This window comes from Cydia fagiglandana, chromosome Z, assembly GCF_963556715.1.
Source record: "Cydia fagiglandana chromosome Z, ilCydFagi1.1, whole genome shotgun sequence".
NCBI classification, from domain to species: domain Eukaryota; kingdom Metazoa; phylum Arthropoda; class Insecta; order Lepidoptera; family Tortricidae; genus Cydia; species Cydia fagiglandana.
The window spans coordinates 23,827,988-23,972,166 of NC_085959.1; the positions used below are offsets into that span (position 1 = coordinate 23,827,988).

General features: G+C 35.9%; 1 protein-coding gene across 2 annotated transcripts; it reads right to left on the minus strand.

Moving 5' to 3' along the window:
• Window positions 1–56,268: 56,268 nt before the first annotated feature.
• LOC134678195 (neuroligin-4, Y-linked-like) lies at window positions 56,269–120,534 on the minus strand. 2 transcript variants are annotated; one of them, XM_063536656.1, is made up of 14 exons: window positions 120,075–120,534; window positions 103,593–103,660; window positions 102,735–102,942; window positions 99,975–100,543; window positions 90,102–90,257; window positions 86,695–86,892; window positions 69,161–69,277; window positions 68,706–68,831; window positions 67,070–67,214; window positions 66,252–66,464; window positions 65,905–66,043; window positions 64,601–64,752; window positions 64,059–64,217; window positions 56,269–63,982 (listed from the first exon to the last, which is right to left on the minus strand). In XM_063536656.1, the coding sequence occupies exons 4-14, from the start codon at window positions 100,426–100,428 to the stop codon at window positions 63,127–63,129; spliced, it is 2,715 nt and encodes a 904-aa protein (XP_063392726.1). In that variant the 5' UTR covers window positions 100,429–100,543; window positions 102,735–102,942; window positions 103,593–103,660; window positions 120,075–120,534; the 3' UTR covers window positions 56,269–63,126. The 2 variants fall into 2 exon arrangements, with proteins under 2 accessions (XP_063392726.1, XP_063392727.1); XM_063536657.1 differs by lacking the exon at window positions 102,735–102,942.
• Window positions 120,535–144,179: the final 23,645 nt, after the last annotated feature.

Consider the following 144,179-nt stretch of genomic DNA (forward strand, 5'->3'; position numbering starts at 1 on the left):
AGGGAACTCCTCAATTTTTAAAGGCACATGCATGGTGATTTGGGTGTTTTCTTAAGCAACTCGAGCATTTTCTCCCGAAAACCACCACTTTGATGAAGTAGACCTGATGATGATGATTGTTTTGATGATAATGATGATGATTTTTTAAATGTAGTATGTTCAGCGATTACTCCGGCACCTGTGATCCGATTTGAGTAATTCTTTTTTTGTTTGGAAGGAGTTACCTCCACGGTGTTTCCGTATTATTTTTGGTTCTGGTCTGATGATGGAATCCATGAGGAATTGAGGGAACTCCTCAGTTTTTAAAGGCACGTGTAAAGTGATTTCGGTGTTTTCTAAAGTAACTCGAGTATTTGCTTCCGAAAACCGCCAATTTGATGTAGTGCAAGTGTAGCCAAGTGTAGCCTTACCACGAGTTTGACATTGACATATTCGCTAAGTTAGCGACGCTAACGTCTTCGTAACTTACTATTTATGCATCTCGCTCGCACTAATATGCCAGTACGAGCGAGATGCAAAGAAAGTAAGTTACACACACGCTAGCGAATAAATCAATGTCAAACTCTTGGTAAGCTGGTAAGGCTACTGATCGGGGGTTAGGGTTAGGAGTTAAGGCGAAGCGAAGTTAAGGGAATGGCGGTTGAAGGGCTGCTGGTTCAGGGTCGAGGGGTTCATGGATCAGGGGTTGATGCACTGTGAGGTAGAGTGATCGGGGAGTTGAGGGATTGGGTCAGCGGCGGGGCGGAGGATGGATTTAGTGTAGTGACAGGAATTATAATTTCCCAGACGGACTCGAAAAAATTCCTGATTAAGTACATATTTATTAAAGTAGGTACACGAATTTAGTTTTAATCATGATGTTGTTTTTCATTCATGCGTCACGCACTTAACAATGCGTTAAAAACTAAAAATGGAAAAATAAAAACTTTTTACAAAAAAAAGAAAACCGACTTCAAAAAGGATGAAATAAAATATTATCCTTTTTAAGTCTATGCGTTACCAACTGATATGTTTGAAGTCGGTGCCAAGCCAAGTAGTAACAATACCCGTCAAAAATAATCAGCTTTAAACCCCATTAGAACTGTACTAATGAGTATTATAAATGTGTAAGTAATTCTGTCTGCCTCTTTGTCGCCTTTTCATGGCTAAACCACTGAACCGCTTTAGGTGAAATTTGGCAAGAACGTAAATTCCTTGATTTGTTTTATATTTTGAAATGTAGTCCTCTGAATAAGGGACGGGAAATAACTCAGTCTCAATCCCACGCTTGCGTGCCGACAAACATGGTACGGACTGTACCAAGAAGGTTTGATCGTGTGTTCTTAGGTACAGTCGACGTCAAAGATATGTTTACACTTTTGCACCGTACTCCTTTGTAATATGTAATATAAGACGAAAAGTGTAAACATATTTTTAACGACGACTGTACCTACAGAAAGTACGTTCATTGTCGTCGCGTAAGGCAATCCAACGTAAATCATTATAGAATCGCACCAAAATCATGGTATGCTTCAAAAGTTGGCTTGGCACCGACTTCAAACATATCAGTTGGTAACGCATAGACTTAAAAAGGATAATATTTTATTTCATCCTTTTTGAAGTCGGTTTTCTTTTTTTTGTAAAAAGTTTTTATATTATTGCGGTATGGTTAATATAGATATTGAAATATCCTCGGCAGGGGCCACTATAGATGAGCTGATATTAAGTTTCTGAATATCTATTGTTACGTTGGTTACTGAAAAATTTAGAGAGTTATGAATTTGTCTTTATAATAATATATGCCTAAGTAGAGATCATAGACAATATTAAATACCTTAAGAACGGGTCACTCACGTATTTTAAGTCGAAAAACGCGTTTTTAAGATATTTAATATGTCTGTGTCTCATGAAAGTTTTGTTATTAAAATCATAGACAATGTTCATAATCATCTGAATTTATATACGTAGTAATAGTAACATACGTCTGCAAAAAAAAATATCTCACTAACCCGATTAGGTATCTACCGCACGCGCATCTAATATAACAAAAATATAAATAGAATAGGTACACATTTCCATAGGCAATATTCGATAAAACCAATCTAGATACCAGTCGGGGGTCCGACCGACCCACTACACTTTATGGTGAAACAACCTTAGGAGGGTTCAATTTATCGCAGTGCCTTACGCGTACTAAACTTCACCGATTACGTATAGGGTTGATGAAATGTTGTTTGACTTTCTAATTTTTACATATTTAAGGTAACGTTGTCAATAACGCATAGATCAAAATTTCGCCGGAAATCGACTATTAATATTATAAAAATCGCATGCCGATAAAAACTTATTAATTACAAACCTATAACGAACAAACGTATGCCTCATTTTCGTCTCTCAAAAGTACAGTGACCTAGAATATTATTTTTATAAACTCAGATGAGGTAGAAACACGCCTTTGCTTAATTTATCCAATTGTAGTTTCTAGGGAAATATGTTTAAATAGTAAGCGCGTGAAATAACCGGTAGGTACTTAAAATTTAAAATAAATAAACCCTGTTATTTTTTTAGATACCTATTGAAGTAATATTGAAATACCTGACCCTAAGATAAATTCATTGCCACCCGGGAGTCAATGATGATTCCTTTATAACGAGAGACTGATGTGAATGGGCACACGTTGATCAGGCGCCACAGGGGAAATCGTTTATAACACTTCCGAGGTCAGAATCGATGGTATTTGAATAAGTATTCAAAATTCAAATTTGATTCTGCAAGTAGGCCTCAAGGGCCGTTTTTTTACAAGTAAATACCTGTATTTACAGTAATATCACATAGTGACATCAAAAATACATAGCAACATAATTAAATAGAACAGGCAATACCTGGGTAAACATTACATTGTATTAGTCTTTGAATTTCTTAGATGAAGTACGAGTATAGGGCAGGTCCCATGCCTCTAAAGGTACTTTGTTATAAAATGTTACACAGTTTCCCATTAACGATTTTGTAACTTTCTGTACACGAAACTTGAAGACTAGGTTTAGGTAGACCTATGTTTATTTCTTGTATTATAAAATTATCCCTGAATAAATATCAAATCAAATAACTATGGAATCCGGAGGCGCCATAAAAAAGGGTCGGAAAGGTGTTCAATGTTTATCAATTATTTATCAATGATGTTAGCTAGTAAATTCATAACTAATGTATGTGTAAGTTTAAACACAGAGTTGTTTTAAAATATACAGTATGTAACCAAACGTAAGGAAAAAAAATTTCCACACCTTTTTTTAAATTCAAACATGTTGAAACTTGTAGATATATATACAGTTAGACCAAAAATATGACAACAGTAGGTACTTACTTGATTTATTGAAATTCAGTAACTACAAATGTACCTACTCGTATTACCGTCGGCGAAAAAAAAAAACACGGTAAACACAGTGAATCTTATATAGAAAGCCACGGGCGTATAAAGGATGAGTCGTCACGTTAGACCGGACCTTGTCCGGGCCGGAGCTTACGGGGCTTCGTTTTCTATGGAAAGCATCATGTGATCACCTGTTATCTTTCATAGAAAAGTAAGCGCCGGTAGCTCCGGCTCGGACATGGCCCGGTCGGCCCGGTATAACTTAGAGTAAAACCGAATTTATGGAATGTAACTTTAAAGGCAGAAACTAAGGTGCAATATTAATATACACAATAAAGCACTAGCCAATGTAAACTGTTACAAATATCTGGGGTTGATGCTTACTTCTGATACAAAAGTCGATAAAGACGTAGATCGCCGTATCAACACCGGATGGCTTAAATGGAGATCATTATCGTGTGTCCTCTGCGATCACAGAATGCCCATCAGAGTAAAAGGCAAAGTGTACAAAACGGTTGTTAGACTTTACTTTTATTACCTTTGTCAAAATAAAACATTTTTGTTAGGAAATGTTAAAATGTTATTTAGGAGTTTTTGAGAATTTCATTTTTGGTACAAGCTTTTATCGCTGACTCTACTTTTCTTACGACAGACAGCTAATACTCATCGAGACAATTCTAAAAACCCCGAACACAATTAGGTTGCGTTGTTTCATCACAGAGTTCCTATGGCAACCTCCTGTCTCCATCATCGGATCAGCTCGATGGTACCATAATATTGCATTGTCATCCGAATACATGCATGCAAAATTTCAGCTCAATCGGAAACCGGGAAGTGGATTAAATTTAACTTGCAAGATTTGATTAGGTACAGACCGACAGACAGACAACGGACAGGTGAAACTAAATAAAAGCTTGTAAAAAGGAAGTCGCACTTGAAAGTTCATGATAAAGCATAGTAACATGACTAAATTGAAGAATAAACATTTTCTTTTTATTTCTTTCTATGTTTTATTTTTGTCATAATGTTAAAAATATACGTCCTTAAGCTTTTCATTTGCAGCACAAATAATATTAACATCACCTGAACATTTATACCTAACGCGAACAAATCCCTTTCCGATCCAATGTATATTTCAAATAGACAAAACGTCCCCAGAAAAGGTGTCATCTCATCCATTTCGGACTACTCTAGTAATCGTCTCGTGTGAAAGTCACAACGTTTTCGTTATGAGTAGGTTACCCTAGCAACAAGTTCAATCCTTCTTAGACATGTTGTATACACCGTGGGCTCGAATAGCCAGCCGGCCTAGCCGAGGTTACAATCGCTATCGCTTCGACAACGAAAACCATTATGTCTCTCTATCACACTTCCATATTAGTGCGACAGTGACAGTTGCGTTTAGATCGCTACGGAGCGTAAGCGATCGGCATCTTGGCTACGCGGCCTGATACGATTTAAAAGTGACTATACATAGTCTACAAAAGGGAAATTAAAATGAGTCAAACTATATAAAAATGTTATCTCACGTAAGACGGATTTCGTTGCACTTGAGTGTATTTAACAAAATATCTTATTTTTAAATAGTGCTTAACAGAAAATCGATTAGAAACTATGTTTATACCAGTTACATTGTAGTAACATAGTCATATTTATTCACATTGATCGAGAATGTGGTGAGAAAAAGGTAAATGATAGTAGGCCAGTTGTCGTGAAATATGTCTTTGGGGTCCGACGTGAATGCTTTCAAATCGTCATAAAAAATAAAATATCGTTATTACGCGTTATAAATTCGATTATCGTCTGGACGAAATGCCCTTTCGGCTCATTTTTGTTGGGCACATCGCACGTTTTGTAGAGTTTTCAAACTGGGACAAAATATAGTAATATGGGATGTGTCGAGATATTATTTTTATCTGATTAGTGGATTAATAGCTCCGTTTAGAAGATAGTGATTTATTTCGTCCGATAAGGCTTTTATGTATGTGTACACTAAACTTGACCTATATACGAGTATATTTAAATTAAATAAAATTATTCGCATAGTCCAAGTTCTAACTAAATTCTAACAGTGACAGCAAAAGGAAATTTGAGAATTTGCGATCATAGTATGTATAGGTCTTACAATAGTTTTAGTAGGTAGTGTAAGTATCTGTCCATAAAAGTGTAATGTACAGTTACATTTTGAGTTCTAAATGTCTTAACACTTTCAGAATGTTTTCATCATATACGGTGAAATGGATTCGGTGATCAGGAGTTGAAAAATATTAATAACCAACCTAAATGGAATTCAATAAGCAAGATGTCATTCAATTTAGTTCACTATCTTATTAATGACAGTTAATGATATCGTTAAATTAATAGGTAAGCACTGGATCTCTCTACTTTTATTAATAGGGAAGTAGATATACGCCCAGTGCCATCGCTACATTTGAAGTCGACAATGACAAATTGACTGATTATTGCTCATAAAGTCTAGTGTTTTAAGGCTGTTACTTTTAAAATCTTTAGATTATACTAAGCCATTGGTAGGGTGACAATGTATTTTAAGTATAATATTTAAATCGGTTCACAAATGACGGGGCACACCAAAAAAAACGGTAAAATCGATAATCTCTTTTTGTAATCTCATCTCGATATTCAATATCTATCTGCAGGGCTTGCGTAATCCGTTCAATTCGGGATATCAATATTTATAATTACATGTTGACAGTGTTGGGCGCAGTTAACTACTATTGTGTAATCTAACTACTTATTACGATTAAAAGTAGTTAACTGCCAGTAGTCTCTACATGTAACCTAACTACAATAATCAGGTTACATAAAGTAATCGTTAATCTGATTACTGTTATTAAGGGTGACCAGCAGCATTCCACAGAGTGTTACATTGATTGATAAAGATAAAGATAAAAAATAGTTTATTCAAGTAGGCATATTACAATGCGCTTATGAACGTCAAATAAATTTACCGGCTCCAACCGTACACCTCTGCCCCGAGAAGATTTAAAAATTGATTACTCACTCATGCATTTTTGAAAAGGGTGGTATTTTTATTGGAGCCCTTACCAGCGTCTGTGGTTGCACATAGGTTAAGTTTATGAGCAGAACATCTCAGGTGAGCTGGCAGCTCAGGCGACGCATTATTTTTTTCTACAGGCGAAAAATCGGTTTCAGATTGCGACATCGTGATGCTAATTTCTATCTGAGCATCTTCTGCAGCATTAAAAATGTCCCCAGCTGGGTCTTCATCGTCAAATTCATCATTTCAATTGAATCACAAGACTCAATTTCATCTCCAAACTCCTTGAAAGCCTTTACAAAATTACTCCCATTATCAGCGATCGTAGATAACACTTTTTACGAATCGAGTCCAAATTCACTATGGATTTGTTCTAATAAAAGAGCAATTCTGTCATAGCTATGCGTCCCTTTGAATCTCCGACATGCCAATGTTTTAGATTTTCTTTGTAAATCGGGCGTAATCTAGTGTGCCGTGACACCTGTGAATCTTCTTTTTTTTTCCAACCATATATCAGCAGTGGTGCATACGAATACTCATGCGTAAAACGTCCCAAAGATCTTTGACTTTTAAGTCTTAATCCATTTTGACACTACCTGCAATTTCATGTGTTTTTTCAAATACGTATTCTCAATTGTTCTGAGGGGTATCATTGAATGTATGAAAAACTTGACGAAGTTTTCAATAAATTCTACTTGTGATACCTTAGATTGTACTTGGTGTTGTGGAATAGTTTTTTTTCTGTTGCATGGCCTTAGTTTTATTTTTAGTACTAGAATATTCTTTATAGTCTTCGAGTGCGCTTTCTCCATGTTTTCGTTTCAAGTGTGTAATAAAGTTTGATGTTGAGGGTAACGTACCGGATATTTTTACTTGTTTTGGGAGGCACAATGTACACAGTCCAACTCGTTTACGATTCGTAGACTCTTCTTCAGAAAGCATAAAGAACTTGCCATCAAGAATACTCGGCATGATTTTGTTAACATTTTCTGCTGTAGATTCAGAGCTGATAGAAGAACCTGAAGCCTCATGACTCGAATCACCTGACTCGTTCATTATTGTATTACAAAAATTATTAAATTGTTTGAAGTTTGACAAAAACGAAATTTAAATTTTAAATTACGTAGTTATTATATTTCTAGCTTAGGATTATTATATACTAGTTAACTTAGGCGGTTATGAGGCCAAGTATACAACATTCATATTATCAAACTAGCATGAAACCATAAACCAATGACTATATACGTTGTACGACAGTGTACGTACGACGTACGCAGTGGCGTTTTCGAAAGGCGGTAGCAAAAAAATTGCCTTTGTATGGAGGGTTGGTCGATTTGGACGTAGAACTTAGAAAAAAGCTATAGGGCACCAACCATAGATAGAAAAAATATTTTTAGCGTCAAAATTCTTTTTTTGTGATTGCAACTACAATTCGTAGTTAGTAATCAACAATGTTAACTACTTTTAATGGTTAATTCTTGTAATCAATAATTACGATTACTAACTACAACATGTAGTTGTAGTTAGTAATCAGTAGTTAGATTAAATTTTGCCCAACACTGCATGTTGATTCAAGGTAAACATTGATGTTTGTGACGTAAGTGTGGTTGATTGTTGTGTAATTTAATTCATTGTAAACATCATAGGGATTCAACTTATAAAATTAAAATACAGTAAGATAAACGTACTAGTGCCCGACATGCTAATGCTCAATAGATAACACCTTGCTGTCACCTATATAAAGAATGACTTAAGTTTCAAGATGACATGCACATTTACCTAAAGTCCTGTCCAATGCACAGCTTTAAATATTCACTGACGAAATTTCACGGTTTTTACGCTTTTATACGAAATAAAGCAAAAAGAAAGACACACTCGAGTTGCCTGGGACAAAGATCTTTATCGCTGAAGGGTGGGAGGGAGGTTCCTTGCAAGTTACCGCAGCTTTGCCTAAGGCTATGTTCGTACTTTACCAGCACGTTTCAGTTTACCAGCGAACGTACTTATCTACATATGACTTAACAGAAAATAATTACTCTTTTTTGCATTACCTTAATAGAAGATACAGTTTAAGGAAAACATTTGATTTAATATAGATGTAGGAAACAGGCAGTCTCTTATCGCTAAAGAGCGGTCTCTTACAGACAACCTTAAACAGAGAGAGTGTAGAGTGGCGGATTAGAAGAATTTGATGGAAAAGAATAGGTGATGTAGAATTTTTATTTAAATTTAAAATTTAAATTATATTGTTCGTATGATAGATAAACGTACGAAACCCTCCATTATGCGTACTCCAACGCGACACGTAGATAATTGGTTCGTGTTAATTTTATTCTGCGACAGTTAACTTAATAATGAGAATGTAATTCAGCGAATCAAACATTTTATTTGTAGGTCTTATGTTAATTAATCGTGTATTTTTGTAACTCTTAGACATGCTACACTCGAAAATAATTCTGCTTTGTAAAAAGAGGAGACAGGAATTTAGGTAAATGATATATTAAATTTCTCTTTGGAATGGACGTCTGGATTAGGGCCAGAAGTAAATAAAAAAACGGAAGCGTAAAAAAGAACTAGTACAAACACGTACGCTCGGTAATATTCAAAATAATATATAATGTAAGCACAATTTGCACCCTTGGAATAAAATTTAAACCGTACATTACATACTGTAATGTTTAGTAATCAAAAACACTGGATGTTGACACTGAGTTTTATTAAATTAATATTAAAATAACTGTCAGTGTTACTTCCATATGCATTGGGTCATTATAAACAGTGTGTAGTTGCGTTTCGTTACAAGCATACATTACACATACTATTATGCGCAGCATTAGTTACCTACCTACTTACAATTTAACAGTTTAGTTTCAAGAAAATAAAGAAAGATGTTCTTTACATGTTCCAGTTAGTCGCAAAAGCGTTTAAAAATGGCCTCGAGTTAAGCGGTCAGCTATCAGTGACAGGGTTGTAATGTAGAGCGCTGCCGGCGTGGCTTATTAAAATGCTAATTACGATTACAGCACGCGTGGATTCATTTTTTGGAAAAAATTGCTAATTACTTTTAACCCATTTTCAATGAACTTGGCGGATTACAGACCAGGTATGGTGTAGTGACGGTATTCACGGTAATTACACCTTCACCTACTGAAAAGGCCTTGGCCATCATAGTTAGGTGGAGAGTTGTGGACTGTAAGTTAAAGATCTTCAGTAGGAAAAATTTAGTTTTATTTAGGAAACCACGAAACGTTGGGTACTCGTTCTGGCAACTTCTGACACTCAATTTGACGAATTAGGTTGTGCCAAATTTATGCAGCGGCATCTAAGATATTTTTTTTTAAATTTCATTTTGTATCACTATACCCTTGAAGGGTTTTACAAGATCCCTTTAAAGGATATCATGTTAATTTTATTTGCAAATTTTGCTAGTAAATAGTCTGTATTTTAAATGATACGGTTTATAACTGTAACTTGAAACGTCTTCTTGATTTTTCTTTAAATATTAAATGAAAATGTCATTTAAAACTTTCAAGAAAAAAGACTGTTATTGACAAACAATATTTTCTTCAACAAAGTTTTCTACTAAACCGTAAGCTTCTGCACGGATATCTCTGGTAAAGCGCCATTCTGATTGTACCCTTTCTTGCTTTAATATTGATTCTATGGAAGAAATATACTTATTTTTCAATTTTCGTGAAATTAACTACGGGCCGGGTAGTCCGTCCCACACCAGCGCGCGGTCCACGCGCCAGGGGATCAACGACATCCCGTCGGGGCGCTTGCCGTCATCCCTTGCGATCTGGGGCTCCAGAACCGCAGGAACGTTGGCGCTGACGAGTGCATACTTATGCATAAGTAAGTACTATTACTACAAAAACGTGATGATAAACATTGTTACACTCGCTAAGCAAAAGGAATTGTCTACGAATAAGTACAAAAAGAGAGAGCAAAATCAAATACTTTTCTTGTGAGATGCAATTCCATGAAAAAGGTTTAAATAAACTTATCATCCATCCAAAATTAAACCATTTTATTAACCTCTGATGCAAAAAGACGGGAGTTAAAGGTTTTGCTACGTTTGACCTCTGTGTGTGTGGCACCGTAGCTCTCGAACGGGTAAACCGATAAGGATGCGTGTTTTTTAAATGTAAAAGCAGGTCTAACTTAAGAAGAAATCTAAATAAAGAGAATAGCGCTGTCATGTTTCTGCCAGTTTGAGAAAGCTATGGTCTAAAATCATAGCAGGTCGAGAGCGTTTTCTCGCTAAGATCCATTAGTCAAGTCACACAGACCATTTAATTGCTTGTCCGAAACAGTCCCAACTTTAATGTTTAAAATCGTAAAGGAATCATTTATTTGCTTAATCAAAACCAATCCTATTAATTACGGGAAGTGGGACCGGGGGCCGTGGGCTAACTTTGGGGTGTTCAAGAAATTATTACCAAAGTTTCCATCGATATAACGTTATTTAATTTAGTATATAACTCAGTTTTATAAATTGGCAAACTTCCCGGCTCTTGGCAAGGTCGCGGTGGGTCGCGACTTTCCTTCAAACTCAGTATTTAGTCATCGTATTCCTACAATAAAATTATATTTGGGATAGGGCTTATATTTGAGCTGAAAACGTGTATCAAAATCGGAACGACATACTAAAAGGGTCTACACAGCTATGAGGGCTAATCAGTAGCCGAATCGAGTATTATTAGGTGAACTGACCAATAGAAGAAAAGAGTCGCTCCCGATCACAATCGTAATATGAGCCATTAGATACCGCGAATGCTGCTTAATTGGAACCCTTTTAAAAATGCTCCTTTTATTCTTTCAATACTGCGTGTAATTACAGATAGCTGTGTCGGTCCCTCGCGTGTCTTTACAAAGAGATCGGTGCCCTGATAACAATTCACTTATAATAAAGTTTTCTTGCCTTGTTGATCTTCAGCTCAAGGGAGATATCTTTTCAGAGTGGCTCGATAAGAATGATATGCAAAGGATTAAATAGAGTATTTAGTCGGTACATATACTCGGTATATATGTCGCAGTAAGATAGATATAGCCGTTATATAGTTATAACCCTAGTAATATAACTATATCACTAAACTAAAGCCGTATTATAGTTATATACCTAGTAAGATAGTAATGAAACGCTTTCATATAACTATGTTACGTCATATAATTATATCCCTAGGGTTATAACTATATAACGGCTTTATCTATCTTACTGCGACATATATACTCTTTGGTTTAAGCCTCTTATCTATTTTCAGCTATGTTCCTGTAAATGTTAAGAGATTATTATGATCAATCATAATTATTGATGAATATTGTTGTTGAACATAATAATCTCTTAACATTTTAGACGTGACGTTACCCGTTAGACGGTTAATTAAACTAAAGTTTACCCTGGTATAACTAGTATCACCCGAGCCTTTTTGAGAGTACGAAAATTTAAACAACATTAACCTGTATTCGTCGTTTACCCGTAACATCTAGACCTACCCAACACTGGCTGGGTAATGTTAGGTGTTGCATCATCACTTTTGACATTACCCTCCCAGTGTTGGGTAGACCTTGATGTATACCTACGGATACGGATTGAAACATTTTGGGCTCTAACCAAGACATATCTTCCAAAACACACTAAGGCAGCGAATGGAAGAAAAGAAACCTTCAAAAGAAACTGGACGACAGCCACCAATCATTGGAGTTAAATCTGTGCTGCAGCTTATGACCAAAGTAATATGTCCAAAGTGCGTTCTCTGCATGGCTATTGACAATTTTTATGTTGTCCGACGCATACGTGTGCGTGTAGGTTTTTTTACTCGACTCATTTGGATACCTACAGTTATCTACGTCTACTGACATTAGTCTTTTTTCTAACTTGTTATTATTAAGCACACAGCGACGTATTTACTTTGGTGAGTCACTGTTGAAAGACTTTATCATATTATATTCTTATCCGTACGATTAATATCAAAGCAATTAAATTTATAAAAGGTACCACAAATAGACGCACAAGAACTAGGCTTAATAAAATTATAAGATTAGACCACTTTCTTGGTTGACCTTACCTACAGATTCGATGAACGGGTTATGAAGCTAGAAGAGCCTAGAAATTAAACCAAAGTCAAGTCTTAAAGTGTAACTAGTAGTCGCTCCCTGAGATCTTTCTAGCATTTTTTTCCAATTCTACCCGAAAGTTGGATATTGTGTAAAAGTTATTTTGTAATTTTCAGTTATAGTTTCTTAATTTTATTATTAGCCAATTGATGTGACCTGGTTAAAAAGAGTGGCACGATCTCTGCACGGCGCGGCGGCGGCGCTGTGGTGGAGTGTGCGCGTAGGTCTCGGCGGGACGTCACAGGCGCCCCAGGACGGCCAGGATCAGCAGGGCAGTACTGTGTGCTCTCCGGAGCCACAGGTGAACGGAGCTCTGGAATTTGCAGGTTTACACATTTAGTCAAATGTTGGATTTCACGTTGCTACTTGCGCTGCGACATTTAGCCAACCGTTGCCAAGTCTAAGGCGAAAATGCAGCCAACCGTGTGGCCCGTGAATTACAAGTTGAATGTAAGAACTTTGCTTCGCTTTGCTCGGTCGTTTGGAACATATTATATACATGACACATGACTCGGAACTGTTCTCTGCTGATTTCGTCGTACTGCGTGCTGACTCGACCGCACGCCGCGCCGCGACCGCTGCGGTGTCGGCGTCCTCCTGTCCGCCCGCTCGCCTTTTGATGTCTCTAGATATGTTGGACCCTGCTCGACCCTCAGCTATGAGGAATACGATTCAAGGAGGAGATATGCTGGATTGCGGTGCGCCACCTAAATACGAAATGGTTTATGCTCAACTAACTAAAAATCACCAGTGATTCATTTTGTGTGTTGTGTATCTCGCACCAAATGTCCAGCAAACTTGAAGTCAAAGTCAACAAAATATACTTTATTCATGTAGCACTTATCTTAATCTAATTATCAGAGCAATTTATTGATGTTAATATTATTCCATAATAACATTGGATTATTATAGTAGAAGAGCGGGCCGCAAATTTTCTAACCGACTTGATACCACGATGAAATGCACAATGGTTTCCCATAAAAGTGATGCTAAGTCCGAATTCGATAGTCTGCCACGGCGGAACTTGCCGAAAGTACGAAAAAGAAGGCCACTTCCGGTGCCAAAAAAGGGGGTTGATTTAACCCATCTGATACCGAAATAATAGTTATGGCAGCAGTTAGAAATTTACATGTAGACACATAAAAGCGAAGTCTGCCAGTATTTTTTTTGCCGGAAGTGCTTGGCAGACGCTCTCAAAGGTGGCCACCGGGACCCCTAATTTAACCCATCTGATACCACCATGAAACCAATTCCAGTCGGTAGGTATGAACCCTCATGTCAGGAATATATAAGTCTGCCAAGGCTTTTCCTGCCGAAACACCTTGGCAGACGAGATTATGTGAGCAAGGTAACCATCGGTTACCCTACACTAACCCATCTGATACCACCATGAAACCAATTCCAGTCGGTAGGTATGAACCCCCATTTTAGGAATATATAAGTCTGCCAAGGTTTTTCCTGCCGAAACACCTTGGCAGACGAGATTATAAGCAAGATGGCCATCGGTTACCGTACACTAACCCATCTGATACCACCATGAAACCAATTCCAGTCGGTAGGTATAAACCCTCATTTCAGGAATATATAAGTCTGCCAAGGCCTTTCCTGCCGAAACACCTTGGCAGACGAGATTATGTTAGCAAGATGTACATCAGTTACATGAAACCAATTCCAGTCGATAGGTATGAACTCGCATTTCAAGAATACATAAGTCTGCCAAGGCGTTAGAAGACTTGACTTGGCAAACTGGACTTGTTAAACAAGGTATCAGATAAGTAAATCTAGGGTAACTGATGTACACCTTGCTAACATAATCTCGTCTGCCAAGGTGTTTCGGCAGGAAATGCCCTGGCAGACTTACATATTCCTGAAATGAGGGTTCATACCTACCGACTGGACTTGATTTCATCGTGGTATCAGATGGGTTAGTGTACGGTAACCGATGGTCATCTTGCTTATAATCTCGTCTGCCAAGGTGTTTCGGCAGGAAAAGCCTTGGCAGACTTATATATTCCTGAAATGGGGGTTCATACCTACCGACTGGAATTGGTTTCATGGTGGTATCAGATGGGTTGATGTAGGGTAACTGATGTACACCTCTTGCTAACATAATCTCGTCTGCCAAGGTGTTTCGGCAGGAAAAGCCCTGGCAGACTTATATATTCCTGAAATGATGGTCCATACCTACCGACTGGAATTGGTTTCATCGTGGTATCAGATGGGTTAGTGTACGGTAACCTATGGTCATCTTGCTTATAATCTCGTCTGCCAAGGTGTTTCGGCAGGAAAAACCTTGGCAGACTTATATATTCCTAAAATGGGGGTTCATACCTACCGACTGGAATTGGTTTCATGGTGGTATCAGATGGGTTAGTGTAGGGTAACCGATGGTTACCTTGCTCACATAATCTCGTCTGCCAAGGTGTTTCGGCAGGAAAAGCCTTGGCAGACTTATATATTCCTGACATGAGGGTTCATACCTACCGACTGGAATTGGTTTCATGGTGGTATCAGATGGGTTAAATTAGGGGTCCCGGTGGCCACCTTTGAGAGCGTCTGCCAAGCACTTTCGGCAAAAAAAATACTGGCAGACTTCGCTTTTATGGGTCTACATGTAAATTTTTAACTGCTGCCATAATTATTATTTCGGTATCAGATGGGTTAAATCAACCCCCTTTTTTGGCACCGGAAGTGGCCTTCTTTTTCGTACTTTCGGCAAGTTCCGCCGTGGCAGACTATCGAATTCGGACTTACCATCATTTTTATGGGAAACCATTGTGCATTTCATCGTGGTATCAAGTCGGTTAGAAAATTTGCGGCCGGCTCTTCTACTATTATCAGACATCGTAGATTTTCCAGCATTTTTGGTGCAGCAGAGTAGTGTTAACGGAATTGGTATAGATAATTTCAACTGAAATGGTAAATTAAGGATAATATTAACGTAATTAACCATTAGGGTTGAATTTATTTATACCAATTCCGTTAACACCATTAAGCTGCACCAAAAATGCTGGAAAATGTATGATGTCTGATTATTATACAGATCAAATTTAACACTAAGAATTTCACAAAAAGATCGTCAAACATAAAATAATGTATAAAAAATATAATTATGATACCTACTACTCCGTTTTCAGGGTTCCGTAGTTCCGTGCTGGAGGTTAACCTGGAGGACTTTACATTGGGAACGCAGCATCGGAGGATAATCCTTCCGCCGCCTTTCCCTTTAGGTCCAGGAGACTAATCCCCTTCGGTAAGCCATCCTCGTCCTCGGAGTCCAGCAGAATGCCTTCCTCGATGTCGGAGGTGTGTTGTTCCGCGCTGTCAGTGTCCATGGCAGAGGGGTTGTTCGTTGCGGGTGCGCTCTCTGCGGTGTTGTCCTCCCCTCTGTCTATGTTCCCCTCCGGTGTGTTCTTCTTCGGTGGCGAATCTCTGAAGCGCCCTCCGCTGTGCTGGAAACGGATATAGACTTTTCCACATAGGTAGTTCGGTCTCCTTCCCTTTTCCATCACCGCTGGAACGACGTCCTCAGATATTCCCACCAGGAGTAGGGTGCAGGCCCTTTTCTTTGGGGGGATCGCATGATGAAGAGTCCACTTCCTCACCATGGCCCACGGGTTCTGGAAGTTTAGGACTCTTCCAATCTTGGTGAGGTTTTCTTCAAGGGACGGGATCAGGATACCGCACCTTATTTTCCGAACCATCTCGTCCTCCCTCTTTCCGACTAGATGGTCTCCGTTTTGAAGGGTGGCCGACTCCAACCACTTCATCAGCCACACTTTGGTGTTTGCGTTCTGGCACCACAGCTTCAGGTACCCATCCACAAAACTGGGTCTACCCGAGAACGCTGGGGCCTCCGCTACGGTATCCTGATCGGTCTCAATGGCCGCCTGGAAGATGGCGTCCCCGATCTTCTGCTCCACCTCTGCAGCGTCTTGCTGCGTCAGCCTGCCCGTGCGGTCGTTGGTGATCGCCACCGTCACATCTGCCGCTGCTGCCGCTGCATAGGAGGAGGGTGGTTCCTTTGTCCCCGAGGAGGCATCCGTCCGTTGCTTCTTATGGTCGCCTCTGGGGGGTATGGTTTCGTCCAGGCGTGCCCTCTTGCCTTTCCCTTCTGGTTTATTCGCCTGGGTTGGTTTTGCAGACGTCGTCGCACCCGCGTCCTGTCCCTTCGGGGCGTCAACCTCCTGCTTGGTCTCAGAGGAGCGGCCATCTGCTTCTTTTCGCTTTTGGAGCCGCTGCCTCTTCCTCTGCGAAAGCTTCTTCCGCAGTGGTAGGTCTGCTACGGTCTGGGCAGGCTTCCTTCTCGGTTTGCACCTGATCTATGACCTGCTTCGAGGGTTCAATAGGTGTCCCACTCTCAGCCGTCCTCGGTTTGTCTTTAGAGGGCTCAGCTGTCGAAGGATCCTTCGCCTCCGGATCAGTCACCTAGGCTGGGGTTCCGGTAGGTACCCCGGCTTTCAGTGGCCTCTCCAGCTTCGACGGCTCCTCCGTGGCCGAACCACCGCCTATTTGTTTCACCCTCCTTAGTGCTTCAGCATGTGCCGTCTCATCTAAGGAGGTCGTTTGTTTTTTGTTTTTTTTTTATTTGAATTATTTGATCTACTTTCCATTTAGTGCACAGTTGCACACCGTGCCGCATGAAAATTGCGATTTGCAAGGCAAACTATAACTACAATAGATAACTAAGATATTATAGTTTTAATATCGTTTTTTACGAATTAAGCGTCGGTACAAGTTTTTTTTTTCAATCTGCTTGACATAGGCGTTATGTTATTCCTCTTTTCAATGGCGTTTTGTTCTAGTCAATGGTTTTAGCTATGCTAATAGGCTATATTACTAAATATTTATTAGTATTAATCAACTATTACTAGGTACATTGCAGACCTGCTCAACGTCAGAGAGGTACATCTGTCTATCTCACTTTATTACTTTAGTGTCTCTCTTAGGCTCACTGCTGACTATGTTTTTCTAATAATTATCTGGTGCTTTATATCGTGCACGGTGTGAAATAATTTATTTTATGTAGGTTAGGTTTATCCGGGCTTGTGACCGGTTCCTTTTGGACCACGGATGATCCGCAAGGAGGCTGAGTTCATCAATTCGAGTTATTCGAATTGGAAAAAAGTGGACTCGTCACATCGCGGCTCAGCATTGCTACGGGCAATTATTAACGGTTGGCACCAGTTGACGTCCTTTTGCGTGCAAGACCACAGATAAGATAATTTTCAAAGCCTGATATAAACTTGTTGTCAACCGAGAGCACAAAGCAAGTCGTTTAAAATTCTAGTTTTTAAAAGGTTTTATTTCACTGCGCCATCTCACTCATCTCTAATTGGCTCGTTATACGAAATTTCAGTATGAGCCATGTACTCGTAAGTACATAAATATTTTTTTGTCATATTAGCCCTGCGGAACCTAAATATTAGTCGTTTACCTTTAGGTGGGTACCTCAATTGAATCGTGTAAATAGTGGCGTAAGCAGGCCACACTCATTAAAACTAATGAGCACAACGTTTTGAAGTTGTTACAGCTGAGCGATTTAAGATCTACGGGTATTTCTCATCTAATGTCGAATTTTGAGTTAAGGTGTCTAAGTTGTTTGCAAGGTTCCGTAGCTAAAACGGCAAACACGAAACTTTAAGGCAGGTATAGTAGTTACACAATGAGAATTTATACGGTAATAAAGGGTATTTATTTGCATAAAAATAAGTCTAAACTGGTGTCGATGTAAAATCCTGCCCTGTTTTAAATATATCTATACAATCGATCAGAATTATTAATGTTTCCACTAGTAGGTACTAGTCTCGGAAATAATGAACTATTATTGGATAGTATGTATGTACCTACTTAAATTTATATTTTATCAAATGTCTTCTGAAAGTGGCAAACAATTTTTTTTAATCGGGTGAGTGAAACACAAAATTTTTCACTACACAAACGCGAGTAAAAGCTTATCATTCTACATTCAAAATCATTAAGTGTCTGTCAAGTCAACATTTTTCTATATTGGTTGAATAGTCTATTTAATTAAATTAAATATTGTGCATAATATATGCTCGCCGTATCGCTCGTACTCACAATTATAAAAAGTCCATAACTATTTTTAATAGCAATGAAATACTACGGTTTACCTACTTTATATGGTAATTCGAAGTATACAAAGTGACTCATTTTCATTGTTCTTAAATGTACGAATAGTAAATACGTTACAACGTTTCGTCATACTTGTGGATCTTGTGGATCTAACAGCTTAAAACCCAAAAGTTATTGTTGTTATGTTTGTTGAGTTGCGTTTGAACAATCCTACAGAATATAAGAAATGTTAGGTATATGTAGAATGTGAAAACCTAGATATTATTAGATATACATTGGCTTTTTCGATATGCTCGTAATAGGTAGGTACATAAATATGATTTAGGAAGCAGTAAGTAATATTACTTACTCAAAAAAACCAACCAAGTGCAAGTCTGCGCTCCGCTATAATTTTTCCTGGTGTTCGATCCACAATTGAGCGGGTTATATTGTTACACATTTGTGTATGAAACGATCCAGATGTTCTCTGCCATCGTTAATTAAAGTAATGGACACTTAATTGCATGCCCCTTTTACTTGGGACAGGCATAAAGGGAAATATGATAGGAGAACAAATGTCATCACATAGGGATAAAACGGAGCTGAAATTTCACAGTTACTAAAGTTTTTCTTGTTATAACAGAGAAAAAATTATAAATTTAAGTTAAAAGAAGAGTATAAGGAAAATTTGACATTAGTTTTATTAATTACATAGAAAATCACTAAACAGTTGTTCGTTTAGTGAAATTATTAACATTATACATGAAACTTATTCTTGTTAATTACTGTATACCTACGAGTAGATAAACAAATAATCGTATAATATAAATTATGTCGTGCAATAGTTAAACAACAGTAGTGCAAAAAGTGAGTTTAGAGAAAAACGCGTATAACCCTTTCTAAACGTTTTATTGCGTTCTATAGAATTATTTACAAATGCTTAAATGTCAAATTAAACATTTTAAATACTTTTTGGCTTAAGTATTAACTCCTCGTTACTGGCCAATGGATAATTTACGATTATCATAAGACCTTAACTTTAATTTAATAAGTGAAGTCTCAAAATTAGCAGCCGTTAACTTTTTTTAAATCATATCAAATCATAGTCGCACGCGGACTATATATTACATGTGTGCGTCTTGACACGGTCCTAAATCAAGAAAAAACAAAACATCGGAAATAAAACACTGTTGTTTAAGTATTGTACGTAAGGCAGAATTATAATAATGTAGAATGAAACTATGTATTTAGACATTATATAAGAAATTACTAAGCATTTATTTGTTATAGGTACAATTATTATTAATATGCATAAACGGAATTAAAACTGGATACTTGTTTGGGTTAATTACTGTATTAAAACAAAATAATAATATTATATAACTTATTTCTTACCCTGAATTCCACTGAGTGACCAAAGGGTCATAAAAAGGTAAAAGAAGCATATTTCAGTCAATTTATTTAGGATACTTAATTAAATACCTAACAATATTTATTTTGAAGGAATAAATTAACTCGATGCATCTTCACTATTTATAACTATTTCGATGAGTTGTGCGTGATATAAATCCACTAAAATAACGCCATAAGTAAACTGCAATTATCACGCCAATTTGCAGGCGTTCCCTTTAATTAAAGGCTGTGTAGTGAACACAGTGAGTCTCGTGTTTTAAGTAACGAGACTGGTAATTATCAAACATATACCTGCACACATGTATATTTACCTACATCAAACCATAATAAGACAACATTAGATCTTTTTCATAAAAAACGCTTCGAGCACTGTTTATCAAATACAAACTGAGTTAGTTATTATGTTATCTTTAAAAAAAAAATACAAAAAAGATGGATCAATTTTTGAAGAGCGTGTGTTCGATATTTGTATGGTTTTTTTTTGGGAAAATGACATGCCAAAATATGTATTGCACAAAATACCACTCTATTCTTTCGACATTTGTATAGCGGTACTGAATTTTTTTGGCACTGTGTTGACATTTGTACCTATGTAAATTTCGGTATGGTTAAAGTAGCCGTACAAATGTCGACTAAAATGTATTTGGGCCATATTTCGTGCATATATACCCGATTCACGCATTTATATTAACTATAATATAAAATATAACTTTATTTCTGATAAAAATATCACTACCAACTAGGCTACGAGAACGTTAAAATTTTAATATTTGAAGACAATTAGTAAAGGCAATTCCACTAAAATGTAGAAACCTAGTAAGTACATAACTACCAACCTGCAGGTCAGTAACATTTAGAAAGGTATTAATTACGCCACATGCCTCGGTTTTAATTCATTTGGTGTCCGGACTCATGAATAGGTACACATTCTGTGAATATAATAATATCACCCACTGCTACACTCGGGCTCTGCTTTAAGTTGGTACTCCTGCACTACAAGTGATTGCAATACAAGTTTAATTAAATCTACTAAAAATGTTAGTTTTACAAAAGTACACTGAAAGTTTTAAAAATAAGTCACTACAAAATCATCATGCAATAAAAACGCAAATATAGTTTCAGTTACAGAAAAATTTCAAATTGTTGTTGGCTGAGCTCACATTCTTCATTCATTCAGCTCTATTGAAAATCGTATATAATTGGAATAACGGTCGACTTACTATTTTAAAGTTACAAACAATCCGGAAATACTAATGATAACCGAATGAAATAAACTAAAAGAATTGATAAAGAGTTAAGTATATTTTTATAAATTGTATGCTTCAGTTTTTTTTATACCAATTCGCTGGAAACAAGCCTTCGGGCCGCCTGATAGTAACCAGTCACCGTGGCTTATGGGCGCCTGCAACTCACACGTGTTACATGCGCGTTGCCGATCCTTTTTTGAAGAATCCCATACTGATGAAAAGGGAGCTCATTCCATAGCCGGAGCGTCCGCGGGAGAAAATTCCTTTTAAACACCCTGTCGAAGGCGAGCGGTGCGTTGAATAGCCTGAATTAAAAAAAAACTCTGAAAACAAAGCTTTTCTTTTATTCTATCGTCACAACTGAAACAAATGAATATTTGGTATTTTTCAAGCTAGGTAAAATTTGACACTGTTCGGTTGCATGAAAATAGGAAGGTTATTGAGCGAAAAAGCCAAACATATGTGAAGTGATTCCGTTTCTTTGCTCGCGAATGAATTTATTAGAAAAAAAAACTTAGCTTTACAAACATAGGAATAAACAAAGAAAATACTCTTTTTATCAAAATTGTTAGGTCACAATTTTTTTTTAAATGCAGCTCCGTCATGTGGTACATGCTTTTACAGTTGACCTATCTCATTCAATTACAACTCGGTGTACTGAACTCAACAAAACTTAATCTCGCTAGTTTACACCAGATAAAACTTGTTCTATAAACTCGACAGGAGGTACTCGAATTCGTTCTAGGGAAACTTTGGTGGGCGCTGTTAATTTCATTGTTTCAGTGTTTATTGTGGCGATGAATTGTGACGTAGTTATGGAAATTAGTAATTTGTGATTGCGGTTTGTTTAACATGGTTTAAGGTGAGGTATGCCCGGGGAAAATTTTCAGATTCTGTCAAATTACCCCATTTCACACACAAGCAAACGTCACTCACACTACCTCACTTTACCGGGACAGGTCAGTGACCCATCCTGTTTTTTTTAAGATGCAAAAGAGAGTATTTTGAGTTTCGTCTTAACCACTAGCCTCCTTTGAGGAAGAGAAACTCTAAAAAAGTTCCATTGAAAGAAGGAAGACAAAACAATATATTTTATCTTGCTCTCCTTGTCTGTTCATGTCACATGTGACGTACTTAAATGTAAATTAACTAAATAATCGAATTCATTAGATACTCGAACTAAATAAACCGAATAAATACAGAAGTCGTCAAATGAAAAAAATTATTTAGGTACTACTCTAATTAATAGGGCTTTCGATAAGGCACAAATCAATTCAATGACAATTTCATTAAAATCATATGTGTATTCCGATGATGTTATTATTATATAACTTACCTTAGCTTAGCTTCAATTTGTATATATTTAGTTATACTACCTAGCTACAAAAGCAAAATTTGCATGCTTCTTCAAGTGAAATATAGGGGAGAGCGGGGACAAAGGTAACTGCGGGTGGAAAGTAACTATTGCTCTGTAGGTTTATCTAATAGACAAAATACCACTCCGCTGCTATTAAGTGATAGACAGTGGTGCCCCCTTCACTCAGTCAGCGCATTCAGTCGAAACGAGCGCCACGTGCTATTAGGTTGTGTGAGAGGACGCAACGTGACGCAAAATTTTTCGAATCAAAAGTACGTTTTTTGACTTTTAGTTATTTGATGTTTATGTTGTATTAAAATTCATACATTTTCTGAATATTTGCATATCCCCTAGAGTGGCATTGTCTGGCTAGGTCTCTATGGTGGTGGGGAGCCGGGAGATGGACAGATATAACATGCCGTTGAATGGCGGCGCCTCAGATTTAACGGTGGCTTCAGGTTGAGTGGTGCGGCCATTTTAGAAAAATATACGTCAAGTGGCGGCGCCTCCATGGGTGGTCATCGCGAATTTGGCGTGTGCTAGAAATATGACCATTTCTCAAAAATATGTATGATTGAATTGAATTCAGCATAAAATAGCTTATTTGATTGTATAGGTACCAATGAATTTCATTATATTTATATGAATTATGCTGGACTTGATCAAATCTCATATTACCAATTATTTTTTCTTTCGTGTATAAAAATATGTATAATTAGGAAAAAAAAACAATTTATTGAAAAAAAGCAGTCTTTATGACAAAACATTACATTTAACACGATTCACACAGTTTATTTCACTTTTTATCACTGCGTATTCCATTTGTGTACCTTTGTAAGGACAATGTTGTTAGCAAATAAATTTCTGGTTTCTGAATGTTCGTGGCTCGACGGTCGTTGCTTACGAGGTCTGGTGGGGCATGAACATCACGCCATTTCTAAAAAACATTATTTTACGCGGGAATTCAACCTTTAAGGAATACCATCCTTGTTTAATGAAGAATGCATCTTGCAAAAGTGAGCAAGCAAGGCATAGTTTTAATGGTTTTATTTTAGGCGCAAAATACGGCGTCGCACAGAGGCCGGGAGACGGTCTCTGCCACACACTGGCTTGTTGTGACGGAACCGTCTCCCGGTTCACCGCTAATTGGGGAGTGTCTGGCTCCCGGCCTCTGCCACGCAGGGGCATGTTTTAAAAATGGCCGCGCCATTTTTCCTACCGTTCAACCGGAGGCCCTGCCACCCGAAGGGATATTGATTAGATTGATTGCAATTTATTTTTCTCGCACACGTTGCGTTTCAAATTCAAAGATATCTTTCATGTTTTCAGAAAAATGCGGTCGGGTACAAAAGTAACAAAGCCATACAAAAGTAACATTTACATCCCATACAATATACCTATTGGATCTATGCCATATTAGTAAACGATGTATGCCATATTTGTAAGTGAAAAAACTCTGACCCCTGAATTATCTGATGAGATAACATGTTTATCTCATCACTTGAAATAAAAACAATTTCTAACGAGGAATTAATATTGATTTGTTTTCTTAAAATACTAATGTTTATGTAGTTGAAATGCAAATATTAAAGTGTGTTATCAATAATAATTTACATGATTAGTAGGTACTTTTAGGGTTCCGTAACTCAAAAAGAAAAAACGGAACCCTTATAGGATCACTCGTGCGTAGGGGTCACAAAACCGTGCGTATTTTATAAAACCGGTTTTTCGGTTTTTGTGAGATTGCAAAACCGGGTTTTCGGTTTTTTCGGTGATTTCGATCTTACGTATAATTTGTAAAATAAGCAATTATTTTTAGGTTCAATGTTTTGATATTACGTCTTCCACGACATTTCTATTTACTTTACCAAGACCATATCAATAAATCAATCCAAATCCATCAATAAAGTTTTTAACTAAGCAGTAATTCTAAACCGGTTTGCCTAAGCAACCTATTATATGACAACGGTGTTGACATAGTCCTCCTTCTGGAAATACACCGCTGATGATGCCCAACTCGCTAAACGAGATAAAATACCGGGATTTGATTTGGTAGCGGCATTATAATACCATAAACAATTAATATAGAACTTCGACATGCGGCCGGTCTTCTCTTACTGCCCTGGTCAACGTGATTTCAAATAACATCGATGGCAACAATATCGCCACCACGATTATTCAAATCGGCGGAACGCGGATATGCAGCATATATAATCCTCCACGTAGCTGCTGGCATACTCCACGCCTTCCTTACTTGGAACACCCATCCCTTTACATTTGAGACTTGAATAGCCACCATACCGGCTGGGAATAAAGGAAATCTGACGCCAACGAGAAGGCGATCATGGACTGGGCAGATAGGAACAAAACAACACTGTTTTAGTCGTTTCTCACAAAGGCAAAGGAACGTTCAAATCAGCTCGATGGAGAAGTGAACCCGGACCTAGTCTTCACAACAAGAGCAATAGACGGTACCCCAGTGGCCGCCGAGCTGTACGTGCTAGCGGATTTTCCACACTCTCAACACAGCCTAGTATTAGTGGTCATAGGTCTGAAAAGGTCTGAGTCGTATCCTGCCTAACACCACATCGCGGAAGTTTGCTTATGCTGATGATGCCCTTGTGACACAAAAAGACAGCTTGAAAATTGAACTAAATATCCTGGAAAAGGACCTGGATCTATTAGATGACTATTTCTCTCAGTGGCGTTTGTGCCCCTGCCCTTCCAAGACCGAGGTGTTCTGCGTTCACCAGTGCAACAAACTAGCCAACACGGAGCTGATATTAAAATTCAGAGGCAATCTTCTCCGACACAACTTCCTTCCTAAATATCTCCGAAGCATCCTGGATTGAAGCCTTAACTTCAAGGACCATCAAAGCAGTCTATCTGCAAAACTGGGCAAATAGATATAACGTTGGAGACTAAAAAGCTGTTCATTTATACAATTAGTGCGTATAGTGTATTGTTTTTTTAATTTGCTCTTCAAAATAATGAAACTATGTTTACAAAAGTGTAAAATCGAAAAACTCGAAAAAGCCGGTTTTATTAAAGTAAAAACCCGGTTTTGACAATTGGCTGTAAACCCGGTTTTTCCGGTTTTTTCGATTTCGGTGAAACCGGGTTTGTGACGCCTACTCGTGCGTCTGTCTATACGTCTGTCACAGCCAATTTTCTCCAAAACTATTGGACAAATTAAGTTGAAATTTGGTACACATATGGAAGTCTGCTACCCAAAGACGGACATGTAACATAAACAAATAAATTTTAAGTATAGGGGGCTATTTTAAGGGGAATATGAGAAAATTATAAAACCAAGTTTTGCAAACCATATCGTGTTACATATTAAAAGGGCTTATTTTGAGGATCTCAAATATATTTTTTTTATAATTTTATATAAAACAGTTAAGAAATTATTTAAGAAAATAGGCAAAAAATGACCGCCCCCCCCCCCTTATCTCCGATAATATAGGGTCTAAAATTTTGAAAAAAAAATACACAACCTTCTACCTCTAGATGACAGGAAAACCTATTAGAAATCTAGAGTCAAGCGTGAGTCGGACTTAAGAAAGAAAACGCGGTTGGGCTGTTTTAAGGACACAGCCGTAATGGTTTACGTGAAACGTGGTGCGGACAGCTAGTGCGAAGGTTGATGGCCAAGCTCTGCGTTGGGCCAAAGGCCTGACGCATCCGAGAGAGGTGCACCTCCACGCAAGGTCGAAGCATGACCTTTAGGAGGTTAGAGCTCAAACAGAACAAATAACTGGTTTAAGTACGAGTAGCTAAGTGAGAAGGCTGAACTGCCGTATATCGCGACCATCGAATTTCGCAAATTGCGGGGATTTTTCTATTACACCAATGAAACCGTAGGTAATTAGAGTGACAGAGAAATGCCAGCAATTTGCGAACTTCGAGCTTCGATTTCCGCGGTTATAGCCCTGTTATCTTGAATTAACAGAGATACACCTAACAATGAAAAAAAAAATGTAGGCACTATGCTTAACATAATACTTGAACAAAAAAAAAATGGGTAACTAACTATCCTAAGATAGCCAGCTGTGTGTGGACAAATTGAATAAACAGTTGAATGTACTTAAGAACTTCGCTTTGCTCGCTCGTTCAAAAATGTGTGCAGTACGGAACCCTTGGGACTTGAGTTCGACTCGCACTTGACCGGTTTTTATTTTGATTTGATATGTCATATTATATTAAATTACAGCCCACTGTGTCTTGTTACTTTTGACCCACAACGTGTTACTTTCTGCACGCCAATGGGGTGATTAGTAACAAAAGACGATTTTTTTAAAACAAAATACACAATTATAATGTTAGTCAAGACGTTAATGTACAGAACATGCACTGACGTTATATATGACTACATTAAACTCATCAAAATAATAAGGGTTAACCAGAAACTAAGGTCAAAGTACAAAGTGTTACGTTTCTCCCCGCTCTACCCTACGCATCCAAAATTACTGTCCACCTATGTTCATCACTATATGTATTTTTTGCAAATAAATATATGGTTATCTTTATCAATAAATTAAGTCCTGGCAGGGTGGAACTTTCATTTTGGCGGATTCTTTCTCTCTGCATCTGACTGTACCTATAGCTATTACGGCAATTTTTTGGTAAACTTACGGTTATATGTTCAGACTCTGAATCTCTATAGTCATTTAAGACGAAAATATTTAAGATATATGGACATACCTCTGGTCCTTGAACTACGTCCAAAGAGAGGTGTGGGAATGGGAACTGAGAATGACATCTCGCTTTGTGTGGTAGGGCACAGCACAGCGGATGTCATTCCAGATCTAGAGCAGAGCTCAACCTTACAGAAATCTGCAGCCAAATAACACTAGCACTAGACCCTACTCATAGTGTCCTTCCTGCCGGTGAGTATGGTTGCCAGTTATCAACGAGGGGTGCGGAGTGTTAGACTCGGCAACGCGCATGGAGTTGCAGGCGTCCAAAGGCTACGAAGATTGCTTATCATCAGACGGGCCGGGCCGTATGCTTGTTTTTTAGCGACGAGGTATAAAAAATAAAATTAAATATGCACAGAATATCATTGAATTAAAAACTTTGTTTTATTTTATAGTAAATTAGTATAACACTCGATACACAGGCAATCACAATCCAGGCCGCAGCGATTTTGGGCTGTAAGCCTCGTAGGCCAGTAGGTATATATCGGCCTCACAAGCCGCAAAAACTCGCTAGGACTGAGTCTAGACCATAGCCGTTTATTTATTCTTGATTTCATGAAGGTTTGCAGAACAGTACGTAACCGCATTATACATCTATCTTAGACGGACCTCACAGCAACAAAACAGGTTTACCACTGCACGATTTTCAAGTAGTACACGAAATATTTACATAATGTTCCGTATTATAATAGGTAATATTTGAAGATCAAAAGTTCTCTAACATAAATACAAGATCACAACATTGTCATAACAGTTCATTGACGTTGACGTACAAAAGTACGTCAAATAGGTATGCAATATTAATACCAGCATAATGAAAATTAATTCCAATCAGTAAGTATGAGTCTTCAAACTTTTTTCATTCTAAGCCGGGTTTCAAGGAGCAAATTACTTAAATGATATTGGAATCGTATTGTTTTAAGATAGTTTACTGCCTTTTTCAACCATTATGCCCCAACAAATCAAATCTAAGATGAGACTCGAGCTCCATGTGATGATAATTATTTACCCTGTTTTTTTAAATACTATTTGTCTACTGGTATACTTTTTCGTATATGTAAATGACTTAATGTCGAAATAAATGCGAAAACCAACTGTCATTTTAATTAAATTCGCGATACGTGTGCTTTGATCCGAGCCCAGCGGGCATCTGATCAAAGAAGTTGCGTGCACGGAACCGCTGATATCATATTTTCGAACTTATTTAGTGAATGTGAAATTAAAAAAAAAAGTAATCCTGGTAGTCGTTCAAGCATACAATTGCGCGTACATAGAAGCAGTTTTCATATTTCTATCTTTTGTGCACAAATTGTTACGAATCTTTAAAGTCCGTTTTAGACCTATGTTCGTGATCGTTTTCTATCGAGCAAAAGTCAAAAACTTAGGATTCTAATCACTCCACTCACTAGAAAAAGCCCTCAAGTTTGCTAATTGAATGTATGGCAGCCGTATTGTGATCCAAAAAAGAGCTACGGCTTTTAAAAAACTCCGTTTTCTGAACTCACTGCACCTTAACAAATTCTGCCATCCACTATTTGGTCGAACGTAAAATATTAAAAGTAGTTACCTACGCTTTAAACAAAATGAAATTAGTGACAAATGTGGCAAAGAAGGTCACATGATTTCTATAAAATTTGGTTAGTATGAAGAGCTAGTCATTCTAGGCGGGATTTATACAGAATATCAATTAGTCCCAAAAATAATATGACGTAAGTGTTACGAAACACTATATGTTTTTGTGACTAAGAGAAGTGCAGTTTCACCATATATGGGAAATTATGCTTAGGTACATTGTACAGTAAAGGGAACTCTATTCCTTAGTCATAGTATTTACGGCTTTATAACCATCAGCTACTTCAGTTTGATAGCAAGTAATTTCTGAGACTATTCACTTATTCAGTCAATGTCTCTGAAAAAACGGACAAAATGCCGGATCATAAACAGATTTCCGATATCCAACTAGGGAAAAAATCTAAGTATTAAATTTATTTACAGTATGACATCTATTTCAGTTTACAAGATTTTCAACGTATTGTATTTATTTTTCTTGTGCTATATTTCTCTGACTTCTAGAGTTTCAAAAGCATGAGAACTAATACATTATGATATGATATTTGACTGTAGCGTACCGGAATTATACTCGTATTCAATACTGTGAAATGAAAATGATTCTAGCACGATATAATGATAACGAAAGAATATTTATATGTTATATACCAGTCCTATTTACTTACCTTTTATCAAAGGATTTCCTTTGTATGTATGTATAAGTAAATATCTTGTTCGGCACAAAAGCTCATAAAATTACATGGCGAATAAGTGAAACTTCATGAAGCGTGAAAGGCTTTGAGATTTTATTCACAGGTCCCGATATGTGTCCTCGGCAACTTCGCATATTTATGAGGAAACTGTGTTTGCTGTGTTGAAATATACACGCGATTGTCGAGCTGTGCATAAGGAGGGGATTTTCACTATAAAGCACAATTTTTACACTTCCCGCCAATACCAATAGCACCTCGAGTAACACATAAAAACTACATTATTGTCAAAGCGGAAAATGGAGGCATTGTTAGGTACATACAAAGCCAGCCAATGATATTCCAGCCTAATCTAATTCAGTGATTTTCTTATAAATTGTAAAAAATCTAAATAATTATTGCTTGTATCAATTTATAATAATTATTATATAATTTTATTTACATTTATTTCGTGTCTGGGCCGGCTCTTTAAAGTAGGTAACACAAATGTTAAATATAAATTAATTATTGTCCCCTACAAATCCCACAATACACAATTACACAGAATTTAAGGTTAGGGTTCATGTTGTTCGTGTCAAGAAAACGAAAGTAAAGGGCTATAAAACCTAAATTGCTGATTCTCTCAAATAAAGGGGTGTTCCCTCAGAAATTATGAATAGGATTAGAATAGGCATGCGACACTCATACGAGCAAATACGTCGAACAAGTACCTCATAACCAGACATCGTACATTTTCCAGCATTTTTGGTGCAGCAGAGTGGTGTTAACGGAATTGGTATTGATAATTTCTACTGAAATGGTAAATAAAGGTTAATATTAACGTAATTAACGCTAATTAATCATTCGGGTTGAAATTATTTATACCAAATCCGTTAACACCCTCCGCTGCACCAAAAATGCTGGAAAATGTACGATGTCTGCTCATAACTTACGTCACACTGTGATCTCCCCTGTAGTCTGCCGCGGAGTTGATGCCGAGTACCTACTTCCTTGAAATTAATCCAAATTAATTAAGTAACTTACTAAATTAATTTATATAAAAAAGCCTACTATATCTTTGAAATCCTTGATCCTTAATAAAATGTACACACATTGTTAACTGCTATTGTATTATCCACACAAAAGCCCGTTTTCCGAACGTTTTTGACCCAATAACATTTCACTAACAAGAGTTTATTATTGTAGGTAGATATGGGTCGCGGGTATTTACCCAATCTGCCCGGCACTTTTTAGACTCAGTAGTTTCGGAAATAAGGGGGAGGAGGCGCACTCTAAACGATTCATCTTAAAAACAAAAATATATACTTATAGCTATTAGAGATTCTCACAATGAGCTCTTTCATTTGATAATTTTCTCATTACCCCCCAAAAATGGTCCCCGTGTTTAAAATCATTTATTAAAGTTATTATTAGGGAAAGCAAATCAGTTATTTTTTGTATGGAAATAACCGCGGTTTCGGTTAATAACCGATTATTTCCATACAAAAAATAAACGAAAATAACCGATTTGCATTCCCTAGTTATTATACTTATACTTGCCGCAATACCAACTGGCGACTGAGATCATAATGCTCCTTTACCCTTGTTAGGACCAACCGAGAGTGAAAGAGATGGCATTATTGCATTATGACCTGACTCGCCACTTAATTTTGGAGCAAGCATAGCCAACGCTGGGTACAACGTATATACATGAGTAGGTATGTAGGTACCCAGCGTTTTGCTCTACAGCGCTACTATTAAGTATGTATCTGCTACCAGAGTTGTTTTGGCAAAAATTTATTTAAACCAACTACTTTCTTGAACGATTTCTGAAGCTTGCGATTCCCTGCTACGCAGTGGTTGTTTGAAGAGATCACTTATTAGCTTTTTTGTTACCTACTTATTGTCTCTGTTTTTTTCTGTACCTATTCTCGTTTTATTATGGGTGCAAATATACAATACCTAACTAATTTACATACTTAGGGTGGGATGTTCACCAGTTAGCCACTAATACAATAGTGTATTTGCAATAGCCAAGGGAATCGCTAGATTTACTTGGTTAACTTTAGCAACCATCCTTTGATAATATTATCCTACAGGATGTATAATATGAGCCGAATTCCATTTTGTTTACGAAGCACAATAATGTGAAAACTTCATGGTAAATTTATATCTCATGAAAACAAATTTGTAGGTAAGTTAGTTATCTATCGATTGTGTAGGCAGTAATTAATTTTTATGATATAATTCCTGAATATGGCCTTCCAAAAAGAGTGGTTAAATGATGAACAGGTCTACTTTAGAAGTCTATAAATTTATTTAAGCGCCATTTTATCAAAATGATGATCATGTGCTGTTACACACAACTTATTCAGCGTATATTTGAAAATAATTAATGTAACATGAGTTAGGTAATTAACTGTCAAGGATTCAAAGTCGCTACCAATATCATTTTGTCACAGCTTATAATATGATGAAATAAAATGAGTGCATGATCTAACACAACGATCTTAACTAGTATGCAGTTTCTGAACAATGTGACGTTGTAACTTAAGCGAGAACACTAGAACTTTCAAGCTTGAACCAGTTCTGTTAGATAGGGGTGCTCGAGATTTTCATCAAAATTAAATTAAAGAAACCAAGCAGCTAAGTTACAGGCGACGGTCTGATTGCATGTTATGATAACGTCATTTCTCTCACCACTAACTTCGTCTTGGTTTCCTATGACCTAGTTTTGGTAGAGGGTGAGAGGTGAAAGCCAACTGTTCTGCTCTGACTTGCCTGCCGTCGATTTTAGGGACATCAATCGAATAAGTAAATACATTGAATGAAAATTCATTTTCATTTGTGAGTTTGACTTTGTGATTTTAAACGACTTCAAGTAAATAAGGAGGTTCTCAATTTGGGGATATGTTTTCAATATTAACAATGACCTACGTTACCTGTTACCTGCAAATCCATACCATTCCCAAATACTCACAGTGAAGCAATGATGTGTAAAGTTCATCCACTTTAAGGCTGCGTTTCCAACAGAGATGTGCGAATTTGCATTTCGAGGGATGTAGTTATTAAAGAACCAACAGAATCACTTCATTTGTTTTCCTGGGTCAGCGTGCAGTGATATATTGGTTTTTAAAAACGCATCCTCGGACATTTCTGGTTGAAACGCACCCTTATGGTCAGGGAACTATAGGAACTACTACAGTGAGGATGTTCTTAGGGTTCCGTACCTCAAAAGGAAAAAACGGGGGATAAGGGTTCCTTAAAAAACTACGGAATCTAAAATTTAAAAAAAAAATACACAAAATCGGTCTTTACCTATAGATTACAGGAAAATCTATTAGAGAATGTGCAGTCAAGCGTGAGTTGGACTTAATACTTAGCTTTTGATTCAACCTTTACCTACGGGTTTTTTTAAGACATTGCACATCACTTACGTTTCACATCAAAAAATATATTGTTAAATATTGTGTTATGTGTTCCGTACATATCCTCGTCATATACTATACGTATCCTTGGAACGCGAGTCCGACTCGCACTTGGCCGGTTTTTTTAATAAATAATATAATTTATCAATAATTATTTTTATTTCTTTTAAAATCAAGTTTCAAGACGTATATGGGTTTTTTTATGCCTGCAATAAAACTTTTTATTTTATTATTATTTATTTTATAGTTCGTTTTTTTTAGCATTAGAAAGAACTTAGAAGAAGGTAAGCGATCTTGGCATGTCTTTTAATTGAAAAATGGTTTTTACAAATCAGTGACTATTACTTATGAAAGCAGAAGAATGTAAATGATCGTATTAGATTCATAAATGTTACATATTTGCCGTAACTTATTTTTAAAATGTGTTTTTCGATTAAAAGACACATCAAGATTGTTTACCTTATTTCTAATGCTAAAAGAAACGAACTATAGTAAAAATATTGTCTAAAAAAATCCACCTTTCCCCGCTCATCTGATTTTTTACTTTGGGTCGAAAAAAATATTATTAAGTAGGTAGTTTGTAAACGTAGGAATGTAGGAATAGTAAAAAAAGTAAGTCCTTTGGAAATCATACGAATGCATCACAATTCGATAACCCTTCCAATATTTAATATCTCCGTCCTGGAATAACCGCAACTTATCACATCCAGTATACATTGAACAGTTAGTATGGCAATAAAGTAGATATTACTGATTTAACATTAAACTAACCTAATTGGCAGTCAACCTTCGTCTCAGAGATAACATCGCATTGATATCCCGTGCCAGCTCCGACAACCGAAGACCCCCGATCGTAGACGAAGTACCGATAAAATGGGGTAGGCATGCTAATTCTAAATTATTATAAGTTATTTTTAGGGTTCCGTACCCAATGGGTAAAACGGGACCCTATTACTAAGACTTCGCTGTCCGTCCGTCCGTCCGTCCGTCCGTCTGTCACCAGGCTGTATCTCACGAACCGTGATACCTAGACAGTTGAAATTTTCACAGATGATGTATTTCTGTTGCCGCTATAACAACAAATACTAAAAACCGTTTTTTTTTTGCATTTTGGTACGGAACCCTTCGTGTGCGAGTCCGACTCGCAATTGCCCGGTTTTTTTTTCTTTCTTTGTAAGTATTGTATAACTAAAATAATTAGTATTCTATTATCGTCGGGTGACAAGCAAAAGTCACTTAGTACTATAAACAAATTAAAGTAACAATGCACTTTATTACAATTGTAACACGGTTTATTGTCCAATAATTTCAATGGTGTTAGTTAGTGACTTTTGCTTGTCACCCGACGTTATATTCTAATATAAAGGTAACATTCGGAATCAGACTGCACCAGCGTTAAGGATGACTCACGCTAGACCGGGCCGGGGCCGAGTCGGAGATTCCGGCGCTTCGATTTCTATGGCAAGCATCACGTGATCACCGATTAGCCGTTATAGAAAATAACATGTCGGACGCCTCGGCCCGGGCACGGCCCGGTCTAGCGTGAGTAATTTTTTTACTGCTGCAGTATTGCAATTCAACATTGTTGTTAACGATATTGTTAAAGCAAATGCCAAAAATCCCAACATCAATATTGATTTTGATATTTCCTATAAAAGTCCGGCCAATACAAAACAAAAAATCGAAGATTTTGGCTATAACTATAAATAGATAAAGACGAGCTATAGCAAATACCAGTGAATTCCAAAAATACGTTTTTATTTACAATATTACTATAGTTATTATAATATGATTAGTAATTACGAAAAAATATACATCTGCCTCCCAACATTCTATAGAGACAGGATTTAGCGCGTTTTTTGCTCCTTAACTCAAAATGACCCTTTTCTGTAGTTAGCGGCCTTTTATAGTTACAGATGTAGTTCATAATTGTTTTCCTTCGTATTTTCTCGGAAAGGTTCGTATTTGTCATGCTACTTCAGTCAAACTCAGTACTTTTTGTACAGCAAGCACCTTAGCGCCACTTGCACCATTCCACTAACCCGGGGTTAAACGGGTAAACCTGGATTTCCATGGTTACCAGTACAATTTGACACTTGGTTAACGGTTTAACCGCTTAACCCCGAGTTAGTGGGATGGTGCAAGTGGCGCTTAATGACATAATTGACCGGAAAAACAAAACTGGTATATTTCCTAAAAAAAATATATTGCGGCAAATATTCAAGTTTTAATAATACCGGTTCTAACGAAAGTAATTGTTGAGATTATATTGAAAAACAATTCATAATCGGCTATTACTATTCGCCCCTCGAAACGTCACTGTATTTTATGTCGATCGATGAGTCATTTATCTCGCAAGGTCAGGAGGTAATCAACTTTTATGTGAACACATGGCAGTTTATGGTGTCCCATGGGTGACCCAATAAGCAACATCACGTAAACTGTCGTTTATATATAGATTCGAAGAAAATGGAGTTAAGTGCGTAGTAGCGGTTATTAAATTATATTAAAATCAAATACTTTACTTATGTAAGTACCTATTTTAAAAATGAATCGAAAAAAAAAATGAGAAATGCTAACTTGAGAAGATCCGTGCGACGGATTTTGCCTACGCTGGTACCCGCGGGCGTGCCGGGCGTGCACCCGCTCAAGTCGACAAAGGGCAGTAGGTATAGTCTGGCTTTTCAGCTCAAAGTACAGTCCCAACCGGGAGAAAGCATGAAACTTGGCATACATGTAACATGTAGCTTTTGTACTACACTTACCTAATTAAGAAAGTACCAAAATATAAATTAAAACAACTGATCAAATTTTTAAAAAGTAACAAATATAAGAGCCTCGGTAGAGTGTAAATAAAAGGTACTATTTTGTACCATTTGAAGTTGAAGTTCATGGGGTCATCCAGAAATTATTTACTTGCCTAAATAAATATAATCGACAATATGCGAGCGAAGTCGAGCGTAATAATTGTACTAGGTACTCGTAGGTTTTGTAAGTATTTTTTCCCAAAATCAACTAATTACGAGTACCTCCCAAAACCGCGCCGCGCCGAGCCAGTCACCTCGCTCCCAAGCATAATTATTTTATTTAGTATATCTTCTATCTCTCACTCTGAAGCTAGAAGAAGCGTGCCTCAAAATTAATTTGAATTATTTTAAACTTGTGAGGGTAGAAATCTTCTAAACTACGTTATATACCTAATAATTATTATGCTCGTGTATATTCTTGGCGTTATTAATAGATAAATAGAGCGTGTTCCTTACTATTTACTTTTATTACTTTACACAGCTTTTCCCATCAATGACCAACAAGTGTGTGAAGTATAGTACATTTCGATGCTAGTGCGGAAGGTATGTCATTACTTCACGAGTACCGAGATATCTTGCCACGAGCCGCAGGCGAGTGGCAAGACTCGGGACGAGTGAAGAATGACATTTCCGCACGTGTATCGAACGACGTTTTTTAATACAGTTGCGAAAAAATAAGAAAAACATTGTTAATCGTACACTAAACAAAAGTGGTAACAGTGACAGCTCGGTTAGACGTCGTCTTTAAGTATATTATATCTATGGGCGTTTGACAGCTATTCCGTTCCATTCAGTCAACTTATTAAGAACGGAATTTTCAATATTGAATATTAAAAATTAAACGTGTTATAATGATGAAGAGGTAAGTAATTAAATATGAAATATGTAATATTTTTCGTATTCTTACATTAACGGTAGGTTTTTATGCTGATTACGACGTTTAAAGGAAACTAATATTAACACTCATCAATAAGTAGTCGTGAATTGGAACAAGTATAAATTTAAAAAAATTGGAAAAGTAAAAAGCACTAGTTCGAGATAACCAACTTTCCGCACGCTAAACAGCTACGTAAAGTAGCACTTTTTGAGCAACTGTATTAAAAAATATGTTTTTTTTTCGTGATAATAATAAAAGTTTACTTATTGACACAAATAGAAGCGAAAGTACAATAAGTAAATAAACAGAATGAGATTGGAAATCGTGTATTTTTACCAGGGCTCAAGCCATTGTTACCGTAAATAACTGGCTCGCTTCATTGTCCGAGGAAATTAGTTTCTTTCTATACCACAGGGAAAGGATTGTTGGGAAATGACTTTTTTTATGTTAGACCAGATGAATCAGCACAGATACAGAATCAGACAAGCAAACAAGTCACTTATCAAGCAATTAACTTAAATTACTTTGAAGATTTTTAAGTCTAGCTATAATTTTTACAGATTGAGTTTATTTGTGAAGATTTATTAGTTATTTATTGATAAAGACTTTTACACGACATCACAGTATCACCAATGCGTCACGGCCCTGAAACCTTACAGTAGGTAATTAATATACTTATATTAAATAGCTATTTATTACCAATAAAGTCATAGTCATGATTATGAGCCAAATAAAAACTCATAAAAATATTTTTTTACCTACTTAAACACTCGAGAAAATCATACATTCGAATTCAAACCCAGGTGAAAGAATACTTCGTTAAATAGTAAATGGTAATGTATCATTGGAAGTAACGTCTTAATATTTTTATACAGGCTGTTTCCCATAACACGAGCAATAAATTAAAATAAAATTAAAATATCCTGAAATTTGCCATACAAAGTAAATTTAGCAAGCAATGACATATGTTAACCATCGCGAAATTATCGCTCGTCGGTCGTTTAATGTCATGGTACTGGGGATGCTACTCCAGAGTCTGCAGTATCCAGAGTCTCCAGACATATTATTTAAACAGTTAGGTCTTATCCATATGCACTAGGAACTATTTTGATGTGTGATACAAAATGGCCACACTACCTTTGGATTTTTATCCTAAATTTATTTTGAAAACTGTCAAATTCTTAACTTTTTAGCTAACCGGAGGCATCCTGCGAACGGCCGCATCATTGTAAACGCACTGCAACGTGTTCGGGACAACCTGCCCATTACCAGCTGTGTCCAGCCAGCACAAGGGCCTGGGGCAGCACTTAACGTTAGATTAGCACTGGAACGGCGCATTCTTCAACACTTCCGAGAACGTCCTACCACCAGCACACGGAAAGCGGGTCTCGTAGTAGGTTTCCAGAATAGTATTCTATATATCTTGAAACGTGAAAATCTTTGACTCGTTCCCTGAGCCGACGGAGCCCCGAGCGGGGCTCCTATTTCTGGGCAGTTTGTCCTTCGGGCATCTGAAGCAACCTAACGAACCTATCCTACCTATATCTTGGATTAATGTGACTATCGTAAAAACATTATACAGGCACATTACGATCTGCCTGATCTTACGATCGGCCGCCGACATATACACAAGTTGTTAAACTCAGCCTCCTTGCGGATCATCCGTGATCCAAAAGGAGCCGGTCACAAGCCCTAATAAATGAGGAGTGCACTAGGTCGTGTTGCGTCTTGAGGTCGTAACCTCGTCATTGCAACACGCCCCAAAGAACCCTAATCCAAGGTGGAACTCATCGTGACGCTGGATGCATGACTGAGAGGGAGCTCAATCGCGAACGTACCGGACGACACCCGTTGTATTTAGACTTGTCTACGCACGCGGGGCTCTGCGTAGATGGACCTTATACTTCCCTAGCTACTCGGGAGAACAAAATGGAAAGTACATCAAAAAATTCAAATAAAAAACACAAACAAAAAACAAACGACCTCCTTAGATGAGACGGCACATGCTGAAGCACTAAGGAAGGCGAAACAGATAGGGAGTGGTTCGGCCAAGGAGGAGCCATCGAAGCTGGAGAGGCCACCGAAAGCCGGGGTACCTAGCGGAACCCCAGCCCAGGTGACTGAAGCGGAGACGATGAAGCCTCCAAAAGCTGGACCCTCAAAACACAAACATACGGCAGCCGAGAGTGGGACACTGATGAACCCTCGAGGTTATTCCTAATATTGAAATAATACCTTAAAACTTTCCCAAAGTAAAAATTTTCAAACTATGTATTCCCCCTCCCCTTTTTCTTAATATTAATTATACTATTTTATATTTTGCGAATTCCTGCAGGTTACTTTTATTTATAATTCCTGGATCCCCTCTCTCCCTGCTGCACCCAACTGTTTATTTCAAAACGAATGCCGCCCAACTCGAATTCAGTTAACAGTGTTCAGTGTTTTTATTTACTACAATGGTGAGTTCTTTTCTTAATTGATATTATTTCCCTTCTTTTACTCTTTAGTTGTGTGTTTTTTATATTTTTAACCCTCTCTTTTCAGACGGCTCGAGAATTTAAGTCTTGTAATACCCAGACTTCTAATACCATGGATGTGGGAACGCAGACAGAACCTACTCTGTATTACGCGGCGGTGAGTTTCTTCCTATTCTTATTTTTCTTTCCTTAAGTTTATCTGCATTGTTCGTGTCTTAATTTTCACTTTTTTTTTTCTAGCTTACAAGTTACAATATACGTTAAGAATGTGGGATCACAAACGGATCCCGTTCACCCTTGCAGAGATTATTATGTGACCCACGCTCCACCATCTTCTTCAACAATTAGCTCCGTCTCGTCCCCGGATGAGGCGGCCTATAGTCCTACTATTAGCCCGGAATCCCCTACACGCTTCATGGACGTAAGTTCCCTCTGTTTTCCTTCTTTAACTGTATTTTATATATAACTTTAATAGGTCAAGAAATGAATGCTCAAAAAACGTTGTAGAGGGAAATGCTAGGAACACAATTTTTGACTCCGTAACTTTGTTTGGACTAGTTAGGAGGGGAACATATCAAAAGTCCCCGGCTGTAGCCCCGCTGCTGGGGGGTAGAGGGGGGTAAGAAGGTCGAATTTTTCGGTTTTTCATTGATATCTTGAAAACTTTGCGTCTTAGCGACATGACTACTAAGACAAACCGAAAGCTGATAAAATTAGTTACAAGTTTTATCCGGTCAAGTTTTTCGATATCATGAATAGTTTTTGAGATACCCGCTCTTGAAAGTTTATTTAGGGATTTTAATTTTATCTTGATATCTACGTCAGTGAAGCTGTTAGGCCATGTTTGGTATCATTTTCGTATTAATCGGGGGTGCTGAATTCATTTATGGTATCACATTGACACCATTCCGAAGTAAAACCAAAATTTAAAAATAAATATATTTTTAAATCCCTCTTCACGCTTAAACCGCTGAACCAATTTCTTTGAAATTTGGTATAGATATAGTTTAAATCTCGACACACGACATAGGATAGTTTTTATAACCAAAAGCATCTTTTGAGGGTGTGAAAAGTGGGGTGGAAGTTTGTATGGGGAGTCAATAACCGCTTAACCGGTTTAGATGAAATTTAGGACGGAATACATCTGTGATTTAGATGAAAGTGATACCAAACATGACTTCAAACCTTACCTTGAGCAGTATTAACCTCAGGAATTCAGTTTCGTCGACGAAATTGAATTCCCCCCATACTCCATTTCACAACTTTAAAGGATGATTATTGAGATAAAAAGTATCTTAAGTCCTGTGTTGGGACTCGAAATATCTGTATACCAAATTTCAATTAAATCGGTTGAGCGGTTTAAGCGTGAAGAGGAATTTAAAAAAAAAGGTATTTGTTTAAAGTTTATATGTTTTTTCTTAGGAATGGTGTCAATGTGATACCAAAACTGAATTCAGCACCCCCGACTTATACGAAAATGATACCAAACACGGTCTAGCAGCGTCACTAATGTAGATATCAAGATAAAATTGAAAGCCCTAAATAAACTTACAAGAGCGGATATCTCAAAAACTATTCAAGATATCGAAAAACTTGAATGAATAAATTTCCAAGATATAAGTGAAAAACCGAAAAATGAGACCTTCTTTCCCCCCTCTACCCCCCAGCACCGGGGCTGCGGCCGGGGACTTTTGATATGTTCACCTCCTAACTAGTCCAAACAAAGTTACGTAGTAAAAAATTGTGTTCCTAGCATTTCCCTCTATAACTTCTTATTGCTTGGCCTGGTGTGCAATAAGATGATTATTACTGTTACAATTTTTTTTATATTAATTTACTTTTGTTTGTCATACAGATCTCCACTTATACAATCTCATCTGATGACGAACCAAGATGAACGGTAAGCATTTCTATTTTTTTTCTTTCCATTTTCTATTAAGTCATCTTAATAGCCTTATTTTTACTTATTCCTAAAAAAAATACCTATTATTTTCCGTTAAATTCCCTTATATTTCCCCGTTCCCAAAAACATAACCTCCTTTCTTTTATTTAAGCCGAATACATTCATTTCTAGTCCGTTATTATTATTACAGTTCATGATTCCTACAATAATTCTCTTTTTCGCAGAAACCAACTTGTCCAACACCACAAACAACTACACAATAAATACTGGCATAAATTGCACACATGTAAATAGACGAAAGAAACTCTCCCGGAACTGAACTACATGCTCACCAAAATACTACTGAAAACACCCAGACAATAACTACGCAAAATAGTAGGATTAATTACAGGATATAACTCACTAAACAAACACCTGCATAACGGCCTGGCCACGACATTGGTCTAACGGCCTGGCCACGACATTGGTCTAAGGCGACTGGCGGGGCGACTGGCGGCGCGGCAAACGCGAGCGACCGCCAGGCATGCCACGTACTTTCAGTAGCGGCGGCAGCGACTAGGAGCGGCTGGGACGTAGACGTATTTAAAATCATGCTTTTTTTCAAAACTGCCTAGAATATATTTCATTGTTTGTCAATGGGTGAAATACAGGATGACAAATTTATTTATATCTAGTTTAGTATTTTATATATTTTATATATTGTATATAAAGCACCAAAAAAAACGAGTACATACACAAGAATAAGTGTGGAGACTTTTCCGGTTCCGGTTGTCAAAACGTCAACATCGAGTTAGTTTGCTCCTACTTAAATAATTCGAAAGTGATACTAAAAACTATCGTATAGTGTTAAAGTGTAGTACAGTGTGGAAAACTAGTTACCAAGTGCCTACGCAAATAATAAATTCCACTGATTACTTAAGTTACTACGAACAAACAGTGAATAATCATCTCCAATAATAAAGTGAGGTTAACCGCCTAGTCATCCTGACATTAGTGAAGTGTTGCCATATAAAGACTTTGCGTTTTGTTCGCAACCAAGATGAACAACGACGAATTGTTCGAAAAACTGAAAGAACATATTAACAAGCAAACAGATACCTTAATTAAGAGAATAGACAACATCGAAGAAGAATTAAAACCATTAAAAGAAGAAAATACATACCTTAAGGAAAAAGTGTCAATCTTAGAGTCAAAAATAACCTCATTGGAAAATAAAAATAAAAGATACAATCTGATCCTGTACGGTTGGGCAGAAAGCAAGGAATCTAACTATGAAACTACTAAAAAAATATGTAGCCAAATGTCAAACGAACTTGAAATTGAATTAAAAGTGGACATGATATCAGGAATCCAAAGACTCGGCAGATATAACAATGAAAAAATAAGACCAGTCCTTATAACATTTACCTCAACCTGGGTGCGCAATGAAATACTACATAACAAAAAGAAATTAAAAAGTGGAATAACTGTAAAAGAAGACTTGTCAAAAGAAGTGATTGCCAAACGAAAGGAACTTCAGAAAGACTTAGAAAAAGAACGTGAAAACGGGAACATAGCTTACCTGAAGCATGATAAACTCATAGTGAAGCCCAAAAAACCAGTGTCCAACAAAAGACCTCTTATAATTTCACCAGAAACTAGCACACAGGAAAATAGAGAAGTCCGTAGACCCTTAAAAGTGAACAAATGTCAAGATCAGGATAAGAATGCCTTTGATATCATGAGAGAAGGCGCATATGCCCTTTCTTCTAAGAATGACTATAACAAATAGCAATTACAAAAAAGCGTTAGCAACCGGATTACCATTAAAAACATAACAAACCAAAAAGAACAGCCTCCCCCAGTACGGCCGGTCACCGAGGGGGCAGTAGACTACCACCCTCCAGCAAATCTTAAAAAACCAAAACAAAAACAATACCTTTATATATGCACATGGAATGTTAGATCTTTAGTGAAAGAAACAAGGATGATAGAACTTAAACACAGCATAAAGAAGTTTAATTGGGACATAATTGGCTTGTCAGAAGTGAAAAAGGAAGGAAAATCAATAACTGAAAATGAAGACTACATAATGATTTATCACGGCGAGACAAGTGGAAGAAACGGAGTGGGATTCCTCATTAAAAAACATCTCAAACCCAATATAATAGATATAAAAACTATATCAGATCGTGTTATACGCCTAGATATAAGCCTACATCAAAAAACATACCACTTAATACAATGTTATGCCCCGACAGAAAATTCAAGCGAGGAAGACCTAGAGGCATTCTATGAACAACTTCAAGTTGCTTTAGAAAATACAACAAAAAATACAATAGTAATGGGAGACTTCAACTCTAAGATTGGTATACCAACAGCAGAGGACAAAAAAGTCATGGGCCCATGGGGCTATGGTGAGAGAAATGAAAGAGGAAACACACTTTTACAGTTCTGCTTTGAAAACCAATTTTTTGTCACCAACTCACTTTTTAAAAAGAAGCCTAAATACAAATGGACTTGGGTCTCGCCAGCAGGAAATGTTAAAAACGAAATTGATTTTATCCTCGCTAAAAATACTAAAGATATTTATGATGTGCAAATAATTAATACTACATTTCCCACAGACCATCGACTTGTTCGAGCATGTATCAATCAGGATCTAGTGGAAAGAAAATCGCGAATTGGATACCGAAACCCAATCAAAAATTTAAATCCACTGGAGAAAGAATCTTTAAAAAACATCATTGAGGAATACATAAACGATGTGGAGTTTGATGATATTGATTTAGCTTATCAGAAATTGACAGAGAACATAAAAAAGGCAATGAATAAATTACCCATGCGGAAAAAATCAGAGGAATCTATAATCACACCATATATTGAAAAACTTATTAATGAGAGAAATAGACTAAAAAACAAAGAAAACAGAACACGCTCCGAAAGGAATCAACTGAAAGCCCTTTATAAACTCGTCAAAAAACAAATTAAGCGCAATCAGAAAAATCACCGCTATAAAATAATAGAAGAGGAATTGGAAAAGAGAGCATCAACAAAAAGAGCACAACGCAAATTAAATACTTCCAAACCTTGGCTCATGACTTTACGTCATAATAACAAAAATATATCAAACCGTGAAGAGCTTATCAATACGGCAACAGAGTTTTTTAGAAAACTGTACCAGAATAATGAATTAAGCCATCAAAATTTGGACCATCATAGCGATGAAAACATACCACTCTTCCTTGAGACTGAAATAAAACATGTCATACAGCTACTTAAAAGCACCAAAAGCCCCGGAGACGATGGGATCACAAACGATATTCTAAAAGCAATTGTAGATCCACTCACACCAGTCTTGACCAAACTCTTTAATCAAATTATGACACAGAAAAGAATTCCTAAAGAATGGGAAACATCAATTATAACTCTACTCTACAAAAAAGGTGACCCTACTGCTATAGAAAACTACAGACCCATAAGCTTGCAACAGACTGTTTACAAGGTATTTGCTACAGTATTACTGAAAAGAATATCACAAGTGCTTGATAGCCACCAACCAAGAGAACAAGCAGGATTTCGGCGAAACTACTCCACTATTGACCACATCTTTACCCTTACCCAACTCATTGAAAAGCATATCGAATATAGAAAACCATTATATATAGCATTCATTGACTATTCCAAGGCGTTTGACTCTATACACCACAAGCCGTTATGGGAAGCGCTAGAAGAGCAGGGAGTACAAACAACATACATAAATATATTAAAAGAAATCTATAGAAATAGCAAGGCGACTGTCAAACTGGATAAAAAAGGAGAACCATTTCATATCCACAGAGGAGTAAAACAGGGAGACCCTATATCACCAAATTTATTTACAGCCCTTCTGGAGTCAATATTTCGCAAGTTAGACTGGGACACAAAAGGGGTGATAATCAACGGCGAATACCTAAGCAATCTCCGATTTGCTGATGATATAGTTCTGACTGCAAATAGCCATGAAGATTTGGTTTACATGCTTAATACATTGGAAAAAGAAAGCAAATTGTGTGGATTGCAGATGAATAGACAAAAAACCTTTGCCATGACAAACAGCGCAAAAATACCTATTATAACAGAATCGAGCCAAATAGAGTATGTGGACCAATATATATATTTAGGAAAAATAATATCATTTACTCAGCTAACATCAAATGAAGTTGACCGAAGGATAAAACTAGCATGGAGCAAGTACTGGTCCTTAAAAACAATATTTAAGTCAAAACTCCCCATACACCTAAAAAGGAAAGCCATGTGGACTCTATAGTACTCCCAACATTACTATATGGATGCCAAACTTGGACACTTACCAAAGACATCATACAAAAAATAAATGTTTTCCAGAGAGCAACAGAGAGAAGTATGCTTAATATTAAAAAACGTGACTGAAAAAGAAACTGTGATATTAGAAAAATAACAAAAGTTACAGATGCTGCCGAACTTGCATGTAGGCTAAAATGGAGATGGGCTGGCCATATAGTAAGAACAACCGATAATAGATGGAGTGAGAAGATTTTATATTGGTACCCACTTGAAAACAAGCGAGCAGCTCACCGCCCGAAGCAAAGGTGGGTCGATGATATTGTCAAAGTGGCCGAACATGCTTGGACCCGCAAAGCTAAGGACAGGACAGTCTGGAAGGAGCTGGAGGAGGCCTTTGCCCGACACTGGGCACCTCAATAAAATAAAACGAAATTAAAATTATTAAATATCTTTTTAATGTAAATATGTAACTTAAAAGAGAAATAAAGGCTATATTATTATATTATTATATTATTATAAGTGTGGAGACGTCACAACATACTTAAATACGCGAAAGTACATTTAAAATTTCAATAATAAACCCTTCCGTCTCCATGTCGCTCGAAAAAAAAACAAAATGTTTTGTTTCGCATCGCCCCGCTCGATCCGTCGCGCCGCCTAGGCCGGTCGCGCCGCTCTAAAGTCGTGGCATCGCCCGCGCTGCCCGATACAAATGTTCGAGTCGCGCCGCTCCCCGCTCGCCGCCGCCGCCGGTCGCCCGGTGCACGCCGCGCGCGTTGCCGCTCGGCGACAAGGCTCGTGGCATGCATTATGCGTCGCCGGGTTATTGTTTTTGCGACTTACCGCCGGTCGCCGCCGCCGATCGCCTTAGACCAATGTCGTGGCCAGGCCGTAACATAGGTAAGACAGACAGCCCCATGTGCATAGCGTGCATGGAGGAGGAGGAAACAGCAAAACATATCCTTCTAGAATGCAAACAGGTAGAAGTATACCGGAACAAATACCTAGGTACGCCGAACACTGAAAGAGGTAGGTATTTAACAACCTGAAAACACTGTTAGGTTTAGTAGAGGAACTGGGGTAGCTAGAGTAGCGCTACCTCGGTTTTCACGCAAAATAGGCACAATGGATGTCGAGTTGCGGAAAAGGCCCTGAAAAACTAACTAACTAACTAACACAAGGTGTTAAAAAAGAACAAGAAGCATCCCTACAAATTTTCGAAAGTACGGTCTATCTTGGGGCGAGAATACATGGTGCGCCGAGCTTATTGTGGGTGGTTTATGGATCAGTGTCATAGCAATAGACGCGACATAACATTTAGTCAAAATGTTATTTGGACAGATGAATTAACTTTTAGAGTGCAAACCTCAATCTCTAGATTTAATTAAATTGAATCCAGTAACTGTAATGCCATACGATAAATAAATAACTTTTACTAATAACGGGCTATGGATTCCTAGAAATACCTACTATTGGAGTAAAGATAACCCCCGTTTAATGCGACAAACAGCTAACCAATACCGATTTTCGGCTAATTCACAGCTGTTCACGGAAATATGATAATTGACCCGGTATTAATTGAGGGTAATTTGAATACGGCCCGTTTTTTAGAGTTAATACGGCACTTTGTTACAATATTACAACAACCTGCCCGAGAACTGCTCGTTCGACTCTATGACAAACTATTACTTACGCAATCCCGAATGCAAACTTTTTAATTAGGATAAGGTTATATTTAGCCGTAAAATAAGAATCGTACTTACTCGGTTGTATTCGTTAACGCAGCCAACCAATTGCAACTCTAGTAACCGTAACCAAGCGATTATTGTAATAATAAGTTCTATGATATCCGGATCCGGACTGTAATGTAACGTTTCCACGGCTACAGACCATTGTTATAAGTAAAAAAACCCTGGCAACATTAGTAACGATTGGCCACCATTGGCAAACTGAGTTCGGAAACAGTCGGGGCTTCAGATGCTTTCCTACGATTGTAACCGAAGTCCGTTTGCGTCACACGGCTAAACTACGGATAGTAACAAAAGGCCTAAGCAAGAGGCTCAACATTCGCGTATTGTGATTATAAGTAGGTACATTGACAAATTCGAGTTGTCAAGGCAAAAGTATTGACTTTTATCAAATTACAATATTTCATATTACTATGATCGTGAATTGCGTTAACGTTATTGTGAGATGACATTACCTAATTAGGTACGCTAAAGCCTGAAAGTGCGTCCAGAATGATGTACTCGATAATATACCACGGGCATCAACTTCCATCAGCTACGAGCGTAAGTCAAGAATCTGCAGCCAATATGCAATAAACCAGGGCAACAGCCTGCACAACATAAATGCCTCCCAAACTGTGTCTGTAATCCTCTAATGGACAGAATATGGAATTTTCCCTTTAACTGGCATCAAAACAGTTGTTTAAGGTCCGTCATGACATTATGAAAACTGAATTAACTAACAGAAATATATTATGTGTAAATTAAAAAAAGCGTCAAAAACATTTGGGCGAAATGCATAATTTTAGAAGCCAAAATAACGCACAAGTCAACTTCATAAAACAAAAAGATTCAGGGAGAGAAAGCTTTCACGTACTTTCCAAACGCCCTAATGGTTAAACAAATACGAAATACGCGTTTCCTTTATCTTATTCTATTGACATTAGAATCTGTGGAAACGTAAAATCGTATGATATAGGTACGCGACGTACGTATTAGGTAAGAATCCCATCAAAACGTAAAAAAATGAAATTGTCACAGTCAAAAAAAAAATTTGGGAGATCCTAATGTAGGTAGTCAGTTGGTTTATTTTGTAGGTACCTACCTATTAAATATATTAAAACGTGCCCCTCATGTTTTAATATAATTACCTAATATGTCCAAGTTTCACGGAAGTTTTGTTGTTATGTACCCGTAGATGTAAGTGCGAATATCCAACTAGTTGTTCCGGTAGTGGTATTAATATTACATATTTATATTTTTAATACATATATAATTACTTTTCTCCAATATGCTCGGAAATGTTCACCTTACTGTAGCAAAAATAGTACGGGAAGTTCTTCGTTAATGTCAAACTCTAACTAAAAAACATCAAACTATCGCTGTCCTGTTCTAGCGGACGGGAAGTAAAAAAACACTACAGTAATAACTTATTACTGTAGTGTTTTTTACTTTTTAATAATAAAAAACGCAAACAGCCAATTATTATTGCCGCGAGCCGCTTCTACACGACCCGATCAGCTATCATTTCACGTGTATGATCGTGCGAATACTGCTTAATAAAATCAAAGATTATTTTTATATTTTTTTTAAATCTCATCCGTGTTCATAAAGCTTACATAGTTTGTCAAAGGACTTTCTCATTTCAAACATAGACAAAGAGAATCATACTATCTTTGTCTTACACTAGTACTAGCACCCAAAAGAAAAGGATGGGTGTAGTTTTCCTGGTTCTTACTGACTGAAAAGTTGGTTTGACAAACTATATTGCGCAATTATATTGAATGAACGAATATTGAATGGTACTGAATGGCAGAATAAGTTTGTGCCTTTAACTTTTAAAAGTTAATTAAAGAGGGAAATTGTTTTTGATATTTTGGATGTGAAGGTTTGATTTGAGTGATGCTTGATGCTTAAATAATAATTATTTTAGCTTATTTCCTCGCATGTTTGGAGAAAAGCACTATATATGCCTCGGCAGGAATAGCAATTCGTGGATTCGTCTTCTTTGTCGGACTCCGCTTCGCGTCGTCCGACAAAATCGAAACTCATCCACGAATTGCCCTTTCCCGGCCTCTGCAATAATGTACTATTGTCTTATAAATAACCTGTGGCGAACCTCTTTGGTTGGCTTACCTCCGCCTGCGAGGCCGCTAAGCCAATGTTGTGTCTTTATGTCAGAAGTGACTTATGTACATTATGTAATATTTAATGTATTTTGATTTTCAATTAAAAGTATGTTTTTTGTAATATTGTAAATATATGTTGTAATTAACTTTAAATTAATAAAATAATGTTTTTTGTTATCTTTCAACGTTGATTTATTTATTACTATCCAGATAGTATCCTCACAACTGGTGACCCCGATGTGATGACTTTAATTTTCAGACGACGACGGAGCACGAGGAACACTTACATTTCATTTTCAAACGCTTTAGCGAGCACGGCATTCTGCTAAACCCTACCAAATTTTTGTTCGCTGTACCGGAAATAGAGTTTCTAGGCTACCTGGTTTCAATTCTGGGTCAAAAATAAAAAAAATATCTCAATACGTTCATCCACCAGCTGTCACGAATTCAAGACACCTTCAGCGCGGTTTAGCATGTCCATTTGGATTGAATAGGTCGGAATTCAACTTCAGACGGGTATAGGTACTGTATTAGGGTAAACCCTCCAGTGAATGAACACCCCCCAGTGAATGAACAAAATCACGTTTTTTGTCTAAAATAAGAAATATAGCAATTTCTTCCACTTGTCTTATTTTTTTTCTTATTAACAACTCTATTTCCCATGCAATGACAACCCGTAATACACTTATTTTCGACCAGTTAGGATGTGACTGGCGTTTGAAGTTTACGTATTTCTGGATTTGAAGTTTTGTATGGAAATATTAGATCCCAGATAAGAACAGTGTACGTTTGGAGCAACATATGAAGTGTTTATTTAATCTTTACCAGTACAACGTTTAGTTATTTGGTTAGATTAAGAGTTGAACCTTCTATTTATATACACTTTGTTGGCATATTATGCGATTAAGTCTTTATTTTTTACAGTTCCATTACTGGCTCATCAAATGTTCTGAAACCATGTGTATGAACACACTGTTCATTTACTGGTGTCGCGTAGATTTCATTTTTTTTCCCAAATGTATATGTAAACGCAATCGTATTGAGCTTGTTTTTTGTGATTCTGCATAGAGAACGATTCTAATTCATTGAGCCAGTATTGGAACAAACCAAATTTCTATAGTCCATTTACTAGATTTGTCATGCCTATGTATGAACAATACAAAATTTGGCTTGTTCATTTATTGGATTTCTACTAATTCTATGTATGAACAGTGTAACCACGAACAATGCAGTGACAAGTTTATTATTTTAAGCATTATTTGGTGAGCATGACCCCTTTTCATCAAAATATGCACGTTGGTTCTTGTTTTAATGGTTGAATTTATGTTTTCTTTTTAATATGTAACGGGTTTCTATGTTATTGGTAAACAACCATCATTTTATTATATTCTAATCGATTCGAAGTCAATATGGAGGGATAAAAAGATATAAACGCTATCGCTAAACCTATGAAAATAGAGCCGGAAACGGTGTTTGTGATAAAAAAGTTTTTATTATACTAATTAAAAAGAGTTAAATAATGTTCATTCACTGGGTTTTTCGGTGTTCATTCACTAGTTTTTATGTTCATTCATTAGGTTTTTGGGTAGTTTTTGGGAAATTCCCGTATAACTCAAAAACTATGAAAGTAATTAAAAATCGCAGAAATTACTTTCTTATTTATTAAATGAGGATTGATTAAATTGCAGTTAATTATTCCAATTATTAATGAATACTGAGCAATGATTTTTCAAACTTGGATAATTGCTTAAGTGTTCATTCACTGGTGGTCTTACCCTACCGCAGTCGATAGATTTGCTCGCTGGCTCGAGACAGTACCGATAGTAGACATCACAGCGGAAAGCGTGTCTAAAGCATTTATCACCACGTGGTGATAAATGCTTTAGCCACGCTTACGCGTGGATAGCGCGATTCGGATGCCTATATAGAGTTAGGTACTACAGACAGAGGTTAACTGTTTGTATCTCATTTGTTCCGTAACATTTAGGCATTTAAAAACGTCTGCATACCAGCCAGTGGCGAATAGATTAGTCGAACGTTTTCATCGTTAGCTTAAGGCAGCGATACTGTGGCATGCAACATGCAACGATACTTGGACAAAATTTCTTCTACTTGTACTGCTAGGCATTCGCTGTGCCTGGAAGGATTATTTATGTTTTTGATGAGATGTATAAATATCGGTGTCGCTCACATCAATCGGTCTGATAAGTTATACTATTAAGTGCACGTGTGTGTATCAGGTATTACATATATGCAATGATAGAATGTAGTTAGATACGTTTTGTAATATGTAGCTTATCACGCAGATTGATGCGACGCCAAATTTACATATTAATATTTTACGCACACCGCACCCTACGTTGCGAAACGATCGAGCAGTTATCCATGTCATTCTGTTATATTTTTTATCATGCTGTCTTTCTCTTGTAGTAAGTAACAATACAAGTTAAAATGAACCTTAACGGAACGAATTTCTAGGCACCAGGACTCAGAATTGCTCGCCTGCTTTGTTGAACCAGGGGGCTTAGTTTTAATAAAGGTGCTATCGTGATTTATGAGACAGGAAAATTTTGGTTAAAAAATAAAAGCCCATATAGCTTACTTTGTTACTTAATATAACTTAAGTTATATCTTTGACAATGAACAAGTTATTGGACCTCAAAACAAAACTGAATTATTACATTATTGTCAGGACTTCAAACTTCAGCATTTATTCAGCAAATAAGCCATAAGGGCACTTTTACACGTCAACATGGAGTACCTACCATCGCCCACACTTAACTGTCTGTCGGTGGACATTATTACAAAATGCATAAGGACCACAGATGGACAGTTAAGAAGAGTGTTACTGTTTGCAAAAAAAACCACATCAACAATTATAAAATACAACTAACTGCAAATAGCAATTCGAACCAAAGTATGATTATTACTTAGAGATGTATTAAGTCGATTACGTCGATATACAAATAAAACTGTACGTAACGTAATATAATATTAAAAAAAAAACACAAACTAATACAAAATTTTACTACGCAGGCATCCGGTTTTTTTTATCTCATAGCCATATTTTAGTCCATCACTTTCACCTAAATAGCCTAGTTCATTCTAGATTCCACCAACTCTCATTACTTTTTAGGTTCATACACTTTGGCAGGTGCTGCCTTTGCGTGCGACCCATTCCCATGACACGGGCAATGGCAGGATCCGTTCGGTTTACCCCTAACATTTCATTAAAGTGTCAAAAAGGGCTCTACATGTTTGTTAGCTTCGGCTCCGCGCACGCCTCCCAAAAGCCCGGAACACCATTGTTCCGTGATGGAAAATATAGTTATAATAACTTAAAAAGGGTAAGTACAACGTCAGCATTTAGCAATTTTTATGCCGTCGCATATGGTCGAGACACAAAATCTGGTCTCTCTTTTCATGCTGTTTAAAGTCGGGGAGACTTATTATTTACTGTTGTTAATACATTATTATATTTCCATAACTTTTTTGCAGTTTTATAAATTAGAGATGTGTGTGAATTGATTAAACTATAATATTTTGCAAAAACATCCAAATCTGTGACATGGACTAAGTATTTTTAATATTTTTAGGAGGACAATAATAATGTTTCTCAATGAATTGACATAGGTACCTATATATGTAGGTAGTACTTACTATGTTATTTAGTAAACACTTAAGGATAGAAAATGTCCTTTTTACAAAAAATCGTTTATTGTTTATTATAAGTACTTATTTGGTACGATTTCTTTTATTAAATAGTAAGTAATATCCTGTAAAGTTACAATAATTATACAGGAAAATCGACAATGTGTTAACAAAGTTTTATTAAAAACAGGCAACTGAAAGTTTCATAGAACATAATAATCACAATCTAGAGCACCCCCGGGAAATTTACTGAAAGTGAATTTTTTATTAACACACTCGAGTTTATGGGATGTAACCTTGACAACTCTATAATAAGTAGGATGTTGTTGAGCTATGTGTATTTAATTTTTTATGTAATCGATGCAAGCTTAGAAGAATGATTCTTAAATGCATAGGTACTTATTTTGAACGAAAGAAAGATGAAATATCAAATTAATAAAACCGCTACCTACAGATTTTGACACTGCCATAATAATATCTAATCCACATCGTATCTAGACGTAATATTTGAGGATCATAAAGTACGAATCGGGACGATAACAATATTCTAAAATGGTGTTTCATGAAATTATCCAAATCTATGATCTGGCCACAACATTTTACATTACTTTTAGAAAATCTACACTCAAATAATATAAAATGAAACGTGTATAAAACTTTCTCCCAAGTCAGCTATGTAACATGTAACACACCATATTTATCCTAAATCATATATTTTCTATGTGACATCCCATTTAAGACGGAATCTGCAAGTTCAGTTTGCTCTGCCAATTGACAGATTTATCTTTAAGTGAGAGTAAGATCGGCTATTTTATTGTAGGATGTAGATTTTGTATCGGATTTTAATGATGATGATTATGATGATCCTTCCGGCCGATTTCGGCCAAGGCGACCACTTCGACTCCTACCTAATTATTAGATAAATAAGATACGCGGTCACTGAATAGTTTCACGATCTCGAAAAATGGTATAGGTGTGTGTATAGTAGTGTACCCTATAATGGACGTGGGGCCCATTACTGGAGCTTTGGTGTCCATGACTGGAGAAAAAAACCATAGTTTTAATTTGTTAAGTATGTGGAAACTCATTGCAGTATCTTACGCCTGAAACATGAACGACGGATAGGACATAAATCTTTTAACACGCTAAGCTTTAGACCATTTATAGGTACATGTATTAGGGAAATATCACATATACTCCAAATTTCCTCTTAAATGTCCCATGACTGGTGCTGTTACCATAGGTAGTTATAATTAATAATTAGTAAGTACATGTTTTATTTCAAAAAGTAGAATGTAATTCATCACAAGGCCAAATAAAATTTTATTCGTAGTTCTTTGCCCAACCTCCGAATTATACGAGTATATGTTCACTACGTACCTACAAATACGGTTAAGGGTGTTCCTAATTGATTTTGCGTCGAGCATCAGAAATCACTTACTTAAGCCGATTCTAAGACAAAATCATTTACCGTTGTTACGTCTTAATACAATTTTGCTCCACCTTATAAGTATATTGTTGTTCTTGTCGTACTCCCCTTATATTATAGAGATAGCAGCATAAGACCCTTGTCAGTGTCGGCTGGCACTATATCAAATGTTATTTTTCGCCTGCAACTAACTTGAAGTATTATGTGAGCTTATGGGTTAAAGCGATCGTTTATCAAAACTGAGCAGAGTCGGACCAAGCTAACTACTCGTATGCATGGCATTTGCAGTGAAAAACTGTGGCAATGTTATCATTAATGACAAATATTAAGAGTGTGCAAAATTTCATAGTCTAGATGCTAAGTCAAGTGGGATATCATTTAACCTTTTAACCGCCAGCTATTTTTGGTCGAGCGTGCTCGTGTCGCCACCGACAGTCATTGTACCACGCAGAGTAAGGTTGCCATAGTTACGGGAGTTATAAATGTGCTGTAAAAATCAAATCCGATCTTTGTCTTATTTATCAGACTGTGGCGAAATGAGCTGGATAAGTATGTAATGACTTATATATCAAACTCTGGCGGTTAAAGGGTTAAAGAGCTCAAATTCAACATTCTGAAACATTTTTTTTTCATAGTAAAAAGATAATCATACCATTCACATTCACACCTCTATCTTGATAACTTTTTTTGATTATCAAAAATCTTTTTCCAAATTATATTGCAATTTAAACCCTTTTACACAATTATGCTTATTCTGGTTATAGTTCCATGAGATAATTTCTACTTTGTACGGGTTTAAACGAGGTCGAACTTGACCGATTTTATTTAATCGTATGATAGCCAATATTTAGAGCTTATCGAAATTAATTGGCGTGGCGCTGAAATATTAATATGCAGCCAAATGACATTAATAAATGCTGTTGTTTGATATTTTAGTTACACACCCTAAAAATATGTTGTAAGCCATTTCAATACGTACCTAAGTAATAACGTTTTTGTTTTTCCATAAGAAAAATCATAAATCATTTGATTAGTACCCTATTCAAAAGGATACTTGGCAATATTAATTGGTCATGTCAACTGCAGCTTAGGTACGCGTAATTTTAAACAAAAGGTAAAAAATGGCACAGTCCTTTGTCATTAATATTGTCCCGTCGTGATAAATACTGCTACAAAAAATTAAATAAGGAGCTACTGTCGATTTTTTTAATCCACGCATTTATTGCTGAGTGTAGGTGATAACAATTTCCCCTCGAGACCTGTCTGATGAAGGCAAACTGGATCTGGTAACTGGTTCGCGGTGTCCCCTTTCTGACTGCTACATTACTTTTGGTGGTGGTGTTTCGTGGCTCTGTGCATGTCAAGATCCGTAGACAGATAAAATGTTTAGGTATACCGAAAATGCATTTATACTGCCTGTAAGTATAACAACAAATAATAGATATAAAATTGAATACAATAAATAATCACAGATAATCGCCTACAAAAGCCTAATGCCTAATATTTCTCAATTTGTTCGCGAAGCAAGACACCAAATAATGAGGAAGAAGTGAGGAGCTGAGGAGAAGGATGGATGCTAATGATTAAGTTGTTAACGGCATGGCGATTGGTCGTTCCAAGGACGGGGCGCTGTAAAGTGTTTTAGTGAAAATCTTTTTTAGTAGGTACCCTACGTAACCTTAAATATGTAGGTACCTATCTTATTTTAAGGAAACTACCTATATCAGAGAACCAAGTTCAGGACTCTATTTTTGTAGAGTATTTTTGTATTCATAATTATATGAGTATACAAATATTATAAGCGTAATTTTTGTAGAGTAGGTAAGAAAAGACAAATACCCTACTTCTGTAGGTACCTATCGAAAATGCTGGACCATTATCATACCTACACTAAGTGGACCTAAGGAGCCGCACTACTACAGAAGTAGGCTATTTGTGATTTTGTACCTTATAAAAGCTACAAGACAAGTTCTACGGATGGGACTATACTTTAGAATACTTTTCTTTGGGGGAAAAACACGTATGTAATGAAACAAGGTTGATTACGTTCTTACTCCGTTTTATTAAGTAATTTTGAGTCGGTATCTCAGTATGTTATTAATATGAAGTCTTTGTACAGGCTAAGTAGGTATCGATATTGTAGATATTTATACAATCATTTACATAAAAACAATTACAATAGTAAGTAAATAAGAATTTTATACGAGTAAGGATTTACATTTTCACATTTCCGCGATGAAATACCATTTAAAGGACCGTATGGTGAGGTTGTGTTGATGAAATGTGTTTTTATTTGAGAAAAATTACTACTTTCTCAAAAGGATCTTTTATATTGTTTACTATTTATTTCATTCATTCATTTTATTTCATTTGGTTACAACGCTAGCTGTAATATACTCGTAAATATATTGCAGCTAGCGGCTGCTACGAGCCGAAGACTGTTCAGTCTTTCAATCTAATATTGTGGAGGTTTTCATAAGACAAGGCTCATTTAGACGGAGTGAGAATTCGCATGCGAGTTTCTATACATTGCGTTTTGTGTGATCTGTGGGCTGAATTTATGTCGGTAACTTATAGTCCGCAATATAACTAGAGTTAGACCAAGAAAAGTCTGTAGCGATTTTGATAGCCCACGTAGTGTGAGTGTTATTTATTCGTCCTAAGTCATAATTTCATAGAAGTTTGACTTTTAAAATAACATTGGCACTGCGTGGGCTATCAAAATCACTCTAAAATCGTATACGAGTTCGCGTGCCGCCTAATGAGCCCTACGAAGACAATAAATAAGTTAATGTAAACATACGAGCAGACTGAATTTGCAACAAAATTAGGACCAATGTGGTCTTCGTAGAGCTCGATATAATATACCAGTACAACTGCCATTTACTTTTTTTTTTCACATTGGTTAATGGACAGGTAGTACCTACCTAAAATATGTATATGAAATTAGACGCAGTTCATAGCCGCCCACAGGCGCCTTTTAATATCTAATGTTAGGTACGGGCCCTAAAACTACCCGAGAATATTCTTATAATATAACACAATATCCTGAGTAATGACGCCAGCTTAATACGAACAATGGAAATTGCATCCAGGCAGTGCATTTGAGCTTGGAGGATATCACATTTTGTACAGTCAGCGCGCAAGCGTCAATTCACTCATTACCAGACTCCGCAAACCAGCAAAATCGTGTCAAATGGAGTTTGTGTTGTTCACGTAAGGGCTGGCGGTTTTGATTACAACATATCTACTAATTAATTAACCTTAAGGTGCAGTGAATTCAGGTCCTTATCCGATCGCAGCTCTTTGAGCATTGAGCGGCCGTCAGTGCGTGCCCGGGATCGGCAGATATCATTCGGGTTCCGTAGTTAGGTACCCTAACGTCACAATAAGCTCAACTCACTATTAGTTTTTTTAGGCATTTATAATTTCGGGTCCAGTCCCCGCGTGGTTTAGGGGCGGCGGGATTAGCAATGTACAAATTGCAGAACATTCCCAAAAAGCGGAAACGTTCTCGAGAATGTTCTCAGAACATTCCTGCAACATGGGAATTATTGTTTAAACAAGAGAATATACTTGAAATAAAGTTTAAATAGGCATAACTTAAAACTAAACGTTATTATGCATATATTACTGTCTATTACAGTTAGCTATTGTGTTGATGTGATAAATTTACCAATAAGTTGCTTAAATTCTCACTTTATATCAGAGAACATTTCGACTTTCGACAAATTTTTCCAAAATTTTTTTTTAGTTTCATTAGAATCTAGAGGCCTCTATCTCCCGCCATGCCAAATCTCAGCGCGCTCGGACCAACTTGAAAAAATTAAAGAAAAAAGTCGGCCATTTTTTTTTTTAATGAAGTTTGTTTTGTCTCGGGGCCCTCTATGACATTTGGTCGAGCACCCCCCACCTATCACGCACCGTTTAAAAGTTGCCATACAAAATAAAAGTGGCCAGTTTTCCCGCAATTGTAGCATTTTTCCAAAAAAAATTTTTTCATAGGTATCTAGGGGACCCCGAGATTCCGTGACCAAAATTTCAGCGCGCTAGGACAAAATTCAAAAAGTTTAAAAAAAAGTCGGCCATATTGAAAAAAAATGGCGGCGTCAAAAACTGCCAGGGTCCCTCTATGACATTTGGTCGAGCACCCCCCACCTAAGTCTGACCGTTTGGCCGGGCCGTCATACATTTTTCTAACCGGAAGCGGACGACCAAAAGTCGGAATTTTCTGGGGGTAAGGACTACACCTAAACTATCGTGAATATTCATGGTATAAACTACGATAATTAAATAAATTCTCGTTCTCGAGAACATTCTCAGAAGTTACCGAGAATTTCTCATGTGGAAAGTTTCGCAACTTTGGAAAGTTCTCGTGCGTGCATTGCTAGGCGGGATCCGTAAGGTCTGTTTATAATTGTTATAAATTGTGAAACTTGATGTGTTACGATGGATGATGATGATGGTGGTGATGAATGTCAAAATGTGCCGTTGAACTATTTTAAACTGTTAATTATGGTGGTGAATAGTTTACAGAATGAGGTCAGTGTACCTTTCTCTGTTAATAAGGTCTTGGAAGTTGTACGGTTGAATTTGAAGACTATGGCAGATGATTTCGTAGCTAAACCAGGCGATGGTGAATTTTGGGCATGATCGTAGAAGGTGGTCTATATAGTTTTTGGTGTGGTTTCGTCGTCTGTCGCAAAGCAAAGATCGATGGTCTTTTTAGGGTTCCGTACCCAAAGGGTAAAACGGGACCCTGTTACTAAGACTTCGCTGTCCGTCCGTCCGTCCGTCCGTCCGTCTGTCACCAGGCTGTATCTCACGAACCGTGATAGCTAGACAGTTGAAATTTTCACAGATGATGTATTTCTGTTGCCGCTATAACAACAAATACTAAAAACAGAATAAAATAAAGATTTAAATGGGGCTCCTATACAACAAACGTGATTTTTGACCAAAGTTAAGCAACGTCGGGAGTGGTCAGTACTTGGATGGGTGAGCGTTTTTTTTTGTTTCTTTGCATTATGGAACGGAACCCTTCGTGCGCGAGTCCGACTCGCACTTGCCCGGTTTTTTTTTGTTTTAGATAGCAAGTATGGCCCGTTTCTTCGACGCAGGGAGGTATTCTTCACCCAGGAGTTCGCTAGTCAGGTTTGCAATATTTTCTGTAATGTCTGAGTACATCTGTAAGTTGTTGATTACGGCCTATTTATCTAGGTTACTCGTTGAGTTCTCTTTTTAGGGTTCCGTACCCAAAGGGTAAAACGGGACCCTATTATTACTAAGACTCTGCTGTCCGTCCGTCCGTCCGTCTGTCAACACGCTGTATCTCACGAACCGTGATAGCTAGACAGTTGAAATTTTCACAGATGATGTATTTCTGTTGCCGCTATAACAACAAATACTAAAAACAAAATAAAATAACGATTTAAGTGGGGCTCCCATACAACAAACGTGATTTTTGACCGGATGGGTAACCGTTTTTTTTTTGCCTTTTTTATGCATACGGAACCCTTCGTGCGCGAGTCCGACTTGCACTTGCCCGGTTTTTTCTTGACCTCATATATATGTTTTTGCTTCTTGGTATTGATGCTCATGGTGACAAAATTTGGTATGTGCATACTCTCTGTAATTCCAGACCAGAACGGTTGGTTTCTCTTGGTTTAGCCCGCTGTAGGCTACGTTGGTCCAGAGAAAGTACACTTACCTGTTCAGAGTCTACTGGATCTGGGTCAGTAAAATGAATATTTGATTGGCGGGGCCCCTAGGTCAGAGTTATTGAAGCGGAGTGATTGTACTACATCTTTTCTTTCCCCAAACTCGTCAGGCACTTCTGAAGACTGGCCCACTGATGGGCGGAGTTTTCTGTGTGAATTAGGCGGGGTGCGATACATAGTAACTTGTATTCGTAAAATTCGTAAATCAAGCCGGAGCAAAGAATTTCGTTACGCACGCATTTTATTATGTGGTCGTAGATATTACGTCTAGATAGATAATATTAGTAGGTATCATGTTTTTCACGGATTTATCACTGTTTTACAATGAAATTGTTTATTTTCAGCAATAATAATATGTAGACACCTAAATATTCGTTTTTAACGACCTATCGAACGATACCCCACACTGTACCTAGGGTTGAAGTGAGCAAAAATCACACCCCCACTTTACGTGTAGATACTCGTAGGGGAGGTACCCAATTTATTTTATTTTATTTTATTGTACGATTTGGTTGGGTTTATTGATTTATATATCCATGCCAAATTATAGCTATGCTAGAAGCATTAACGATCACGGAGCAAAGCCTCGGACAGACAGACGGACATGGCAAAATTACATAAGGGTTCCTAGTTGACTGCGTAATCTTTTAAGTGCTACGATTTTTCATCAAATTTGTAAGCTGATATTTACACCTTATTATTGTATGATAATAGGGGCACTTAAGAAGAAAATAATTGCAATGACTATGTGAATGTAAAATCCATTTATAATCCTTATTCGTACAAAAACAAGTGGAGCTATGTATAGTTAGTTGCATCATTAAATAAAATCTTAACGGCTAAGTCAATAATATCAGCACTCTCGGTGGAATCTTTAAAATTACACATTTCTGTTTTTGTTCGGTAGGTACCTAATAGTGCTGTTTAAATTATTTAGGAAACTACTAAAACGCGTTTCGAAGTGTGCACATTTATTATGATGTTTTGGTTTGTTCGATCTCTCATTTAATTGTCATCACAGATAGGACCTTTGATTCAATTGACATCACAGACATTTACCCAAGAAGGGCAATCGGGTCCTCGTGATTCTGAGTAGAAATTTTATATAGGATTGTAATTTTTCTAAAAAGTTTATACCTAACGTACTTTTCCCTAAAAATGCGGATGTATAAGAAGCTATTGGTAACAGTGCTCTTGATGTTGATAACTACTTACTACTTTATTGATCAAGAAAGCTTGTAGGTACCTACTTAATTATGATTTTATTGATGACATTAGGTAGGTAATTGTTGTTGCTCAGTTGAGTTAGCTTAATTACATGTTCTTAAAATATCGTAATTGATGGGGCGCTATGATAGAGAGGTGATAATGATATGATTATGATAATAGCCATTATTTTGGAAATTTTTAGTTACAATGAAAATATGAATATGGTTTCATAACTTGACTTCAACTCGACCTTTGACCCTCCTCCTCCATATAATAGCTTTCCATTTGTTTATTGATAGAGAAGTCAAAATACTAATGAAAGTACGAAGTGGTTGGCAACTCTAGCCGAAAATGTAACTTTCGTTATCTCCCTCACAATCTATTTTCTTTGAAATAGCTTTTCTTTCGAAAACAATATTTTAGTAAGATTGCGATTAAACACGAACTGTGCCTTTATTTTTACCCGTAATACCTCTGTAAACACCCGGTACGATGGAAAATTAAGTGTTGTCTTTTTCCTCAAAAAATATGTAATAAATTTAGCATTATAATCGCATAAAAAGAATGACGAATTTGCGTGTTTAGAACAGATGCGTGAAAATGTTATATTTCTTTGAACTCAGCAAGGCAGTAATACAACAAGAGACCGAACATACATTTTCTGCTGAGTTTAAATGATTTACCTACTAAGAAAAATAATAGATAACAAAGAGAGATCAACATAATAATAAATAATAATAGTGCATTCATATTGAACTCTGTCTTTTATTTATTTTTATTATTAATTACTACGAATAGATAGATACTTCAATTCAGTCACAATTTAAATACTTAAATGTAAAATAAAACGGAAACACTACTGCCTGATACAGGATTATCTTAAATTATTTACATATTTACAGCTATTGGTCCGTCTATGTCAGAAACAAAAAAAAATTAGTCATTAACCGTAGAAACAAAATAAATTATGCATTTGCAAGTACCTATAGTTAATAATCAGCAATCTAATCACGATCGATAAGTTTCGTAAGGGCTCGTTTATTAATTACATCAAGTTTGTAAAAACAACAAAACTAAAACATACCTATTAAAATATTAGGCAAAATGTATAAAATCAATTAATTCTGATGTCGTCATTACTATAAATCCGTCCAAAACGATGAACAATGATGTAGGTACACGCAATATAAAAAGTAACTATCTAGAAATTTTGTTTCTACAGTTAATATCTAATTCAGCTCATACCTATATGATAACGATTACACAACTATTACATTAACTTAGTAGTGACAAATCGATTACAGCTTCTACTAATTAGTTTATAGCGGCAATAAGTTGGTGTTCTGTAACATTTAAATATTTATGATCGACTCTATTAAAACTATGTTATTAAATTCACTGAGTCGTTATTTCAGTCTACTATTAAATGTTTGCCTTAATATGTAAAATTCGTTAATTAAAACGTAATTTAAGGAATTATTTTAATAAAAGACTGAAATTAACACTATTACACACGCCACACAATCATTAGTACTAACTCACCCTATTATAATTAAAATAGTTGTTATAAGGATGGATATGCCACTGAACTGTCTACTACATATTAATATATATTTACACACCAATAGGGCTTCATATTTACATTTATTTACAAACATTAAAATATTAATTTTAACTTAACTACACTAATGCCTTAGCACTTTTACTTCACTGTAGTTTTACTACGTCTTATGTGTTTTTTTATAGAAATAATTATACTCCACGATGCATTAATTTACACTATGCTATGTCACCATCGTTTTACAGTCAGTCAAGTTAAACGATTCACCTTCAAAGTGGCACCGAGATTACCGCGTCAGACTATATGTAATCTGTAAGACACTTGAGAAGGTCCGGCTCAAGTCACACGATCTCGTCGTGGTGAACCACATCGCTGCAACTCCCAGCCCGGTGCAGTCAGGCGCGCTGGCGTCACACACGCAGCTCCTCCATCGTCACGTTTGACTTGGAGTTCAACTGTGTGTTCTTTTTAGTCAAAGTACTGGTGTTAATCATTTGCATTTGATGTGCAGACAGCAAAGGCTGATTCTCGGGCAACTGGCCACTGGCTAATGTATTTATATTGCTTTTTCCCAATTTGGGTGGAGGTGGTGCGCGGGGCAATGTAGCCATGCCTGTAACATTATTACTCGGTAAATCTGCAAATTCGGGCGGAGGCAATTGGTGATGAGAATGTGTATGGTGGTGACTGAGTATTGTTGCCGGGTCGTTCTTGAGGCTCGTTTGATAAGTAAGAGCTCCTTCAAGATCTCCGCAAATATTATTAGGCATTTGACCATTTTCGACCCGTTTCTTTAAATGTGAGCCATTCGTATGAACATCTTGACCATTCATTCTTGTTTTGTCCCTTTGGTAGTACACGCCCGCAAATATGAGAACATTAAGAATTAATAATGAGCATCCTATAGCTATAGTCACGCTTAATGCAGTTGAATATGCTGCAAATCCGTCTTCTGGCGGGGAGTTAGTAGGTGATTCCGATTTATGAACATCAGTACCTCCTACAGTACTTTGGGTTGGAGCATTTACTCCAACAATATTAAAGTTTAATGGGGAAGTTATATTATTTAGGTTGAGAATAGGTAACTTAGTGGGAACTCCTGTATCTATTAGGACTAAATCAGTCGTTTTCTTAAGCGGCGGGCTATATGTTTTTAAAGTCGGTTGTAGAGAGAGGTCGTCATTATCAAGCTGGTGATGAGACGACGGAACATCTTCTCCCCCCGGCCGGTGAAGGTCTGGTACTAGATTCAACCAGAATGAAAGCCTGTGGACGAAAAGCAGTGTTTTTTATCTCCATTTGGAAGTGTTTATTTTTTATTGAGTAAATAATAATAACAAACCTATGTGCTCGGTAGTGATTTTTCAATTTGGACTTTGTATCGATGCTAATATACTTCTTGTGTACAGCCTCATAAGCCGTCCATTCAATGTTCTTCATCCTTGCCCGTTCCTGTCTTCCTGCGCGTATGGGATCACTTTCTTGAGCTTCATTAGGATTTCTGAATAAAACATTGTTATTATAGTTATAATCATACATTATCACATGTGGAAACTCATTTAACAATTATAAAATATTCTTTGGGTAAGTGCAGTCAGCAATACTATTAGCTTAGCACATACATATTTATGTATGTAGGGGTAATAGTTTTGCTGACTGTACATAGGTGTAGTCGAAAAGTATGTAGCAGCCATTCAATGTCACTACCAAGATGAAAATTTAAAACTTGAGTTTCCTGACGCATCTTGAGTTGTGCTTAGTTCAGTCAACATAAATATAACTAACTACTACTAACTACTGTCCTGTGTACTGTGTGGAACTAGGTCTTTATCTAATGCAGTTACTTCGTACACTATAATAGAATAAAAAGTATTTATTTTTTACCCAGTCTTCGCGAAGTTCCCCCAATACAGCATAACTGATTCGGATAATGCAACCTCAGCTTTAGTGTAATTCCGAGGGAAGTGAGCCAGCCCGCCCACAAGCGGAGCGCCGAAAATGTAGGGCAGCTCCTCGCCATGGATGCAGCCTTGTCGCTGTGCCGGAAAATCGTGACATTATGAATATCAAAAGGTACTTGTGTCACTTTATGAATACTTTAAATCGCCTGCTTCTCACGAGATATAACAACATTATAGCTAGCTTAAAATCAGGTAACTTTAGTCCACGACTAACTATTGTCCAAATTCAAGTTCTAATAAAATATGTTATCATTTCAAATTGTGTTGAGTATATAGTATAATAGAAAGAACAGTAATGTATCTAAGCCCCAAAATAAATGTAACGAGTACAAATCATAAAGGCTCGTTACGAATCAACATTAAAAACTAGACCATAGTTGTACTTAAAGACTACAGTTACCTGATGATTTTACGGTATATATTTTTTTTTTACTATACGGTATATAATTTTGGGCGAGAAGAAAAAATGTCAGTCGAAAATTTTAGGCGACATCATTATAAGTTCGAAAAGAATCATTATTTAATAACATGTTCATCCACCTTTGCAAAGTACCCCGTATTGGTTACGGACTCGTTAACCTCGATCCTTGAGCACAAATGAGGCCACTTGAGAGTGAACATCGTATATTATAAGACAGGCTTTGCTAACTACATGCTAAACAATTAACATAGAACTCCGATATCTGGCTGGCGTGTATACCTACTAGTTAGACGGATATTTGTTAAGTGGCGAATAAATAATTAGTTTTCTCGAAATTGAGTTAGCTGATCGTAATGGAAATTGCGTTGTTACGAAAATTGCGTTAGTTAAATGCAATATGTGCGACACGTAATCAGTTGCGTAACTACACACGATGGGCACGAGTAACCCGACAGATTGTCGATTCTCATCTTCTCGCTTTGTCCCGAATATTCGGCATGACTCATGGGAACCGGGGGTCCCTTTGGCAACTCATCCCAGAATTGACGTAGGCACTAGTTTTTACGAAAGCGACTGCCATCTGATTTTCCTACCCAGAAGGGCAACTAGGTCTTTATTGGGATTAGTCTGATTCCGAAACATGAAATTTTTAATACGTTTGTTAAAAAAGCACAATAAAAGAAATATTGGTTACATAAAATTAGGTGAAAATCTGTCCCAATAAGAGAAATTGATGTCTATCAAAAGTATAAATGTTTACACATTTATGGAACTATGGAATACCTAAGAACCAAGTTGCTACTCACCTGTGGGTAGTCTCCGTATTTCGTCTGATAGTCAAATACATACAAATATGAATTACGTCTCAATGCAGAATGTGTGTCCGCAGTCAAAACTATCGGAGCCACTACTTGGGCGTCACTCAGCGCCTCTAACGTTTCATCCCTGCAAACAATAATAGATTTAGGCGTTAGACCCGTCTATAAATGTGAGTTAATAGGTTTGAGATACTTTATTCTTATTTAAATCTTAACTATCCTGAGTAGTACTCGATATCTAAAACCACTAAAGGTAGTTAATAAATCGATCTGTGTCACTGTCAGCAATTTCTATTCTTAATACTAAATTCGTTTTAATAAACATTTGAATTTACCTTATATTGATAGGATGTTGCACTGGACGCTCCCAATCCGTGTATTCATTGATAATTGTAGCCAGAATTTCCGATAAGTGGTAGCTGTATGTGTTTCTAACAAAAGACCTCAATATTTTGGATCTCCTGTCAGCCTCTATACCGTATTGGACGTCGTCGCCGCTGAATGCGAAATAGGCCTCGGCCTTTGTGACCCCCAGCATTAGGTCGTACCTATAGTTGGACGTCATTCAATGTCACTATATTATGATATTATATTCAGGTAATACTATGTAGGAATAACTACAGTGATTGTTACTAATTTTAATTTATACAATCCACTAATATATTGTAATAACCTTACATTTCTTTATTATAGTGACTAACACTGGCTACCACAACAAATATTAAAATGGAAGAGTACTCTAAAACTACACTAACCTCCACATAATTATGTCAAATCGTTTCTCGTAATAGTTATTTACGATACAAGCGCGAAAAATAGGAAATTCGTAACGATAATCGAATTTTAAAACACGACCAAAGGGAGTGTTTTTTAAGAAATCGACACGAATTGTGAATTACCTATTCGCACGTGTATTGTACAACGCTTTACAGTACATATGGTCTTTTAAATTTTCAACATTTTTACATTATGTTCTTAAGCACAGAGTGTCGTAATGGAACATCAGTTGTACTTACTGTTAAATTGATCAAGCAATTGCATTACAAAGCATAGGCACAGGCAGGGTAGGTATTTATGAAAAAGTAAAAAGTGTGTAATAATGTAGATATTATGTATCTATTAATATTTAATAAATAATAATTAATAAATTTACTTGGTTAGTTGAGCAATGGCACTCTTGCGCATCAAGACAGCGTTGATGATGTTGATCGCGTTCTGCGTTTGCTTGCCCACTGGTTGTCTAGGTTGTCCTCCCCAATCATACCCATTCTCTGGGTTAATTAGAAGATCGCCCGTATCTGTATACAAACAATGTATTTACACCACACATTTATTTTATTCTTAACGCCGATGAAAGAGTTGTATTTTTCATCTTATTGATACACAATGTATCACAGCGTCTCAAAATTGTAACCTTGGATATGACACCTGTCATTTCAATACAATTTTGCAAGATTTGGCGTTTTTAGGTTATAAATTATATGGAGATGACAGGTGCCATCCTACCCTCCGAGTTCGAAAAATATTATAAAGCTCGCGTTATTTTTTCTGGAAATCCGAGAATGTTAGCTTTTCTAATAAAAGGGGCTGCGACGAGGAATAAAAAAAAGCGTTGTTGAACAACAGCCCGACCTAACGGGAAGCGCACACGCTCCGCGAGAGGACGAGATGAGAAAACTTCTTGGGGACAATTTAATAACGCGCCTCGGACGCGCTCTGCTTGGCAACCGGAAGAATGGTGCCAAAGTGAAAACAACAACCGAGCTATCGGCACAAAATAACTGGGCAGCTATCCCCGGCCGAGTTATAGCGTTACTTAGGGATGTCAACACACTTTTGACATGATTTGTTGTCAAACTTTTAATACTTAATTTACAATATATTATGAGCTAAGCTCTGACTTTTATATAAATAGGTGCATTAGTTTATTAGGTAAATCTTTCAATAGTACGACTTTGTCATTCTTAGGCCTCACCTATTGTTAGAGTTCCGTACCTCAAAGAAAACGGAAACTTTAATTTAAAATATTTTGGGTCATATTTATATAAGGGGAAAGGAATTGGGGACTTAACGCCTATTGTAACGGACGGATAACTACGTAACTCTACAATGAGCGTGGTCCGAATGCTCTTGGCCGTATTTTTAAAATTTTATATCTATTCATAGCTCTCTCTTTGACATATAAAGCCTTTCTTACTTGGTTTATATTTCTCAAGTTTTCCATAAGTACTGATTTGATGGGAGAGTAAACTCGCTCGTCAAAATTTGCGCCATACTAAATATGAAAAAAAGCCCTAGCAACATAAATAAAAGTAAACCATTGTAATGAATTTAATGAAAACGATATTGCTCATTGGTAGATTTATTGTTACCCCTTTTTAACTTACACTGGTGGCGGGAAAGCGGGAAAACAATCACATGACAAGTTGTTTCCCCTACGTGTTAGTGTACCATCGTCCACACTGTTAACTGTCCATCATTGGACCTTATGCCTTTCGTAATAAGGTCCACCGATGTTCAGTTAAAAGAGTGTTGCTGCTTGTACGTGTGACTGTTTTAGTAACGCTTTTGTGGTCTCACCTGTAGTGTCTGTACGGAAAGAGAACAGTCGTGAAATGTATGGGCTTCCCTTACGTTCCACGACTCTCTTTCCGCATAGTCTCTATGAGTGATAATCTGATTATGTCAAAAGTACCTCAAGGTATTAGATTTATGTATCATTTTGAACATTGTCATAATAACGATAGGTATAAGTTATACTATTCTCTTAATTTAAAATGATGACTTACCAATAACGACGCCATCAACACTAGGTCCAAATGCATAAGAAAAGTCCGGTGCTTGCGCTGGTGCTGACATAAGTGACTCTAGCGGACGCTCCCGTAAACATCTTAGAAGTGCCGGAGGAGTGAGTTCTATACAAAAAGAAAACAATTTAAATTATTTTCAACCAGTATTACCCACTGATTGTCGTTTCTTTGGGATTATAATAATAGCAGTTGGATTCGCTACTAAAGTTAAGTCTTTAAGCCATTACAGGGAAATAGTAGAATATGTTTTTCGTGTAATAATAAATAAATGCACAAATTACGTTGTTTTGTACAGTTTATTAAGCACTAAGATTAGCTTGCTTTTATAATATACCTATACATAAGTGCATGATAAATGCTTTACGAGTAGGTAATGTAAAAAGGCCCCCTTTTTTGCCCTGCTATGCAGCAGTTTCAAGTTTTTCATGGTTTACCTGGCGAGCAGTTTGCGTGTGTCGCTACTATGGCAGCGTATTTATTCGGGTCAGCCACAAGCGACCATGGACTAAGGCCAGACCCTGACATAAGTACGGCTCGGTGAAAGAGTAGACCTGAAACAAAGGAGAGAATATGTTTCAGATGGCCTGTACCAAACTTTTGATGGCTGTCGCAAAACAAGATTATCAGGTCGTTTTTAGGGGTCCGTACTAAAAAGGTACAATAGGTATGTCTTTCAGCGTGTAACATTGCTAAATATTTTGGGAACTACTAACTAGAAATTTGGAATAGATAGTATACCTATAGGAGGCTAGTGAGAAAACACAACGTAAGTGATTTTATGAAAATATAAGTATTTATTTGAAAAAAATATGGACTAATGTTTGTCCTATGATTTGTCCATTATGACTTTATTTCTTACGTAGACATTTTTATGATGATTTTCAGAAATTATACTAACAGGGTATTATAATTTATAATATTTTTCTACAAAGTCAATTTATGATAATTATAATCTTTAATATAATTATGTAGAAGGCCAAAAAATTTCGCATTAGTAAGTGGTTAAAGCTAGCTTTCGGTTATTTTAAAATATAGGTATCCAAAGTAAATTCTTATTAAAGAAGTAATTCACAAATGTGCCATTTAAAATGGAAAGGACACTTATTTCGGTATCAATAAGAATCCAGTCTTACTAAATAAAACTACCTAGGGAATAAAATTACTAAAATTAGCTATAACTGCCGCTATATACTTGCAAGAAATACCACATTTTATGAGCTAGCTATAAAAATAAAATTACTAAAATTTATTGTAAGTTTGCAAGTGATCGGAAGTTTGTTATGTAAAAATAAACATTAAACTTACGTATAGACGTATACATTGCTCAATAGTTTTTGCATTGAACTAAGTATTACCATTAGTTTGTTTTTAGACAAGTACTTAACTTAATAGACAGAGGGCAATTTCAATAAAATAGGTAATTAAGACGCCAACCAAGAAAAGTCTTTGGAATCTAGGATTTTTTGGACCCTCCACATAATATAAAAAGACTACTTACACGCGGTTCACCCTACATCGTTAAGGAAATCTCCTCGCATTTATTTTGACGTGGCCAAACCAACTTTCCTAGCGTTTTTCGCATCTGCACCCGAGCAAAAACAAAACTTTTTAGGTTAATGTTTCTACATTATTACAACTTTGTGTGTCACCGATGAGGATGTTTAAATATTACTGACATTATAGCTTTATGTACCTACTGCTTAATTAGTAGTATATTTTTGGATCATTATATTGCTTCTTTTAGTTCAATGTAATGTCCGCCACCGATTACTTCAACTAATTTGTTCTGGTTTAAATAAAAAGTTAGGTTAGTTGAAAGACTGGATACTACCATAAAAACAATTTAAGAGCCCGTTTTTACTTTTAATTAGACAACTATGTTGGCGTTGTTAAGAGGAAATACCAGCTGAGTTAAGCCCATTATCCGATTTGGGAATTTTAGGTAAATATCTCCGTCGCTCCTAAAATTAGTGCGATAATAAGGACAACTGGGCGAAAGATCCTGCGTAAAAATCTTAATAATAGCGAATTTGTTCTCGACATTTTCCTCGTCCAAAACTAAAGCAATCGTAACGAAATTTTGGGCACGTAATGAGAAAGAAATTATCTGTGTCTGACATTTATGATTTTTGCGTTTCTTGTTGCCGATTTTGTATGCTAGGCGTCTATTATCGGCGCATTTATTTAGCCGTTTTAAGCGTTTTTTAAAGTAATCTAGTTCTTATAAAAACAAGAATATCAATTAAAGGAAAACTTACAGATACAGGTAATGGTAAGTTGAACTAATATAAAAAAATCATCTAGGGCCAAAATCCAGATAAAAATATGCCGAGAACGTTTATAGTATGAAATATTAACTACTAATGTTTCATTTTAACCACTTACTTAACTATAGTACGATGAATTTATTTTATCGACAAAACGGGCCATTTTTTTCCTCAACCATTTTAAAATTGCACCTCTTTAAAGTTTTATGCCGCCAAATACAACAGTAGTGAACTTGGTAATTTAACCATTATCCGGCCAAATATCAGCCGCACATGTGTAAAAGATGTGTCATTCGGGGTCATAAAGAACTAAGGCATAAACGACATTCCAAAAACTGTAGAAGTTTCCACAAAAACATACTTTTAAATAAATAAATCGTCTGAGAAGTATATTTCTTTTCTTTACATTTTTTTGTTTTCACCAGCGAGGTAATTTTTTTATCAAAATCATAGCCCTAGCTGGAGTATTTCATAAGTTACACGAGCGTCAGCTTAGTTCCAAGTACCTAATCATTCGGGCGCACTTTGTTAATTAACAAGTAGGTACTTGTTCAATTATTGCTCGTACTAAGTTCAGACTCTCTAGCATGACTACCGCTCTCACGCGCGCCTCCATATTTGAAATCGCGCTAAATGTTACGTTGCGTCTTACGTAAGCGAACAACGCGCAAACGCGGGCGGGCTCAAGGCGTTCGCGTTCGCAACGAGATCGCCCACGTAGGACACTTCTATAGATATCAAAAAATTGATTCACCCCGCGCCGCATCGCTTCGCTTCGCGTTCGCGTGTTATTCGCCTACTTAGTACCTACGCTGCGTAAGGAGACACGTGCGGGAACGCGAGTAATGCCAGAGGCTGTGGGTAGGTAAGCTGTAATATAACCTAACAAACAACAGGCGTCTGCCATAAATTTCATATTTAAAAACACACTTAGGTAAAATTTGCCGACTTTTCTTAGTACCAGATTATAATTATAAATAGATTATAAGAAGATTAAAGTCAGCAAGAAATTTTTAAAACGATAAGGTTCCTTATTAGAAGTTGATTAAAATCATTTTTTAAAATAAAATTAATGAGTTACCTAAGGTGAATTTTATTAAGTAAATTGTTTATCAAAAGTGTTTTACTCACTTCATTTAATAGGGCCCATAATCTTCGTACCTATACGCGATTCCTTAAATCACCGGGTGCACCGTCACGTTTCTCTTACACGTCACAAAAGTAACTTAAGCTGCAGTTTTTTTTAAATTAGTTAACAATGAAAAACCGGGCAAGTGCGAGTCGGACTCGCGCACGAAGGGTTCCGTACCATAAGCAAAAAAAAACGGAGAAAAATGCAAAAAGAAAACGGTCACCCATCCAAGTACTGACCACGCCCGACGTTGCTTAACTTTGGTCAAAAATCACGTTTGCTGTATGGGAGACCCACTTAAATCTTTATCTATATATACAGGGCGTCCCACGGCGATGCCACATGGAGGGAAAGTACCTTAAATATCATAGATAGCATATTTTGCTGAAAGAAGACTTCATTTTATTTTTAAAACTTAGTAAAGTTGCATTCATACTTTTTTATTTTTTTTTGAAAAAAAATGTATGGAAGAAAATTATCGCGTCATTGGAGGAAAAGTACCTTAATTATTGTAAATGAACATCTTACTGAAAGAAGACATTATTTCGATTTAAAAAAACAAGTTGAATTGCATTTTAAATAATTTCATGGTTAAACCGGGAATCGAACCCGCTACACGAGAAAAAAAAATACCTTGTACCAAAAAAATAATTCTCACATTGAAGCCTTTCGATCGGTATGACAAAGCTACAAGGTATTTTTTTTTCTCGTGTAGCGGGTTCGATTCCCGGTTTAACCATGAAATTATTTAAAATGCAATTCAACTTGTTTTTTTAAATCGAAATAATGTCTTCTTTCAGTAAGATGTTCATTTACAATAATTAAGGTACTTTTCCTCCAATGACGCGATAATTTTTTTTCATACATTTTTTTTCAAAAAAAATTAAAAAAGTATGAATGCAATTTAACTAAGTTTTAAAAATAAAATGAAGTTTTCTTTCAGCAAAATATGCTATCTATGATATTTAAGGTACTTTCCCTCCATGTGGCATCGCCGTGGGACGCCCTGTATATAAATGCAAGTATCCTGACTGACAGACTGACTGACTGCGAAACTACAAAAGATAGAAAGTTGAAATTTGCACACTAGATTACATTTGTAAAGTGTACAAGAGATAAGAAGCGATTTTGAGAAATTCAACCCCTAAGGGGGTTAAAAAGGGGATGAAAGTTCGTCTTGGGGTGCAAATTTTATACTAATCTAGGAACTTGAAACTGCAAAAAAGTATTAAATTAAAATACAAGAAAACTGATTTCAGCGTTTTTGAAAATTCATCCCCTAAGGTGGTGAAAAAGGGGTTGCAAGTTTGTATGGATATCAAAAAAATTTTCGAACGCGGGACTTGAATCTTTGTATTTGGGGATATTATTAAAAGACAGGAAAAGTAATTCCAGCGTTTTGTAAAATTCATCCCTTAACAGGGTTAAAAAGGGGTCGGAAGTTTGAATCCATTACGAATGCTTTGAAACTTCTTAGAAAGGCGTAATAGCTGGTTACAAAAAAAAGTGATTGCGGCGCACTTGAAAATTCAAACCCTACGGGGGTTAAAAAGGGGATGAAAGTTCGTCTTGGGGTGCAAATTTTATTTTAAGCTGGAACTTGAAACTTTGCAAAAAGGTATTAAATTGAAATACAAGAAAACTAATTTCAGCGGTTTCTAAACTTCATCCCCTAAAGATGGTGAAAAAGGAGTTGAAAGTTAGTATGGATACCAAATTTTTTTTCGAACGCGGGACTTGAGTCTTTGTATTTGGGGATATTATTAAAAGACAGGAAAAGTAATTTTAGCGTTTTGTAAAATTCATCCCCTAACATGGTTAAAAAGGGGTTGAAAGTTTGAATCCATTACAAATGCTTTGAAACTTCTTAGAAAGGCATAATAGTTGGTTACAAAAAAAAATTAATTGCAACGTTTTTGGAAATTCAACCCCTAAGGAGGTTAAAAGGGGGATGAAAGTACGTCTTGGGGTGCAAATTTTACTTTAAGCTAGGAACTTGAAACTTTGCCAAAAGACATTAAGTTAAATCACAAGAAAACTACTTTTTTCGGCGTTTTTGAATATTCATCCCCTAACGTGGTGAAAAAGGAGTTGAAAATTTGTATGAATATGAAACATTTTTTTTTTTCAAACTTTCAAGCTAGGAACTTCAATCTTGGTAAAAGGGCATTAGCATTATATTAAAAGTTTGTATTATAAAGTTTGCATCGATGAAAATTATAGGTACTCAAGATAAGAATGTTCGAGATAAGAGTCCACGCGGACGAAGTCGCGGGCAACAGCTAGTTTTACTATGTTTTTTTAGTATTTGTTGTTATAGCGGCAACAAAAATACATCATCTGTGAAAATTTCAACTGTCAAGCTATCACGGTTCGTGAGATACAGCCTGGTGACAGACAGACGGACAGACGGACGGACGGACGGACAGCGAAGTCTTAGTAATAGGGTCCCGTTTTACCCTTTGGGTACGGAACCCTAAAAAGGAGTTGCATGTAACATTGGTATAGATACTATGGATGGAGGGAGCCCGTTGCATGCACAGCATATCTTCACGCTCCACTAAGCTTTGTTCCAAGCCCTTCATCAAGTATGCGGCTGGCTTCCACGTCATGCGTTCGGAGCCCGAAATGACTTCGTCTACATCACGATAGGAGACGGCCGTAAACGAGTTTGCATATTCATACCACGAGATTTCCAAACGAGATATATTGGTTGGGAGGGTTAAGTAAGTATGGGACGTGTTATTTGCTGGTTAAAACGTACCACCCATACTAAAATTGTGTCTACGAAAAAGCGTTTTGCAAGTAAGTATATTGCTTATGTAAGATTCATTAAAATTACTAATTATTAGAAACAGATTTAATGAAATAAAGAGTTGAATAATCATTGGTAATCTATAATTTAATAAATTTAAAAGTAACGTGATTGATAGTTGACCTTTGTAAATAGAAGGTAGTTGGAAGAAAGAATAAAAGACGACTGGCATGGCGGTTAACGGGCATTCGGTTACGGGCAGAGGTGAAGGGAGGACGATTGTGAAGTGAGAGGATTGGAGATTGAACTGTAACGGAATATTGTGATCAAGAAATATATTGCTGTTATGAAAGAAGGAATTTTTATTATACATCAGAAGTGGTAAGTACCTACAAGTCACTATGGTATTCCTGATATTAATATTAGAACTGATTGAGTTAAATCTTAATTACCCAATTAATTTGTTACAATAGTAACAGTGGTGTAAAATTATTATGATTATATACCTATACATATATTAGTAACACTTATATTGGTTGTTGTTTAGTTGAAATTAATTATCATTTCATATTTCCTATGTTAGGAAGTTTATGTTTAACGGGCGCTTAGAAACAAAGACACCGTTAATTTTATCAAGAACAAAATAATTGGGTAAACCCATTTCGGCCTATTCGTTCACTCGAGAGCAATTATACTGCAAGTTTTCTCTTCAAGACCAACAGTTAGGTTTTTTTTAGTGTTTGCTGTAATGCCTATCCATAATATAATTAAAGCATTCGTTACATCACGGGTAGCGTGAAACCTTTGGAACACCGTTTTATTTTGAATAGTTCGGATACGTTTATGATTATTTACAGATGTAGATCGAATTCTTTTAGTCTATGTATGTACCGCTTATTTGGTTACAACTTTTACCATATTTTCAATATATCACTTATCAATACGTCAGTATTATATAGCGGGGTTAAGTGTTTTCCGTTTCTGGATTTGGGTCCGTGCCGGATACTGGAACCGTGCCGGATGCATACCTGATTTATGCCGGATGAGTTCCGGATCCATGCTGGATTCGTACCGGATCCGTCCCGGACTGGTGCCGGATCCGTGCCGGATTGGTACCGGATCTGTGCCGGATTGGTATCGGATCAGTGCCGGATCCCGAATTTGTTCTAGATTCCTTTTCTGTACCAGTTCTAGAATTTTCTCGTTTCGAAAAGCCTGTGTTCCGGATCCGTACCGGGATAGGGATCTGTTTTAAACGTCCCGCATTTAGACCCCGGAAGCAGTAAATAAATAAAACAGTTGAATTTAGCTTAATAAGAACAATTTATATTTGTCTACTATTAACAACCCAAAGATTTAGAACTCTTCCATTGCTGGTGTTGTTTTCGAGTTCCAGACTATGGACCATGAAAAAAAAAAACATCCAGGCGGCGCTCGAAAACTCCTGAGCGTGACCGAAAATCGAAATCTGATGATGGACAAGAACGTCGAAGCCGAAGTCGCAGGGAACAACAGGCGGAGTCGCAACCGGCGAAGCCGCAGCAGCGGCAGACACGGCCGAGGCAATGAGAGATGGCTTCGAAGATCAACACGGAAGGACAACGGCCAGGATCGCTTTCACGTGGAAGCCGCACAGGACAGGAACGGATGGCTTGTATATCTTTGTCGTCTTCAGTTGTAGATTTTAATAGATGTCGTTTATTGCTTAAACTGCGAATATTTTGGTACAGTATCCTTGGTTTTAAGAAGTTCGTTGCAAAGCTCTGCTGATTGCTGTTGATCAATTCGTCAATTGTGGTTGGTGCAACTGACGCTTAAGTGGCAAGTAAATAACGATATGATGAAAATACCTACATATGATGATAAGTATAATATTATCGAATTATAAAATTTCTGGATTATTTTAATTAATGAGTTACGGATTAATGAGTTACGGATTAATGAGTTACGGATTAATGAGTTACGGAGTAATGAGTTACGGATTAATGAGTTACGGATTAATGAGTTACGGATGAATGAGTTACGGATTAATGAGTTACGGATTAATGAGTTACGGATTAATGAGTTACGGACTAATGAGTTACGCATTAGTGAGTTACTGGATTGATCAGTTACTGGATTGATCAGTTACTGGATTAATCAGGTACTGGATTACTGGATTAAGCAGTTAATGGATTATAGAGTTAATGGATTATAGAGTTAATGGATTATAGAGTTATTGGATTATCGAGTTATTGGATTATTCAGTTGAGTTATTGGATTATTGAGTTGAGTTTTATTGAGTTGAGTTATTGGATTATTGAGTTGAGTTTTATTGAGTTGAGTTTTATTGAGTTGAGTTTTATTGAGTTGAGTTTTATTGAGTTGAGTTTTATTGAGTTGAGTTTTATTGAGTTGAGTTATTGGATTATTGAGTTGAGTTATTGGATTATTGAGTTGAGTTATTGGATTATTGAGTTGAGTTATTGGATTATTGAGTTGAGTTATTGGATTATTGAGTTGAGTTATTGGATTATTGAGTTGAGTTATTGGATTATTGAGTTGAGTTATTGGATTATTTAGTTGAGTTATTGGATTATTCAGTTGAGTTATTGGATTTATTCAGTTGAGTTATTGAATTATTCAGTTGAGTTATTGGATTATTTAGTTGAGTTATTTGATTATTGAGTTGAGTATAGGATTATTTAGTTGAGCTATTGGATTATTTAGTTGAGTTATTAGAGTATTTAGTTGAGTTATTGGATTATTGAGTTATTGGACTATTGAGTTATTGGATTATTGAGTTATTGGATTATTGAGTTATTGGATTATTGAGTTATTGGATTATTGAGTTATTGGATTATTGAGTTATTGGGTTATTGGGTTATTGGGTTATTGGATTATTGGATTATTGGATTATTGGATCATTGGTTCATTGGATCATTGGTTCATTGGATCATTGGTTCATTGGATCATTGGTTCATTGGATCATTGGATCATTGGATCATTGCATTATTGGATTATTGGATTATTGAATTATTGAATTATTGAATTATTGAATTATTGAATTATTGAATTATTGAATTATTGAATTATTGAATTATTGAATTATTGATTATTGAGTTATTGGATTATTGAGTTATTGGACTATTGAGTTATTGGATTATTGAGTTATTGGATTATTGAGTTATTGGATTATTGGATTATTGGATTATTGGATTATTGGATTATTGGATTATTGGATTATTGGTTCATTGGATCATTGGTTCATTGGATTATTGGTTCATTGGATCATTGGATAATTGGTTCATTGGATCATTGGTTCATTGGATCATTGGATCATTGGATCATTGGATTATTGAATTATTGGATTATTGAATTATTGGATTATTTAATTAATGGATTATTGAATTATTGCATTATTGGATTGTTGAATTATTGGATTATTGAATTATTGAATTATTGAATTATTGAATTATTGAATTATTGAATTATTGAATTATTGAATTATTGAATTATTGAATTATTGAATTATTGAATTATTGAATTATTGAATTATTGAATTATTGAATTAGAGAATTAGAGAATTAGAGAATTAGAGAATTAGAGAATTAGAGAATTAGAGAATTAGAGAATTAGAGAATTAGAGAATTAGAGAATTAGAGAATTAGAGAATTAGAGAATTAGAGAATTAGAGAATTAGAGAATTAGAGAATAAGAGAATAAGAGAATTAGAGAATTAGAGAATTAGAGAATTAGAGAATTAGAGAATTAGAGAATTAGAGAATTAGAGAATTAGAGAATTAGAGAATTAGAGAATTAGAGAATTAGAGAATTAGAGAATTAGAGAATTAGAGAATTAGAGAATTAGAGAATTAGAGAATTAGAGAATTAGAGAATTAGAGAATTAGAGAATTAGAGAATTAGAGAATTAGAGAATTAGAGAATTAGAGAATTAGAGAATTAGAGAATTAGAGAATTAGAGAATTAGAGAATTAGAGAATTAGAGAATTAGAGAATTAGAGAATTAGAGAATTAGAGAATTAGAGAATTAGAGAATTAGAGAATTAGAGAATTAGAGAATTAGAGAATTAGAGAATTAGAGAATTAGAGAATTAGAGAATTAGAGAATTAGAGAATTAGAGAATTAGAGAATTAGAGAATTAGAGAATTAGAGAATTAGAGAATTAGAGAATTAGAGAATTAGAGAATTAGAGAATTAGAGAATTAGAGAATTAAAGAATTAAAGAATTAAAGAATTAAAGAATTAAAGAATTAAAGAATTAAAGAATTAAAGAATTAAAGAATTATTGGATTAAAGAATTATTGGATTAAAGAATTATTGGATTAAAGAATTATTGGATTAAAGAATTATTGGATTAAAGAATTATTGGATTAAAGAATTATTGGATTAAAGAATTATTGGATTAAAGAATTATTGGATTAAAGAATTATTGGATTATTGAATTATTGGATTATTGAATTATTGGATTATTGAATTATTGGATTATTGAATTATTGGATTATTGAATTATTGGATTATTGAATTATTGGATTATTGAATTATTGGATAATTGAATTATTGGATTATTGAATTATTGGATTATTGAATTATTGGATTATTGAATTATTGGATTATTGAATTATTGGATTATTGAATTATTGGATTATTGAATTATTGGATTATTGAATTATTGGATTATTGAATTATTGGATTATTGAATTATTGGATTATTGAATTATTGGATTATTGAATTATTGGATTATTGAATTAAAGAATTATTTGATTATTTAATTAAAGAATTATTTGATTATTTAATTAAAGAATTAAAGAATTATTGGATTATTGAATTAAAGAATTAAACAATTATTTGATTATTGAATTAAAGAATTAAAGAATTATTGGATTATTGAATTAAAGAATTAAAGAATTATTGGATTATTGGATTTTGATTTAAAGAATTATTGGATTATTGAATTAAAGAATTATTGGATTATTGAATTAAAGAATTATTTGATTATTTAATTAAAGAATTAAAGAATTATTGGATTATTGAATTAAAGAATTAAAGAATTATTGGATTATTGAATTAAAGAGTTAAAGAATTATTGGATTATTGAAGAATTAAAGAATTATTGGATTATTGAATTAAAGAATTAAAGAATTATTGGATTATTGAATTAAAGAATTAAAGAATTATTGGATTATTGAATTAAAGAATTATTTGATTATTTAATTAAAGAATTAAAGAATTATTGGATTATTGAATTAAAGAATTAAAGAATTATTGGATTATTGAATTAAAGAATTAAAGAATTAAAGAATTATTGGATTATTGGATTTTTGAATTAAAGAATTATTGGATTATTGAATTAAAGAATTATTGGATTATTGAATTAAAGAATTATTGGATTATTGAATTAAAGAATTAAAGAATTATTGGATTATTGAATTAAAGAGTTAAAGAATTATTGGATTATTGGATTATTGAAGAATTAAAGAATTATTGGATTATTGAATTAAAGAATTAAAGAATTATTGGATTATTGAATTAAAGAATTAAAGAATTATTGGATTATTGAATTAAAGAATTATTTGATTATTTAATTAAAGAATTAAAGAATTATTGGATTATTGAATTAAAGAATTAAAGAATTATTGGATTATTGAATTAAAGAATTAAAGAATTATTGGATTATTGAATAAAGAATTAAAGAATTATTGGATTATTGAATTAAAGAATTATTGGATTATTGAATTAAAGAATTAAAGAATTATTGGATTATTGAATTAAAGAATTAAAGAATTATTGGATTATTGAATTAAAGAATTAAAGAATTATTGGATTATTGGATTTTTGAATTAAAGAATTATTGGATTATTGAATTAAAGAATTATTGGATTATTGAATTAAAGAATTATTGGATTATTGAATTAAAGAATTATTGGATTATTGAATTAAAGAATTATTGGATTATTGAATTATAGAATTATTGGATTATTGAATTAAAGAATTATTGGATTATTGAATTAAAGAATTAAAGAATTATTGGATTATTGAATTAAAGAATTAAAGAATTATTGGATTATTGAATTAAAGAATTAAAGAATTATTGGATTATTGAATTAAAGAATTAAAGAATTATTGTATTATTGAATTAAAGAATTAAAGAATTATTGGATTATTGAATTAAAGAATTAAAGAATTATTGGATTATTGAATTAAAGAATTAAAGAATTATTGGATTATTGAATTAAAGAATTATTGGATTATTGAATTATAGAATTATTGGATTATTGAATTAAAGAATTATTGGATTATTGAATTAAAGAATTATTGGATTATTGAATTAAAGAATTAAACAATTATTGGATTATTGAATTAAAGAATTAAAGAATTATTGGATTATTGAATTAAAGAATTAAAGAATTATTGGATTATTGAATTAAAGAATTAAAGAATTATTGGATTATTGAATTCAAGAATTAAAGAATTATTGGATTATTGAATTAAAGAATTAAAGAATTATTGGATTATTGGATTTTTGAACAAAAGAATTATTGGATTATTGAATTAAAGAATTATTGGATTATTGAATTAAAGAATTATTGGATTATTGAATTAAATAATTATTGGATTATTGAATTAAAGAATTATTGGATTATTGAATTAAAGAATTATTGAATTAAAGAATTATTGGATTATTGAATAAAGAATTAAAGAATTATTGGATTATTGAATTAAAGAATTATTGGATTATTGAATTAAAGAATTAAAGAATTATTGGATTATTGAATTAAAGAATTAAAGAATTATTGGATTATTGAAGTAAAGAATTAAGGAATTAATGGATTATTGAATTAAAGAATTAAATAATTATTGGATTATTGAATTAAAGAATTAAAGAATTATTTGATTATTGAATTAAAGAATTAAAGAATGATTTGATTATTTAATTAAAGAATTAAAGAATTATTGGATTATTGAATTAAAGAATTAAAGAATTATTGGATTATTGAATTAAAGAATTAAAGAATTATTGGATTATTGAATTAAAGAATTAAAGAATTATTGGATTATTGGATTTTTGAATTAAAGAATTATTGGATTATTGAATTTTTGAATTAATAGATTATTGAATTAGTTATTTGCTATGGATGGAGGCACGGATATATGGTAATGATAAAAAAAATAAAAGACGGAAATAGAGGATGTTATGTTGTGATGAGACACGTTTGTGTCATGAGAGTGATTCAGTAAGTAGCACATTAAAAAAATAAAAATGGAATCAAAAAAAAACAAGAGAAATAATGTGCTACACGTAAAATTTGATTAAAAAAATGGTATGTTGTGAGACACGTTTGTGTCATGAGAGTGGTAAAAAAAAAAACGAAAAAAAAAAAAAAAAAAACACGGAAAATAATGAGTAAAAAAAAAAAACATAGCAGTCGAATATGTTAAGTAATGTACTTTATATGTATTGATGCATAAAAAAAATATGATATATTGTTGTATAATTATTGAATAGAAACTTATATATTTAGATGGATTTATTGGATTTGAAATTATTATGCGAAGATATAGATTAATTCAATAAATAATAAGAAAAATGTATATAGACAGACAAAGAAATTGTATTAAATGGGTAATAAAGCATTAATAATTTTCTTACTGAATGCCCGATGATTTGACATGCCGAGTGTAAGATTAGATGACAGACGCGATTAGTATGACTGTGCATGAGGACATGCACAATGTCAGGATGGGCGAGTGTAAGATTCATTAAAATTACTAATTATTAGAAACAGATTTAATGAAATAAAGAGTTGAATAATCATTGGTAATCTATAATTTAATAAATTTAAAAGTAACGTGATTGATAGTTGACCTTTGTAAATAGAAGGTAGTTGGAAGAAAGAATAAAAGACGACTGGCATGGCGGTTAACGGGCATTCGGTTACGGGCAGAGGTGAAGGGAGGACGATTGTGAAGTGAGAGGATTGGAGATTGAACTGTAACGGAATATTGTGATCAAGAAATATATTGCTGTTATGAAAGAAGGAATTTTTATTATACTTAAGTTTAAATAACAAATATTTATTACCAGAATCCGAAATCATACGTATACGACTCAAAACAACGTCGTTTACATTGTACGTTAAGCCATGATGCTATACTACGATTTACTACCCGTCGTTTGAAGTTGGCCGTTACCTCGGGACCCCATAGCGGGTGATGCGGGAAGCGTGCCGGGGCCCGCTACCCGCATCACCCCCTCTGACGCCTTATCCACTCGGCTACCACAGCCTTACAACTACTTTACAATCAGAAACATTATTAAATAAAGTGTCCATTAAAAAAATACGGAATAATAATTTTTAATTAAAGTGACAATAGAAATACGCATCCTGTGTCAGTTTAAATCCTTTACCAGTTACGGGTCTTGAGTTGAGATAGGTAAAGCCCAGTGACAGTCGGATCTGATCGTAAAAAGACCAATAAATCACGTTTCTAAGAGGGGACCCTTAATTTTTAATTTTAAGTTGTTTTTTATTATTTGTAGTTAACTATAAATGCAAATAACACATTCACTTCAATAAAAAAAGCTGTCTACCTCTTTAAATACCTATAGCCCGCTGGCAGGCAGACGGAAGGACAACGGTGGCTTATAGTCTATAGGCAAATTAAACACAAGTCCTCTCCTTCACGATTTTCGTCGACATCTCTTCTAAATACCTAAAACTGGTATGGATGTGTTCCTCGTGGTCTCTAGAATACGAATTGACCGGTTTTAGTTTATGGAGCGGGGGACGTAACGAAAAAAAGGGGGGGAAAGTGGGCGGCCGACCAGCATTGATATTTGTTCACATCTTGAATCCTATGGGACCTGTCGGTTCGTGTGAGGTGTCTTTTGAAAGAGTATTGAACGTGCTATTATTGTTTCATAATAACTGTAGTCATAACTGTAGTCGTTTACAAAAAAAAATTAAATATATGATTTTTCACCTTGCATGGATGGCATTAGTACTGACAAAACATGCGTCTAACTCAATAAATTATAACTTTACCGCAATTAATGTTATTACATAATATACGAGAAATTTCATTAGCTTTCCAAAAATATAAGTTTTATTATTGTATGATCTTATATAACCAAGTAATTACGAATTTTGTTCAGCACGGGTCACTACGCAGCGTCACGTAAATGGCGGGCGACCGACGTCAACTATTCATTATTTTTCGGGTTCTAATTTATTGATCAATTAGTGATGGATACCTTTAGAAAGAATATTAAACATACTATAATTGATTTCTAATAACCGTAGTCATAACTGTAGTCATTTACAAAATAATTGAAAATATATGATTTTTACCGTGCATGGACCAAGTACTGGTAAAACATGCTTCTAACTCAATAGATTATAACATCACCGCAATAAATGTTTTCAAAATATACGGGAAATTTTATTAGCTATCCAAAAATATAAGTTTTATTGCTGTATAATGTTGTATAACTATGTAATCATTAATTGTTCAGCAAAGATACTGTGCACCGTCACGTAAATGCCGGCCGGCCATCGTTGAGTTTTCATTATATTTCCGGTTCTATTTTTCTAATACTTGGTGGATACCATGTGCAAGCATATTAAATTTTCTGTGAATACTTGATTGTTTGAAATCTCAGGCCCAAAATTAACCATTTAAAAAAATATTAAATATGATGTTTAATTTTTACCTAAGAGGTTTGCTTAGTGGCTGAAATAATTTGAATGTAGTAAATATAGCGAGAAATATTTGGGATAAAATCAACAAACTATTGATTAACTTTCCAAAAATATTGTTTAGTTACCGTACAACTATAAACATATATGTATGCCAGGACCAATTTCGCCAAGCAAGCAAGCAAACACACGGCGCGGCGAGCGCCTGGTAGAAGGTGCTCGCCGCGCCGTGTGTTTGCTTGTTGGTCTACCAGCAGCAGTCTATTATTGTTAGACAGTACATTTTATAATGTAGGTATCCAAAATGTGAGGTTATGTTATAAAATATCGATATAAAATGATGGTTTGTTTGTTTTGTCTTTTATCACAGGAAACTTAAGTATGTTTTGACAAAAGCCCAGTTCTAGGTTTATAAAATCGTTAAGTTCGTAGCTTTCATGATTGCAAGACCACTGCATATAAAGTACTTAATATCTGTGTTGTTATTTGACTCACGTCTACACGTAAAACGTTTTCAAACCCACTCCGTAGTTAATAATTTAAAATTGTCTTGAGATCTGAGGCTTGTGGCGTTTTAAATGGATATTTGCGCCGCACGCTCCAGGATGCCAAATAAGTGACTACTATTTGAGTAGCAGCATAGGTCCACATAGGTGATAGTTTCAGCTTTAGATGTTAAATAAGCATTTATGGTCAACATTTGTAATAGGCGATTAGGCACTTAAGAAGGTAATTGCACATTATTTTCCTTTGCCACTATCTACTTTCGTTGCATTTTTGTAAGCTCACAATGTGATAACTTGAAGTAAAATCTAATGGCGAGTAAATAAAAACAAGTCATTGTTGAATAAAACATCTATATTTATTTACTATTTTATTTTACGGTGTAATTTATAGTTTTCGCTTATCTATTGATTCATTGGCGTTTGGCATTGTAGTTTTAGCTTATACGTATGACTCTATTGACAGTTATGAGATTAGAGAGTGCTACGGTATTTAAATAACGCTCGTCTGTAACTACATGATCTTAGATCTATAATAGCGACTCACAACTTCTCTATTCGACTGTAAGTCATACAAGAGAGTTAAGTAGCGATTGCGATATAAAAAGCTATAAGTAGAAGACTTTATCACACGTTTAGAACCTTAAGTGCAAATTGCAGATTATTACTCATATAGCTGTTAAGCTTGTTCAATTCACTTTGAGCTATAAGCTATAACACTAGCAGCTTAACATGCATTATAGCGCCCAAAACAGCTACTGTAGATCTTAAATCTTTAGATGAACCTTTTAAACACTTTTATGTCACCAGAGCCTGTAAACTGTAAACTAAGACTAAATATGTAGCTATTCTAGATATCTAGCCAAGCTATGTATTTAGGTAAGAAAATAGGTACTAAGTGTCGCCTAATTGTCTGTTGGGATTTATATGACAGTGCGCAGTGACCCATGCTGGACAAAATTAATTATTACTTGGTTATATAATATCATACACCAATAAAACTTATGTTTTTGGTAAGCTAATGAAATGTCTCGTATATTTTGTAATAAAATAATTGCGGTATAGTTGTAATTTATTAAGTTAGACGCATATTTAAGCAGTACTTATGCCATCCATGCACGGTAAAAAATCAAATATTATAAAATATTTTGTAAACGACTACAGTTATGACTACAGTCATTATGAAACAATAATAGCACGTTTAATACTCTTTCAAAAGACACCTCACACGAACCGATCGGTCCCATAGGACTCAAGATGTGAACAAATATCAATGATGGTCGGCCGCCATCTTTGCCCCCCTTTTTTTCGTTACGTCCCCCCCTCCATAAACTAAAACCGGTCAATTCGTATTCTAGAGATCACGAGGAACACATCCATACCAGTTTTAGGTATTTAGAAGAGATGTCGACGACTTTTTTCAAAACAGGCCGGATTCCTACAGACTATTAGTAATAGGATTCCGTTTGTCACGTTGCGGGTCCGGAATCCTAAACATGAATTAATTATAGTATTTATAGTCGCCAATCAGTCTCGACGTCCGGACTGGTAGGTATTATTTTACGTTTAATGACATTATTGTAGGGATTGAAGTGTATCGGTACTTACCTTCCGGAACAGCCAGTGATGTAAGTAGGAAATGCACGCAGGCAGCGCCGGTCCCGTGCCCCATGAGCGTGACGTTAGTGGGATCACCTCCGAAAACAGCTACGTTCTCTTTGATCCAGTGCAAAGCTGCGATTTGGTCCATTAATCCGTAATTTGCTGGCGAGCGTGGGTACTCGTCTGAACGTGGGTTAAGGAATCCTGAAAATTAATATAGATTTTAGCTTAAAGGTTTTCCAATTTACATATATATTAAATATTATCCTTTTCATAGATTGGATTAACTACTACCTACGCTCTAATCGTTAAAATAGCAAAGTGAATATGCCTTTCATTAATTTTCATGACTTTTTTCTACCTACTACGTGTGGGATTATATTTTAAGAAGGTTACGGCTTACGTGTGTATTTAAGTATGTACCTATGTGAGTCAATGTGAGCATGTTAAATTTAACATGTGTGTAATTGTTGTTTGTATGTCTTACACTGAGAGAAAAATCATCACCAGGAATTAAAAAACAGTTCTGTACTGGGGGAAAAAATGAAGTTTTAGTAATAATTATGGACGTTTCACTATTTCTGTGAAGTTTATTTATTTCTACAAACAGCTCAGTAATCCCAAATATAATTTCAACAAACAGATAATAGAAATTGCAAATGTCAATTTGTTCCTATTAGTTGACTCTCCTTGTCCTCGGATTAAGTTTATTTTTGTAATTCTAAGTGTGTTTTTGTTGTACTTTTCTCTCAGTGTACGTACAGTCACGGACTTTATGTACTTAAGTATTTGTTGAGCCATTTAGGATTCAAGCTAATTTGGTTGTCAATAATAACGCAATGAAATCTCCAATGTAAATTAAACCCTAAATGGCTCAACAATTAAAGTCTCTGACAGTACCTACATAATAATTTACACATTTAAATTACTTAATTAATTTATCTTTTCCAAAGAAGGCAAACCACTTCATTTTGTCATCTCATCTACGTCAAATTCTATCTAACACGACTGCGAAGTTATGTAAGCGTTTTGTAGAAATTTTACAACAATGTCCTGAAGTTGAGGCACAACAATCTCTCGTGTACAAAAGGATTCTTGACGGAGTACGTCAACTTTGTTTTTATTACGTATAATACAAGACTCAAGTAGAAAATTTCTCCACCATAACATGTTTGCTGTTCCTAAAATAAAGAACTTTCGGTATACCTTTATAAATTATGTTTGTGTTGGTTAGCTATGAACCACGGTCCATCTAATACAATCTTAATCGTAACTTCAGTTTAACAAAAAAACCGTTCTCCACAACACTCCTAACTCCTAACTGTACAACGGTGGACTTTATTACAAAAGGCATAAGGTCCACCGATGTACAGTTAACAGTGTGAGCGATGGTACTAGGTTAAAAGTGTTAAAATATAAGTAAAATGAAAATTCAGAAAATTATTATATGCGTGGCTGGGTATTTATAATATGTACATTATGCTTGTACGAAATATCGTGCAAAATCTCATACTACATATGCCAAATTGTAATATTATAAAACCTTCATAAACCGCGAGTGTCGTAAACGCGTGGTCATTAACAAACATCGTTAAGTGGATCTCAACGCAAAAACGACAACCTTAATAAAGCTGAATCATCTTGAAGGGATCGTAGAGCGTAGGTTATGGTGGTAAACATGCGAACCAACGATTATAAGTCACCTATATAACCGGTGTCACATGCCAAAAATAAATTAATTTTTTTTCGTGATTGAAAAACTTTTTTGACCTAGTTTTGTAATAAATAGGGTTTAAATTACTGAAACTAAGTGGGATAATTCATGGGAACAAACATTTTAAACATTTTTTTCTTCATTTATTGTTATGCTTCTAATAAACAGTACATTTTATTTGATTGTAGGTAGGTACGTAATTAGAACTTAAAGTAAAGTTTTTGTACAACTCCATTTTTTTATTAATGTGTCTTTATGTCTGTTTATTTCAAGGGTACATTCCTAAGCTGGGACGCTAGTAATATAAATACTCACCATCAACTCCTACTATAAAATTGACATATTTAATGTTTAGGATACTTTGTTTCACACAATCTCTAATGTAATGCACTTTTAGATCTATGTGCTTGGATTTTGAAGATACTATAGCGTTGTGTTCCATTTTATGGCGGCTTTGTTTGATGCTCCAAATTGTTATTTGTCTGAAATCAATTCTTAGATCTCTGAACAGTGATATTTAAGGTGAATAGCTTCTTTCGCAGCTTCTGTGAGAACTGTTTACTCCGACTCTACTGTTGATAGGACCACGCTTCTTTCCTTCTTGGATGCCCAACTGATAATTAGCTGCCCCAGCCTATTTGAAAGTGTAACCACTGCATCCACCATACCTTCTAATGGCTCTTGTGAATTTGAGTAAAATAGGCCGACGTCAGTCGTGCCTAAGTAGCGTAATACTTGCTTAGCTGATTTGAAATGCTCCGGTCCAAAAGAATTATTAAATCTTGATAAATAGTTAACGGCGTACGTTACGTCAGGCCCGACCAACTGTCAGATACATCAATGTTCCAATTAGGTTTCTGTAAGGTAATTTCTCTTCTCCTCCTTTCGTATTAGGCTCCAGATTTAAATTAACTTGTAGTAGTGTTGTGCCAGTACGTCCATTGATCTTTAATACTTATTAACTTCGTTTTCGAGATACTCAATTAATTAATTATTATTATTTTATCGGATAAGGTTTTCATGAGAGCGTACACTTGCCTTAGGGCCTGTTTATATCGATCAGTGTTTGTACATAGTTTTCAATTGTTTGGTATAGCTAAATATAACTCCCGTAATACAACAAAGCTATATGCAACATTTAATTGTTTGTATGAAAAATAAATAAATAATCTAATTTACGAAAATTTACTATGTCATTGCAATACGTTTATAATCAATTTATTCGTATGTCATTTAGTTTGCTTAAATGGTGAGGTGAACTGTTTTATGTGCAATACAAGATACTCTACCTACATTCTAGATTTTAAATTATGGTTATAGAATCTTACGTTGCTCGGGACAGTCGGGACTTAAAATTAACACTCGAAAAATATCCAGCTGTGCTCTGACTTGTTGCAAAAATAAGTAATAACGGTTCTTTTGTGAAGTTGAAGCGGCTTACGAGTATTACCTATTCATAATGCATTTATTTGCATAAGATAGTGTCCATGTAAGTTAGTGTGTATTATTATTACAAATTTATTTCTTTTAATCTTTATTGAACAATACATGAAGGTACAAATGGCGGACTTAATGCCTTAAGGCATTCTTTACCAGTCAACCAATGGGTCAAACCAGAAAGATTTAGTAGGTGCAGTGTCTTTAAAGTAACTGAATTTGTAAACAAGACTATATATGAATTTTATATTAAACTTGTTACCTAGAATTCCTAGGCGGTAGTTGATGGTGACAACGACGAGACCGGCGTGCGACGCCAGCACTGAGCCGTCGTAGGCGTTGCCAGAACTCCATTCGTAGCTCTCACCATGAACAAACACCAGCACCGGGTATCTGGCTACAGCATCCCGTACGCCGGCTGAAATTTCATTCCTGTTACAGTACTTATATTACTTATTACTAATTAAAGCTTTGTAACCGGGGATGGTCAAAAGGGGTCCTGGTATTTACACGAATAACTAAAGAAGGGATCACTCACTGAAAATTGTCGTAAGGCCGCGTGCGTTGCATCTCGGAAGGCAAACGGCATCGGACTGCCAACTGCCAGTATGGCGCACGCGAGGTGATTGAGTGATTGGGTTAGAGTGAATGTGATGAATGGTGAGTGAATGAAGATTAGGGGGTTCACAGACGTGTGTCTACACAGACTGTCTGTGAGTCTGGGTGTGAGAACTAAGGGCTGTGCTACACCTTATTATTATCTGTTGATCATGGTTAGCAACGATAGCGATGCAATGCGATGCAACTTTAGGCCATGTTCTATTTGACACGTATCTTATTAATATTATGCTTTCAAAGCGACGAAACTCACACACGAAACTCACACACACTGATACACAGGATAAGTGACAGGGACTACTGTATTTCATATTATCGCATTACGCTGTAACGTTTGTAAACGTAGTTCTGTTTCTTAAGGATTAGAAATTCGGTTAATAAAAAGTAGTCGACGTCGTCGTTAACCTTTTGTACTCGAGATACAATTCAACGTTTCTCATTCGTTGTTAAAGGACTCTGCTTTTGTCTTTTTGTTTTTGCTGAAGGCGAAACATTGGGGGGAGAAAGAGGCGACTTATTTTGCAAGTCACGTGGGCCTGATGATGCTTCTGGTTGATCCACCGAAGTCAGCATGACACCAAACACAGCGAATAAATTAAGTTTTAACAAGTATCTAACAATTACAAATATAACTTCAAATTCCAGAAACTTAACACGAGATACGTTGACAATTTTGACAGCGACGTGATGTGATAAAAAACCGGGCAAGTGCGAGTCGGACTCGCGCACGAAGGGTTCCGTACCATAAAGCAAAAAAAAAACGGAAAAAAATGCAAAAAGAAAACGGTCACCCATCCAAGTACTGACCACGCCCGACGTTGCTTAACTTTGGTCAAAAATCACGTTTGCTGTATGGGAGCCCCACTTAAATCTTTATTTTATTCTGTTTTTAGTATTTGTTGTTATAGCGGCAACAGAAATACATCATCTGTGAAAATTTCAACTGTCTAGCTATCACGGTTCGTGAGATACAGCCTGGTGACAGACAGACGGACAGACGGACGGACGGACGGACAGCGAAGTCTTAGTAATAGGGTCCCGTTTTACCCTTTGGGTACGGAACCCTAAAAATGAGCCGACCATTATGATAATAGGTAGGTACTATTCTATCGTTAATTAAATGTAATGGTAAACAAATCATAATATTTGGGGAGGTATCCTTGAGTCATAACAAAAGCAGTGCCACGGACATCGGACAACCGCGAACAGGCTTTCCTGCTTTTTTAATATATAACGATTTTTTTTAAATAATTAAATAAATGCTCTTAATAATTCTCTGTATACAAGAATCAAGTATTTGATAATACGTTGCCTACATCCAAACTTAAATGTTTTTTTACAGTTTTAGGCACAACCCATTTCCATTTAAAATCGAACTTCTATGTCGCACTTGAAAAACAACCTGTTTATTTCACTATTTACCTGCTTTTGTATGAAGAAATAAAAATACTGTGATAATAATAAAACATCAAAAACTATACGATAACTAAACTAGTTTCATTTCCCCCAAGTACTATTAAGGTGGCTATTAGAAAACTAATATGCTCCTTCGCAAGTGCGTACTAACAGATGGACTATCGACTTCGCAAAGTAATATCGATATATTATTTTTATGTGAGCCAGGCAGCGAACTGGTAATAAAGGGGTACCACAAGCAGGGGTGGCTATAGTTATTTTAAGAGATGGTACCCATAACGAGGTATATGAATCCTATGGTACCAATAATTATATTAAATTAAGGGATGGGCAAATTGTTATCCATTATGTTTTAAAATTTTGACTATTATTAAAGTCAAAAACATATTTTTTTAAATATTTTATTCACAGACATTATTTAGAGACAAAGATATCCTATAAACTTTTTTGATGAACATGGCACATGGTACATAATGTCTGACAAATGTCCACCTTTAACAGCAGGCAAATATTTAAATTTCATCAGCTTGTTAGCATAGACACGTCATCTTAGATATCCCCATTGAAATACCGTAAGTAAGGTGCTGCTATTTAGGGAATTTGGGTGCCAATCACTGTCACTGTTTATTCGAAATTAATCGAGCAAACAACGTATTTTAAACAACACAAACATTTCAGTAAAATTCGCTTGCTGCTAGAGACATTTTGCAGAAAATATCTTCGTTATATATAATTGCCAACCCTGAATAATATATTTGTGAAAAAATATCTACTTTAACTTTTGCACTTAATAAACTTATAGTTAAAATTTTAAAACAAGTATAACCTTTATTTGCCCAGCCTGTATTTAACCCCAGTACTTATTTAAACTTTGGTTATATTTTACCATAAACAAGAGCTGCTGAAGTTGGACGTTTACTTAATTTCGGTTTGTTCAATGTATTCTATCGGAAACATAAAAGACGACTAAGAAATTTATCGCGAAAAGATTTTAACAATTTCTACAAGTATACAGTGTGTGTCTGAACATGGGGCTTTAAATCCAGGGCTCGATTCTACTCGCTAAATTGAGCTACATTTACTATGGCACCAACCCCGAAATACTGAATTTTTTTCTTACTTTTTCATTCATTTTGGCTGATCAGATGTCGACGTTTTCTATGGAACAGCCAAAAATTTTCCCCGATTTTAGGGTTGGTCCCATAGTAAAAGTAGCTCAGTTTAGCGAGTAAAATCAAGCCTTGGATTTAAAGCCCCATGGTCAGACACACCATGTATATCAGTAAAATATCAATAGTTATACGTATTTGTACAACAAGAGATCAAAGTTTGATATTTCTTCGAGTGCTTATTTTGAGTCCCGTGCAAGCGAAAGATTCTATAATTTAGAATCTTGAGCGTAGTAAGGGATTCAAAAGCGCACGAGATGTAAATAACTTTGATCTCGTGTAGTACACAAAATTTTTCACCCTAAGCAGTGAGAACATACCTAGAGGGACAGAGATAATAGAACCCAAGTATATCGGACTTGTATTAGACCCCGCATGTTGAAATGACATTTGACTATAAAGGTCACTTGAATGACTCAGTGAGCATTTTGCTTACTGAGTGAGACAAAATGACTCAGTGAGCAAAATCGCATTTTGCTCACTGTTTTTAAGGAACAAAGTATCCTTGTTCGAGCTGCTGAGGTGAAAAATTATTTACTCCTAATTTTATCTTAAATATTTCAGGATTTGTGCTGTCACTAAACAAACAAATAAAGGACGAAATACCTAACTCATTCAACTATAGTTTTTGTTACTGTGTTTTCCTCTTTATTAGTCGTTTTATGTTAAATGGACTCAACGCCTCACGGCATCTTTTTTAGTACCTACTTAGTATTTAAATACATTTAAAACAGCAATATTTTTCTTGGTAGAAATTATCATCTGTATGCATCATAAGTCTTTTCCGATTCGGAACAATAAGAAGAAAAGTATAGCACTCGTACGGATTCAGCGTAAATTTCCAATCCTCGGGCGGGAGATATCCCTCGCCTTATCTGAAACATGATGGATCGGGAAGAAACGGATAAATCAAGTTTTTTGTTCCGACGCTTATGGCGTTAAGTGCGTTAAGTGAGAAGCTTGAGCGATTCTGGCTTTGGTAGTCATTGTTTTAGTTTAAATACATGGATCATGCGTATTATTTATATTATAATAAAGTTAGGTTACTTAAGAACCAGACGTATGGCAAAAAGAAGGCGGCGGCGTTTTTTAAAAACTGGCGGCGGCGAGTAAAATGAGCGTGACGCTTTCGTATAGATTGGTACATAAAAATGTAAATTAATCCGTTGTATTTGTTGAAAACCTACCAATCGAAAAGGTGTGGGTTAGTGATGGTCTACGTAAGCATGTATTTATATACTTAAGTAAGCTGTGCGCTAGTAACTCGGTTTCCCTACTAAACCACTGTTTACTCTTGTCGATTCCAGCTGGGCGCTCCAAGTTTTTCTCAATTCCTATGAACAAGCATGCATATATCCAGTCTAGCCTCAAATTTCGTCACAAATTATATCGTCCCCAGCTTTCATGAATTTATAATTAATTCACTAAGTTTTATATACTATTTATACCTACCACCTACATTCGGTCCGACCTAAAAGTACTAACGTGATTTTTTCGGACGCCTCCGCTCGCAATTTCATGATGGCTCAGAAAGCCGAAATTAAGATTGCCAATATACTTATTCAAGCCCCCGCTGGCTAGTGGGTCGAACAATGGACATATTTTTGAGCACCCAAGCATCTACACCGGCGTCTTCAACAGCAACCACACCCTATGGCGTTATGCTGCAAGCGACACCAATGGGTGGGCTTATTCTGGTACAGTAGGCTGAAACGCACTATCTGTTTCTTGTGTTTGATGCTAAAGATAGAGGTACATTCCGTTCGCTGGAAGAAGGACTGCAATCCATATCTCACTTTTGTTAGCAAGGATTGCATGGGCAAACCGAATAGTTCTAAAATATATCCTCAAAAAGCCAACACAGATCAGTGATCGTAGATGTGGGCATAAAAATTCCGCATACAAACTCTATGCCCCTTCCCCGTTGGAACTTCTAATAGATTTCACGAGAAGTTGAGTGATAAACCCATTTGGATATGAGTGTAATATTAATAGGTTTTATTATAAATTCTTACGTGACATGTTAATAATGAAAATTGTGGTCGAGCGACAGTCAAAACAAACACAGGCCTTGACATTACATAGTTAAATGCAAACTAAATTCTAAAGATGGCCAGCGTTACACTTGCAACAACTAACAACTTTAAGTGAGCGGACTGTAGCGGTTTCGTCAAATAGCTCGTCCCGGATTGTACATATGTACGAGTATATAACAATACTAGATACTAGTATAATACAATCGAGACCAGAGAAAGTTCACAAGAGATCATGATATTATCTACCCAGCATGGCACAAAAAAACTGTAAAGTTAAAAACTACCTATTCGTGCTCTTGCGCTTTTAACAAAGCTGAAACCAACAATACCAGCACGGCCATAGAAAAACGTGTTCGTGAGATTTTGCGACAGCAATATTCAAGAGAGAGTTGGTTTTCGGGAATTCCGGGCTACGCCTCTACTTTTTATACCCATATGTGTACCCACACAATACGTAGGCTTTGCATGCTCTACTTCACTTCCTGCCGAAGTGCATTGTCCACACTCAGTTTATCTAGTAAAAGAGATAACAAAGGTGGAACACATGTTTTTCGAGAGGTATAAGTATAGACCGTTTAAGCTACCTCTGCACCAATTTTGATGTGACAAATAGTGGAAAAGCCATTGTAAACGTTATATTTCATACAAATTTGACAGTAATGATGACACTTTAACGCTGCATTTAGCAAATTTAGGTGAGTGACTTTATCTTAGTAAAATTTTAGTGTTGTGTCATAATTTTTACGTTAATGTGATCAGAGCAAATCAGAGTACCTATTGTTTTTTAGTTGAAATAAAAAAAAATAGTATATGTATTTTATGATATATTTTTGTACTTGTTTCTTAAGTAGTTACTACATTTAATTTATGTATGTGGTGAAACTCATTTAGTGTATAATACCTAAGTGTTATAATATATATTTATGTATTTATAACGAAAAAGTGAGCAGGCCGGGTTAGCCGCTTAGGCTAAAGACGCGGGTTCGATTCCCGCCTGGGCCACCGTTAGACTTGGTCACTTTTTCTTTAGTGTATGATATCTATTTCAGTTTATAACCAAGCTCTCTTACATTTTCCAAGTAAATTGTAACGCCTGCGTTTCTTACTATTGATTAAGGCAGACGAAACTCTTATAAAATAACACAGAAACGAAATGAAAGGATGAAGCTATGAAGGAAATGAACTAAACAGGTAAATGTTTCTTTTATGTTTTCTATAGGGCTATTTGATTGAGTTTATTGGTTTCCAACTTATTAGTTTAGTGTTTACGATTCTTTCGTTTTTTGCAAATTGTGAGCTTTCTGTTCGAGAATAGCAAGCTAAAAGTTGGTAGCTTTTATGATTCATGAGCATAAATCGGGGTTTTCGTTGCGGGAATGTTTTACACTAGCCTAAAAACTGTAAAAAACGATACTAATTTAACATTTGGACCTAGACCTACGTTTCATTCATAGTTTGGTAATTAATTTACAAAAAACAAAGTTATAAATACACGAAACCATTCCCGCACCGAAAACCCCGATGTATGTTCATGAGATACTACAATGGTAATGGTAACGTGTCCGCCTCATATGACTGACTATTTTTGTACAAAATATCGTAATACGTATTTTTAATTCCGTCCGCTTCGCATTCTCATTATTCCGGCCGGCAGCGAAATGAAAGCGATGTCCCTCGGCAAGAACATGACTCGTTTAGAAGTTACCTCCGCTGAGCATTTCGCCCTTTTAGCTGAAATTATAAATCAAGCTTTTTGTTAAATGTTTCAGTTTAAACGCCCGTGGAAGTTAGAAAGTTTTTTTTATATTTCGTTTTATTGTCGCCGAGTTTAAGCGTACTTTTTCCGTTGAACACACTTTGTTTCCTTCTAACTATGTATTTGACCTGTTTGAATTGATGAAAAAGGTTAGTACACTTTAATTATTATTGAAGCTTCTTTGGCAAAATAAACCATTTAAAAAAGTAATTGGGTGAATAGGCTGATGGAAAGCTCGAATACTGTCCGGCTCCATTTACGGGTTCCGTACCCGAAAGGTGGCAATCAGGATCCTATTACCGTAATTATTAGCTGTCCATCCGATTGTCCGTCAGTGGGCTCTCTATCTTAAGAAACCTTATATGGTTGACAGTTTTTCGGGGTGAATTTATAATTACTGTCGCAATATATTTTTATAGAATCTATGTCGATAGATCAGGCAGAGCATGGCAATAGATAGACAGGCAGTCTACGGAAACCGATCGACGCATCTGAAGGCGCTAATTAAGGGCATCCTCCCACTGGCACTGAAGCGCAAACTGTCTATTATGCCCACTCTAACCTACGGCGCCCAAACTAGACATTAGAATCCTTGTAGCAGAATTTCCTTGCATTGGTGATTAGCTATGTTTAATAAAAAATTCGTCGAGGAATTTGAAGGTTATCCAGCTCTTTTCCAAAATAATGTTAGGCATTTTTGGCATAATAGTTATTATTGTACTTATATTATATGCTTCTTTAGCGTTTAATAGTGTTTTAGTTATGTGGCTGCTACATAACGAAAGGCATCAAAATACGAGAGTGAGCTAAAGTGAGTTCAACCACACTCGTTGTGATAATAAAGAAAAATATACTGCCTTATTAACAGCTATTATTAAAAAGCGGTTAAGCGGGAGTCAGTCTAAAGTTTCAAAAAAGGCGCATGGAAAACTCGCGCTTATAGCGGCCCGGTTGTTTTAAGTTAGGTATGTTCTTTGCAAGTTGACATATAGGTAATATGCAATGCAAAAATAGTCAAATGCAATTGGATTAAGTGCTAATAAGTGGCCTTAATTAAACTTTGTTATTTTCTCAGTTGCCTACCCATCAATAAATATGTAAAGTGATTTATTATTTTTCAAGCAGTGGAAGAAACACATCACAGTTCAGTTGCCTACCTATCAATATGTAAAGTGATTCATTAGTTTTCAAGCAGTGGATGAAACACATCACAGTTTGTACGAATGCCATTAAACTTTAAACTAAACGGATAAGCAAATAATCGAAACTGAACTATCAGAGGTTAAAATCTGTAAAAGTTGATTTATATAAGTAGGTACCACGAGCCAGCAACGAATCTTCATAATTAAGGCTAATAGCATAGCAGACTGGGTACGATTCGCACTTCGTCGCTCCGATGTTTGAGCGAGACTATGCACGTGTTATAGCGATATCCCGCTCGCACAAGTCGTTGTGTGTTAAGAGCCTAACTAACCCCAATTGGTGTTAACGATCCTTCATGATTTAACAGTCTGAAGCTAAATACGAGTGATCGAAAAAGAAAATGAAGAAACTAGTGACGGTTGAAATGGAGACAAATTAACCTAAAAGTTATATTCAACTTAGAATGTGGAGATTGAGGAGAATGATTCTGAACGTATGTGTCGTTTTTAGGGTTTCATAGTCATCTAGAAACCCTTATAGTTTCGCCATATCTGTCTGTCTGTCCGAGGCATTGCTCCGTGATCGTTAGTGCTAGAAAGCTGAAATTTGGCATGAATACATAAATCATGCATTGCGACAGAACGGTGAAATAAAAAGTTTAATAAAAAAAAATATTAGGGTACCTTCCATACAAAAATATTTTTTTTTGCTTTGTGCTTATAGTGTGGGGGTAACGTTGGATAGGTCTTTCAAAACGAATAAGGGTCTTCTAAAACTATTTTTGATTTAGTTAATATTTTCGGATACATGCGCTCCAAAATCAAAAAAATATACTTATGTCCCTCTAACTTTTGAACCACGAGTCCAAAACATTGTGAAATAAATCGTGAAACAAGTGCTTAATTAATAATTTCAATGAAAACTATAGCGAACGTGATCGGTTTAGTCGTTTTTGAGTTATTGCAAAAATCTTCTTTTCTTAGTAAAAAGACGTAAGTACAAAGGTACTCCCTTATGATACTTACTAATAGCCCCCGTTTGGCCTATTTTGACAGACTGGTAACTACGAAACCCTACACTGAGCATGGCCCGACATGCTCTTGGCCGATTATTATATTTAGGCCCACTTTGCCTTAACGCCAAATTACAAAGGAATTAATCGACCAACAGTGGCACTGTTACAATGTCTTCAGGTATAGGTACCATTCATATGTGTAGGCAGGGTTGGGCAAAATACTGGCTTCCACGTATTTCAAATACAAATTACAAAATACATTTTTAAAAGTATTTGAAATACCAAATACAAACTACTTTGGTGACTGGTATTTGAAATACAAAATACAAATTACAGTGTTTAAAATAATGTATTTCAAATACAAAATACAAAATACTTTTAATTCTTTTTGTCTAATCGTTTAGTTTGTTTAACGAATATCCTTTCCTAAAAACGTATAGGGTCATTGCGCTTGTTTTCGTCCAGCTCTAGTTTTCATCCACTTGACGAAATTTGAATATAAACCTACATTGCTGCAAATAGTAAATTAAAAATGAAATATATTATTTGCCTATCTGTCAAGTGGTCGAAAACTAGAGCATGGATGGAAACTACTGTAATGACTCTATCCCCTGGCTGTTGACGAAAAGTTCCGCGCAGAATAACTCGCGCATGGTACATATTTGCCCTCGTACAAGTTGTACATTATATTTATAAAAAAACGTTCCATTTTAGGATCATAGAATTTAATAAAATGTATTTTGTAGAAATGTATTTTGAAGCTTGAAGTATTTGAAATACAAAATACAAAATACATGTGAGTGCAGTATTTGAAATACCAAATACAAAATACTTTTCCAGGTAGTATTTGAAATACAAATACAAAATACTACAATGTATTTCAAATACGTATTTCAAATACATGTAATTGAAATACTGCCCAACCCTGTGTGTAGGTACACGTTACATAATATAATAATAAATGGATATTAAAGTAAATTACCTTGTGCTGGCGCGTAGATATTCAAGTATAAACAGTCCTCAGCCTGATTTGTTAAAAAGGGAAGTATCCTTTTCAAGTATTCCAACCTCCCTTTTGATATTCTCTTCAGTACCGCTGTCTCGTTTCTTATGTCGGGAAGAACTTGAGGGCAAACCGGGCTGAATTCTTCTGCAATTTTAACTCCTGACCATTGAGCTCCTGACACAGGTGGCATAAACCTTAAGGAGCCTATGGGCGGAGATGCGTATGGAATGCCCCTAAATACTTCTACTGGTTCTAAAAACCTGGACTCAGGTGTAACTATGAAACCCCTGATGTCACCATACTTGGTGCGTACAACTCTGGAGCTGATAATAGGTTGTGGTGACTTAGAATCCATGGTTGTTTCACCTTTGACTAATCTGGTAGTCAGCACGGGAAACGAAATGAAATACAATATTATCAACATTAACATTTTTCTGCGCCTAAAGCCACCTTTTTGGATACTAGATGCACACGTGAAAAACCAATGCTATGAGTCGACCATTTTAGTGTTTCGGTCGAGGATGTCGGCACTAGAGTTGGTTTATCTGTAACAAATAAAACAAAAATTATGTCACAAAAAACATCTGAAAATATTTTAAGCAATAGCAGAATGGGAGGAACAGGCTTCTCGATTAAATAATCACAAAATATGGGTAACTGTAAAAATCGGCTTTGCAAATGTAGAGTTTTACAGCCGCTATTACAAAAGTATAGCCAATCACTTAAACTTAACTAAGAGAACCATACGTACGAATCTATATATACATATTAGGTAAGTGATGTTTTTTGCAAAGCGGACGAAATGAAAAAATGACTAAGGTCACCAGTGCCCAGGGCTGGAATCGTAGCAGCGTCCTCCGTTTACGTGACCATACAGATGCCTGAACCTGTTTCACCTTACTGCCATACTATTCTACCTCAGGGATGGCCAGAGGCGGCACAAGCTTTCGGAAACTCTGGGAAAATTCGCGTCATCGGTTCAGACATCTGTCATGTAAACGGAGAACTCTGGTTCGATTACTGGAAGCCTTATGACATTTATTTCGTTTATAGCTTAAATAGTAGTGTGTCTACTTATAAAAAACACATAGTAAATGTACGGTTCCTTTTCCTAACAAGTTTTAAAAGTATCGTCCCATTTGAAAGGAAGCATGATAATTTCATTTAGGTGGAAGTAAATACTTATTTGACCCGGTCAGCCCACCTTTGTGTTCCGATTTTTAGTTTATACATATATTTTTTGTAAAGATAGAAATTGTATTACTTATATTTTATTTCTTCATTATTGTAAATGTATTATGCCTCTAAAAACCTTAGTCTGAGTCTGTGTCCGTGTCTGAATCTATGTCTGAGTGGGCTGGTTTTCGGTCTGAGTCTTGGGCCGAGTCTGAGACTAAACTTGCGCCTGTCCCAGTCTCGGTCTGAGTGTGAGTCATAGCCTGGGTCTGAGTAAGAGTCCGTTTGTGGGTCTGGGTCTTAGTCTGAATGAACTTTACTCTGAGTTTGAGTCTGGGTCTAAATCTGAGCCTTAGTTTGGGTCCGAATTTCAGTCTTAGTCTGCGTTTGGGTCTGGATCTAGGTAAGAGTGATAACGATACTCGCCGACGCGTAACTAAATGAAAAACAATAACTTCTCACTCTAGTGCCCCAAACACTTGTTTTAATAATGTATGGTATTAAATATTACTGTTTGAAAGCTATCGTTTTCTCCCATACATTTGTAATCGCGTAAACTTACCCCGAATGAGACACACGCGTAACATAACATTAGACGTTTATACAAAATTAAATTATAATAAAACATTTTATACACCAAATTAAATAATATAGGGGAGACCAAATACTACATATCCAAAACTCAACTTGAACTTAAAAATAATCAGGAATCACTATTGTTTATGTCTCTATAGAAAAACGCTTTAAAAAAAGTAGTAACTAAACATAAACATAATTAATTTCAAAACTTGTATTGCGTGGATCCATTAATATAAAACAAAGACTTAAAAAAATACTCGGATTCCTTGTGTTTCAGGCAAGAACTTTAATACGGCAAACATGGTTGAGATTAATTTACACTTAGGCACGTTAGTTAATGTGGTTTTAAGTTCGGCAGAGCTGCCCCGTCGCTGAAGCCAAGGAAATATGTCGTTGACCTAAATCTGTACCGTGTCCCATGGATACACACACTTGTGACTCGGGTCATGGAAATTGTGATTTTTCCCATTACAACTTAGGGAACCAATCTGTCTCTGTTTTGTCAGAGATACATAGTTTGATGACGTTGAACATTGCTTATTCCCGTAGGTACATTCGTAAGTATACTTACCAATAATAAATAAATTACGTCAAACTAAAAGTTATATTTTTTATTATATTCTCTGAATTGAAAGGAATTGTGCAAAACCGTAAAAGCAATTAAATGCCGTGAAATTCATTTGTTAGATTAAGTATTTGCTTTTAAAACATTAGGTAACAAATTTTAAGAAACCTGCCCACTTACCTATTCATATTTTATTACTCTAAGACCTTGTGAATAAACTTTTAACAAACTACTTTAAACGCATTATAATAACTATTCCTGAATAAATATTTATTACGCTTCAATGAAAAAATGGGTAGTAATTTTACAATTTCAGCGTTTATTCAAAAATCTGTGAATATAATACCAATTCGCTAAAGCATTCAGTTCATAAATAATGTTAATTTCGCAATGCAATCATAAAGAACCAAACGTACCTTCATATCTGGTGGCATATACCTTCATGTCAAAGTAGCTTTAATGTTGTATCACATGTTTTGTAATTCAGTCTGGGCGTGATGTCCCTGCTTCTCATTAACAAGCTTGGATTTTAGTTTAGTCCACAGAGTCATTTTTCTTTTATTCAGCATGCTCGAATCGAATGTTTTATAGAAATATTTCCAAAAAACTTCATTATCTGATCACCTACAACATAATTTACGTTTTACTTGTTGTTATCAGGTAAAACTGAAAGTTTCTGGATAGAGCGATTTAAAGACCATGGAATAAAATAAAATAGGTAAGTACCTATATATTAATATTTTTGAAAATATAACTGTTTGTCTATTTTTCTAAGGTGCAATTTATACGATAGCGATACGATAGATAGTATTTTAACATTGCTGGCAATTTGAAAAATGCACCACCACTTCACAACCGCCACTGAGGATCCAAAATCTACATATAAAGTGACGGTAGAAAAAATGAGCCGTTTGTTTTTCAGGTTGGTTCTATTGTAGGTACAGAAAAAAGATTCCCGGCTTCAGGAAGAGTTTAAAATAGGTACTTAATAAAAAACGTTACGTGACGAAATTCCGAGTAAAACATAGGTACTTGTAGAGAATCCAGGAACTTTCTGTATTACCACGTAACTGGATAGAAATGTAGGTAGGTATATTTTAACCGTCGGAGTATTGTAGGGATTCTCATTTTATTACAAAAATAAATGTAAATGCAAATAAATGCAAAATGTTTTCCAATGAAAACAGTTCATAATAACGAAGTTTTCAAAAGTTTAGTAACCTATACTTTAGTGTTTTATCGATTATTTAAAGATTTATGGCTGATGTAGGTACCATGCTTAGGTGCGTTGTGTTGTTGTAAATGCCCAAAAAACACTGCCGGATGGAAAAGACATCGGAACCTGAAACAAAAAAAGAATTATGAAGGAATAAGTTGCTTCAAGCATTGCTTCGTTCGTTACAAGAAAACTCGTATCTATCTTTTGGTACCTAGGTAGGTAGGCGAGAGTTTTCTTGTAACTTGTTTTTTTTTACATGTTTGAGTACAGGTAAAGTAGGGATAGGAACTCATATATTACAATCCCAGGCTGTCATTTAAGATTTGCTATCAGTTTTCAGTCCTGACGATACCTACATTACGGATTTGAATATTACAAATATTCAATGTACCTTAAGTGAAGTATTTGCAAACTTATTGTAAAAATTAATAGAAAAAATATTTAGTAAGATTTGCTATTCCTATATTACTTTAGAAGAATGTTTGGTCTAGTAATATTTTATGACTTGGCTAACCAATTGACAGTATATTGTCGAGCTTTACGCACTTGATTGAGGTAGCCGCGATAAGGCAATAGTACATTATTGTCGAGGCTCGGAAGTAGCTACTTGCCGGCTGAGGATTCGTTTTAAACGGACGACCTTGGGAGTCCGTTTAATTGAATCCGAAGCCAGCAAGTAGCCTTCCAGCCGAGTCATATATAGTGCTTTTCTCAAAAATGGTGCAAGAAATATAAATATCATAGAAATATTTTACAAAAGCAACGTTCTTCCGTATATATTTTCACAGAGAAAAGCCGTTGCCGCCTTTTTATTTTTTTAATAAAAAAATAGAAGTGTATTTTTCTGCCAAAAATACGCCAACCTATTTGAGACACCTAAATAGTCGCGGTACTAATCATCTGTTTGGCTGTTTATTGGGCCTGTGCCTTCATTTGATATGGCCATTTCAACTTTTAAAAAGTTTGGAACTCGACAAATAATGGAATTTGTATGCAACATTGCAGTCCCAAAATCGAGACTGCAATGTTTTTAACTTTTTAATTTTTGACTAACCATAAACTACGGCTTCGCGACCGATTTTTTAGACGGCAAAGTCGACTTTGCCGTCCATTTTTGAGAAAAAGTATTTTGTAAGCGACATTCTGGTGAAACGCCTCATTAATAATACATTACTACAGGAAATAGGGTATTGATGGCCGTGTGTAATGTTTGTAGTAAGTACGTACATATTTCTATATGTGTGATATTTCATGAACACAAGGCAGGTATGTAAGAGTGTAACAAAGAGGACAATCGCCAAAAGTGAAATACCTATACGTTGCTAAAGTCTCGTTCTGCATGGTCATCATCAGCAGTTCCACTTCATCAAATGGCACTGTTTTGGACGAAAATGCTTGGTTTGTTCATGAAAATACTAAAGTCGTTATATTTATCCCCAATAAAAGAGTAAACAATTGAGGAATATGTAGAACAAATATTAATATAGGTACTGATACATACTGATTTATTTATAGCTGGTTTCGTGACATCAAGAGGTCAAGGATATGGCTTATGAGAGGGAGAAAATTAAAATACTCCACCGACAAGAGGATACCAAATTGATGATGATGACTGATTAATACAGAAATTAATTGGTTTATTAGAAAATTCAATTTCCCTAATGAGGGCGCCACTGGACAGTCGACGCAGTCTTGAACCAAATTAAAAACGTGTTCATTAAAAATTTAAAGTCCCATGAATACTCGCAACACTTATAATAAACAGTTACGAGTATATCTAGGTATGAAGTAAATCAATTTAAAACAATATTTTTGAACTGTCACCTGTCCTTGCACAGCACAAAGAAGAGCGAAATCTGAAAGCCTCAGTTAGCGTTCCGTAAATTGCTGGTTAAAATGTCGACCGCCGACGTATTGTATAAAGTAACAGGATGCGGTCGCGTTCCACGGCTTCAGGGCCAGGAAATTGCAGCCTCTGCCGCGTATGATTTCGTAGCCCGACACGAAAGGCCTTTTGTCATCTTCTCCATACCCGTTCTATGCAAGTACCTACACATGGAATATACCTACGAATGCAGGTATTAATTGTAATATAAGAATGTACTAATTAGGAAAATAATTATTAAATAAGTACCTAGCATGAATCTCGGTAACATACAGTGTTATTTTGTTATGCATGACCAAATTAGTAGGTAGGGTACACCGAGGCGAATTAGACGACGATGAAAAATCCATTAGTATCTGAAATATTACTCAAAAAGTATCACTCTTATTTAGACACCTGTTATGTATATATTTATATACATAGATACCTAGTGCTTTTCTCTAAAGTTTAGTACGTACCGTTCCGTCCGGCCTCAATCTAAAAATTCTAACAGTCCCCGTTATAGGTCATGTTTGGTATCAATTCCGGATAAATCAATAGCGTAGAATTCATTTCAGGTATAAAATTGGGACCCCGTAATAATGTTGTCAGGTGTTGTTTTGCCGGCATTCCTATTTTCCGTCCACAGCACGTCTAAAAAGTTCCTCTACGGCGCCAAGCTCCGACGAATGCTTGGCTATGTTGACCAACTCCAAATTTGTACGGATTTTCAGGCGGTGTTCACCCATCAATAGAGTTATTCTTCAGGAAGGCTAAGGTGTATAGTTTGTTAAGGTTTTGTTTACCTCAGATAGAAAAAAGTTAAATCACGTTTAAATTTAATAATGTCAACAAAACTAATGACCTCTAGAGAGATAGAAAGATCCATACTATCGAAGGTGACTTAGTAGTTATATTAGACTGATATACATATATGTGCTACCAACATTCAGGCAAGTTTAGAAAAATTCGTCCAATTATTCACACGTTTTAACGTCAACAATTTAATTCATACCTATTGCATAAGCAATTTGGTTTTACGCGGGGTCGACTGACAACCGATGCCGGTGTTAAGCTAATTAATAGTAGATTGTGTCCCAAGGGTGCAAAATTACATATTTATGGCGTAGCCCGTACATTAAATCCTGAGCGTAGTAAGGGGTTCATGTGTTAACGCCCAAGGTGGAAATAATGTTGCTACCATGTGACACATACCTGCCTACTGCTTTTCAGATCAGTGAGACAAAGTATGGTAATCCATCATGTGCATACTATTTTCATATTAAGACCTAAAATAAAAACTAGCAACAAAATAAAATGTCCTACAACAGAAAAGTACCACTGTGATCCTTCCTAGAAGCTGAATTTTCATTGCAGGAACATACCTATGTACATATATAGTGAAAAATGTGGCAACCATTTGCCGTTTAGCTGATAATCACAAATAAGCAAAATAAAACTATGTGAAATTGACCAATGGTTAGAGAATCATTTGGGCACCAATAATATACCTACAGATTAATACATTAATTAATGGTTTATTAGAAAACACAATTGGACGGTCGACGCAGTCTTTCTTATATTTTTTTAATTTCATATTTTTACATATATATTTGATATTTCTACAACAATTGTATAATAAGATATTTTTAATTTAATATGTATATTAAAGCATAATTATGTTAATAAATTGCTTAGAACATTAGCTTAAGATGATGTATTTCAAAATTCAAAAGTGATTTTTAATAAGCCTACTTGAAATAAAACTATTTTGAATTGAATTGAAGTCAATGTTATGAAATGACTTAAGATGCTGTAGTCCAGTAATTAAAGATTTTATTGCATTTCTCTAAATTTGTCCATGAGTATAGTGAAATCTATGCACGAAGGAAACCGCAATGTTCCTGTAGCGCAACTAAAGGAAACTGGTTGAGATCGTAAATATCGATTGGCGGGAAATGTGCGAGTAACGACCCATAGCGGACCATGATTTATGAGATATTTGTATGGTTCGTCACATCAATTATCGTAACATATTGGGAAATTAGTGATTCTTCAGGTGGTCATATGAGAGGCATAGTACGAGTAGGTAGCATTGAAAAAATACCTACAACATTTCGTTCAATAAACCACCAATATATAGTTTAACCATAAATAGTCTTATTGCGTTTGCAAAGATTCAATCCGTTTGTCCGAATCTCGCAGCCATTTTACTAGAAAAATTAAGGTGTAGGTACATAAAAATATTATAATGAAACTGGGGACAAAGGTATATTTTGTGAGTCGCTACGTAAGTTATTAAGTTTAAATTAACATAATTATGTTTTATCAATTGCTTTTTTTCTGAAACTGTGCTATTATTGATGGTACGAAATTATTCAAATAGTAAGGAATTTTGCTGTTTTGAAAAGTTTGTTGGGCTAATTCACCAACCACGTTTGCAACTTTGTACAAGATGACTTATGTAAATTAGTAGTTTCTTACCTAATTCTAGTACTCTTATTATTCGCGAATTACATGACTAAGTAGACGTACAGAAACCGTTATTTATCTTGTATCTAATTTGCACTCATCACTTTGTTTAGTTAGGAATTAGGAACGATGTTTATTTTTTGGTTTAATGGCTGTATTCGTACTCTGATTTATTTGTTCTCATACATCGACATGACCCTATTTACTCTAAAGAAAAAAAAACATTTTGATGGGGGTTGAAAAAGGAAACATGTACTTAGGTAATACAGTGGACACAGCGTGAAACCTGGGTTCACAAATTTTGTGCAGTACTTAATTAATATAATATACATATTATTATTGTGGTGTTGCTGTGAATTAGAAAGTATAGTTAGATAAGTTAGTTACCCATCATTAGGTAAAATGTTAGTTTTGTATTGCTTGTTTCATATATATTGCATAGGAGTCGAACAAATAATTAGATAATTATGATGATAATAAATATTATTTTTTATGACAATTGCCGAGTCGCAAAAAAGGAAACTGAAAACAAGGAATAACCATGGTGCTTAAATATGCCTTGAACCATTGAAAGATACGAAAGCATTGGATGTAAGTAGTGAACTATTTACGAAGTGTGTCTAAATATAGCGCATTTTATTCTGTCAAACGCAGCCTCAATCCACGTTCCCCAAGAATAATATTTGGATTTGGAGGCAAGGGGAAAGGGGATTCCATTAAACATTTCTTTAAAGAATATTCCTCTTTTTGGACATTTTCGTAATACTTTTTTTAGATTGTATATGCAGATGTCAATCACAATGAAAAAGTTAACAATGATCAAATCTGGTCAAATTAGTATTAATATTCTGCTTTCGTCACCCATTCTACATTGAAAGCCACCGACGATTGTGACGAATGTGGAATGAGTGACGAAAGCAAAATAGGACTAATTTAAGAACTTGACGAAAAACGAGTGGGACGACCCAAGACGATACCAACGTGGGATTCACACCCACATTTTTGGACAATAAAGAAAAGACAAATTATTAACATTTTAACTTTTTTAAATTTTGGCACTCCTGGAAAAGAAACGCGAACTTGATCAAAACTCTGTGCTCCGAGTAAACAATAAATAAAAACCGATCCACTGTACATCGTACGTTTCAAAAACATTCACAAAACCTGAGCTATTGATGTGAAACCGTGGGCGTTCCATGAGCCTACATGGAATAAACTTTCATGGACTAATAAATAATTTTGTTATGTCCTCTTTAGTAAGTAAAAAGTTTCAAAATAATAATAAGTAAGTAGTAGTAGTTCGAGAAAATCAATGCCTGATTGATTGCAAAAATATAGTAAGTAAGAAATATTAGGTACTGCCAGTCGCCAGTACCGGAAAAATGTCGGGAGCTATTGAAAGAAGCAACTATGGATTATTGACGCCCGAAATAATAGGTATTTGTGTATTTCCCGGGTGCCCGCGAAAAGACTTCGGGGAAGTTTCCAATGTAATAAATATTAGCATCCTTTGCAAGCTGAATATTTTAATATCACGCGGGACGCATGTCTGCACCTATCATTGCACAGCTGGGGAAGAAGAATGGACTGAAGTTTTCCAGTCGCCCAACTACTGTACGGATTTCGGGACCAGTCACGCAGAATCAATCGCTGATCTTCTCAGTTCATCCTTAAATATTGGTCCAGAGTGTGGTGTCAGAAATGCTGATAATGCTATCGAGCTATAGATCGATTATTGTTTATGTTATACAGCCTGTCCCTAGCCATTGGACCCCTAGGCATTTAGAATCAGTATACAAAGTATCATAACATAATAACCGGTGTAGCGGTTACGAAGAAATTTTCTAACATAATTGTCCAAAACACTGCCAATGATTAATAATGTTTCTCTTTGTTGTCGAGTATTAGAAATAAATTTTGTTCGATAATTCATTTTTCCGGGAAAATTGTTTTCGAGTTGGTACCTGCTTTTAACATGTACCATCAGTTCATCAGTTAATGATAACAATTACTTTATTATGCTTAAGTATTATAGTTGGGATGGGAACTCCACAAATCACCCAGTGCATATTTGACGGTATCGGTTATAAAAATACTTGTACTTATGTTAGTTTTTTTCAAACATTTGCTTGGTAACATATTGTGGATTTCCGATTGCATTTTTAAGCAATGTACCTACTATCACATTAGCAATATGACGACCCCTGCTATCTGTAGCTTCATCAACAATCACATAAATATTGCCATTTACTAGCTCCTGCCAAATTTTTCCATTTGTTCGTCGTATAATTGATTTATTTTAGTCAGCTTCAACAACAAGCTTTGAGTAAAAAATATACAGTAAGCTCCAAACAGGCTTAGAAATATCCAAATAGTTTTTACCTATTTTTTGGCTACTGTAAAACATTCCCGAAATAGGGAGTATGCAAATCAGGTCTTTTTAGATTTTAATTGTAAAAACTGCGAAACTATACCTACATATAATATAAACAATAAAGTTATTATAAAAATATTATTTAAGGTCAATGTGGCGAAGTCCGGCATACTTTTTTTTTTTGACTTTGGAGTGATCTAGTTCCGTTAATTATTCACCTATGTTAATGCTTGTAATTGCATACGATGAAGAATTTAATAACTAGTAGTTTAGCCTTAGTCACAGATCATTTCAAGCACAAATTAAGCAAAAACATTGGCATTTTTTAAAATTCGGCGAGTAGACGGACTTCCCGTGCAGTTTAAGGGAAGTCCGTCTAGTTATGATATCAGCCAATCTATGGGTGCGTATATGTTCGTAGTCAAATTCCTAAAAAGAACGGATCAAGACAATGAAAAGTGTACTTTAAACTTGTTAATATACGGTTCAGATTCGAAATAAACACCATTTTTCTAAAACAAAGGCAATTCCGGCATATACTACCAAAATGGGGTGGTAAACCTTTTTAGGAAAATAATTAAACATAATTATTTATTTGATCACCGAAATAAAAGATCAATAGTAATTTTAAAATGAATATTAATCGTTTGTTTTAATTTACTGAGATCAAAATTTAATAAAGTAACATCATGCGCAAAGTCAGGAGGATTTTTTGATACCTTATCAAATCATTATAATATTAAAGTCGCAAAAACAGTTGGTTATCTCTGATTTAACGAAAGTCTATGACGGACTTGCCTTGAAAATAATAGACGGACTTTCCAACTTAGTCAAATTTTAATATGATAAATTGTGGAACGTATAATTACAAAACTAAGCTAATTTCTGATATTTTAAAAATAGAATAAAAACAGCTGGTTCTTATGCTACCTACGTAGTTACTTTCTAATGCACAATCTTTTCAAAAACTATTTTTAACAAATTTTTTTCGAACGGCTGTCGCACTATGACTTCTAGTTCAAAACATGAAATGACTTGTTGAGGCGGATTGCTCTGAAGTTGGTTGTCACAGCGCCATCTGTTTTACAGTGACGGCACTAGCGCGAAAAACTGGTTAATCGACTGGACTCCAAAGTCGCATACGCCTTCAAATTCAAAAGTTATAACGTGTTGACGGACTTGCCTTGTAGACGGACTTACCCACAGTGACCTTACCAGTAAAGGTTTATAAAATAATGGAAAAAGAAGTCTCTGATGAAATTGATCGAAGTATCATGTCACTTATAAGCGTTAACAGTGATACACCCGCAACGCACCGCGGCACTCCATTAGCAAAGCTATGTCGTGATAAGTATCGCTTCCCGGTAAAATCGCAGAGATGGTTAGGCGGCTGATTCGAAACTTAAAATTTTATTGTTATTTTTAATGCCCGTCCTTGATACCACCCCCTGTACATTTTCTTCGCACGTATAAACGCGAGCGATCATATATATATATATATCAAAACCATAACATACCGGCCAAGAGCATGTCGGGATTGTCGGGCCATGCTACGTGTAGGGTTCTATAGTTACCCTTCCGTCACAATAGGCTAAACTGTATAGATGTTAACAAAGGGATGAAATGATGCTTGGTGCCTTTCACCCGAGTTAAATAATCTACCCAACTAACATTAGGCGCTAAATTTAAGGGTTAGAAGAGATTTATATAAGCGCCCATTTACTCTTTAGGTGTTGTTAGTGCTCTAAAAATAGGAGTTATAGCCGGCTATAACCCCGTTTTAACCCCGGATTGGGCACAAATTTTATCACCATAAGATTTATAACAGTGCTACAGTAGGGTTAGCGGATAAAAAAAGAGACATAAGAGCGGTGTAGTGGAGCTACAATAGTGTTAATTAATTCTTTAGGAGCTAGATGGGTTGCATATAGGTGACTACAAACTGTTGTAGTAGAAGAGCGCTAAAGTAGTGTTGTAATAGCGTTGATTAAGTACTTAGGATTTAAAACGGTGCCAAATAAGCGAATACTAACTATTTGAGTAGTAGTGTAGGGCCATATAGATGATACTTTCAGCTTTAGATGGTATATTAGCATTTAAAGTCAATATTTGTAATACTCAAGAAGGTAATTGCACGTTTTTTCCTTAGCCCTATCTGCTTTCGTTGCAGATGTTTCCAGTTTGTATTATTATTCGTAAGCTTGCTCTGTGACAGCTTGAAGTGAAATGTATATAATGGCGGATAATTAAAAGAAATAATTATTTTAGTTCACTGATGCAGGAGTTATCTGCGGATTTATGATGGCGAAATTAATTACACTGTCAAAAACTATATGTATTACTAACAAAATTTTAATGGGCTTCTGATCCTTTGCATATTTATCTGAATATAATATTTTTTTATTTGTGGTCCACCGTATTTAATTTTCGAAAAAATTCTCAATATACGTGAAGTCCGGTTTTAAATATAACAATACTAACATTAGGTCAATATTGAGTAAAAGTATCGATTTTTATGAAGTATTTACGTTCTAATTGATAGTTTTTGTTTTGCTTATTAATTCATCGGTCATCTTAACATGGCGCTATAGGCTTAGGTTCTAAGTAAGACTCTAATAACAGTATAAGATGTACTAAGGTATTGAATAACGCTCGTCTGCGACTACATGATCGATAGTGGTGACTCATAACTTCTCTTTTCGACTGTAAGTGATACAAGAGAGTTAAGTAGCGATTATGATACACGGAGCTATAAAAGACTTTTTATCGCCTGTTTAGAACCTTAAGTGAAAATTGCAGCTCTTATTACTCATATAGATATTAAGGTGGTAGAATTCACTTTGAGCTATAACACTAGCGGCTTAAAATGCATTGTAGCGGCCAAAACGGCTACTGTGGATCTTAAAGCTATACATGGACCTCTTAAAGACCTTGATGTCACCAGAGCCTGTAAGCTTAGAATATATAGCTATTCTACAGCCGTTCTATGTCTTTAGGTGATAAAATAAGTGCTAAGTGTCGCTTAATTGTTTGTTGGGTACTTTTCGTTCTAAAACTGCTAATAGTCAACGGCATTACTCATTTAGTCCATGGAACTGTTTGAGTGAAATTAAATATTAAATAACAATTGAATGAGTAAAATAAGCAATATTTATCTTACATTTTAGGTACTTTATTTACATGAATACGAAGCCTACATATAATATGTAGGCGAAGCTTCGCTTCTTTCTGTCACTCTTCAATAACAATGCAACATTGATACCCTACATAGTTGCGTTTCGTTCGCAACGTAGCGTTAGCGATTGGTATGTTTTGTATGGGCCTATACCGAAACAAGCAATGCGTGCTATTCGTAATTCCAAACGGGACTGGGCGTTTTCGGAAAAAAATATTTGGGTAAAATATCACTGTCCCACGACTTTGGTATACTTTTTTACCGTCAAATATTGTTTTAAAGTGTACTACATGTATACAAAAATTGTAAAGTGATTTATTATCTGAGTATTTATGGTAAAAAAACTGATTAAATGGTACTTTATAGTAAAGAAAATGTACAAAAACTGAAGAAAGGGAGATGATTTTTGAGTGTCCCATGCACACTTTGCATACTTTGGATCCAAATATTATATATTTGCCTCCTTCTAGGCCCGAACCTGGTTGTTGTGTGATAAGATCGTACCAGCCAAAATCTATTAAAAACCTTATTTTTTAGCACTTAAAGTAAAAATATGCATTAAAGTTTAATTTATTGTTGTCCTTCAATATCGACGTAGTGGAAATTTCCACCAACGTCACGGAGTTTTTACCAACTTAGTAGCAAAAATCTACTAATATCATACGGATTTTTACATGATCGTAACATTATGTTCCTATAATTACCCGGTGTTTAGGTTTTACAAGGCAATTGGGCTCGAAAAAAGCTAGTGTAGGTTGTGCGTCACGATGTGCAGAAATTTGTTTTCCACAACGAACTGAATTAAACTGAAGATAAGGAGCCAATTATTGACTAAATATTTATGAATTACGTTAGATTATTATGTGTTGTATGATATCAAATAATTATAATTAAGAAAATTCAAACGATCAGACCGCTATTTCGCTTTATTAACCAACCGGCATGCCTACGTCACATCCAAAACGTTACGTGATGTATTAGTGGAACAAAAAAACGTGACGTATGGAATGAAAATGCACGGTTTACATGCCGTCATTTTAAGTTGCCAAAATATAGTAGGTAGAGTGATATTAAAAAACACAAATAATATTACGAGGGGCAAACTGAAAGTGTTTAGAATAGAAAAAGTTGAAGTAATTAGGACGTTACTCTTTATTTTAATGCGTGCTTTATCTCTTTCTGACCACGCGTACAAATTTTCATTAGGATAGGATTACCCTGAAGCGCACACAGCTCATTCTTCCAATGCCTTTTTTGTATGGCGATTTTAGGTCCTCGGAGGTTTTGTATGAAATTCATGAGGTACCCATCGGGATTCAAGCTTTTTTGACACAAAATAATTTAAGCAAGATTTTTTTAACAGTGTCATATGAATACTGAGGGATATCAAAAACTACTGATATACAATTTTTTGCCAGTATTTTTTATTAACCGCACAACTGTGCGATGTAAAGTTTTGACGTCACTCTTGAATGACGTGCTTCTCTATGATCATCCGTTGAATAACTACAAAAGCGATTAAATGTGTAATTTAAAAAATAAACAGACGTACAAGAACTAGTCTTCATTATGAAACTATAACTGAAGCCTACTGTAACTCTGTTGTTGGCTGAGCCCACAATGAAAATCGTTATAAATAGTAATACGAAAAAATTCTTAGGTCGAAATTGGAATAACGCTCGACGTACAATTTCCAAATTGCCATCAATCCTGAAACACAGATAACGACCAAATTGCATATACCTCAAAAAAAGTATAATGAGTTATATTTTCATAAATAATATGCCTCTTTTTGTTATATGATCTCTAAGTAGCCTTTTCTAAGAACTTTCAGAGTTGCCTACGTATTCTAGCTATATTCTTCTAACTACTCGACCTACTAGTAATTACTTAGCACCAGTGGCGGCTCGACCTAAGAAACGCTGGCAGGCGCAGGTTATGCTTTCGACTGCAGCAGTATTGCAGTACGACAATACTGCTGACTGCAAATGTAAAAAAACTGGGCAGCAACATCTATTTTGATTTTGTAGCAGTAATGCAGTCGGCAGTATTGTCGTGCTGGAATACTGCTGCAGTCGAAAGCATAATTACTGCAGGAAATTTCAAAATCTGTTAAGTTAAACTATAATAATAGGTATTAATTACTAAATTATTTAATTTAGTACAACATTAAGTAGGTATTAAATTAAGTAGCTATTTTCCGCACATGTAAACCCTTCATGTAGTTCCTAAACGCGATATTATGGTCCTTAACGTCACTTTGTCCTACTGTGGCTGTGATTGATTTTATTAGAATTTATATTAATTATTAGGATAATTGATACTGATTTCGATCTCATTTGCAAGAATAATATATGATAATTATTAAAAACAACTTTTTATAATACCTTTACCTTACGTTTTTTATAACAAAATGATTGCAAAGCAACAATTAAAACGAAAAATGTGACGTATTGGAAAGACTTCTTTAAATAACTTTATTGTAATACTTAGTATTGCAGTTGTTATTCGTTTTTAAAAAATTAATATTGTTTTGTATTTCAATAAATAAAAACTGGTTCACTTAAAACACACCGATCTTCACTTAAAACCTGCCTAAAACTTGTAACGTAATGGATCGTCACATTGGCTGTCATTCAGTTTAAAATGATTTATTAAGAATATAAATAATGTATATAGAAAGAAAGTAACATTTTCATAAAATATATAAATAGTAGATTTAATTGAACCCATTTTTAGTCAAAAAAAAATTTTTTTTGGTGTGTGGAATTCCATTACGTGACGGACTCTAATTCTAAAAACGCCCGACTACTGAGGGCATACCGCGAACCACGTTCGACGTGTTGCTTCACTGTCACATTTACGTACGGATTTACAAGTGCGACAGAGAGGCAACACGTCGAACTTGGTTCGCGGTAGGCCCTCTGTTTTAGATAGTATAGTAAGTACTCCTACAACTGTCCGTGTTTAAAGGCGAGATTCGGAGGGCAACTGCAGCAGCATTGAACTGCGCCATTGAAGCGGGCGCTGACTTTGTCAAATTCCTTGATAAAATGAGAGACGATCGTTTGCAAGATTACTGTCGCGGTTAGAACATTCAATTCGTCACTGTATTTTTCAAAGAAATAGAAATGTCTGCGCTCGCGTCTACGCCACAGTAGTAATGCCACAACAGTAATGCAGCTGCAGTTGCCATCCCTTTAGGTTATGCAGTCTTATCGCAGTCTCTGTAAGGTAGATAGGTAAGTATTGCTAATATCTGTTTTGAAACGGTTATTGGCAGGTTATTTTAATAAAACATTAAGCGTGCACTTAAGGAGAATTAGGATTCTGTCTTCAAAATGTGATGAACACTTTAGTTACACATTAGCATTGCACAGGCATTTTACTAAATACTTAATTTTAAAAACATAAGTTAAAAAATTATGTTCATGGTGCTGGCACCATGAAAGATAAAAGAAGACAAAATATATTGTTGAAATAGCTGAGCAGCTACCACTGACCCCACAACAAGCCGGCTTAATTTTGGTTGTAGAAAATTTTGAAAATCTTAAATGTTCCAAAGAATTTGTCGTGGACATGCAAAGATTAAATAGAGCGTTAGCTTGGTTAACTTCCAACAACCACCTCTTTCAGAGATGTCTCTACGTAACTGTAGTACCTACAACGGGACCATGTCTGGACATCCAACCGTTGTAGGTACTACAGTTACGTAATAAATGCTGTATAAGCACAATAAATAATATTTCTAAAAACAAGAGTAGCTTGAATTGCAATCGCTTTGCAAATGATTTATTCTATTATGAGGGTTTTTTCTGCAATACGAAATAAGTATACCATTTTAAATTAAAAACAACTATGTATTAACTGTTTGTGAATAGTTTAAACTCCAGAAATGACAATTGCCTTCAGAAATTTCTAATAAGTATATTAATAGTGCCTAACTTCCAAAAAATCATAACGTGTAACAAATAATTCAAGTGAATCTAAATGAAATCATTATTTCTTCATGCATTCCAGGAGATCACATAACTGAGAAGACATCAGCTGCTGCTGCTGCTCCTGCCTCATTTATTAGTTTAATTTTTTAATTTGTTAATCATAAAACGCATTGTCGACTGTATCTCCTGTCTTTTGCACAGATGTGCAAAACCCTGACACCCTCGACTGCCACACCGGTAGCGTTTTTTGTCGAGAAGATTATTGTGCCATATGTCGACTGCAACTTTAGATACCTATGTCATAATTACAGGAGTATAATACTAAAGCTCGAAACAAAAGTAGTTCCAATTTAAATTGCTTGTTTGGCTTTGATTTTGATGACGCCATTAGTCGAGCCACTATCGCCGGTGAAATTGTCTCCCAACATGTCCCAATTCCCAACAACATAATAGTTGTTGCTGCTTTCCGGACCGTTTTCAAAAAGGGATATGAATAATAATAAGTCATAATTTGTACACTGGATTGCGTACGGAAACATCTGACGAAATATTTGAAGTCAAGAGTCCTTTTGTTGAATAATTTACTTTATTCAGTAAATTAGTATATCACCTTGATATTTGAAATTATAAATTGAATCGTGTAAATTTGACATTGTTTTCATTTGTTGATTTTAACGTAATGTGTACGTAGTTTTTATTTAGAACGTGACGATCATTAAGAGATACTAAGTACTTACTCGTACTTAGTTATTCCCGTATTTTGTTTTGACATGAAATGATATAGTTATTTACGATACAAGTGCGGAAAAGAGGAAATTGGAATTACCTATTCGCACGTGTATCGTACAACGTTTTACAGTACATATGGGGGCCTTTAAACTTTTGACATACGCACGAAAAGTAGGTACTATTTTACGCTTTAGTGCGGGAAAATAGGAGTCCATATGTACTGTAAAAATTGTTGACATAAGATTGGGTATTTTAAAAATATTTTTTAATTTGTATCTATGAATTTATACTTAAATAATATTATGAAAATATTAATGACCGTCATAATGCGCTATATTGGCATGTACTTCTCCTTGCTTCGATTGACATCTTACCTAAAACTTACTTCAGTTAACCGATTCGTTGCGTGTTCCAATTTCGAAAACTTTTGGCTGTGGCGCGGAACAATCATTTCATGACACGGCAGCCATGCCATGCGCAATAGAATATGATGACAATCCTCACGTGTCATACGCCACACGTGAAAAACATTGATGACACGGCAGGCGTGTCATCAGCCCCGAATGGTTAAAGCGATAATAACAGTGCCTGAATGCGGCGTGACGCGTTCTTTCACTCTGGTTTACACAAGAGTCTTAAGGTCAAGTGACAGTAAAGTAAATACCTCTGTCTCCGAAGTTATCGCTAATCCTGTCGTTCTTGACTTACAATGGTAGGTATACTACAGTTACTACTTAGGTAGGTTTTGTAAGTATATTATTAATATTTAATACTCAAAATATTTTTGTCATGACTTGGTATACTTACCTACAGCTGTAACTGTAGAAAAGCTGTTCTCTTCGCAGAAGTATTATGTATGTACCTACATATAGATATATATGATATAACGGACGAGTTACCTAATCGAAAGTGCTTGTACGGTCACCATCAAAAGTAAAGAACGGTTAAGACTACAAGTCAACATTATCTACAATTATATAACAGTTTAATATAATGAGCTATGTAAGTAGAACAGTTAGACTGCAACAAATGCTTTTGAACGCGAACTGATTAACCTGTATTTGAAAAATAATTTCAGGGCGGCAGATACCTACGGCTCGATTCGGGAAATGAATTAGAGACTTACTAGATATAAAATAGTAAAGAAAAGATATGTGACGTTCCACTGCAAAAGGTACCATATGGCGGCTGGCGCCGCGATTCTAGAAATTAATTAGAGATTCACTAGATATGAATTAGTGAAGATAAGTGATGTTCCACGGAAAAAGGTAACTTATGGCGGCTGGCGCTTACGTCGCATAGCGCCGCAATAATATTGGAGCGGCGTTAATAATAGCGTAAGCGCCAACCGCCATAAGCTACCTTTACCGTGGGACGTCACATATCTACTATATAGTATCTAGTTAATCTCTTATTCATTTCCCGAATCGCGCCGCTAATTTACGCGCGTTATTTCATCCGCTACGTCTGATGCTGACTGTACGCTAGCGGCACAAAAAGGTAACATGCTAAAAGAGTTACTCTCGCATTCCTTATGTTAGTATGGATTAGTTGGTACTGACACTACACTTATGAAAGATTGCTTGAGCCTTATAATGGATTTAGACATATAAGTAAGTAGGTGATGTATGTGAAATATAAAAATTGAGGTATGAAATCATTGATTGTCAAAACCAATAGAAAAGCATAGTTTTCATTAAATACTTAAATAATGAGTTTTGATATTCGATAGTATAGAATTGGTTATGTCGTTAAAAGACGAGATACAAAAAAGTAGGTACATAAATGAAAAGAATGAATGAATGAAATCGGGATAAAATGCTAATTAGTCAATGAGGTAGGTAATCCATCAATTCGCTGCAACTGTTGGCTAACGTAAAGGTCTCGTTTGCAAGTTGATATAACACTTATTCATAAGATATACCACAAAAACTCAAAATAGAAATCTAAAGTAAGAGTTAGAGATTAAAACGATTTCTTACCAATATTTTCACTGAACGAGCGATGTGGCAATCTCAAAGTCTTAAATACACACACGCACACTTAATTTACTAAAAGTATACAGATACACAGTAACTCACACTCAGCACGAAATTCGGTTATATCGTATACGTCGGCAAGGTAAAAACGGCAGAAATTTGAAAATAAATACTTTAAAAAAAACAATGTCCATTTTGTCTTGCAGAATATTAACTGATTATTGAGTTTTACAGGAGCTTCTGATTATGAAAATCGTTTCTAGGTTCTAGTAGAAAGGGCGCGGTTACGCGGTGCGGCAGGGCGCGCCGCTTCACTGGCGGCGTTTGACGGGGTGTTGTTTCTGCGCATGCCTGCTCGCGCAACCTCGTCTGAAAAGAGATGAAAATGGCGCGTTCCGATTGTTTCTACGATCCACGGTGGATGCCGAAGAGTGACGAATATTCTCAGCTGTGACGCAGGCCTCGTTAACGGTTTCTCGGGAATGTCGTGCGGAACGATAAATTGTATCTAAGTAATTCTGTTATTGTTTCATTGCTTGATACAGGAATATTAATAATGCTAGACAAAGAACGCATAGTACATATTTCTATAATAATATTGATACTGTATCTTTTGCGGTTTTCGAGTCGTAAACTACTTTTTAGGTTTCCAATATTTAAGTTAATAAATATCCATGTCTGAATAATGTATATGAACCTTAAAACCGGCCAAGAGTACGTCGAGCCATGCTCAGTATAGGGTTCCGTACCTAGTTACCCGTCCGTCACCATGGCCTTCCTTGAACGGTGGCTATTAGTATCGTGTACATAACAAGCAAACGGGAGTACCTTCGCATCGCTTTGTACGTCTTTTTAATAAGAAGGGGGACTTTGACTACTTTGAGAGAACTCAAAAACAGCTTAACTGACCATGTTTGCTGTAGTTTTCGTTAAATGTCTTTATTAAGCTCTACTTTTACGTTTTTGGTCATCATTTTTAGACCCTAATAAAGCACATTTCTTTTCGAAAATGATGGTTACTTTATCAAATTGGTTATTGAAGACTCCTATTCGTTATTTATGCAACCCACACCAAGGAGTTGAAGCGAAAAATAATTTAATCTCCAATTTACGTGTAGGTAGGGGCGGTACCTTAAAAATGTTTTTTTTAGTTAGTTTTTATTTTACCACTTTATCGGTGTGCAAGATTGCACAACCTTTTTATATAAATTTACCTTTTTTACGGACTTGTTTATGGTTTACTTTGATACTTTTTGTCCGTTGAAAAAAACGAGTATTTATTTGGAAAATATGTAGAATAAAAACAAAAGTAAATGTGAGCTGCGAAATAACAATACTGCAATATACCTACTACAGAAAAAAATTAAGTATGTAGATAATTAATAACGTAACCAGGTTAGTGAACGCGTGTTTACTCCAATATAGTGAGTTTACTTTAGTAACTCCTCCGTTTCATCGTACGACAGGCCGGTCAGCCAGTTTTTCAAAAGCCGTTTCACCTCATAAACTGAGCTGTCCTTAATTTGACACTTTTTCACGACTCTGTTGTAGATAAAACTTGAGATATATGGGTCAAAACGACTAGCAAAAACACTCTGAACTTCTGGCGTTTGTGTACGATACACTCTTTTTTGTAGCATAAGTGCATGGTCATTAGAAGTCAATACAGATTTGTGTTTACGTAGTAATATTTTAAAAATAAAAAGTTGTCGCACCGTGAGTACTTCAACTTCGTTGTATAAACATGCTGTTGGGTATCTGAATGGTTTCTTCAGCATTGTTTTGAGCACTGCGCGTTGTGCTCTTTCGACCTCGATAAGCACAGTCTTTGCAGCACTGCCCCAGCATGTGTTGCAGTATGTTAAGAGGGACTGGCATAGCGCGTAATAAACAGTTTTAAGTGTGAGTATATTAGCTGCATTTCTGAGAAGTCGCATAATGTAACAGATTTTCCTAACTCGCCCAGATAAAGCGGAGATGTGATTTTTAAAGTTAAGGTTGTTGTCGATAAGCACTCCTAAGTATTTTAAGCAGGCTGTTCTAGATATGGTAGCACAGGAGCAGTTAACACGATGATTTCTGCAGGTGTGGACTTTTATGTCTTGTTCAGTGGGTGGTGAGGAAGAAAGAGTTTTGTAGAAGCAAAGGTATTTCGTTTTGTCAGTGTTGAGCGTTAGGAGGTTTTTCTGCATCCAGTCGGCGACCTGCGCCATTCCCAATTCCGCGTTCGCGAAGGCATCTGTCCAGGTAGGTCCATAGAAAATAATTGCAGTGTCATCAGCGTAACACAAAACTTCCGCGTTTGTCAGGGGAAGCTTATGTAAATCGTTCATATACAGTATGAAAAGGGTGGGCCCAAGAATACTACCTTGTGGTACGCCAAAGCGTACATCTTGGTAACTGCTCGATTCTAGGCCTATCTGTATTCTCTGTTTTCTACCTGCCAAGTAGCTCTTGAACCACTCTAGTGGTAAGCCTCTGATACCGTGCTTGAATAGCTTGTTGAGTAGTAATGGTACGGACACAGTGTCGAAGGCCTTTGCCAGGTCTAGAAATACTCCAACGCAACCCTCTTTTTTATCTAGACATTTCGCTACGAACATGGTGAGCAACCTGACAGCATCTTCAGTTGATTTTCCCTTTCTAAACCCCAACTGACGGGGAGAAAGAAGATTGTGAGATTCAAGATAGGTGACTAAGCGCTTGTTGACAATTTTCTCGAGTATTTTTGAGAATGCACAAAGGAGCGAGATAGGTCGGTAGTTCTCGGGATTATCTCTCTTGCCACATTTAAATATAGGGCACACATAGGGCATATAGCGAAAATATAAGCTACTTAAATTAAAAGCTGACACATGCCACTTTGATTACAATATATTTTAGTCATAAAAGTATGTTTGTCACAAATCACGACAAGCATACACAGGCGTAGGGGTAATAGGATTCGTTCGACTTCGGCAATCTTCGTCTATCGTCGGCTAGCTGTAAACGGGACGCTATTTACGACTGTACGTAACATACGCCGACCAAAGGATGCTTGCGAACATTTTTACTATATGTCGTGGCATTAAGGTCTACTTTGCTTTGTCTTGACCTCTGCTTAGCTTGTGAGTTTGGAGAGAATCGGACCGTGATGGTCTTATCGGCATTTTTTCCGGTTATCTTTCGTTGGGTAAAGGGGATAAATATGTGCGTACAGTTTAGTTGAGTACAGGCATTGGATTGGTAGCTTTGTCTAATATCACCTCACCTCTATTTTAATTTGCATATGAGTTAAAAATGATAGGTGTATTTTCCAATAAAAAAAAACGTCAAACAAATATCACGTGGGGCGGGGGGTTAGATATGGGAGTAAAGAATAGATTTTCCGTATGTACCTACTCGGAAAGGAAACGTATTTATGACCACTTATTTGCTGACTTCCTACACACAACATTTGTTTGAAGATGTTACCGGGCACGCTGCCGCCAAATTACCAGCTACAGGACATTTCTGAGAACTGGCAATCACTGCATAATACCAGCGAAATCCTTTAGAAGCCTTAAGACTAGAGATATAATAATTATATGCTATTTCGGTTCAATTTTGATGAAATGTAACTACGCATTCTGAGTTTACAAGAGAGGTCTATTAAATTACCAAAACCAACTCGTACATCAACACAAGGTACGCAGACAAGTAGACGTGAAATGTATTGCTCAGACCTTTCTCCGCTTAAACCGCAATCATTTTAAATGTCCTCACATTAAGAGAGAACACTAAATAATTCCATAAACGACTAGCATATCCTCTTGCAACCATCTTGAGGGGCTTTGAGTTGTGCCGTAAGTTACGAGATAATATTTTACTGAGATCAAAAACCAATGGTGGCGCTACTGCGCCAAAATTCCCTTTCGACCTTTTTTATAACAAAAAATCTACGGTGACTGCTGGCCACCTAGACATGACGCTGACATATTGACATACTGACATTACTGACAACAGACTTCAATGTTAAAAATAGCCGCATCAAGTATTAATTTCCTTCATGATATTATAAGAAGAATCCTGACGCCATAGCTTTTATAAGGGGGAGGGGGTGGGAGGTAGAATTAGGGAGAGGACCTCTGATGCTCGCGCGGGTTCGTACCTGGTGCAAAGGCTGGCCATCGCTATCCAACGTGGTAACGCAACAAGTATCATGGGCACCTTTGCACGCGGTACAGCCCGCGGAGGTCTAAAAGATTAAAATATTTTAATATTTTATTTTAGTCATGGAGAACCAGGGGAGAGGCCTTTGCCCAGCAGTGGGACACACAAATAGGCTAAGAAAAAAATATATTTAGAAGTTACTTTTGTATGATTATTTATGTACCATTAACCTTTTGTATAAAAAATATTTATATTGAAAGTAAAAATATGCACAGAAGAATCCTGCAGTTTAAATACATATCGCTCCCCTGCAATATGAGTATACCTATAACAAGAAACCGCTGTAGATTTAGTGGACAAGGACGACGGACGAACGGGGTAAGTAGCCATCTGCGAGTATAAATTTCCTTTAGCACCGCACCGCAGTATCGGCTCCAGCTCTCGAAATTCCCGTATCCTCTAAATTCTAAAAGTCCACGACAATCTTATCAACCAAATTACAAAATAAATAATTACTGCCCCGAATACCATAACGTCGGATAGGTATTACCATCCGATCAAAATGTTATTTGGGAGTCCGAGCTACGCTTGACCCACTTGTGAGATTACCCCTTGGATTTTTGACCTATGGCAACACCAAATTCCTCCCAAACCACCCCTCCCGCGCGCCTTCCTACCTAGGTATAACACTGTAGGAAAGCCCTACAGGTTAATACGGGATTGCCTGCTCGGTAACGACAGCAAACTCCCATAGCAATGTCGATTATTAGGAAAGTCCTAGATGTGTCTTATTCACATGCCCAGGTGGCATAAATACTTAATGAATAAGTGACATTGCCTGCTAAGTAATTAGCCTGCATGTCGGCTGGGCGCACAGCCGACGTCGGCTGCGCAGCCGACCATGTGCCATTTCAGACGACCGTCGTCTGCGCAACCGACGGCCGCCTGCGCAGCCGACGGTGACGACGCCGGCTGCACAGCCGACAGCTGATGAATTGTGAACCCGTTCAATAATGGGCTTTCTGACATGATTCCTTTCTTTTCTCCAGATGGATCAGTCCACAATGGGAGCCTTGGCAGAGTGGAGCCCACCACCTGATGAAGAGTCTTTCTTCAGAAATATCATTCACACTTTGGATGAACTATACCCACAAAACTGGAGAGATTGGGTTGTTAATACCCCAAGCTATGAAGACCTGTTCGGAGAGAAAATTAACTCTGATCTGGAGCGTCGTCTACGCTTCGCAGTACCCACAGTCCTGCTAGCCAAAGCTCACAATAATGGATCATCCTTAAGCGAGCGCCGTTATAAGCGAATAAAAAGAGTGATGTTGACCTGGCCGCTAGGTACAGCTCAACATCATGGCGAGAATTCATCCAGTACGGGCCTTTAATAAGTTTGCTGAAACACTCCCAGCGTTGAAACCACAACTGATCTCACGGGAGGAAGCCTCAAAGCTCTTGAAAGGGGAAAATGGTGAATCGGCGTCATGCTGTAGTAGCAACGGTGAAACATCTAAAAGGAGCCATAGTCCAGATCCCCCTGCAGTAACAAAGGAGCCTAGGGTTGAAGACTACATGGCCCGGCAAAGTATCTTGCTAGAAAAATTATGTCAGATGGTACAGAACACGAACGAAAATATGCTCTGGCAGCAGGCTCTGCTAGAGTCTGCATGGCGCAAATCTTCATTAAAAACTTATAGATCAGCCTGGGACAGATGGCGTTCATGGTCGAAAGGTAAATGTTCTGTGAACAATCCGGAACCTAACGATATTGCACAGTTCATTCTCTATTTACACAAAGATGTGAAATTAGCTCCAAGCACGATAGCGGTACATAAATCCGTTGTCTTTACATTTGCAAATCCAATGAAAGCAGAGAGTCTGTCCGGGAATCCCTTAATAAAGCAGTTGTTGAAAGCTGTATCCTTAACAAAACAACCTTCAAGAAAACCGTCCACATGGAACGTCAGCATGATGATCGAATATCTACAACATTACACCATCGATGTTGATAGTATATTTCAAGTATCTCGTCACCTAGCAGTACTCTTATTGCTGTGCACCGGCAGAAGGATACATGATCTAACTCTTCTGGATGTTAGCCCAGAGCACTATGAGGATAATGGTGATCATTTGATACTCTGGCCGAAATTCGGTTCTAAAACTGATTCAACAACGTATCGACAAGCCGGGTGGAGACTATCAAATAATGGTGCTACGAGCCTCAACCCTACTACGTGGGTTAGAAGACTTATAGAAGTTTCACAAAAAAGACGAAGTGCTGGAGAGCATTGGACTAACCTATTTATTACGACCAGAGGAAAGGTAAACGTGGCCTCTCGGACTGTTATAGCGGGTTGGGTTAGGACGTTACTACAAGAAGCAAATATACAAGACTCACCTGGCAGTTTCAGATCTGCAGTTAATTCTAACTTGTGGCGACAAGACAACATCAATATAGAGGAAGTCTTAAAAAGAGGAAATTGGAGAAGTAAACATACATTCCTTAGACATTATTTTAAAGAGGTACGCAGACAGGAAAGTATTTCAATAACGGCAATGTCAGAAGCGTAATCGACGCTTTCTCACCAGTATAAACGTTTATACATTAGTTTTCTAGTTGATTGATCTCAAAGAATAAACCAAAAGATGGTTATATTTAATTATATTTGATTTATAACAAGTATATTGTGTTTAATATTTAATTATTGAAGACTGATGTCTGTGACTGATTAGGTTAGATGTGATAAACACATTAAGAAGACTTTTTTGTTGAGTTATTAAATTTATGTTGCAATCACAACCAGTTACCAGAATACAATCGTTTTTGTTGAAACTCTTGTATATTTTATTTTACTTAATAAATACTTGCTTCAAACTAATTCAACCTGTAACTTACAGTACGTCATGCAGCGCCGGCAGAAAATAAACACGTCTCACACGTGGGTCAAGCGTAGCTCGGACTCCCAAATAACACCGTTTTTCCCCCAAATGGTAGAAAACGGATATTTGGGATCCAGCGTAGCTTGGCCCACACAATTTTTTTTTTGCCTTGCCGGCTGTGAGGTGTACTGACGAGCGATGCGATCGCCCGACGCTGCATGCCGTTGGCGCGCGCGCTGGGGTGGGGAGCGGCGCGCGGGAGGGGCGGTTTGGTAGGAATTTGGTGTTGCCATAGGTCAAAAATCCAAGGGGTAATCTCACAAGTGGGTCAAGCTACGCTGGATCCCAAATATCCGTTTTCTACCCTTTGGGGGGAAAACGGTGTTATTTTAACGTCACGGTAATAAATAGCGTGTGTTCTTAATAAAGTGACTATAGTATTTCAATCATTTTAGTATGTGATACACAAGGTCGGTTTATAGTTTTAACGATCACTGAGCTGAGCCAGTTAGACGGATAGACAGTCAGATCGACATGTCGGACATGGCTAAATATAAATAGCGGATCAACCGTTAAAATTTCATCAGCTATTAGTCCGATATAGCACTCTTAAACCAAAATATTTCCTATACGAATACTGTTTTAGTATATAGTTCCTATGTAAGTATAGTATTGTACCCTATGATGGGCGTGGAACCAGTAATGGGACAAAAAACCACAAATCCTGTAAAATAAGTGTCTAAAAGTAGTTTATAAACACTGCCTGTATATTATCATAAATAAGAGTCCTAGAGCTGTTTCAGTTTGAATTTTTATTAAATTTGGTTGTTTTTTAAAAAAAATGGTGTCAACCCAAAAGTTGTCGTGTCACTGAAAAAAAATACCACTACGAATTCTTAACAACTTCGCTAAGAGAGGTGAGTTAATTTATTAAATTTTAATTAATTAATACTTGATGAAAACTAGAATGTGTTTTGTTAATTGCATTTACCATGAGATAAGGTATACAACACACTATGTTGTGACTCCACAGATGTAAAAAAATAGTGGTATTTGGCCCAATCCCATTATAGGAGCTGTAAAACTGCATACCTCCTATAATGGGCAATTTACATAATGATGCTTGCCATGCCATCATTTCATCTTTAAACAATACAGAAGTAAAATGTAGTTACGAAATATGTCAACCAGGAGGTATGCTCGGACTTCGGATAAATTAATATCGTTTTTTAGTGTGGGTCAAATCTTGGTAGCCGAGTTTGAGCCACTTTCCCGTTTTCCGATTGAGTTGAAATTTTGTATTCGTAATTAAATATGCAAATCGGATGATAATGCAATATTATGATAACATGGACCAGATCTGATGACCTATTTCAATATTTTATACTGATAGAGCAGTGTCCATTACTGGGGGGCCCATTACTGGAGCTTTGGTGTCCATGACTGGAGAAAAATAGCATAGTTTTAATTTGTTAAGTATGTGGAAACTCATTGCAGTATCTTTGATACAACACGCCTGAAACATGAAAGACGGGTAGGACTTTCATCTTTCAATACGCTAAGCGGTAGACCATTCACCTGTATTAGGGAAATATCACAAATACTCCAAATTCCCTCTTAAATGTCCCATGACTGGTGCTGTTACTATAATAAGTTAATAAACAAACGTTATTCAAGTTATATCAAATAGGTAATTAAAGGTTTAATGTGTGTGATAGGAAGATTACATATGGATAATATCTAAAATTAAGCACTAAAACGCTTAATCCTATTAACTTAAATCAGTTGTATCCCGGCATTGCTCTCAATAGCAGGTAATAAGGTTTCAACTCGGGTGTAACATTAGGCGCAATACTTGTAATCCCGTTCCTTAGGGTCCGGCAAGTAGATCATAATTCGAAAGTTTTCTATCTAGAAAACTAGATAATGCTATTCCTTTTCGTATTCAACGAGCACAAGGGCAATGAAAAAAACGACTAGAGAATGAAATAAATGACAAGGAAATAAAAAAAACCTCAAAGGATTAAGAAAATGGAGGCGGAATGAAAACACAAAACAGTATTTGAAATCGATCAGTAACTAAGTAAAAAAAAAACTGGTTCTCAGCTTTCTTGGCATAGTTGGTAAGGGAAATTGAATTGTGGGAGCTAGCTTAAGAAAAGTGCATGGAGGAAGTCGCCTAAGAAGAGTATGATTTAGCTGTACCTACTCAATGGCGACGTGGATAAAAACGGAGTGCCAATGATAACCGTGGTTGCTGATGTCTGGTCGAAAAGGTCATATAGAAAGAATTATAACGCATTATCCGGTGCAGCAGTAATAATTGGCTACAGGACAAAGAAGGTTTGATACATATATGGCCTTGAAAAATAAATACTGCATGGTTTGTGCTCGAGCAGAAAATAGAAAAAGCTCAGTGTTACAGCACTACGTTTCAAGGACTACACAGGTTCATCTAGCGCTATGGAATCGACAGCTCTGTTCGAAGGTCTCAAAACTTCATTAAGCACTCACGGACTCATCTATTCGAAATTAATAGCTGACGGTGATTCAAACACGCATTGTAATATACAGATGTCTAAACTCTATGGAAGCTTATTAGTGGGAATAATCAAATGCACCAACCACAGACAAAATATCCTCCAGACTGAGCATAGTCGCGCTACCCCCTCTGCCACGCATAAGGTAATTTTACTCCATGTTCGAGTCCAAAGTGTCTTTGTGTGACGTCCGAGTCTTTGAACGGACCGATCACGGCACGGGGCTTCGCTCACCTCGTCCCGCGCACCCGCGCATTTTTGGCATCATCGGTTGCATGAAAATTGTTCTAAACTCGGTCTAGAGGATTCCTAGTCTATGACGGGCCTAATGCGTTTAGGATGTGCCCACTGATTAATACGGCCGATTGATAACCTCTAGCCGCCCAGAGACCTATAAGCGCCAACCCTTTACTAAGAAACTATAGTGCAAAGTTGGACGAATTAAGCAGAAACACAATCTACCCATTGCAATACAGAAATCTGTTTCAAATAACATATAACGCTTATTTAAGCGTATTAGTGTAGTGTAAGAGTATTACGAGCCTTCGAGCCTTTTACACAGAAATCAAAATTATTTAAAATGTAGGTATTATGATTAGTTATTACGCAATCAACGACTGCCTATGTACAATTACCTAAATATAATGTATGTCATGAGTAACTATTAAAATATAATGTTTGAAGAATCTGTAGACGGAATTTCCTTCTTATAGCCTCCATTTTATAAATACCTTCCTAAAATCAAACAGACGTTTGATTACAGGACGCTTCAGACAGACCCGGAGGGACGAGCGTTTAAGGCCCACTGAGTGCCCCTAGAGAGGGCTTAAACAATTAATCGTCTTTAACGTTTTCTTCAAGCCGCCATTCACCAGTACTTTCCTGGACTAGTTTTTTTTGTTTGTGTATAAACCCAGCGTACAATAAATTCACAGTACTATTCACGGTTTTACCAAAAACAAAAATCCCATTCGTACCTAATGTTAACGTTTGTACAGCATAATGGCGCCTAACTGTAATGTTGTATTTGGTAGCCATAAAACGTAGATTTTGGATCAAAGCTTAGCTCAATACCGATTTATAACGACTTCTTAGGCATGGAAAGCCACTGACCTCATGTTTGGGGCACTAGCAAAGCCCGCATAAGGAGCTAATTTTTTCAGTCATCTTGCAAAGTCACGCGCGAAGCCGCCTACGGCATGCATCAAAATTATTAAATTAATATGAATTAATAAGGTCTTCACTTTCAGAGACGCTTACATACATTACATACATGCTTATAAACATTATGAATATATTATTATTTTATTGTGCACAATATTGAACTTGCAAAAACAGTCACGCAAAAGTATAAGTACTTACCAATATTAGGATAACATATTTATCCAAAAAGACTGACCCTAAGAAATGCATTAGGCACATAAAACTTATTGATTTTAAGAATCAATAGAATTTCGAGACAAGCGTCGCTTAATGACATAATCCGTCGGTCTCTATCGTCGTCGGTCTAATGAACCAATAAGCAAGTTATAGTTATTAAGTTGGTCACAGTTTTTATTAATGGCTGAATTCCATGATGCTATGTCGCAAATATCTGTAAAATGGAAATTAAAAAATAGCACCTTGCCGGTCTAGGCCTGCAACCTTGTATGAAATTTCATTAAATACCTCTAGTCTGGCCGCGTCCAAAACGTAATGCTTCGCAGCCTATTATTTATAAGGAACATAATACCTATCAATATTTCATTGCATGTTTGAGAAAAGGATTTATCCCAAAAGGCTGATTGCTGAAACAAGTCAAGTACTTGCCTACTCAACGACACTTGACACAGCTCGTTACGCGTTTTCCAAGTTGAAATACGTGATAAGTGAAACTCGAAAATAACGATTTCAACAGCTCATAAGCTGGATACGCTTTGAATTGTTTACTTATATATATTAATCGTATAAGACTAGATCGTAGAAGAAATGAATCTCAGATCGGCTCTATAGCCAAAGTACTTATTATTGAAAGAACATGGAACAAAAATTTTTTTTTGTTATAAATCCAGTACCTACCACTGGAGCCCTACGCTCAGCCGGGTTTAGGGACTTCACAACCTGCTCTCATCTCGGCCAAGTGCAGTAGCAAAATGGCATTATAAATTTAATTATAAAATCTTAGGTTTAAATACATTTTTTACAAAACACAAAGGTTAGTTATAATAAAATAAATAATATCAGATAGGTAGAGTCTGTGCGGAAAGAGAAGAGTCGTAGAATGTATTGGGCCCTAATATACATTCCACGACTTATATAAGGCCACTTATAATTTATCATTACAAGTACCTTTGACGCTTTATGATAGGAAATGTTATATTTTCCTAAGTAAAATAAACAAAAAGAAGAATAAATTTTGTGAAACTATGAAAAAAATGACAATGTTACGTTAAAAGCAACAAAAATAAAACAGCTTGCATATACGGAGAGTATATGTATAACCACGTATCAGATAACAAGAACGGAACTTCCTTATAGAAATGCAATAAATTTTAATGTTATATAAAAACTGCCTGACATGTAATATTTAAAATATTATGAATAAATGTCTACGTCTATGTCAATATACGATAGTAACTGCAGTGCGTACCGTAACCGTTAATCGTTAGACCGAGTAACCGTTAGACGAGAACACGACGCAGTTCTTCGAGAATCTCAAATGTTTGCAAAGCAGACAATGACAAAATTACGAGAGATATATTTCACTGTTGACAAGGCAAAGAATAAGTTCTGTGAAAACATGAAATCTGCGAAATAGAACTGTGAAATAATCTGTCTTTCACACTTTAATGAGAGCAGCGTGCTTGATCAAGTACCTGCAATTTCCATGTTTTAAATCGGTTAAAGATACTTTACATAAAGTTAGACGTCATTTTCAGAACTTTGAAACTACTGAGTTCACATAATAGGGCAGTGTCAAAATACCTATAAAACTTAAAGATGATAAGATATTATATGCTGGCCACAACAAACATTTTTTCGGTGACGGCACTTTCAAACGTGTCCCTCAACCATTCTGTCAGATTTTTACTATACACGTAAATTGAGGGAGCTAGGAAATTGCAACAAATATTGTTCCGGTTTTGTTTGCACTGTTGCCCGCAATTTAATGTCAAAGAACGTTTGAGGCGTTATTTTTCTTATCTCAGTATTAACATAAAGAAGATATAAATGTGATTATGAATTTCATTAGGCCAGGTGAATGCCTATAAATCTGTTTGTAAATATTCGAGAGTTTAGGGTGTTATTATCATTTTAATAAAAACATCGGGGACAATGCTGAAGTCTTTGGAATGACATTTTCTATAATTTGCTATTAATTGATTATTTGAAATATTATTGAATTCATTGCAAATACTTATGCAAAGGGGAAACGCCAGCAGCGTGCTAGGTACATTTAGCCGGGTACCTATGGCCTAATAGCATGTAATACCCTCTCGGGCACCCTCCCGAGGGCACCAAATTTTGATAGGTATTTTTAATTTTTAGTTATAGTTATTTTAACTGTAGTTAGTTTTAGTTTTATATTCCTATTTATGTCTTTTAGTAATTTATGTAATTTAATATTTTGTCAGTGCAATAAAGTCATTTGTAATACCCTTAATATAATATATTTACCTAGTTATAAGTTTGTAAATTTCTGTTCTTATTTGTATTTAACAATCTATATAAATGTAACTTATCAAATCCTACACAATTCAAAAATTTGATGATTAGGTCAAAATATTTTATAATTATTTATATAGAAACTGTCACCAACTGAAATACAATGAGATCTATAAGAGATAGTGAATCTGCCCCCAGCGAGTATTGGCTTGTAATTTTTTCAATGTAGTGGCTTTGTATTGGTAACAAGTATGCAAAATTTGAGCCTCCAAAAGTATACAGTTTTAACATAAGAAATAAAAAACGAAATATGATATTTTTCAATATTTTTTTTTTCTTGCCAGCCGATCTTGACGTGCGTCACGACACCGTTATAATGTGCATATAGTAAATACAATTATATGACATTAATTATAGGATATATAATAATTGCCATACAAAAAAGAATAAAAATTCAAATCATTTTTCAAAAAAAAAATATTTCACGTCAGCGACACCTCCAAATTTTTCACTAAAGCTAGCCTCTTTAATAAGTTACAAAATGAATGTATTTACTTAATTTTATTTGTGGTATAACGTTTTTATTAATTGAATACTTCACTCTACATTTTCTATCGCTCGTCAAAACTACTCGATTAAAAACTCTCAACAGAAACGTGCATGCTTATAATGATGAAAACTGGCCACGTATAAAATAAAATTAAAAAAAGTCTCTCTGTGCCGGTTATTCACATGAACTTCGAATATTTATCGGATATAATCATTAATTTATAATGGATTACAGGAATACAATCCAATGTAAAACAATACACTATAGCAATGGAGTCTGGGCTAAAAGCTATTGACCAGAAATACGACGTTTTATGCAACGATTTGTCATACTTTGTCCAGGAAAGTATTATTTCTATGCTTTCGATTCATTCAGAAATTATTAACAGCTAATAGTTTACATAAATATATTTTGACGTCACTCATCATGTTTTCAGATTGATTATATGCGTTACATCGGTCATAAGATCTTATTACTCCTTTATGACAACAACCATATTATTCAAAGAGAACAATTTCACTAATATTTACTTTCTCAGTAAAAAAGAACGAAAAACTATACTCATCTTTTTCTTTTGGGTGCTAGTATGTACTAGTGTAAGACAAAGATAGTATGATTCTCTGACATTTGTCTCTGTCTGTGTTTGAAATGAGACATTCCTTTGACAAGCTATACCCACGCGTGTTACTTAATTATATTACTTATTATAATATTGGCGCTTACTCGAAACGCTTAACGCCCGCTACATAAAACAAAAAAAAAATTACAATGGAGTAGTGCGACTGATTGGCGAGCTAATATTTAACACCAACAATTCACTGTTTTATCGGGCTGTGGATCTGTTTCCTAATATGTCACATAGCGGTGGTATGCAATAATAAACCACGATGTAAGTATGGTATAACAATTAAATTACCGCCTATGTATTTGATGACTGTATGATCACGAGTCTTTGCAAACGCTTAATAATGCGAAATCTATGTGTTCGTATGATTCGTCGTTTATTTTGATGTAACGTAAACAGTGCAGCTACAACCTACATAATTTGAATTTGCGTGCAGCATTAAGCAGTTTTTCTACTTAATTCGAAGATAATGCAGTGAAAATAGATTGTGTTATATGTGACTATTTATTAATTGAAGGTGATTTCGTAGTCGTAGGAAAAAAGGACAACAACATTGATAAAACTTAGTAATTTGCGTACCTAATGACGGTTTGTCATTTCTATTCGGAAGTGTTGAGGAGATAAGTCTGCGTGTGATTCTGATGCTTTATGCCAGGAACGCAGAATGTCAGATTAGCAGGATGCCAGATTCGCAAAAAGTCAGATTCTCAGAATGTCAGTTTCGCAGGATGGCAGATTCGCAAAATGTCAGTTTCTCATAATGTCAGATTCGCTTAATGTCAGATTCGCATAATACCAGATTCGCAGGCTGCCAGATTCACTTAACGCCAGGTGGTTACTGTGGGTACCAGGCGACGAAATACTTACTTAAATCACAAAACATATAAGTACAGAAATCAATCTACATACAAAGCGCGCTCGAGCAACGCACACATAGACACTGCTCACGGACACGATATCTCGGACCGGTTGGGACCAGTGCGAGCGCGAGTGCCATCCGCTTGAGACACGCGTCTGTGAACTTTTTTGTGCAATAATGGAGAAACAAAAAAAATGTTATTATAACTGTACACCCATACAACCATTTCCAGTCGCCGTTACGACGCGGTGTAGACACATCTTGTGTCGACACCGTCTGTTTCGGTCACAATTCCAGTCGCAGAGTCGTCGCCGTGTCGACACAGTTACCAGAAATGGGGAAGGGTCGACACATGACACAAAGTGACATAAAATGTGGTCGCCGTGTGCACACATTGTTTCGGGTTTGCGACTACTTTATGCCAAAATCATTCGTTCATTCGTTTATTTTGTTCCTGTCAAATGGAAACTGTCAGATGGAAAAATACTTAAAAATAAAAATAAGTGACATTAATACGCCATCCCTAAAACGGATTACAAGACGTAATTATAGGGTAAAGGCACCAGTAGTCAGCCTTATAACGACTTTTTTAAGTTTGAACGTTCGGCATTTCTACAGGATTAGTCGGATAATTAAACAAATGACATAGTTAGATCAATTGTTTATCATAATTTTAAAACAGAATATTTAAAAAAATAACAATTCTCTTTATAATATATGTAATTAAGTTAAAACAAAAAGTGGCACTTTTCTCCAGCAGTCAGCCTCCAAAATCCAGTAAGCAGCCTCTGTGTACCCAGTACTCAGCCTTTATAATATTCATAATAATTTGATCAAAATCACATATATTTATATCATAACCAACAATATGATTATCATTATTTTTTCTTATAAGTACCTACATACAATTCTTATGACACGAAATTTGTTAGTTAAGTATACTATGTAGGTAAGTACTTCTTAACTAAAAAAGTTGTCAAGTGGACCCCAGGCTCCCATGAGCCCTGGAAAAAATGCCGGGATAACGCGAGGAAGAAGAAGGTACCTATTCTAGGTAACTTTCTATGCAGATCTAATTATCATTAATAAACAAAGTCATATACCTACCGGGAAAAAGCAAAATGATAGTTATGTATAGTTAACGTCATAACTATGTATACACTTTTGAACCTTATTTCAATGAGATAGAGTTTAAAAATGTGAACATATTTTTGGCGGCGACGCACCAAGCAACGGCAATGGCTGAGTATTGGATCCGCGAAGTGAAGTGTAGAAGTTCCAGTGGTCAGCCGCATTACAACGTAATTTCAAATGCGGCTGACTACTAGATTTTACTTAAAATTGACTAGGGCATGCCTAACTAAATTTGAAAATGTAAATTTAACGGTCCCAACGGTCGTATTGGCTCAAAAATAATAAAATAAACGAATAACCCAAAGGTCAGCCGTGGGGGGCTGAACACTGGATTTTTTGGAAAAAAGTGTTATCCAGTGGCCAGCCCCCTCAATTTATAAGTGAAATATTGATATTTTCATCAAAAGATGATCCAATTTAAAAGATAAACTAATAAACAAACCAATCATTAACAAAAATAATAACTTATAACATTAAAACATAGTTTTTCTTGCCTGTTAAGAGAACACCACGTGCAGTAAAAAATATGGCGGACATGACACTTTTGCACTTGTCGACAAACAGCACCTGTATGAACGAGTATATTTCTTCCCCCCGTTCCCTCACCGCACCTGTCGTATGACGTATTAACCAATAAGGAATCAAAGCTCCTATTCGAGTACTCGCGATTTGTTTAAACGAATATACCAGATATTTATGACCAATAAACGACTCAAAAGGCTGACCACTGGTCCCTGGCTGGCCACTGGTGCTGTTACCCTATATTGTTTGCATTTATATTACAATAGGACTTAAATTATTATGGGGAATTAAACTGCTCGAGTGATTTGATAAACTAAGTGTAATATAATCAACGCGCCACCACATTGTTTTAGTTTAGCCGGAAATGAAATTGTTTACTTCTCAGTGCCTGTGTTCATAAATATATTATTTGATGCATTTTTAGTACTTCGATGCGTATATTATACTTAAATAACAGAAATAACGCTTGACATACTACAAAACTTGTTAATTATGATGTATAAATATGGTTTAAGGCTGAGAAATATTGCAGTCACAAAGTAGTCGCAAATGTTTCGACTTTGTGTCGACTCTGTGTAGACACATGACATGCGCTGTCAAAAGTAATAACAAAGTTACTGGATTTGCAAAATGGCTCCTTGTGTTCATTTGTTTTCAGATATTCTCAAAGTGTAAAAATGCCGTGGTCAGAGATGGGACTAATAGATTAACTGTTTGTTCGACTAATTAATGGAATAAAAAAAGTTAATCCTCACATTTTAATCGCGATTAGTTTAGTCGACCTAACATAGATTTAAATTGAATTAATCTGAATATTAATCGAATAAATTATCGATTAAATCTCGATTGAAAGTTGACAGGGGGACATTTTTGTACGTAAATGGAATAGGATTTGCATGTAAATAAATAAATAAATAAATATAAATAAATAAATAAATGTAATCCCATTTATCCCCGCAGGGAACAGATGGAATAGGATTTGCATGTAAATATTTCCCATTTTTTCCCCCCTTATCGGGGTGGGGACCAACAATGGGATCACACAATTTTTATATGTAATCCCGTTTATCTCCGCAGGGAAAAGATGGAATAGGATTTGCATGTAAATGTTTCCCATTTTTTCCCACCTTATCGGGGTGGGGACAAATGGGATCACACAATTGTCAGATGTAATCCCATTTATCCCCGCAGGGAAAAGATGGAATAGTATTTGCATGTAAATATTTCCCATTTTTTCCCACCTTTTCGGGGTGGGGACAAATGGGAACACACAATTGTCAGATGTAATTCCATTTATCCCCGCAGGGAACAGATGGAATAGTATTTGCATGTAAATATTTCCCATTTTTTCCCACCTTTTCGGGGTGGGGACAAATGGGAACACACAATTGTCAGATGTAATTCCATTTATCCCCGCAGGGAACAGATGGAATAGTATTTGCATGTAAATATTTCCCATTTTTTCCACCTTATCGGGGTGGGGACAAATGGGAACACACAATTTTCGGATATATTCCCATTTATCCCCGTAGGGAACAGATGGAATAGGATTTGCATGTAAATATTTCCCAATTTTCCCACCTTTTCGGGGTGGGGACAAATGGGAACACACAATTTTCAGATGTAATCCCATTTATCCCCGCAGGGAACAGATGGAATAGAATTTGCATGTAAATATTTCCCATTTTTCCCACCTTATCGGGGTGGGGACAAATGGGAACACACAATTGTCAGATGTAATTCCATTTATCCCCGCAGGGAACAGATGGAATAGTATTTGCATGTAAATATTTCCCATTTTTTCCCCACCTTATTGGGGGTGAGAACAAATGGGAACACACAATTTTCGGATGTAATCCCATTTATCCCCGCAGGGAACAGATGGAATAGGATTTGCATGTAAATATTTCCCATTTTTTCCCACCTTTTCGGGGTGGGGACAAATGGGAACACACAATTGTCAGATGTAATTCCATTTATCCCCGCAGGGAACAGATGGAATAGTATTTGCATGTAAATATTTCCCATTTTTTCCCACCTTATTGGGGGTGGGGACAAATGAGAACACACAATTTTCGGATGTAATCCCATTTATGCCCGCAGGGAACAGATGGAATAGTATTTGCATGTAAATATTTCCCATTTTTTCCACCTTATCGGGGTGGGGACAAATGGGAACACAATTTTCGGATGTATTCCCATTTATCCCCGCAGGGAACAGATGGAATAGGATTTGCATGTAAATATTTCCCAACTTTTCGGGGTGGGGACAAATGGGAACACACAATTTTCGGATGTAATCCCATTTATCCTCGCAGGGAACAGATGGAATAGGATTTGCATGTAAATATTTCCCATTTTTGCCACCTTATCGGGGTGGGGACAAATGGGAACACACAATTTTCGGACGTATTCCCATTTATCTCCGTAGGGAACAGATGGAATAGGATTTTCATGTAAATATTTCCCATTTTTTCCCACCTTATCGTGATGGGGACAAATGGGAACACACAATTTTCAGATGTACTCCCTGGCGTGACAATGTGACGTAACGTGACAGGTGCGACATTTCGACAAGTCTCATTGTTGCTGACGTCACAGGCATCCATGGGCTACGGTTATCGCTTACCATCGGGCGGGCCGTATTCCTATTTGTCACCATCATTGTATTATTTTTAAAAACTTTATTATATCGGCAAAAACAGGTATTTCTTTTGCGATGTTTATGATGATAATGATGAAAATTGTCACAAGATTTCAAAGAACTTTCGGTAATTCTTGAGTTCTGTGTCGGAATTTTTGTCGTATTTCTTGTGACAAATGTCATTAGCTTCGCAAAATAAGTACTTATTAACTGGCGATATAGTGGAGATTTTTTTAATTAACATGATGGTGGCAAACAACCACACCGCCCGTCTGTTGGTAAGCGATTACCGTAGCCCATGGAGGCCTGTGACGTCAATTACAGTGATGTAGACAATTGTTGGATCTGTCACGTCCTAAAACCTATAAAACGATATTCATGACGACTTTTATGACAAAATGCGTAGCCGCCATCTTGGATTATAAAATGGTCATCATTTTCGAATTCTGCACTCCCTAAAACCTATAAATCGACATCCGTGACGACGCAAGTTATCTTTATTTTCAGATCTAACCAATTGCTACAGAATACAAAGGACAAAAAAAGAAGCAAGGAGGTAATGAAACAAGCAAAAATACTGATGATTCCTCGACGCAATTGGATGATTCTTAAATTGTGTCCAGATTTTCTTGTCATAAAAGTTTTTATTTTTCACATATAACTCACAAAAGCTCCGTGACATTTCGACCTTGTAATTTTTTTAATGTTTTTGTTTATATATGCGTATCTCACTAGAATAATATAATCAAGGTATGTTTATGTTTGATGATTGAAATAGTAACTCTAAAAATTATATTTGTGTCTTATATTCCTGCCGAAGACTTTTATTTTTCCTTTTCCTTCTACACAAGTTAGGCCAAGTAATAAGAATTTAGGGCTCTCAATTTTATCTTGACTTCTACATCAGTAAAGCTACGAGGCCATGTTTGGTATCGTTTTCGTATAAATTCACAGTACCAAATTTAGTTATGGTATCACATTGACACCATTCCGAAGTAAAAACATATAAACTTATTAAAATACTTTCTTTTAAACTCCTCTTCACGCTTAAACTGCTGAACAGTTTTAATTTAAAGGTACACATATATTTTGAGTCCCGCGACAGGACATAAGTAATAATTACCTCAAAAATCATCCTTTAAAGGTGTGAAATGTGGTGCAGGGGGGAATTCAGAATGTTTAGGTTTGAAGTCATGTTTTTTATAATTTTCAACTAAATCAAAGATGTAGAATTGTAGACCATCCCAAATTTCATATAAATCGGTTCAGCGGTTATTGATTTTCCGTACAAATTTTCACGCCACTTTTCACACCTTCAAAAGATGATTTTGGTTATAAGATCTATTCTATGTCCTGTTCCGGGACGCAAACTATTTCTATACCAAATTTCAACGAAATCGGTTCAGCGGTTAAGCGTCAAGAGGAGTTTAAAAAATACCGGCCAAGTGTAGCCGGACTCGCGTATTAAGGGTTCCGTACATTAAGTCCGCCTCGCGCTTGGCTGCACATGTCTAATAGGTTTTCCTGTCATCTTAATAATCGTGATAGGTAAAGGACTATTTTGTGTATTTTTTTCAAAATTTAAGACCTAGTAGTTTCGGAGATAAGGGGGGGGGGGGGCAATGGTCATTTTTTGGGTATAAAATCAATTTGTTTACGTTACATGTCCGTCTTTGGGTCCCTAATTTACATATATGTACCAAATTTCAACTTAATTGGTCCAGTAGTTTCCGAGAAAATAGGCTGTGACAGACGGACAGACATACAGACGCACGAGTGATCCTATAAGGGTTCCATTTTTTCCTTTTTGAGGTACGGAACCCTAAAAAAATTGTTTTTAAATTTTGTGGAACACGGCCTAGCACCTTCACTGATGTAGAAATCAAGATAAAATTGAGAGCCCTAAATAAAGTTTCAAGAGCGGATATCTCAAAAATTATTCAATATATGGAAAAAATTTACTAAATAAACTTGTAACAAATTAAATTAACTTTCATTTTGTATAAGTGGCCATGTCGCTACGATGCATAGTTTCCGAGATATAATCGAAAAACCGGAAAATGGGACCTTCAAAGCCCCCTCTCTCCCCCCCGCTCAAAGGCTACGGCCGAGGACTTTTGATATGTTCACCTCCTAACTTGTCCAAACCAAGTTAAGGAGTCAAAAATTGTGTTGCGAGCATTTCCCTCTACAACTTTATTGAGCATTCGTTGCCTGACCTAGTAGCGTATTGCATTTCTTTAAAAACTTTTCTGTAAAAGGTTGACGGGTGTTGGATGTTTATATGGTTTTGGTCGATTTTTATCATTCGCATCGCCCATGATGACTTACTAGAATTACTTACGAGCACACGAGACACTAATAGTAGTTTGACAAACCTTGGTTTTTAAGAGGTATTTTATATTGACATTTGCTGTCACAAATTTGCTGTCAGATTTAGTCGCAAACCGCACGCAAAGTGCACACAAATGTGTCGACACCTTGTTACGGAAAAGTGTAGACACGGCGACGACACTTTGTTTCGAAACAATTCTAGACACTTTGTGTGGACTCTGTTACGACACATCTGACATTTAGTTACCACTTTGATGATTCTGCGACTGGAATGGTTATATGGGCAGTGGACGGTTGTTTAAATTCAACATTAAACGGTGAATTGTCGTGTTTTAAGCTACCAGTGGTTTTAGAGAGAATGCGAATGCCAATTTATTACATTGTACATGAGAATGCGAATTTATTACACTTTAAAATATAATAATCGTGCATTTCGCCCATCTCGAAATCATCACAAGATATTTTCTGTGACAAATTTGTAATATAACAATGACATCATGAAATTATACAAAATTAAAAACAAAATATGTAACCATTAAAATTAAAATACCTATTTTAGTTATTGTTATTATTAATTTATATTTCCATTCTTCCCATTTCATCCTCAACAATAAATCAAACAACTAGATACGAGATACGATACGATAGATACGAGTGCCACTACCACAATCGTTTTTGTGCATAAGCCATAGTTCGCAACCCTAGAGCGACCGCCAAGCGTAGGTATGAAAAGTAAAGTACATACATGTGATTGACTTCTGTTCCTATCTGTTTTGTGCTTAAATAGAATAGGCATCATTAAGTACTTAATTCTCCCATTGCACCATTTTTTCATGCCTCTGTTTGGCCTTATGGTTGACTGATAGAGAATGCCCACTTTTGTTCATTTTTTCCCCTTGCACACCAGCCAAACACCTAAAATCGCAGACTCAAAGATAGTATCTTCGATAGAAAATACGAAAAGCTTAAAACTGCAAAACGGTGAAATGAGTAACCTGGATTTTTTGAAGAAAATAATAAATTTAAAGTTAGCTATTCTATACTAAATCGAAACGAAGAGTAAGTTTTAATTTCTGTAACAGAAGATATAGTTTACTAACTTGGTTGTATTGTATTTTATTTGACAGAGTAGGTACCAACTTATGTTATTTTTTATAATTCTCAGTAAAATCGTGTAATTTTTTAATATTAGTTTTTTGAAACGAAACATAATAAATAAGTGATGTTAGTTTTCGTGTAATACCTAAGAGTTGTTGACTTGGTTTAAGATCCACTCTTTAACTGAAATAATTAAACTTTATAAGGAAGGATTACCCAATTAGTTTTATTGAATAATCGAAAATATGTCTCTTCCTCTCTATAGCACTTGAATTTTCGTGAGAAAGACATACAGAGGCAACATTTAGAATTTTAAGGCGGCTGTCTATTCTTGTTCGTGACTTCGTGAGCCCGAGAACGACAGTCTAAATGCTGTTCTCGTGTCGAATCAACATTGTTTGTCGAACAACATCGAATGACGTATCACACGTTTACGTTTGAGAAAACAAAAATTTTCCCATTTAATTACATTTACATACATGTAATAAAAAACCCCTAAAAATATATTTTTTTACAATTTACGTCCAAAACTAAGTAGGTAGCGGCCAACAAAACACACTTTTGTAACAAATTTCATGCAGGTACGTACGCTTTATGGTTAGTAAAGTGGCTGTGACATACGGACGGACGGATGGACAACTATAAGGGTCTCTCCAAATATATCGACGCGCATTCGGCAAAAGCCGATAGGAAAAAGCTTTATGTCCGCGCAATAAGAGCGAAAAAGTCGTCGTTCGGCTCGGCTCGCATCGGCCGGCGCCGGCCGACGCGTCGTCGGCTTCTTCGCTCTTATTGCGTGGACATAAAGCTTTTTCCTATCGGCTTTTGCCGAATGCGCGTCGATATATTTGGGGAGACCCTAAGGGTTCCATTTTTGCCATTTTGGCTACGGAACCCCAAAAAGAACAAAAGCGGGCTTAATACCTAATGGCATTCTCTATCAGTCAAAAAATGGTGCAATGGGAGAATTAAGTAAGAAAAATGTTTCTTTTGCACACATCAAGATCTCAACGATGAGTTCATACAAAAAGAAAATAAAAAACGTAATATTAATATTGTAATATTTATTTTAATAGTACATTATTGCAGAGGCCGGGAAAGGGCAATTCGTGGATGAGTTTCGATTAAGAAGACAAAGAA

Bases quoted from the DNA above. Each gene is read 5' to 3' on its own strand.
- LOC134678195 (XM_063536657.1), bottom strand. From the start codon at position 100,428: ATGTTAATGTTGATAATATTGTATTTCATTTCGTTTCCCGTGCTGACT. The intron at 66,465-67,069 runs GTAAATTTATTA...GTCCAACTATAG, and splicing joins GCCATTGCTCAACTAACCAA to GTACGACCTAATGCTGGGGG. The intron at 64,218-64,600 runs GTAAAAAATAAA...TGTTTTATTCAG, and splicing joins GGGAACTTCGCGAAGACTGG to AAATCCTAATGAAGCTCAAG.